Source organism: Pseudopipra pipra, chromosome 1 (assembly GCF_036250125.1).
Source record: "Pseudopipra pipra isolate bDixPip1 chromosome 1, bDixPip1.hap1, whole genome shotgun sequence".
NCBI lineage: Eukaryota > Metazoa > Chordata > Aves > Passeriformes > Pipridae > Pseudopipra > Pseudopipra pipra.
In genome coordinates, this window is record NC_087549.1 from 44,102,898 (window position 1) to 44,224,293 (window position 121,396).

Here is a 121,396-nt window from a genome sequence, read left to right on the forward strand (position 1 = left end):
TAGATTTAATTTAAAAAAAATTAAATGAGGGCAGAATCATGTTGCTGGTTACTTTTTGTTTAATCAGAGGTAAAGAGAGCACAAATCAAACTTGCAGGACACAAAATGAAAGGACAGATTGGGAAATCTGAAGAATTGTGGTGACTATATTGTCATTTTGGGGGGGGGTTGTGTGGGAGATGCGGTTCTTTCTGACTACTGAATTTGTTTTATCATCATTTGTGAAGGAATAATGCTACGCAAAATTCTGTCGTGAGCTATCCCAGCATATCCAAAATAACTAGCTCCACTGGCTTAGTGTTCTGGCATGTCACTACGCTCCTGAAATATTCCTGCTTCTTTTTTGGGGGGCTGTTTGCAGATTGTCATAGTATCGATTTATTATTAGAGTTGGTATTGAGACAGGGAGCTCTAGTGGAAAATGCTTTCTGAAGCACATGGGACTGAATGTGCTTGAGCGTACTGCCAGGTTTGTGTGCCACTAGCCCAGTTAGTGTGCTTGCAGAAAGGGTGTGAAAGGATGGGAAGGGCTACATATTTACAGCTGCTCCTGACTACTTACCATGGGCAGTCACTTAAGCCAGCATTTATTGCAAAATCTGAAAACAAGGAACAAAGGATAATCCCTGCCTTCGTTACAACCATAGCAGAGGAAGGAAATAGTGCTGGAAGGGATTTTGAGAGGCTGTTTAGGTCCTCATCATATCTCAGCCTCTGATCAGCTGCCCCTGCTGTACTGCAGGAACATGGTTAGAGACTTGGAGCGATAGAGATTTCAGAGTGGCTACTGTCCTTACTTAACTGGCTTGGCAGGCACGAAATCTATTACCTAACCGGTACACAAGGAAAGTAGGTTCTCCCTTTTGCCTTCCCTTCCCAAGCCTTCCCTTCCCAAACCTAACCTTCCCTCCCAAACTTTCCCTTCCCAAACCTTCCCTTCCCTTCCCAAACCTTCCCTTCCCAAACCTTCCCTTCTCCTCTTCTCACCAGAGAACTCCTGTCCCTTCTACCTTCCCAGTTCAGTCTATCAGAAGATATTTAACTTAACTATGTGTTTTGCAATCTGTTTCTTCATTTTTCTAGCTTAAGCTCTTAGACTTTTGTTGGTGGTACTAGTAAGTGAAATCATATTTGCCTTCTAAAATTGAAGACTGAGGTTAAAAAAAGGCATTAAGGATACTGGCATCTCAGTATCACTAGTCCTTAAGTGATGATTAAATAGGTTTCCCCCTCTATGGAATAATAGACCAATTTTTTCCTTGGCCTTCTCGCTATGCATCTTATCAACATCCTTGCTATCTTTTAAATCCAATTTTCTAACATTTTGGGACCTTATCTTTCAGGTTTTGTCCATACATAGTCTATACATTCATTCATAATTTAGTAATTTGATGAACTTTCTATTTTCCTTCTGGTCAATGAAGATCAGATGATTCAACCAACTTAGTCTTTATTTCACTTCCTCCTCCTCTGTATAGATCAAATTCTGCAGTTTTGCCTTTCTGCTATGGATCTCTGATGAACTTTTAGTTGTCCTGAACTTGCAGAAATTTAGCTACTAGTTCTCTGAGTTTGTCTCCGTTAAATTCCTCCTCCTTTTCCTAACAATGAAAATAGATAAAAAAGGGCTAGACTGATTTGTAATTTTGATTTCTTGTCTTTGTAACTAATGAGAATTTCAACTACAGGAATTTCTTCTTGCAGTGTTTTCTACTTCTTGTGGCTTAGGCATGATCCAGTTACTGGCGCACCTTACCGAGATGCAAATATTCAGGTTTCTCCTAACACTCCAGGTACCATGAGTGTTCTCCTTTTCACATCTCCTGGAGCAAAACAGCTGCCTTTTTCTAAGCATATGCATTGTGGATTACATTCAGAGGAACACGCAACTGGGGGAAAACCGCCACTCTCACTAGGAGCAAAAAACCTCCTGCCAAACTGGGACATGCTGTGTTTAAAGGCATTCTCGAACTAGAAATAAGGATGTAAGTTGAGAGTATTGTCTTCATTTAGTTCTCTAAAAAGCTGGCGGGATGACAGTGTTGCACAAAGTCCCACAGATGGAATTTTTAGCTTCAATAAAGGTTAAATAAGGGATTTGACTGAAAAAAGGAGGACACCTCTTACAGTGAAACGGAAGATAAAAGCTGAATGCTCACACCAGACCCTTAGATATCTTTATAATACCTTGCATGAGCGAAGATTGCCTAGATTTTGCCAGTAATACAGGAATAGTGTTCTTTTTCAAAACATGAGATGTGCAGATATCAACTGTGTCAAATGCATTGTTCTCTTTCCCCTTCCCCCTTTGCCTCAGGATCCCCCTGGATCTGTGGACTGAGGCCAGTTGTATGAGGCCCAATGAGGAGAAGTGCCAGGTCCTGATCTTTGGTCACAACAACCCCCTGCAGCACTACAGGCTTGGGGGAAGAGTGGCTGAAAAGTGGCCCTTCAGAAAAGGACCTGGCAGTGCTGGTCAACAGCAGCTGAACATGAGCCAGCAGTGTGTCCAGGTGGCCAAGAAGGCCAATGGCATCCTGGCCTGTATCGGCAATAGTGTGGCCAGAAAGACTCAGACCACCAAGTCACCCTGTACTCGACACTGGTGAGGCCACACCTCAAGTACTGTGTCCAGTTTTGCGCCCCTCACTCCAAGAAAGACATTGAGGTGCTGGAGTATGTCCAGAGAACAGAGTTGGTGAAGGGTCTAGAGGGTGCGTCCTGTGAGAAGTGGCTGAGGGAGCTGGGGTTGTTCAGCCTGGAGAAAAGGAGGCTCAGGGGTGACCTTATCCCTCTTTACAACTACCTGAAAGGAGGTTGTAGCAAAATGGGATTCAGTCTTTTCTATCAGGCAACTAGCAACAGGAGAAGAAGACATGGTCTCAAGCTGTGCCAGGGGAGGTTGAGGTTGGACATCAGGAAGAATTTCTTCATGGAAAGGATTGTTAAGCATTGGAATGGGCTGCCCAGGGAAGGTGGTGGAGTCACTAGCCCGGGAAGTGTTCAAGAAATGATTGGACATGGCACTCTGTGCTGTGGTTTACTTGGCACGGTAGTGTTCAGTCAAAGGCTGACTTGAATGATCTTGGAGGTCTTTCCCAGCCTTAATGATCCTATGATTCAGAGAAAGTTAGAGATTTAGGACCTGCTTCTGAAGTGATCGCTGCATCTTCTGTTATATCCCATTGGACTTGTAAATATTTATGAAAATCAGGCCTATAAAGGCAAATCACATGTAGGAAGAAGGAATGCAAATTCATAGGGTTTTTTTAAAGAAATACGAACTATTATAGCCTCACATGAAACTTACTGTATAAAGCTCAGTTTTATTTGATGTGTGCATACTGCATTGTAAAGCATGTTCCCAGATACATAACTAAAATCAGTTTGTAGTTCTTTTTCAGATGTTAGCATTGGCAGTGGAATAAATATATACTAGAGATTTTACAGCCTGCTGCATAAATGTGTTGTGAAATCAACATGAAAGTCAATTCAAAATGCATTTAAGAATAATTTCAGGAATTATTCTGAGTCCCTCTGCCGCTGCTTATGGTTTTATGGAATGAATTTGCTGTTGATTCATAAATAGTGTCTCTGAACACCACCTGAAAAGCACATGCAGAAGAACTAAGGTGTTGTATAACTGAGGCCCTGGCCCTAAGGTGGACCTGCTCACGGCGATTTCCCTCCGGGTCTGGTGGCTTCATTAGCATTTTGCAGCAGTAGGAGACTGGTAAGAGATCACACTCAGGGACTAAGGCATTGCTAGACATCAGAGAAATTTTTATCTCTAAAGTGTTAATTACACATAAGGTGCAGTTAAAACAAGAAATCTTCTGAGGTTCATATATGCTGATGATTTGAATGGCGTGTATGTAATATTAGAATGTATTTCAAGAAGACAGAGCTGTAGTACAGTTAGGACACATAACAAGGTCACTCTAAGAGTAAGAGCAAGATATTTAAATATTAGTAAGCTTTATGATATCTCTGCCGGAAAACAGCTGAATGAAATTCAGATAACATCTAGAAGTTAAATTTTTTTTAAAATGCACCTTGTTCCAGTAGAAAGGCTAAGAGTGGGCTGGATTTCCACTGGTTGGAGAGAACACAAACACTTCTATAGGAAGACAGACTTAAAAGCCATAGGACTTCTAGTACCATCTGAAGAATGAAAAAAATCTTTCAAGAAAAATCAGCAGTGACTATTTCTGTGCAAAAGATGCTTTTCTTCCCAGATAGCAGAAGTGCGTGATGTCCGAGAGAAGCATATGCTGTGAGATGGTATCAGTATCTACCCTGGAATTAATGGTACCCAAGACAGTGTTTAAGAACAATTCTTGCAAGACTAGTGCTTCAAGTCCTGGTGAATCCCAGTCTGACCTGATCTACTTTGCCTTACGCACTGCACCTGGTAACCTCGTCAAACCTGAACGAGTTAAACCCATGCTTTTGCTTTCCATATTTTAGCAATAGTGCTGTTAGCAATAGTGGTGGAGTTCGCTGATGACACAAAGCTGGGAGGAGTGGCCGATACCCCAGAGTGCTGTGCAGCCCTTCTGAAGGACCTTGGCAGGTGGGAGGGAAGGGCGGAGAGGAACTGTCTGAAATTCAACAAAGGCGAATGGAGGGTCCTGCCCCTGGGGAAGAATAACCCCTTGCACCAGCACAGACTGTGGGCCAACTCGTTGGAAAGCAGCTCTGTGGAGAAGACCTAGAGGTCCTGGTGGACAACAAGCTGTCCGTGAGCCAGCAGAGCCCTCGTGGCCAAGGAGGTGAATGGTATCCTGGCGTGCATTAAGGAGAGCATTGCCAACAGGTTGAGGGAGGTTGATCCCACCCCTCTACTCAGCCCTAGTGAGGCCACTTCTGGAGTGCTGAGTTATGGGCTCCTCAGTAAAAGAGAGGCATGGAGCTCCTGGAGCAGTTCCAGCAGAGGGCTTCAAAGATGATTAAGAGACTGGAGCATAAAGACTGAGGGAGCTGAGCCTGTTGAGCCTTGAGAAGAGACAACTGAGAAGGGACCTCATCAATGTATACAAGTATCTGAAGAGAGGGTGTCAAGAAGACGGAACCAGGCTCTTTTCAGTGTTGCCAAGCAGTAGGGCATAGAGGCAACAGGCAAAAACTGATGCACAGGAAGTTCCACCTGAATATAAGGAAGAAATTCTTTACTGTGTGGGGACCAAGCACTGGAACAAGTTGCCCAGAGAGGTTGTGGAGTCTCCCTCACTGATTCAAGAACTGACTGGACACAATCCTGTGCAATGTGCTCTGGGATGACCGTGCCTGAACAGGGAGGTTGTACCAGACGACCCCTGTGCTTCCTTCTAACTTTACCCATTCCAGGATTCTGTGCATTACTTTGCACTTCCGTAGCTTAATTCACTGAAGTTTTTGGTGAACTTTGTAAAAGGGAAACTACTTTAAAAAGAAGTGTATTTTCAAAGCTAAGTTTTTGAAAATTGTTAAAGCTAACTATTCTGGTAGGTAGGATCTAACAGCAGCATGACTGAGTGTAGAGAATGAAGGTTTTTGATAGTGCTGGGAAAACCCAGTGTCCAAGTGTATAGCTAAAGCATGGACCCACAGCAGGATGAGGTTCAAACCAACCCAGATCCACTTAAGGCAAGATAACTTGGGTTTTCTGTAATCTTCAATGCTGACTGGCTACCACAGTCTTTGTTTCATCATGGAGACCATGGATAAATTCCCAGTCTCTGCAGCAGAGCAGAACAAGAGCGTATCTGTCTCAGCCCTCCTTGTGCTGGCAGTGCTGTGGCACAAGCAGTGACAAAGGCACGCAGCAGTGTCTGGCCCTTCATCCAGGGCCTGAGGAAGGGCAAGTGGCAGGAGGGCTCTTTGTACCGCAGTTCTTCCCTGAGCTCTGACATCCCTGATGATCTCAAAGATAGATACTGCAGAAGATGGAGTCTGGAGAGAGATGCTGGCTGTGGATGTTGTCAGTCGTTTTACTAATCACTGCAAGGCACTTTTATGTTTCTACTCAACAGTACAGCCTTAAATGTAGCCAAGTTTACTGCAGTAAAATAAACAGTTTTGACACAGAAGCGAACAAAATAAACTTAAGCACAGTACAGTTGTAACCACACAGGAGTTAGCTTTTCTGGTTTAATTTCCCAGAGTTTCTGCAGTCTGTCAGTCTGGAGATCAAAATGCATTAAAAAAGGATAACATTAAATATCTTGTGAAGATCATATAAGACTTCATCACACAAGCCACTTTGAAGAGAGAACGAGTAGTTGATTACACATTTTCCCATGGTCTGCAGACCTTTGAATACGCAATATATGCAATACTTGCATGTGCTGTAACAGTGACTTCTGTGCACTGCTCTGTATACATGCATTCACACGGACGTGCACGATTCGCAGGTGAAAACCAAAGGATGCATAGTGGGAGTGCGGGCTGCACGTCGGGCGAGCGGTCGGAGGGTGGAGTGAGAGGGACAGGCAGTGCGGCTCCGGCGCTCGGTGTCTCCCGCCGGGCGGGCGGGCAGCCCGGCACTTTCCTTTTCGGCGGGGAGGAGCGGCAGCTGCGCAGGCGTTGCTCGCACCCTGTTGATTAGTCAGTGCTGGGATGGCGCTTCCTGGGCCAGGCGCGGCGGCGGCGGCGGGCGGCCCCAGCCGCTCCCGGGGGGCGGCGGGAGCAGCAGCAGCCGCGCAGGCAGCACCAGCCGCCGCCGCAGCGGCAGCGGGCGCCCGGCGGGCCTCCCTCTCTGCCTAGCCCCCCGTGTCCCGGGGCGGCTGGCGCTCAGCGAGCCGGGCTCTCTCCCTCCCTCCCTCCCTCCCTCCCTCCCTGCGTTCCTGCTCCGCCGCCCTCCCGGCTGGCAGCCGCCCCCCCGGGTGGGAGCACCCCGCCGGCGCTGCCTGTCTGGCTGCTCCCTCCCCTCCCTTCCCGGGCCGGGAAGATGGACCCCGGCCCGCCCCTGGGCTGCAGCCTCAAGGACGTGAAGTGGAGCGCGGTGGCCGTGCCCCTGGACCGGCTCGTCAGCACCTACCGGCTGCCCCAGATCGCCCGGCTGGACAGCGGTGCGTGGGGCGGGGAGCGGGGCCGGGCGGGCGGCGGGGTCACTCCCGGGGCGGGCTGCCCGACCCCCTCCCGGGGGCACCCCCTCTCCTCCCGCAGCTCCCGGGAGTGCTCCCGTGCGGTCCTTGAACTTGGCATCTGCCGTCACCGCGTCTCGGTGCGAGGCTTCGGCTTGCGTCGGAATCCGTGCGTTGCTTTGCATTAAAATACCTGGGTAATATACCCCCCCTCTGTGTGTAGGGGAGCTCGCTGGAGCCTGTGTGCTGTCAGATGCCTGCCCTACTGAGAGAGGTCCTCGCAGTCCCAAATTAAGCGTAGAAGGGCATTTTCAGCACTGGAGACCCCGTGTTGCGATGAAGTGATGCTACAACAAGGCCAATAAAAAGGGATATTAAGTAGCCAAGTGGGCTAAATTCCAAGTGTTACACTGCACTGAGAAAGTCACGGACCTGTAGAAAGGGGAGTAACGTAAGAAGCCGTTAGTCTCCAGATAACTTTTTTTGTTACAGTTCACTTGGGTCTCACCTGTGGTTTCCAAGTCTGCGGCTTTTTGTTTATTCCAGGAAATAAGAAACAAACCTGACAGAACAGCTATGACAGCAGCATTTTACTTTTCCTAGATTCGTGTCTTAGAAAGTAATGTGTCTGCACAGAGAATTAGGGAAAGAGGGGGAAATTTTTATGAAGGCTCAGACAGCTGCTTTGTAATAATGTGTATGTGCATTGCATGGTAGCTCCATGAAAACTATCCAACTCTCTAAGGGAATGCAGAAGATAACTCACAAATTGGGAAAAATTTCCAGGCTTTTTAATTCATTAGCTTGTGAACTCACCATGTACCAATACAATGTAATAAAGCAGTTCTTGATTTATCAAGTTTTGTACTGAATTGAAAAGTTAAAAATGAGCACAGGCATCGTCCTCTGTTACTCCCCATATGCAGGTCAAGACTAGGACTGGTTTATTACTTAACTGCAGTGTCCATAATCCAGTGATGATTTTTGACTTTGTCCTTTGATTATGCAGTACCTTTTCCTTTCACTTGTAGTGCTTCCTCAGAGCTGCCACTCTGAGAGCAGGTTAAAGAAAAGCTTTTTGCTTTTTTAACTGCATCTGCCTGTTTTTCATGCTGTCAAAGGTATGTTGTCCTGTGAGAATGGCAAAGCTGGTATGTTAAGGAGTTCGTCGTGGTAATACCTTCTGTCACTAGACACTGCTAAGATGGCCTCCAGTTACTGCACTTAAGGCTGTCAATTTACTTGAGGTTCCTGGCAGTGATTCAGGCTTTAACAGGATGTATATATTGATGACTTATTAATTTCCTTCTCTGTGTCTCATACTTCCCAATCTCCCCATTCCTATTGTCTTGCTTCATTGGAAGGGACCTGAAAGAGCTTTGTAGGTGGAGAAAGTTTATGGATTTTGAAGCAAGCAATTTTTAAATTTTTTTTTGTGGGGGGGAGGGGTCTTGGTTTGGACCTGGTGATGGGAATATTCCATATTGTCGGGGAGATGAAGATGGTGTGGATTTTGGGCAAAAGCTTTTTTATCCCGTATGCTACACTTCGAGCATATGCACAGGCAAGTGGATGTAGACAGACCTGAGCTCTTTTGTCCATGCCCTGAGATGGCCAGACAGGAGGCAGATGTTGGTATAGGTGTCATGCAAGTAGTGGTTCAACCCCACACTAAGCCTTACCAGGAGGCAGGCTCAAGTATAGCTCTGTGTGAAGGGCTTTAGCTTGGAGCTGGTTGAGGTCTGGCCAGTTGAGTGGCTCTTGAGTCTTGTTTTACCTACTCATGTAGATGTACTTTTAACTTCTGGGACTGCAGACGGCAGACAAATCAATATTTTATAAAGAACGCAGACGCCATGGTCTTGGTGATATGAAGAGAACACTTTTCCTTTTTCCACAGGAGATTGTCTTTCAGTAAGAGAAAGCAACCATGAATCAGTGCATAGTCTTCTCAAGGAGGAAAGTTAGGAATGTTCATTGTTTGTGGAATTGACTGGAGCACGGGCTGTCGATGGATGGTTGCTCTGCATCCCTGTCCTTGTCTTGCAAAGTTAACAAGTGGAGCTCTGTCAGAGAATTTTTTGGTGAAACACTGAAAAAAATAAATGCAGAGTCGAATCCAAATGTGGGTCATCCAATGCTTAGGAAGTCTAAGGCTACCTCTGTTAACAAAGTAGCTCTTGTGCCAGTTTTATCAGGGTGCAGCTCTTGTCTCTGTATCAGGGTTCATTTACACAGGAATGGCCTCGTCTCCTCTTTAGATGCTGAATTTCTCTCCAGATCAGTGGAAACTGCCTGTGTTTTGTGCTGTTGGAAGTCAAACCACCTGTAGATGTCTGTCTTCAGTCACCTTTTGATTCTGTGGTTGGTCTCTGTCTGCAGCAGTAAGTTGTTTCTAGGCTGGTTGTTTCAGTTATGATGAGGTTTTGTGAAAGCCAGAATTTGTTTCTTCTGTTGAATCAGGATGTAGGAGTGGATTGTAGAGCTGGAGTCATATTTTCTTCCGAAGATGCAAGTCTTACTGTGTTGTTTCTACATTTCTTAATGGACTTTAGCACTAGGTGGGTAATGTTCATAGATGATACCCACATAAGATCCCGTTTTTCACTGTTGCTTCACCTTGAAGCCTTTCAGTTTGAAGGGGGAGAATGGGTTTGATGAATGCAGTTTTATTCTTTGAACTTGGATGTGAGGCTCCTGGAAAAATGCCCTTAAGTAATTCAGTTTGATTCCTTGACAGGATGAAGTTATGAAATATTTATGTGCACTAAATTTGGTCCTCTGCTAAGAAGGGAGGGTTTTTCTTGATAGTATGAGAGGAAGTAGTCTGTTGTTACATCAAGAAACAGTTGGAAATAGTTAGGCATTGGTGCCTACCTTATCCATCTAGAAATGATAAATATGTCAATGATAAATATGTTCTCTTTTTTTTTTGGTATTAAAATTTAAGACTGGTGTTTCAGGTTATGCTTTTGGATACTTTAATTCATAAATCAAATTTTGCTTGTTTTATTCTGTTCATGTGTTTTAACATTTTGTTGGTGAATATTATTCTATTAATTGAACAAATAGACTGAAAAAAACCAAATCTGTCACTCTTGAGATGAAACAAATGGGGTTTATATGTTTTTTTTTTCCAACTTCTATAACAAATATTTCTAGACAATAACTGAAATACAAAACTGCTAAACACCATAACAAAAAATGCATGGGCTTTATTTCACACTTGGAATTCACTGAGTGGGCTCTTTCAGATGAAAAGAAGGAAGACTTTAACAGCAAGAGAGGAGTGAACTTTGTGCTGTGTTTTTCTTGTCCTTTACCCCCCTCCCCCCCTCTGCTCCCAGTCCTGATTTGCATTGTCACAGCTGAATCCCACCCCAGTGAGAGACTTGTGGGTGGGTACTTGTGGGGGAAAAGATTTTGCTGTGGGAACCCTCAGCAGAAAGAGATCTTATCGGAGTGTGGTGATTGCAAGAGGGCAAAAGGTGAGCATCGCTGGTCTGTGAGAACCAGGGGAGCACGTGGGGCTTGGCTTGGCTTGGTTCTCCTTAGACCATCAGTAGAAAAAGCTGATGTCAAAGCTGTGACTGTGTCTTGTTGGTAATGTGGAAACGATGTTGTGCATGGTTATCTCAGGGCTTTAAATTTCTGGTAATTATTTTTCTAAGGATAATTTTGGAGGGTGAAAGAGAAATGCTATCAAGGTTAAGATCTGGAAAATGCTGCTTTGCATAGAGCTGAGCTTCAGGCCAAGCATTTTTTGTAAGCTCACTGCTCTCTTCAGACTCCCAAGAGTCTGTCATTCTTTTTCTTGGTGGAACTCCCTTTTTCCCAGACAGTCTTGCTGTGTTTCCACAAGTAAAGAGCAGCCTTTGCTAGTAGGTAGTAGATATGAACTGGAAAAGTTCACAGAAATTCACAGTTTGTGTACAAAGGCTAAAATTTCCGGGAGTAAGAGGGCATGTGATCCTCTGATTTTTATTTATTTTTTTTTTCACAAGAGATAAATGTATTTATGCATGCTCTTAAAAAAAAAAAAAGTTTATGTTATGGAACCTGGTGTTCTTGGGATCAAACATAGTGGCACCACTTCTCAAGTCATAGAGAAATTATTGCCTACTTTGCATGGTGGGAAAATCATGCTGAACTTTCCTGGAAGTGAGATTATGGATTTTGATGAGCCACTGAGACTGAAGGAAATTCTTCCCTATGCATTGCAAATGTGCTGTATGATGAAATGACAGAATTAGTGGCTATAAAGAAAGGAAAAATCTGTAAAATGGGTGACAAATTTAAAAGATGGTTTCTTCTTTCTTACCTCAGGACATCTCTTGTGTGTATCAGCAGTGGGTGAATACTGAGTTTGTGCTCCTGTTGCTCCTGGGGACAAAGGGATTTTCTTTATTTATTTTATTTCAATTTCTCTTTTTCATTTCAAAACTTTTTCGAGGTGACCTCTGTCTACCCCAGTCACGTTCAGGGGCCTATTGTTCTGTGCAGCACATTACTGTAGAACTGATTCTAGTTCCAAATATCTGGAAACCGAGGACCCTCACATCTTATCAAAGAACATCGTACTCAAGAACAGCGTGGCCGTGTACATAATGAAAATTTTGCATTGCGTCACTCCACAAATGCAGGTTATCTGTGAAGTTGAACAATGCTTCGAAACTACAGAGACTTACTCTTTAAAGGTCTGAATGCTGCTGTCTGTGCTTTAATTGTCTTGAATGACCTCCTTCTTTTGAGAAGCTAGTGCAGGGTGTCTCAGTAGTCTGTTACTGAATAAATCTTTAGAAGGCATCGTGTGGGGGTAGGGCAAAGCTTTTAGGTGGACCAAGAAAAAGGTTTCAGATATGCTCAGACCCTGGGCGATGGCCATGATCTAATTGCCCACTCTAGGCGTGGCCATCTTGTGTACTGTGGTGTGGTAGGTGACAGTTCTCATATATTGGACAGACAGACAAGTGTCTCTGATTTGAAGGCAAAAATCCTCAAGATATATTATATCCACATGGCTTGATTTCTTCCTTAAGTGCTGAGAAGCTTTGAAACACCAGCTGTTTATACTATGTGTTCTGCCATTTAAGTATAATCTCAGAAGCATCTCCTCCTTGGTTCCTCTTCTTTCTTCCTTTGCTGTGCAGTCTGCTGTTTCCATCCAGACGATTGAATGAAAATCAATTGTCAGGTTGCCACTAACCACTGATTCTGGTTTTTTGTTTTGGTTGGTTTGGGTTTTTTTCCCCTTCTCCCTTGCTGGCAGAGATGTGTTCCAGAAACATTTTAGTGAAAAAGCTTTTAATTCATTTAAAACCTGCAGCTACCGAACGTTGTCTGTGAAGATTATAGTGCCCTTCTGGAGACAGAGGCCAGTAACTTGGCAACACCTATTCCCAGGAGTACCACAGACTTCCAGTGAGGTAGATAGAGTTCAACAGCGTACCCATTTTACCCCTGAAAATCCATGATTTCTTTGAGGTGCTTTCATGGTTGGCCATGATTCAATCTGCAGTAGTGTGTATTCTATGTTCTTTACCCAGCTATTTGACCCTTGGTAGTGTGGTAGGGCTGTTAAGATGGAAAATAGTTGCCTTGCTCTTATTTCTTGCCTACTTAATAGATGTTCATACTCTTTTCTGTTATTAGTGGTGTGAAACTACTAGCTCTTTGTTTCAATTTCTGAAGTTTTGTTTCTGTTAGGTGAAGCCTTTGTGTGTGTACCTGGACAAACACTTCCTGAATCATTCTGTAGTTTAGGTGTTGGAAGGTGAAACACCATTAGTCTTTTCTTTACTGGAATTCAAATGCTATAACTTTAAATCCATGGGAGTTTTTCTTTCTTCCCTTCCCCTCCATTTCAAATAAGGCACAAGATATACATAAAATCAAAGGTATTAAGGTGCCTTGAACAGTTAGTAAAACCCTTAATCTTAAAACAAATGTGGTGTGATGAATCATATGCTGCTGTTGCAAGGAAAGGTATAAGTCTAGCATAGGAAAGAAGGGTTTTGTTGTTTTCTGCTTTGTCTGTAAGAGCTGTTCTGGAACTAGGTGTTCCTGGCTTTGGTGATTACGTGAATTGGCACTCCCTGTAATGCCCCAGCAAAGGCAACTCCAGGGAGTATGCCAAGACAAAGTGCTGGAGGATATTCGACAGCATAGTCTGGTGCTACAGGATTTGATGGAAGTTGTGGGAAGAACTGCAGTGTGTTCCAGTCATTCCAGTGGTGGTTTGTCAGCAGCAAAGGGCATGGGTGTTGCTGTATTTCCTTTTGGCATTAGGAGTAACAAGTTGGTTGAATTAGGGAAGCTTAAGTCTCTCCCCTATAGGAAAATATTATCGTCTTAATGTGGATTGCATATGACTCAAAACCAACCTTCATAAAACTCTGTGAGGCAATATTTCAAGTCTGAAATTTTTTGCTTTTAATGGTGCTTCTCTTTGGAATGAGTTTTATGTAGCATTTGCGGTCTGCAATTTTCATACCATTGGAGTAGGAAAAACTTGTGGAGTGAACTTCACTGTGCCTCCACCTGTAAGCCCTGTCTGCTCATCTAAAGGGCTTAGCACAGAAATGTAAAATTGAGGTGTATAAGCAGATTGAAGAGAGTGTCTTTGCTGAGGATCAGGGCCACATCTGCTCTGCAGTCTTGGAGGTGGTGTGCATGTCAGCATAAAACTAATAAATCACAGCTTTGCCAGGGCACCTGCACGCTTGGCTGGGGCTTTGTACCAGCAAGAATAACTGCTCTGTCTCCTGTACTGCTGCTGTGTGGAGTATTTCCCTGCCAGGCTTGGTGCTGCGTGCTGGGGGGGGCAGAAGTGTCTTCCTGGTGGCGGGGAGGGTTTGGAGTCCAGCCTCCTCATCCCTCAGGTTGCCTGTTGTGCGGAGGGAGACGGTCCTGAGCCTGTAAAATGCACACCGAGTGGATCAAACCATGATGAAGATGTGAAGTGCCCAGCAATTGCTGCCAGAGCTGTGGGTTCTGGGGGTGTGAGGAGCCCTGTGCGGGACCGCAGCATCTGCATGATGGACAAGAGCTGATGTGTTCTCAGCAGAGGAGTGGATGTGATTTTACCAGGAAAAGCAACAAGTCTTGTTGTGGTGGGGAAGGTCACTTGGAGCTTCCTGGAAGTGCAAACCTTCAAGAAATGCAAAATTTCTTGAAAAGTGCCCTTTTTGTTCATTGGGTTTTTCTTTTTTTGGTGTTATAATCTTATGGTAATCACGGAGAAATTGGATGCATGCATGTTTCCCTGGTCTGTGAGAATGTTACTGGGCTCCTAAAGAGAACCAAGGGTAAAGATTTAAATATGGTCTCAGAGGCTGGAAGATGCCCGAGAGCTCAACCTGATGAAGTTGATGCTGGAATTGCTTCATGCCAGGGCTGAACCTTAGTGACTCAAATGTAAATTTTATGTGAAACAAAACATGCTGCAATTCTATTTGTGAAATGGGCAGAGAAAACATTGTGGTGGTGACAAGGAAGTTGGGGCATTTCTTCTTACAGTGAGAGGTGGAGGAATGGGAAGAAAAGCTGAGTAAGGGACTAAAAGCCTCCTTTGACAGGCCAATGTGTGTGCCATGTGCTGCTTTCCTTGCTGTCTTGGTGCCTTCATGGCAAAATGTCTACTTGGCATGGGTGAGGACATGACTCTGTGGGTGACAGGTTTCCAGGGACAGGCCAGGGGGCTGCGGCCACTGTCTGGGGGGAGCACCAACCACTGACCAGGATGCAGTGTTGGGGTATGCATCCTCCAAAGGCAAAGTGCTGGACTTGAGCCTGCATGGGAACAGAGTTCTCCTCTGCAAGAAGGATATGGGCTAGTTGCATGGAGTACAGAGATTAGCTATCTTAAACAGACTGAATAAGTCTTCACTCTGTCCTGAATGTACAGGCTGTGTGCCCAAGACTGACCCAAGGGCACAAGTGAAGGAAGCTGTGTGTAACCTAAGCAGTTGTTCCAAAATTGTCCCCCTGACTCCACGTTGTGCAGCCAGGGCTGTTGCTGAGCACTGAATGAGCTGGGCTGCTGGACTGAAGCCTTGCAGCTGGGTTTGTAAGAGTCATGCAGACTAAATACTCAAGTTACTAACTTCCAGGAACTGTTTCAAAGTAACCCACAAATGCTTGGATACCCCCTCTCCTGTGTTTGTTTTGCTGTTCACAGCTTTTTTGTTGTTGCTGTTCCAACTCGCAATTTTGCTTATTTGTCCCACGAAAAATGGGCACTGACTCTTCTTTTTGCTTCCTGGCACCTCACCATTTTGGACATGAAAGAGGGAGGGTTAGGGTGGGAAGATGAAGGAAAGTTCTCTAAGGAGGGAGAGGAAAAAGGCACATGAACACAGATCATCTCTTCTTGTCCAACTTTCCTGTTGTGTCTTTCAGTACGTCTCTTCAGGGCAGGTTGGGTTCAAGGAACCTTTGGCTCCAATCTACCTCATTCATTCCATCCCCCAGGCTACTGTCCTGGACTTGTGGGCTTCCAGTAGCTGTTGCAAGGTCATCTGTAGTAGTTTCCAAGGTTGCTGTCAGGTAGAACATTCAGTACTGTCTAGCAGTGGCAGAACAGAGCAGTGCAAGGAGTTGCTTCTATTTTTCTGTTATTCTTTCCTGTCTTTAGCTAGGATAGTCCTTCCTTTCACCTCTTCCATCTGTTATACTGTGTGTCCTCCAGCTTCTTCCAGTTCCTGTGCAAACTCTGCTTCTCCATCCCTCCATACTCTTACCTTTTTACTCTGTGCCCTCTTCTTTTCCCTTGACTTGGAAGTAAAAGGTGTTTCTTGGACAGAGGCAGATGTTCCGCAGTGTTATTCACTGCAGAGGGGATGGTTTTTATCAGCACACATTAACATGGGATCTCCGCTCCCTGTGGAGTCTTACACTTTGATGTTGACATGCTGTTTGGTTTAACCTCAGTGAAGGGAGTTTTGCTGGCAGGAGTCAAATGTTAGTAGGCTTTGCATTTAATGCTCTCTTGTCTCAGCCAGCACTGACTGCTCGACTTAGAGAATGAGAGTGGGGATGCTGTATATTTGTAATAATAATAATAATAATAATCCTTATCCATTTGTTATATGATGTGCTGAACTGAAAGGAGGATCTTATGTGTATATCCCTGCTGAAAGACTGGTTTCCAAAACATTTAATTATTCCTTCTTCTTTCTCAAGTTTTGTTGAAGCTTCTATTTATTCAAAGGTCAAAATGCCCTGTTACTTCTATGAAGGAGCCGTAACCACATGCATAGAGTAATATCTGAGATCTTATCTGAGTTGCATTTGTGTAATTTCATTATGGTCAGACTTTTTTTTTCTGTCTTAGTCTCTGAATGTGAAGCAGGAAACTCTTAGCAGGAAAATATAGAAAGCATCAGCACATGTGTGACTCAGAGTGGTGATAGGGTTCTATATGAAAATACGTGTTACTGCAGCCACTGGACTCAGGATGTGGCTTTAGACAAGCAGCAAAGCTGCAACAGCACTGCAGCTGAATGTAGGGTAAGCTGGAGGAGAAGATTTTTCTGTTGCATGTCTTATGGGTTGCAATGTCAAATACCATTTGGATTTCTGTCAATATATAACAAAATATCTTGAGACCAAATTGCCTGTGGGCAAAGATGAATGTGCCCTCAAGGGGGAAGTGAGGCATGATGGGCTTTTTTAATTCACTCTATATTCTGCATGTTGCTTATCAGTAGAAGCTTTCCTATTCACAGGAGGAGTTTTTGTTTTGGGGTTTTTTTGTGCCTTCTTAAGATCATACAAATATTATCAAAGAGCTGTTAAGAGCTGTTATTCATTTGTCCCTTGTGTTTTATTAAAAACAAAGCCATTCTTTTTATACCTTGCAATTTAAGTGTAGATTTCTCTGAAACAATGGAAATAAATTGTGGTTAGAATTAAGACTGTTTTTGATCAGAAAAGATGTAGGGGCAGCTTTGATTGCATTCCTCTTGTTAGTATTCCCATATTACTCAGATAATCTTGATGTTCCAAGATGTAACCAAACCAAACATGTGCCTAATTAAGAGCTGAGGATCCAAAACTTCTGTCCGTATATGCAGTCAGCCCATGTTTGAAGAGGCATTACCCGCCGATTAGCAATATTTGAATTTTTCCAGGTTGAGCAGAAGGGGTAGGATGGACACAGCTGAAATGCAGAGTCAATGGCAGCTCCAACAAGTGGGTACTGTGTGTGCACAATCCTGCTTGGTCTGTGAGGGCATGGGGAGGTGGGCCAGGCCACTGGGCAAGCAGCCAGGTGGCAACCCCACTTCACAGAAGAGCTGAACTTTTGTTCACTTCCAGCTGGTTTTATTCCATCCTTAACACAAGCTGCAAGAAAAATGAGAGACAAATTAAATTGTAATGCTGAGTCCTCTCAAAGCCAAGGAAAACTATGCTTGAGCAGCTCCTGCATTTGGGCTACTTTATTTTTAATTGGGAGCTTATCCAAAATGCCCCAAGTTCAAACAGGGATCACTGCTGGGCAACACAAAGTGGCATAGTGTCTCTTTAGGACTGGAGATATATAATGAGAGGACAGAGCATGTTTGCTTGGATACTATTTTAAAATATCATCTAATTATAAATAACTGTCAATGGGAGCTCCCCAGATCTCATGCTGTGCCCAGAAAAAGTCTGAATGAATAGGCTGTTTTTCTGTCTGCCAGGGCAATCTAGAATCAAACTCTAGCTCTTAAATCCATGAGGTTAGTAGGTTAAAAATTTTCTCCATTGGCATCCTGAATCTGGGGAGCTTTAGCCAGGCTTCCCTGACCACTACACATGGTGAGAGATGACTGCAGCAGCTAAGGTGTACAGCTCCCTCCAGTTTGGTCAACTAAAGCAACCAGTCTGTGTCTATGCTTGGAAATAAATAGGAAGTCAGTAACAGCATGCAGTGCAATGCTAAGTGCTGACCTCCCACCTCTTTAAGTATTATGCTTCTCCAGTTAGGCACCTGATGCTAAACAGGCACTTGGAAGTGTATCCTCCAGTGGACCTCACAGTATTTATAGACACGTCTGAGCAGGAGCTCTCTAGCATGAGGAATGCCTTCCTCTAATGAAAGAAAACCTCGGCTCTCTTAATTAAGTATTTAAAGGAGCTGATTTTGGATGGCAGCAGGCTGCTCAGAGGTCTCATTACTGTGGTATTTTTCTTTTGGTTGGGTAGTGCTGTCGTTCTCTATATCTGTACCTATCAGACTGCTTATGAAAGTTACTCTTTGGATTCCTCATTTCCAGGCCTGGTGCTGTGATTGCAAAGGGCAGATAAATATTTTAATTTTTTTTACCCCCTCAACTTTGGTCATGAGAATTCAAAATGGAAAATAAACTAAACATGAGATCAACTCTCCCTCTCTCCGGTAACAAGGCTGGAACTTCTGTTGCATGCAATGAAAAGTTATTTAGCTTTCTCTTCAATATTTCTTTTCTGTGACCATTTTAAGTGTACTTAAAGCTGGTCATGACTTGCTATTATTCTTAACCCTTCAGATTTGTGGTTTTAGGTGACTTCAAAACCAGAAAGCTTTCTTCCATAACAATCTCAGTTTTTAATGAGTTGAGTGAATCTAAGATTTTTTTTTCCAATTTTTTTTCCTTCAAATATAAGATACCATGATTAGCATGTTGAATAGTTGGTACTATTCAACATGTTGCAGGGTATCAGAATACCTTAAAGAATACCTCAGAATACCTTACTGAGATTTTCTAGGTGGTTTGTAAGTAACCATGGTGCATGACTGTTTTGTTGAATCAATCTTAGAACTAAATCTGTCATGAGGATACAGCAAATCTGCAGTTACATCTGATGATGCTCAATGTTAATAAGAAGAGTAATTATGATAGCAGCAGAAAGTTACTGTGTTTTGGAATGTGAATGTTATGATGTTGTTGTACCGAGTGGTTTTTTCCCCCCTGTGTGGGAGTGGAGAGCAGTCTGTGTTGAAAGATGTGTTTTGGCTTGTTTCGCTTGAATTCATAAAAAGTAAGGTTTCTCAGTCTGGGATGTTTGTTATGAAGGCTTGAAATAAACACAAACAAAGCTCAATGAAATCTGTGTTGTTACTACTCTTTCTTTTTTTCTCACTAGTTTTCTTATGAACACAAAGAAAGCAAGATGCCAGGGTTCAAACTGTGAGATTGCTAAAGTCAGCAGGGTGTTTACCACTGGTGGCAGTGGCACCGAAATTCCACTTACTGCCTACTTAAAATATTTGTCCTTCTCTTCCCTGCAGTAGGTCAAACAGGTTTTTTTTGAAGACTCACTGAGATGCCATCTCTGTATTTGTGGCTAGAGAAAACCTTCTCTTGGAACAAACTGAATTTTTCAGTGGATTAATCTGTCCCATAGCTTTGTAATGAGATTATGGTTTATGCTGATTTGTTGCAACAGTACTGGTATATCCAGTCATTCCAATAGCAAAATGCTAATCCTAAAGAAATAAATCAGTCTTCTTGCTGGCAGGCATTAAAAGAATAGGGGGATGGGAGTCTCTGCTCTCTTGTTAGGTATTAGTGGATGATAACTTAAGTTCAGGATCAGTTGGATTGAAGCAATTTGATTGTATCAGGCTTTTGCAGAGGGATTGGAAATTGCAGAAATAAAGCCTTATTTCCTTTCTGCTGATTGTGAAATATTTAATGGTCACCCAGAGCAAAGTTTGATCACAGTAGTGTGAGACTGAAGGATTACATCAATACCTGAAGTACCCCAAGTAGTAATATTAGGCAGTCTGAGTGTGATGCTGTCCTTGTTCCTTCCTTGCTAAGCAGGTAGGGTTGGTGAAGCAAACTAGATGTCCTGTGCAGACAACTGAAAATTGTTGCGGTGTAGCCAACAGCAGTTGTGTTTCATCCAAGGGAAGAGGTGTACAGTGGGAAGAGGCTTCATCTTGGACAAAGCATTTTTGGGTAAGTGCATCTTGCCCAGCTCTTCCTGAAGCTGCAAGAATATTCAGTGTCTCTCCCTCCACCATCCAAAGCTGAGACAAGAGTAATTGCTGGTGACAGATCTTGCTGCAGATAAGCAGCTTTTGGGCAGCTGCATGTCTCAGTCTGGGCTCGATGGGGTTGGATGAGTCTCATGGACATTTCCTGCCTTGTCTCTGCAGCGGAGTAACAAAGACATTGTGTGAAACTCTTGGTGAGTTTGAGGTGCAACCTGAGCTGGCTTCAATGCCTGGGCTCTCCTGTGGCTCAAATAAAAATATTTTTAAAACTTTAAAAAGCAGGTTTTACCTGTTTTGTGGTGTAAAAAGCAACTCTAAAGACCACTGGGTTGAATCTTAATTTGAGAGACAGCACCCAAGATTTTCAAGTAATTTTGTCTGATCTTCCCTCCTTTACTAGCAACTTTTTCCCTTTTCTTGCTTTTGGCAAAAGAAGGAAGCATATAACTCATCTTAAAATCAAAATAAGTATGAATCCTTATGCTGTCAAGGGGAACTTGTCATCCACTGGAAGATGTGGAGTCTATGCAGCTGATGGAAGGTTAAGTCAATATTTGGATTTTTTTTTCTGAGAGAGGGCTGTTAGGTCACAGTTTGAATCATGACAGAACTACTGGTTTATCCAGACAATAGGAAGCAGCACAAATGAATGCGCTGCAGGAATGGAAGTGTTAAATGGAAGCACATATTGAAAACTGCTTGGGAATTTGTTTGAGAAGGAAGACAGGAAACTGAAGAGTGAGGCTGATTATCAACCATCCTAGATATAACTGGAATTTTTATTCCAGATACTTGTGTGGCAAGCTCCAAAGATTCTGTAGCTGGGCACTGAGCCCTCTGCTTTCATCTTTTCCCCTATGCTCAGACACAGTCAGATGAGACCGCTGTCAGGCTTTCCTAATGAATCTGCCTACTTTAAATTAAAAATTTAGTACACTATGTTTTATAGCTCTGAGATGTTTAAATTTTAACATGGGTTGGGTTTGTTTTGGCTGTTGTTTTATTTTTTATCTTACTCCTAGAAACTACAACATTTGCTCCTAGAAATTACAATATTTATACCCTTTTAACTCACTGGCAGTCTGTATTTAGACTGTGTATGATATACTCCCCTACAAGTTGTTTTGCTTTTCTTTAAACAAGGAAGTTTGTCTGATCAGCTGGATTTTAATTTTTTTGTATCTGTATGGAATAACAAAGTGAGACTGATAACATGGAGAGACTTTCAGAGCATATTTTTCTTCAGTAGCAGTGTTTTCTACAATTGCATGCCCTTTTTACTTCTCTCCCATTAGGCATTTTATGCAAGAGTAACTTTTCCAAGCATCTGTTCAGTCACAGTGACCAAAAAAAAAAAAAGAAAAAAGAAAAAAAAATTCAATTCATGTAGGTCTAATGTTGCTACAAGTAGGCTTTATCATGTAACAAAATATTTCCGGGGTTTTCTTTCCTTCCTTTGAGGGACATTACAGGGATGTGAATTTTTTCCATACAAATTCCCGTTGCTACTTATGGCTGGAAAATTTGGATGTTGTTCTTTACCTAATGAACTTTTTCCGCTGACCTACATATAGACCAGTGCTTTTGCGGAAGAAATAGCACTGGCAGGCTGAACAGCTCATGGAGATTTGACTCAGTAACTAAGTACAGTGCCAAAGCTTAAGCAAGCAAACCACCCTAATTTAATATTTATTAGTCTTTGACATTCATTGAGGTATGTCTCCATTGGTAAATACCCAACAGATACTCTGGAGTATGATGCAGCATGCAGAAAACAAAAGGGTTGACTTCCTCCACCCTCCCTCAGAGTTCAGGTAGAAGTTGTCATGAGGAGAGGTTGCATGACCTGCTAAATAATAATAAAATAAAATGATTTGTCCTAATTTGAATATTCAGGCTTAGAAAGAACTTTTTGTTTCTTCTCCCAAAACGTAAATTCCAAACTTCTCCTTATAAAAGAAGGAAACTTTAAGTATTAGTGAAATGGTCTGTAGGAGAAGAGGCAGCTGTTGTGCCCGTGAGATGTGGTAGCAGTAATAGGACTGAGTGCTGGACGTGGTGAAGGATCATGTGCTGACAGCCATGTGGAAGTCTGATGGAAGCTGTCCCACTCACTGTTGCAGTTTCAGTCTGCCTAAAACAGCAAAACCATTCTGACTTCAAATGAAGTCTGTGTTTCTGATGGAAAAAAGGGCATTTGCTCACTTGTTTCTTTCATCTCTTTGATGACAACTGCACTCAGATAGTCATGTATGATGGCAATGCAGGTGTTTGGTTAACAAATAGAATATGCTAGGTCTGTCTTCTACTGAGTTGTCACATACTAATTTTTTTTGTTTCTCCTCCATTGCATGTATTAGAACCACAGAGGGTTATTTAGGCATATAGTCTTGTTCCCTAAGTGAAAGAATTCATGCTGCTCTTTGAGTTCAGGCTCCAATGAAAATAGATGCCAAGACTCAAAGAGTTTGGAAAATTGACAACTTGGAGTTCTCTTCCATTGACCTGTTGCCCATGCTAGCAATTTGGGTGGAGCTTTTTGTGTGTGTTTTCCAGAGAACTTGTACTCTTACTACCATGAAAGCAACATACTCAGTGCAGTGCTGCTTGAGCACTAGTGGTGCTTCTGTGTGTCCCTGAATCTAAGGAGTCCAAATTGAAATTAACAGTGAGCTCTTCGTGATGTAGCCTGACATATATCTTGATCTTTTTTGGCTTACTTGTTTTGTGTGGAACAAGAATTTGCTGTCTGTTGTTTTTCTGTGGATCCTTATGCCTTGGTTTTTGTCGTGTTGTATTTCAAGAGATCAGAAGCCCAAACGATTAACTGGCTAAACAAGAAACAAAGTGCTGAGTGCTGTTTGAAGATTATGTAAAGGATGAGTCCGCCAGTGAGACAAAACACAGACTCCCAGATGAGAATGGCTCTGAGTTATGATTGGGGGTTTTTTGTTGTTGGGTTTTGGTTGGGGTTTTTTTGTTTGTTTTTGTTTTGTTTTGTTTTGTTTTGGGTTTTTTTGGTTGGTTTTGGTTTTGGTTTCATTTGGTTTTGGTGGGTTGATTGGTTGGTTTGCTTTGGTTTTTTTCTAAAAAAAGACAAAAGGATGTTGTGGTACCTAGCCTGGTATTAGCACCTGGCCACATTGCAAAGCGTACCTTAGAAAGGCTTGCAGGTACCTGTGATGCTCACAGCCCCTCATTGCCAAGGAGGCTGAAGCTGGTGTGTGCAGTGCCTGCAGTTCATAGGTACTCGCTGTGCACTGCTGGGTGTTTCTGACCTGTGTATGGACTCTTCAGGTGTGCTGTCTCATTGGTGCTGGGCCCTGAGCTTTCCATTTTTTAGATGAGGGACCCCTGAACTTTTGTGCTGAAAGGAGGCCTTGGCTTTAGCTTTTACCTGCTGTGGATCTTCCAGAACGGTGAAAAGGAATTGAATTCATCTTAAGGTGTTACCATGTGTGTGAGCTATGTGACTAGCTGTCACTTGAGTAGGAATTCAAGTTTGCCTTTCCAAAAACAAGACAGCTTTTATAAGTTTATTAGTGCATGGTGTTGTAGGTTCCTTCTTTTGGCATGGAAAAGCAGCGCTGGCATTTATATTTGTGCTAGCACTGTGACCTCCCTCTGACCCGAAACATCTCTTTGCACAGTCATGAGGTCTGTCATACTGGTTTTTTGTTTTTTCTTTTTGCCTTTTCTTTTTTAACAATAGATTGTAACTTCATTTCATACTGGCTGGGGCTGTCCTTTGTTTTTTGTGATGCAGTAGGATAGTTTTAAGGTGTATGTTAATGTATGGCTTGTTTGGTCCTCAACCAGGGTAAGTCCAGTGAAGCTGCATGCCCAGATACCGTGTCAGTAGGGCTCCTCGGTGTGGGGACAGCATGATAAATAACAAAGAACCTCACTTGTTTCTTTTTTCCGGCTTCTAATAATTTCATCTCTTAGCTTTCAGTTGTTGCAAAATAAACCTTCTTCCCTTGTAACACTGGCCACATGCTGACAGTTCTGCATAGTTACTGTGCAGCAGACTGCTCACCTGACCAGCCAACCACTTCTTTTTGCAGTTGCACCAATTAACCCTTCATTCCTAATAAATGTTAGTGCAAACTTGAGTGGGGATAAAGTTGAAGTTATTCTCTTGTGTGGTTTTGTAGGTACCTGGCTGAGCACCCACTGAAATGATTTTAATATTGCTGAGATTTTTCTGTTTAATAATATATAATGTGATTGTGGAACATTAGATGGAATAATTAAACTCACCACCTACTTAGCTGACCAAGACAGTCTGGGTGATGCACTTAATTGTACAGCATCTGTTGCCTTGCATGCAGATGGTGTTTAGGCTTAATGAAAACACATGGCCCTAAGTCTTGCTGAGTTTTCCCTGGGGTTTTGTAGGCATCTTCTTCACCACTTATTTCACAAAAGCCATCTTAATTTTCTTGTGAGCTCTTTTCTGTTAGCCTTTTTGATCCATGAAGAGAAAATTCAGCATGCTGGAACTGATGTGCAAGGGACAGCATTAAGCTCACTTTTCAGTCTTCTATGATGAATGAGATGAGTGGAATGTCTCCATAACCATCTTCCTGGCAGGAGGAAATGGTATCTAGTTCATCTGGTGTGTGCAAATGGAATCTGTTACGTTACTGGAACCTTGCATGCGACTTCTCTTTCTCTGAATTACCTTGTTACCTACTATTTGAATGTCCCCAGACGCAGAGCTTATGCTTTAAAGCATTGATGCAACCTCTTAGCCATGATGACAGTGTGTGGCATTATAAAGCGTTTATATTCCTGTAGATCAGTGCTTATTTTTAGCAGTGTAGTTTCTGTGAGTGAATGAGTCACGTTGGCCTGAATGTTTTGCAGTGACTTGAATGTTAGTTTTTCGATACTAGGAGGAGAACCTTTAAAGTTGGGGCTTGGTTGTTGTTTTTTGGGATTTTTTTCATTTGTTTGATGAATTTTCTTTAGTGGTTGGTGTTGAAAAGTCACTGTTGTCTTTGGCAAGCATAATATGTGGGACCTGTGTGAATTTTCTTTTATGGACTGTAATGGGATATTAGGAAAAGGCTCTTCACTAGGTGGTCGGTCACTGGAACAGGCTTTCCATGGAAGTGGTCAAGGCACCAAACCTGTCAGTTCAAGGAGCATCTTGACAATACTCTTAGTCATATGGTTTAGTCTTAGGCAGTCTTGCAAGAAGTAAAGAGTTGAGTTTATGATCCTTGTGGGTCCCTTCCAATTTGAGATATTCTATGACCCAGAAGGAAGCAAAGAGGAGGTGAGAGTGCTCAAACCCTTCAAAAATGGAGTGGTCTTCAGTTCTACCCCCGAGGCTTTACCCTAGACATTTGGGAATTGTGAAAGGCTAAAATAAATAAAAGTGTATGTCTTTAGAAAGTAAACAGTGGCAACTACTTGCAGGGAGGTCAGTGCTTGCTTCCTTCTGTGCCGCAGCTTTGACGTTTATAAATTCAGTCCCTGCACGTAGTTGACCTCTGTTTTCTCACTTGGTTCTTAAAAACTGCAAGTGAAAATAGAAATTCATCTCTGAATTTGTAGATCAAGGTGTCCTGCTCCCAGTCTTGCTACAGTTGTTAGCTGTTAATTTGAAATTGGAGTGTTTACAGTGACAGCCAAGATTTGCCAAATGTGGATGATCCAGTTTTGGAACTGGAAAGAATTATTAAAGTATTGGTATTTAATGTAGGTGGTATTTAATAAGCATGCAACTCTTGATTAAGAAATTACCTTTTTTTTTATAGCTGTATCAACATGCGAACAATTTTCCTTTCCCGGTCAGCATTCCCCCTGCGACTGCCCTTCAAAAAGGGTGCTGTTTACAATGTTGGAGGTTTATAGGAATTTCGTGGAAATGAGTCATGTAATTAAAAAATGATAGTGAATCTTGTTTGGAATGAACAATGAACACATGAAGACCTGTTGCAGTGCTGCTTTGGTGGTGCAGGGTGAAGTAGCCCGAATAGTGGTTGTGGTCAGAGTGCTTGTGGGAGGACAGCTTATGACAGAACATACAGGCTAAGTTTTCAGTTCAGAAGTGCGAGGCTTTTAATCTCAGGCAAGGATGGGTGTTGTCACTTTATTTAGGGTTTAGGCACTGTTAGCGAATCATGGGTTTCTTAGTCTCAGGCATGATTATGAATAAACTTGACTCATATTTGGAAAGAGGTAGACAACTTGGAGTAGGGTGGGGAGTTGCACGTTGTAGTTCTTTGCTTCTCTGACATTTATTTGGGGGGAAGAAAAACAATACAAATATTTGCCTGTAGATTCTTTGTAGTGGTTTAATTATATTACAGGCATGTGGGGCGTCGAGGAGGAGAGGATGAAAAGATAGAGCTAATCCGTACTGGATCATAAGAGACAAAACTGCTACTGAAGATGAGTGGCCTGTGTTCTCTGTTTTCTCATGGCATCTTGTTTTTATGTAAGTAGCGGCGTAGGAGTATGTTGAATAGGTGAGAACCGAGTTGCATAGTTGGTGAATGTGAGGATTGCTGAGTTCTCTCCCACATAGCTGAAATGTGATTAATGGAAAGCTTGCATAACTTGTGTTACTGAGGTGGGGGGGAAATCAGATTGAATGTGTGTGGCTGTTTTGCAAAGTACAGTTGGCCAAGAAGTGTAAAGGGCTAAGTCTGGGCTGGGTTGGGCTGGGAGCCGAGTCGTGTAGCAAGTGTCAGAGGTGTCTCTTACCTGGAAGAAACCACTTTAAAAGCAGCGAGCAAGTCTTATGGGGGAGACAGACTAGAAGAAAAGGGAAGAAAGAAGAGAGTATGTATTGCCATATTCCGTTGTCCTCAGTCACGTTTTCCTCCTGTAGCATGGAGACCATCATTAGCCAGGTGTTTTTGTGAGTCCATTATTTCCTTGGTGGCAAGGAGCCTCTTCCTATAAAGCAACCCCAGGAATCCGTCTCGCCCATGGTTAGGAAAGATCAGGGCTTGGTAAGAACAGACCTTCCTATTGTGAGGGAGCCAGGGGGAATGTCACCTCCCTGTCACATCTGCTCCACCTTCTCTCCTTGGCTCAGTCTCCTGTGGCAAAGCACAAAATTCGTTTCCTGTGTAATTGGTTGCAGCAAATAATTGTTATAATAAGAATTGTGGTTTCCAAGGTTCTGTTTAAAAAATACAGCTACTTCCAGCTGCAGACTCAATTACGTAGTTAGTCTTGGGCCTGCCTTACTAATCTCTTTTTACACTCACCTGTCCCACCCAGTTTTAGTGGAGTAACCACTTTAACAGATCATGGCATGTGAGCCATGACTGGAAGCACCTTTTCATAATGGGTGTCTTTATTTTCCTGAGAATATGTTTCTCAGACTCTTCGAGAGTGACCCATACTGTAATTATTTCCCTGCAATCCTGGATGTAGAATCCAGCCTTCCTTTAGGTAATGATCTGAAATTATACCTACAGATTGTAAGGCAGAGAAAAAGCATACCAGAGATGCTTTTTATTTTATTCCAAATTTGTTTACTACTGGCAGTGAAACTAGTAAAACACTAATTCTTCCCTTAGGTGTCATTAGTTTGATTTTGTTGTGGGACAAAATAATTACTTGTTGCCACGGATTATAGGAAACATAAGTGTAACAATCTGAACTGAAACATGAGTTTCAGGTAACACCATTTATTATTATTATTATTATTATTATTGTGCTTTCCCTCAAAATTTCAGCCACTGAAGATAATTTTTATACATATTAGGAGTTTCCCTGTGAGCAGAAAACAGGAGATGCTCAAGGTCTGATAATTTACTAAAATTTATCAGATGCATGACCCCTCCAACAAATATATCTGAATTTCTTTCAAGATATGGTTGGGGCCGAAGAGTTCTCTGGTGCTGTATGGCAGTTTTGCCACTCTTCCCTAGACTTTCCAAGGTCCCTTATGCCAGTGTGGGTGGAGGGGAAGTGCTTCCCAGGGATCAGGAGCTGGTGTTAAGCAGCCTGCCTGTCTGGGTTGCCAAGGGATGTGGTTCAAGGAACACTTGGAAACCAGTTCATGAAACGGCCTGTTTACCTGGAAGCTACCTTCTGTGCTGTGAAAAAGAAGGAAACCTGGAAATTGTACCTTCATGGGAGCAAAAATGACTAGTATTAAGGAACTCTGTATAGCTTTTGATGTTTTTAAATTTTTTTTGTTCCTCTTCTACAACCCTGTAATAGCAGTTTACACACTGTTGTAAGTTAAAGACCCAAATCTGCAAGACAGGAACTTTTTTAAGGTTTAACAGGCCATGAACAGCAGACCCAGGAAAGTCTATCTATTGGAATCTGCAGGTTGGGCCAGGTCTCTCCTTTGTTTAGCCAAATCCAAGTTTCTGGAGAAAACAAGCAAAATCCTGTGGCCAAAGGGTGTTGGAGCAGATGGTCGTAATGGTCTCTTCTGATTTAAGATCTAACAATTCTCATACACGCCAGTTGCTGTGTTTTGAATCGTGTAGGAGGATGTTTTCTGATAGAATGGGAGCATGAAATCAGGCAGGAATGGGGTGTGTAGTAGCTGTTGCCTACGGTGGAAAAGAGTGCCTGTTGTGGGCAAATAAAAATCTCAGTGGGAAGTAGCTCTCCTCTGCAGAGATTGAATAAGGGAAATGTCTTCTGCCCCAGGCTGAGGAAATTCTCATTCTTCCACTGACTTTTAGGAATATCAGAGGACAGTGAGGAGAAAGTGCAGTTTGTTGTAGTAGCTGAAGGGGATGGGTTTTGTCCAAACTTGATTTCAGGGCTAAACTACTTGCATTATTTTTGGCTGTAGCTGCAGAGGGCTGGTGGGAGAGAAGGGAAATGAAATTTAAAGCTCCATTATTCTTGGCCCGTGTTTAGAGTCTACTGAGTGTTCTTGAGAGTTCAAATGACTGCTTTAAAGACACCTTGAGAAAGGCTGGGGTTTTTGTGTTTAATGCAGAAGCATGGTGGGCAGGACTGCAGGTGTGTAAGAGCAGTCTGCTATGATACATCCTGCTCTGTGAAATTTTTTCGTATATCGTGCTTGAGATGTATAGCTGGAATTTTGAGTGGTCTGTCTAAAACCAAGCAATGCACTCTAGTCCTGATCTGGTGCTGTAAACTGTAGAGAAGGGGAGAATACTCTGCAGAAATGAAGAGGAATTGGTAGGGACAGGGGAAGAAAGGAGAGCTGTATCTCTGACTGTGTTTGGGATTGATTTGACAGACACCAGAGTATGAGAGAGGGCCTTACAAAGATGAGCTACACATTGCCTGGGGGGGCTTCTGGTAGAATTTCTCTTTGGGAGGGGACTTTGGTGTGCGTTGAATTTTTACTTATTTATTTCTCCTCATTAAGTGATAGGATTAAGTTTACAGACCTATGAATGGCTAATTAGGCAGTGACTTGCAAAGGCATAGAATGACAAAGATGATATCTGTGTACCTGCGAGTGTGATATCCAGTTACTTCATAGTAATGAGCAAGACTTGGCTTCAGGTGGCTGTAGGATGGTGTGATGCTGATCTTTTAACATATGAATATGTTGGGGTTTTCCCTTTATTTAAAAATTAAGAGACCTCTCAAGCATTTGTATGAAGTGTGATAGGCAGACAGAAATAGAAATATGAAGAGTCTGTTTATGCAGTAAGCTGAAAAAGGAGCCCCAGAGCCACTACTGAGTAATCTGAATTGCGTCTCTATATTATTGTATGCATGCTCTGAGTTGTTCTGCTTTATGTTTGTTTTCTCGATGGTAAAGTGCTTACGCTGCAAAATCAAATACTCTCTAGAATTGAAATCTATTAATTTGGATTTTTAAATATCAAAAGTCTGGAAAAAATAAGGACCACTGAGAATAAAATGCTTGTTGTGAAGTTTTCCTAATTCTTCATGCAATAAGTCTGTTTTTTTTAAAAAAACCCTACATCTGTTTTGCAGGAGAAACTGTAGAAGGTCTTCGGGAGAGCGATCATCTTCTGATTCATTCATGTCGACAGTGGACAACAATTACAGCTCACAGTCTGGAGGAGGGTCACTACGTCATAGGGCCAAAGATAGAAATCCCTGTACATTATGCAGGTAAAGCTATTGTTGACCTGAAATGCAAATTCAAGAAGAATGAATTGCCTACCACTTACAATGATCACTTCATTTGACAGAGTGAAGCTCAGCCTCTGATGCCACTGTCTGTGACTTAACTTTTTAGTAATGTTGCAGAGCACAAGAGATACTAATTTGCTCCCAGGGCTACTAAATACATGTATTTCATTGAGCGGCATATTAACAGAACATGTAGCTATGTAGAGGAATTGATTTCAATTTGAGCATAATGAGTTGCCAGCACTTCTCATCTGTGAATGTGGAGACACAAGTGCGAAAGCTTGAAAATGCCTTGAAATGTTTGGACAAAGATGGAATGGGTTTTACACTTCGTTGCATACTCAAGCTGGGGGGGGATTTTTTTAATATTTCCATGTTAAAAGCCAGGGACCCTTTGTAATAATACCATAGTTTTTAAACTAACACTCCTCAGTAGTTCCTTGTCACTGTCAGCCTTTTTGGATGATGTAGTAAATACTGTTGTTCCAAGTAGCTATGATGCAACTAATCCATATTTATTTTATGATTTCAAATTACTTTTACTTTCCCAGGAAATTATTTTTAATACTGTTCCATGCTGTTTAATGTCCTTATTCACAAGCTGAATAGAACAATACTATGTGAGTAGGAAATGCTTATCTTATCGCGGTAGATAGAAAACTTTAAAGCTGGAAAGTGTGAACTGAAAGAGCCATGGCTACAAAGTAAAGACAGGGGCTTAGTGTTTTACTTGGTCTTCTGCATAAACACTTGTCAATTGAGTAATGTACTCAGCTCTGTTACAGTCTCCTTTAAAACACTGGTGCAGTGAGAGTGTGCTGAGGTGTACAAGACCTGGCTGAAATGCTTTCTGTTAATCTCACCACTGCTGTAACTGCTGTGGTGCACCCTATTTCAGACATGAAACTTGCACTACTTGCCTTCTTATGTACTGTTTGTCCTTGGAGTTTGCTTCTGGAAGGTTAATTATTTTTTTTTTAAGATGTAAAAACTGGGTCTGATGGCATATAGACATCATAATAGATGTGGCTTTAAAACTTTCTGAATTTAACTTTCTTAGTATAAACAGCTTCTAGTGCTTATGCTTAGTAACATTGACTTTTTTATTTTACGTGTCCTGGCTGCATAAGCTCCAGTGCTGTAGACAGATAAACATTTCTCTTCCTTCAAACTGAATGCCGCATTTTAAAATCCTCCCAGATTCCTGGAAGAAAGAGAACAGAAAATAAAATGGTTATTGGCATGAAAGAAGATTGACTCTTTAAAGGTTTTCTGAAGTTGATCCTTCATTTTTCAAGTTAACAAAGTTCTGCTAAGCAGGGTTTCCTGACTCTCCATATTTCCATTCATTAGTAGCTTAAATTTACACAGACACCAGCAAAATCAAAATCTGTCCCCTAAGATACTACAAAAATGTTAATGAGCTTTTCTTCCTGGCTTGTGTTAATGCAGAAAAAGAGCGTGTGTTTAGTTGGCAGACTACATTTTGCTGTCAATTTCCAGAAAGTTCCCTGCCACAAAACCTTTGTTAATGAGATGAAAATACTTGAAAGTTCAGAAACTGCCACATACTGAGGGCACTTACTGAATATGTGATGGACTCTGATGCTACCAAAGGAGCTTCATGAAAATGGTCAGTGCTAACTTGCAGAATCAGAGCATGTCTGATGGGCTTGCCTACATGAAAGGAGAGAGGAATCTAAGCATATGAAGGATTAGTTAGGAAAGGGCTGCAGTCTGGCACTTGGATGCATTTAGAGATGTCTTCCATACCCTAAAGTTACCTTGTGCTGCTGTGGAGTACTGTACAGAGATCTACAGGCTAACACTGAGTGTGCTTTCAGTGCTGTGCTGTGTGGTGCCTTGGGTTCACTGCTCTCAGGATCCAGAACCCTGCACTAAAAAGGCCAAGTTTAATTGCTGGGCTTGGTGCTGACCTGACACAGTTATGCAGCTGGCTCTGGAGCGAGCTGGGGCTCTGCTCTGCACTGATCTCTGAGAAGGCTGGGAGGTGGCAGGTGCTCCAGAATCATTACCTTTCTGAGAAGGACTTACAGCTACCAAAAGGTAGTGCCGTCAGATGATGATTGCTGTGTGAGCTGGCTGGCACAGCTCTCTGTTTGCATGTGAGTGCTTTCTGTCTTTGCAGAAAGCACAGCTAGAACAGTTGGCAGAATGTTGATATGGGGCTCAGCCATTAGTTTTTGGTTTTAGAGGAGGGATTTTATGTCCTTGTAGGCAAATGTTTGTAAACTGTAATGCTATATAAATTTTGGATTATAGGACTGACTTTTTGCATACTTAAATTTTAAACTTCTGTCAAGTAAGATGTACTGCTTACCAGAATGACCATCAGAGAGGGAACGTAAGAGCTCAGTACTTTCTAGGTTTGTTTTTACTTTAGTGGAATACCTTTTTTTTAAGTCACAAATTGCAGCATGATTTTGGTTGCAACAGTTGAGCAGGAAGAGAAGTTGAAACTGTTGTTTATTCCCCTGAGATTGTGGCCTTAAGTACCACAAAGTCATTATTCACATATAAAAATATGAGCATAAAGTAAATCCTATTTTGCTACATGCTTAATCAGATTCTGATACACTTATTAAACAATGCAATACAAAAATACAATAAAGCCTTGTTAAAGAAGGAAAATTATGTGTTTCACATTTAAGTGAAATTTCATTAACAGAAACCAAGTTCTTCAGTCTTGCTGATGGTCCTTTCCTTACTGGGAAACTGCTATCCTGGTCATTTCTGTTGGGGATGGCAAATATGGTTAATTTTTGCATTTGCTGTTAAAGAACAGTCATATATGACAGCTTTTAGTCTAACCATTCCATCTTGAATACTCTCTCCAGTCTGCTTCTCTTTAGAGTAAAAATTAATATAGTATTGAGTTCAATTTTTATGTAATTAAAACCAAATGACTAATGTGTTTCTGGCTCCTAAAGCAACAGAAGTTTTCATGTACATATAGAATGGAGAGCATATCAAAATTAATGTCCTGATAGTGCCCTGCCTTGGCATGAAAGAGTGGGCTTCACAATAGTCCAAGGTAAACCATCAGAGCAAATGGACATTGCTTTGGTGTCCTTTGCTTTCCTCAGGTACACAATTCATACTTGATACTTATAGGAAGGTCTTATCAGCCCTCTGTCTGAACTAGTTTTGTTTTGTTCCTGGTACTGTGATATCCATAATACTGAATTTCTGCTCTAAAAGCGAGCATGTATCACCAATACCCTCCAGTTGATGTTAAATGTTACTGTTACTTTTTTTCTTAGGCAGCACTGTAATCTTTAACTTGATAAATGAGATGAAAATACTTGAAAGTTCAGAAACTGCCACGTACTGAGGGTTAGCCTCTGGAAAATACTGGTTTATGATCTGAATTTGGAAGATGTTGGTATCTTGCAGAATTACGCTTTGCTCTGCTGCTGCTCACACAGGACAGCCTCTCATTCCTCTGCAGAGGTATCTGAATAGGAAAATGTGTCCCAGAGTGCTGATGACCACGTCTCAAATGTATTTTGTGATAACTGAAAGGCATTGAAGACACTGTCTGAGAGTTTTTAATACTCTGCCCCTCAGTTGTTGTCTGACTCTTCTTTCATTACTTTCCAGGACTCTACAGCTCAAAACTATCAAAAGCTTTTTCGAGGACTCATCAAGCCACAGAGGTGGTCTGCTCTGATTGTAAATGGCTTAGGTTCAGTCCATCTTAAACACCTGTACTACATGGCCACAATTCTTTATGTGTGCAGATTATTGATGTGAAAGTTGATGATCAAGTTGGATGTAGCTGCCTAAAACTTGCTGTACAGGAAAAGCAGCACAGAGGGCTGTGGAGTGTGTGCACACCCCCACCTACACAGCACAGCCTTTTCTTCCACAGATCGTGCTAGTTTTGGTGAGGGCATGCAATGGAAGAAAAAGTACTTTGGGATGGGTTGGCAGCATCTAGGTTATTCTGCCCCAAATACTCACTCCCACATTTAATTAAATCATAACAGGACTTTTACTGTTGGTTTTTTTAGGGCCTTATCTCTGTTGTTGCAACTGAGGGTTCATTTTCTCTACTGTCTGTTTGAGGTTTTTTTCCATTCTGAGAGCAAAGCTGTTCCTTTGAGATGATGTTTTAAAAAATACAAACATACAAACATAAAAGTCCTTTTCTTTTTCTTTAAGCTTCTACTCAGCTTTACCCGGGGTCTGGAGGAGACCTCTTGTGTCTCTGCTGCCTTCTGTGTGGTCACAGGAGGCAACTGATGACGAAAGGTGTTAGAAAGTAACACCCTATTCCAGGGTGTGCCACACTATGATGCATCCAGAGTGCTGGAAATATTCCTGTCAACTCACACCTCCCCACCACAGAGTGAAGGTGTGCGATTGCTAATACAGAGTAATCACTGATGCCCTGTCCAGTTGCATACCTAAGTGTGCTGATAGCTCTCTTAATGTCATTTAAATGAGGAAATATAAAACCCTGTCATGTGAACCTTCCCCAGGTGGGGTGTCGGGTGGGAATGAGTCAGAAGTCCCTTCTCTGGTGTTGGAATTGGCGCACAACAAACGTCCTACTGAAACCTGTTTCTACAGGTTTGATTTGTTAATCATGGAGTGCTGCCTGATGAGCCTATTCCTCATGGTGTCCTGCTAACACAGAGGAAGACACTCTCTGCAGGTCTTCTCAGGAGTGAGCTTGCCTTTGCAGTGGTGGAGCAGGATAGAGCAAAATCCCTGAGATTTTAGAACGTGCAGCTGCAGAAGCTTCTCAGGTCCAAAGGCATGGCTGCCTCTAAGGCACAGTTTTGCTGTCCCTGCAGGCCTGCTGCTGCCCACTCTGGGAGAGCTGGCCATTGGGCACTGAGGGAGGAAAGCACTGGAGTGTGGTGTGAGTTAGGCATCTCCTAATTGTCTTGATGATGGCAGCAGCTGCTATTTCTCAGTACCCACCCTGAACCTGATGCATCCAAGGTCTGGAAGACCTCTGATTTTTGCTTTGGTGATGCTGAACACTCTTAGATGATTGTAGTATGCTGGATCTTCTGTTAGTGTGCTCTCTTCCCAGCCCTGGATAGAAGAGAAAACATTAGACTGGCACACTTCCTTTGCTCATTGGCATTATGGCATTTGCTGCCAACTTGTGCTGACCTTGGGGACAGAGGGGGGGGCCTCCTTGTCTTACATTCAGTTTAGACTCTCCACTGCCTCAGGTGCAATTTGATGGTGTTTGCTGGTCAAGGAGGGTGATGTTGGACAAAGAGCTCTTTGTCTGGGCTGTTGCCTCCCTGGGAAGAGCAGGTGGTGCCAGGGAGAGCTATGCCTGTTCTTCTGTGGGAGTTGAGCAGTACAGCTCTGATGGGGTAATTTTAAGTTCAAAGAGGTGGGTGAGATCTAAGACAGGGAGGGACACTGTTCTGGAATAGAGAACTTAAGTGAGTCCTTTCTAGCCAACAGGTACACCACTCCCTGATACAAAATGTGTTTTGCATTTTCATTTGTGTTTTGCTTTGAACTTAACTTGGCACCCAGCTATCACGTAGTTCTCCTGGGGCTTTTGTGCTCTACAACTGAATATCACTTTCTGGAGAACAGGGCCCAAATTCAGTGCTTCTGAGAGAGGCAAGCTGCCATGTGTCTGTGGGCTGGTAAATGATTAATGAATGGATGCCCTCAGAAGAAAAGCAAGGAAACAATCTACTCATGTGTTTAACCCCCCTGGTACCCAAGTTTTGTTTTGGTTTGGTTTGATTTTTTTTCTTGAAAAGAGTTGTACAGTCTGAAAAGCAACTGGAGGCTTGAAAGCTTTTCTTCACAGGTACTGCTCCTAAAGGAAAGCATTGCACCAGCATTTAGTCTTTGTGTTTTTAAAAGAGATGTGACTTCTGTAGCTCTGAACACTTGACTGTGTGAAGTTTCCTGAGAACTGCAACCCTTTTATCTCAATAAACATATAGAAGTAAGTCTGTTTGATATTTATCTAAAAGTCTGATTGTAGAGTAGTGCCTGGGTATTGGAAAAAGAGAGGACATTCATTTTCCTGAGCAGTGCTTGCATCTTCAGCTCTAAGCTGGAGATCAGTAGTGTCTGAAACACCTGCAACTCCTTATAAAGCATAATTCCATGCTTTTCTGTCAGGGACATGATTATGCCTTAAAATATATTTATCGACTTGATTTTAGTTTAGTTGCTACCTCATTTTTCCCCACCAAAGACTTAGTTTTTCTATTTTAGGAAATCAAAGCTTTGTAGTCTAGAAGCTCTTCTTATTCATGGATTTTTCAAACCTGTCACCTTGAAATAATGGATGAGCTGTTCTGAGCAAATATCCATATTCTTTTTTTTTTTTTTTCAAAGAGTTACCTTCAACAAGTTTAGTTGCTGTCAGACTTTCCCATGGTCCTGTCTGTCTGTTATTCCACTTTTCTGTGCCCATTTAAATTTTGGAAAAGACTTCTCCATTGATCTACAGTGCAATATCAAATCACAGAATCAAAATGAAGTCAATAAAATTGCTGGCAAAAATTGCTTATTCCTTTTGTATTTGTGGGTGCACTTCTTTTTCCTGTTTTTTCATGTCCCCCCACTAGCCAGTCTGGCCAAGTAGCAGCTTTTTACCTAATTTTAATGAAATATTCCCTTTTTGTCATACCATCTGTGTTAGAGAATCTCTTCTACTTTGTATTTTGTTTTATAACAATTAAGGACTGTATATGTATGGGGGCTTCCCTTTTATTTTTTTTTATTTGTTTGCTTGCAAAGTTACCATCTTCATAAATTAAACTCAGCAGACTGTGAGACTGTTTCTGTCTTTGTGCATATACAGCCTTATGCCTATGAGATTCCTGATATCCCCTACAGAACTTGTAGAATTTGCTTGATGCTCAGTTTGGTGGGTGGATATATCAAAGTTTATATTCAGCTTTTTAGTGAAACCACATTCAACTCTCTTTTATTTCCAAATCTACCTTTCAGATATTTCAGATGGACCAGGCAGCAAAACTGGAACTGCTGTAGCATTTGCAACTCTCAAAGGCTGCTGCTCTTTGATGTAACAAGAGCAGTAGGGTTAGTTTACAGGGTAGTAGTATTCCAAGTGATAGAGGAAAAGTCTGATTATGTCCCAGAAGTTCATGGAAAGAAAATAGTTGCATTTTCTCTATTTCTAACCTGGATTTAAGAGTCTGTGGTTTGTAGACACCAGTGTGTCGTCTTTCTCTCTTCTGACTTCAGCACAAGTAAAATCTTACCCTTGCTTAAAAAAAAAAAAAACCTAAGAGTTGCCTCAGTGTTGAACTTTTTGTTTTATTTGTGAGAAAAGGAGTAGGAGGAGAGAGTGAAAACTTGAAGCTTTTACAACTGATGATTCCAAGTATAACATGTTCCTCTCAGACTTCCACAGTTCTTGGCTGTTACTCAAAGTCTGCAAACTTGAAACTTGCTGAAATTCAGCTATGACCTTACAAGCATTCACTGTAAGGTGGAGGGGTTTTTTTGTTTTGTTTTGTTTTCTTGTTTCAGATCTCTGTGGGCAGCAAAGAAGACGGTTGGAGTTGCATCAATTGGGAAAAAGCTCTGGAGGCTTGTACTAAAGAAATTGACTGGGGAGGATGATATTTTGAAAGATTGCAGTTGAGGGGAGGGTAGAATAGCAGCCAGGAAACTGGTTCCCAGAAGACTGGGAGATGGCCTGAATCACACAGGATTTGCTTGGCATTGCTTGAGTTACTTTGCCTTAGCTCTTGGCTGGTACAGTGGAGTGCTGGGCTCACATGATGCTGGAAAGACTTAAGTGCTTGAGAGAAGGGTCTTAAAAGCTGCCTAACTTAACCACTCGGAAGCTGAAACTAAAAGGCTGATCCCTACTGGGAATCAGAGGCTGCACTCAAGGTTTCCGTCTGATCCCACATTTCTGACCCCTTGAGGCTACCCTAAGAACTAGTCAGAAGGAAATTGGAAATGTGGCTCCTGAGTTCCCAAGAGGCAGCTATTCTCCTCTTTCATGAGGTATAGCTTAAGAATTTAAAAGGGAGGAGGTGGATGAACACAAGCCTACCCAGTTGGTGAGCTCCTGCCAGCAAGGTTTGGAAGGGATGAAGCTCCGTGTTTCTAGGCACTGAAACGAGTAATGAATTAAGTGTGAAACTGCTTCACACCTTTCCTACCCTGAACTAGATGTTCAGACCCGTAGAAAATCATACAGTTAAAAATTTTTAAGGGTAGTTAAGGAGCTCAAAGAGGGTCTGTTAGCCTATAGTCTTTAATTACAGTCTGGAACTTCAGTTTTCATGAAGTAGGAATTTTACAGCTTTAGCACCACCCATCTGGCCTCGAAGTTATCCCTTAATGGAAGAAGAGAATAAAGAGAAGGTAGTTGTAAAGGCTATGCTCACTGTTTAATCAGTTTTAAAAAAATATGCTTTTCCTTCTGTGCAAATTTGGAGGAAGAATTTTTATTAAATTCTAAAAAATTTTATGTTTTGAGCTGATCTTTCATATGAATAATGAGGCCTTTTGTTAATCTCTTACATAACCCTGCATGAATTTTTCATATAAACAGAGTACCAGGTACAGAAGAAATCAAGCACATGTGACTGCTAGGAATGATGCAGTCGCCAGTGTAACTATCGCATCAGTCTTACCTGGATCATAGTGCATGCTAGTAGCAGATGAAGACTCTTGCAAAGAAGTACAGTCTTTAATGCTTAAGGAATTTGGTTATGGTCTACTGCATACCTTTTTTTTTTCTTTTTTTTTTCATTTCATCTGGTTGGCTCTTCTGCTTTTGTCTTCACTTTGTTTAAGTTCGTCCCCACTTTTTCCTTTGCTGATATTCTGACTTTTTACGTGGACTAAATCTGCATGGGAATTTGCGAGGGAAGAAATTGCCATGAGCTTTCTATAATTAGTCTATGAAATCTCTTTCAGACAGACTGTCCCTTTTGCTTCTGGGGACTGGAGGGGGAACTGTTACAACTGAGCTAACATGGCAAACAAGCAAGGCAAAAATTATTGATGTCTTTCCCTTCTGTAAATACAGAACCCAGCTGGCAGGAATGTAGAGCAGGAGTCTTGATAGGTCATGTGTGTTTGGGGAGGGAGCTTCAGAGAAATCTGTCGTGCGGGATGACATCATCTGTGAATTTTTGGATGCTCAAACAGACTTTTTTTTTTTTCCCTGGAGCCAGTATTTGCTGCTCAAAACAACTGATAGGAAGTGCGGTAGGAATTCTTTGGAGCATCCTCCCCATGGAAACCGGCACACTTCACGTCTGGGAACGAGAGCTGGTCACGTCAGTGCTGCCTATTAAAGCAACTGACATCACTGATGTCTTAAGCTTTGACTGAACTACTGTACCAATTGGTGCCAATAGGAAAATAAACCCTGCTATTTAAGTCATGTATAACTGTTTATATGGAGAATATAATTTGTGTGTTTAATTTAGCCTGTGATCCAAGACAGTAATTCTGCTGTGTCAGGGAAAGGCACTTCTGTGAGCTTTGAAACTTGAAGAAGTGGAAAAACTCGCTTTTTTTATTGTCATGGGCTGTTGTGCAGATATTTTCTATTCTTTGTTGGCAGAGGTGAACTTGTTTCAGTGTGTGGGGGGGAAAGCTATTAATGGTAATAGCAAAGGTGACCATACTCAACAGGAGAAACATGGATATTTAACTTCTCACTCTGAAGGACTTACACGTTAGAGGGATACTGAAAGCATATGTTAACTTATTCACAGCTTTACATACAGACATGAAACTCTGTTTCTTGCACTCATTCCCTTTACTGCAGGTGAGACTCAACTCTTCTGTTGAACCAGAGTGTGCAGTTTGATCCCAAAGGCAGACAGAGCAGGGGAAAAGAAGGAAATACACCGTACACTGTATAAGGGCTTTCAGGAGTGTCCTCAAACTAGGAATGCCTGGCTGCTGAGCCACCTATCACAAAATCTACAACACTGACAGATGCTACTGTCGTCTTGGATGGTTGATAGCCTATGTAAAGTAAGAAAATCTTTTAAATCAAAATGCCAATAAGGTTATGTTTTTCAGGGGAGGCACCTTCACAGCACACTCTTTAAATATTTGTCACTGGTTTAACCTTTCTGGTTCATCTCACATGAATTCTGTATTGCAGTAGACTGGGAATAGCCAGCCAAGGCTGGCTGGCTGCATTTGAGTGGCTGAAGTAATTCAAACTGGCTGCGTTTTTTCCTTGTTACGTTGTTTCATGGTACTCACCTGACCCGTATTTTACTGCCTGTGGACCAGCTCATCGTGTGAAAGGTCCCATTTTCATTATGATGGCTGCACCTGTGCACAAAATGAAAGAGGGACTCGTGATTAGGATGCAAGATCACATCTGAAGGTTTCTGAAGGTCTTCCTCAAAATCATAGGAAGTTCATCTGTTGTCTTCCGCCAGAACTGGCTTAGTTTATTTATATTTTGTTTAATTTTTTTTCACCATTAATAACCTTTAGAACATAGGCAACTGTGAAGTGTGTCTATGGAGGAGAAAGAGCGTTCGGCAGGAAGTACTGATTGGGGAAAACTGTCTCTGATAAAATGCCATGTGAGCCTCTGTGTTTCCAAACTCAAAAAGTAAAAAGTCTGTGTAGGCCAAGTGGGATCACTGTGAAGCTTGATGGGAAAAGTGGAACACTGGTGAGATGGGTGGGCAGGGTGACTTACATAACCCAGTTCTTTAGCTACTGTGTCCTTGCTAAATTAATGACTAGGGTTTAAAGAATGTGGGGGGAATTAAGACATTTGCTACACAAATGGCATCCCAAAAATAGAAGAAAAACAAAGTAGTGCTGCAATACAGATTCATGGATCTGAGTTGAGGGATTCTTATGAATGTGACTTAGAAACCCAGAGCCAACTGCTGGGAAGGATGCATCCCTCAGAGTCAGTATGGGGGAAAGGCTACAGCATATCCTGAGGTATGGGATGAGAAATACTCTGAATAGGAATGGAGTTGCTGTGTCATATTAAATCAGCTTTAGCTTTCACTAGACCTTGTGGGATGTTGGATGGGGGAAATGGTCAGTAGTTTTAATTGTTCATAGTATCAGATTTTTCCTGTGCAGTACTGTTGAACCCTCCAAGAGAACAGTTGCTATAGTAACATAACACGTGAATTTAGACAAACTTTCTAAATAAAATTAAGCGAGAACCTGAATTTGAGTTCACAATGGTAGTGCCTTAAAGCAATATGTAAATAGAAGAGAGACTGATATTTATAAAAAGATCTAGTATGCATATGTTCCTATCTGAAAAACTGCTTTATCTGATTCTAAAAAAGAGGCTGAGATACACTTGAAATCCTTTGGGGTTGAGGTTGGTTGGTTGTTTTCCTTTCTTGTCACTTTGATTCCCCTGACTGACTGCTAGTCCACTGCAGGAAGCCTGTGGGTGACTGTGGGTTACCTGTGCTTGTGTACTGGTGTGGTAGTACACACGCTGTTAAAGATACGCCAAGGTGTCAAAGAATCCTACGGATCCAATGGACGCGAAGGTCTGCAAGAGATATTCTAGGTAGGTGGCTGGGAGCAGATGTGCTTGTGCTGCCTCCCTAAGCTAGGAGCACAGTGCACAGCCTTCTCAATGGCAGACAGGTTTGGCTGATCTTGTCAGCTTATACTCCTGTAGTCATCCTGCTGGGTGTGGGAATGTTAGGGCAGTAGTAGGGAGGGAGAGGAATGAGAGGAAATTGGTGGTGGAGGAAGGAAGGAGGAGACAATAGCAGCAGCCTGGGTGGTGGTGGATGGCAGGAGCAGAAAGAGATGGAGGGACAAAGGCTCCCCACTGGGAGGTCGGGAAATGCTGGCCTTGCAACGATGAGGTACTCTGCCAACCCTGCTTTGGGATCAGGGCTCCCATGTCAAACCGGGAACTTGCTCTGAGCACCAAGTGGTTCTCAATACTCTGCTTATGAAGATTTCTGGTGCCATTTTAGCAGAAAGTTGCTTTGCTAATCTGCATTTCTGGTTAAAATTCTAATGACTAGAATTAGTCTGTCTAGAAGAAAGAGACATATGGCAAGCAAATGGCCCTTTTTAATGAGCCTCCCACTCAGCAGTTGGCTGCTCATCCAGTTTGTGTGTGGCGCAGTCTTAGAGCAGCATCTTCTTGCCAGGAAAAAAAAAGTAAAAATCTTGCAACCTTTTGGTGGGTTTTCTTTCAGGAAGGGGAGCGGAAAACCGATCATAATATAAGTATTGGAGAAAGACAAAACCTTAAAGTAGCTTCTTCAACGATTTGTTACCAAAACTATAAGAAAATGTTCCAGAACCTAGTTTAGAAAGCTGGAAAGCACACAGTTCTTTCCTTTTCAATGGTGGCTGGGTGCCATATGTACTTTTTTACGGCATGTAGAGTTTTCTAATGGTAAATAAAATAAGTAACATAACGTCTGACTTCTGAAAGTCGCGGTAGTCTGAAAGGCCATGATAAGTGATTGTAGCTGGTCTATAAAATCCTATTAAAATTAATTTCATTAAATATTTGATGGAAAATACTGTATTTGGTAGCCAGTAGTGGGTCTGGAGGATTGATAGGATCATTGTTCTTAAACTGTAGGTGCTACCAGTATGGGAGCATAAAATTTATGATGGCCAGTCTCTGCTGTTAGTAGCAGCTGTGTGACTGATCTAAGAGAAATCCATTGCCAAGGTGTAGCTGTGTAAGGATTCATGCAAGTAAAAACTTACTTATTTGTGCCCAGCTTCCTTATTCAGCCTTATGACTTTAGATGAACTTGTAGCAAGGTCAGCCTGTCCTTCAGCACTTAACCTTGCCTGCTGAAGAATATTCTGTGCTATGGCAATGACTTTTAATTTGGATCTGATGTTAGCATTTTTTCTCGTGTTGGAATTAGTTTGTGTATAGGAAATGGAGAATACCTTGCACTCCATCATCTTGCTATTAACCCCTTCTAAAGCTCTGCCTCACCTGATGTGCAGTAGTGCTGCTTTTCCTTCTTGCTCATGTTTCTAACACTTCTCCTGGCCACTCAGTGATTGTTTTGAAAGTGGAAAGTGCTTTGCATTTGTGTGCATTTGGGACTACCCAGCCCTCAGCTAAAAAGAGAAGGCTGCTGTGTATTCCTCTGCCTTGAGCACTGCCACAACATGATGGTTTAGTTGGATCCTCTCTCACTGTAAGAAAGAGGCTGAGTAAGTATTCCTACAAGAAAAAAGAGAGATGTGGTTCAAACCTGTTTCAGCAGCACTGCCTATGAAAAGAATGGGATGTACTGGAGTTTCCTAGGGTGGTAGCAGCAGCAGTGTGCACCGAACTCTTCACCTGGTACTATTTACTCTGCCTTTAGTTGCCATGATTAAAATGCTTGTTGCTCTTTCAGAGGAGGAGGGGAAGCTATTTAGCAGCAACGATTGTGCTCATCTAGCTCTTTTGATAAGGTATGAACTAGTAATTGCGACTTAAAATAACTTCTCCCAGTCCATCCTTTAGCTGCACAGTTGTTATCTAAGCAGCCTGGAAACAGAGCTATGCTAGTAGCCTCAGGCACTACCAGGTCTAGTGTCTGACAGACTGGTTTGAAATCTGGGGACGAGATTTTCAGGTGACCAACATAGTCTGGGTGTTGTTTGTTTTTTTTTGTAGACTGTTAATCTGCAGTCTTGCAGGCTTTCTTCCATCTGTGTGTGTCTAGCAGGGACTCCTGCAAAGTTCTCCCTCCCCAGGCCTTGTCTGGATGCATGCCAGCTGAGTGCATATGTACAAACCTTTTTTATGTCAAATTGCTGGTGACCAATTATAGCAGCACAATATGGAGGGGAGGAGAGGGGAGGCATTTGACCCTCTGTATTTGCCAAGTCATATTATCATAGCAAGGTGTGAGTAATAGCTACTCTCTAACTCTCTCTCTCTCTCTCTCTCTCTCTCTCTCTCCTTCCCTCTCCTTCTCTCTCCCTTTCCCTCCCTCTTCCTCTCTCTTTCTCTCCCTCCCTCCCTCCCTCCCTCTCTCTCTCTCATTCTCTCTCTCTCTCTTTATATATATATATATATACACACAGAAATATTAGAACTCGCTTCAATTTGATTTCCAAGGTATCTTTCCACATTCCATTTTGTACGCCAAAAGCAGATTACTCCCAGATACTTTTTCTTTATGTGTGAGCAGTAAAAAACATTCAGTGTGAGGAGCTTGAACTTTTTTTTGGGGGGGAAAGTAAATATGTTTTAAAGAAGGTGTGATCTGGTGGGTAAGTAACTATAAAAGCAATGCAGCAAAATTGCCTAATTTTACCAATGTGACTGGGCTAAACTGTGTTCTTTGCTGTTGGGATGCACATAGGGGGATTTTTTTTTTAATCTAGTTTTTCTATTGTAAAGCATAAAGGGTGTGTATATTTTTTAGCATGGTGAATTAAATAGGATCAATCAGGAGCTGGTAGGTCTGCTGACTGGCTATGCAGTACATGATACAAAGTTTTTGCAGTGCCTGGTTGTTTCCTATCTGGGAATAAACTAATAAGGTGTTTGGTTTATTTCCACTGTCTTAAATTCATCTGAAAAAGGGTAAGGCTTTTGTATTTTCTATCTCTGGTTGCTCAAAAAATAGTGACAAGAATACTTTCATATGGAGTTTTCAACAAAATACAGTACATTAATGTATTTCAGTATTTCGTTTAGTTCCAAGTATCTAATGTCACAAATTTTAAGAACACAGAATAAAGTAAGTTAATGTGTTTGAAGGAGATGGTGAAAGAAGCCTGGGATGCTGTGAAATTCCTGTATGACAAGTTGCCACAGCTTTTATACAACTGACTGGGTGTGCAAGGAAGTCAATGTTTCCATTAGAAAGTTTCTGCAGAAGAAGGTTGCAGCCTATCCCTTCCATTTTGAAAAAGCTCTTAAGGGAACCGGAAAGGGGGGTTGAGTCCTAGAGTTAGAAACCTAGTAAGTGTTTAAGGCCTATGAAAGTTAAATTTCTCTTCTGCAAGTTTTGAAAACCAAGCCACTATATGAATGCTTCTGAGAGGATTGCTCTGCGCAAATCAATGGCACAAATTATCTGCTGCCTTGCTTAGTTCAAGGTTACTTTTTCAGGATAAGAACATTTTCAGCTTTAAATGCCTGTTGTTCTCATAAGCTGCTGTGATGGATAGGAGCTGTACTGCCTGTAAATAGAGACCCTCACTTTGAAGGGCCTGTATCGTAGGAACCATATGCGTGATTTATGTGCATATTTCTAGAGTTTGCATTGTGTGTGGTGATAGTGGGTATTGATTGTTTTTCATAGTTCATAGTTACTGGTCCAGTCCCAGTGATATTTAGATGCATTTATAAAATAAAGTGGAGGAGAAAATAAGCATTATTGCCTGGGGCCTCGCCTTGAGCAATAGTAAGCCTTGTTCTTCCAAATCCGAATCAAAAGTTTCAACTGTTGCATTTTGAAAGGCGGCACTTGAGTAATACTTGATCTCTTGTTCATAGTTTAGTTGGATCAGTTTAAAACATACTCTCTTTGTAAATGCTTAGTTGCTTATAAAGCTCAAAACCTTGTGCGGAAAACTAAATTTGGAAAACTAAAATGTGGGACCTGGTTGATTAGCATATGCCCAAGGCTTCAATATCATTGACTTCAAAAGAAATCAACAATAGAAACAACTTGGGCTGGTTTTGGCGGATGAGGCTTTTTTGTTTCTTGCTTTCCTTAGTTAGAGGAATGATCTTGGGAGTGGAGACAGAATACTTTGACTAGCATTGTTATAAATATTAGTTTCTCCTGCAGGAATTCTCTGTACTAAACAAATAAACAAAACTGTTTTAAAAGTTTGTTCTTTCATGTGAGGAACCATTAAAATGACTACAAGCACCATTTTACCTGTGTTCTCAGACAGTTTCTCTGAAATGGATTTAAAAATAACTTTGTGTGTTGTCTTTTTACATTTAGGGTCTGCTTGTGGTATGCAGCCACAACTCCATGTTGTTGCATGCTAAAGCATGTCGTATCATGGCTTCTTAGGCCAGATGAGTTTCACAAGTTAATTATGCTGAAAATTAACAAATGCTATAACTCAGAAATTTGTTTTGAGTGATTGGTTTTGTTGTTCTAGGGCTTAGTAGCCCTCATCAGGGAATTCTTCACCAAGTATAGTCTTTATTTGAAATGCTCATCAGTTGTTTCTCTTAGTAATTCCTCACTGGAGGAAAAAATCTTCTTTCTCTGCTGTAGGAAGAGAGTGGTTATGGCATGTGGGTGATATCAGAACTTTTGGGTAATGTTTGGAATAAGTGAAAAGGCAAACAGCATCAGAGACCTCTCTGATAAAACTTAACTGGCCACTCAGGTCAGCAGAAAACTCTAAAAGTGATTTTGCAGAAGTACTTAACATCTCCTGAGTTGAGCCATCGATTTATTGTATTATTTATTTTTTTATTCAAGAGAGTGATAAAAGTCCCAGTAATTCCAATGGGAACAGAACTGGATTACTGATAAGGGCCCTTGAGAAGAGCCTACTTCTGAGTATTTGAAAATACTTGTATTCTCTCTGGTATTGTAATGATGCTACTGTGTTTCAAACAGTGAGAAATATAAGAAAGCAGTGGGGGTGGCTTCTAGTTATTTGTACACAGTGCCCTGGATCTAGGGGTTCGCTTCAGTGAGAGGAGGTGGAGGCTACAGATGGCAAAGTTTCCAACTCTTACTCAGAGACGACTAAGGTTCAAAAGCTTAATCTATTGGCTCTAAAAGTGCCCATCTATATTTGTACAGAAATAAATGATAGTAAAACCAGTTTAATGCCCAAGGATGGATGGAGGTAATACAGATAGGAGGGTACATATATTTGTTTACCTGATCTCAAATGTAGTTCAGATGTAATGGCAGCAACAACAAAAATGTGATTCCACTTTAAATTTAGTTTCATTGTAATATCAGCAACAACAATGTGTCCTTACAAACTCAGAGCCTGTAAGTACAATTACTAATTTTAAATGCGCTGAATTAGTCACTCCCAACCACCCACAGCAATGGATTTATGGGTGTTGTGTTTTGGAGCACGTTCTAGGTTCCTTACTCTTGGCCACTGTTGTTCAGAAACATTGTAGGAGTGAAGAACAGTATAAATGTGGTTTTCACTGAAAAGAGCAGGTGCAAGATCATAGACAAAGGACTTGTATTATTTAATAAGAGTACCTCTTCTTGTAAGAGTTGGGCTGCAGAGTCTTTGAACCATATCCAATCAAATATTTGGAAACAGATGCCCTCAACTGTTGTTTCTCCTCTCTTCCCTTCCAGTGGTTATAATTGCAAATATTAGCTGATAAAGATTAATTCTGTATGATAACTTTTTAGTTTAAAAAAGCACAACAATGACAAAAAAAAAAACACACACACAAACTGTAGTAGTCAAATCTACTTGTTTTTGTGGCCATGTACATTTATAGGATTTTTCCTCATGAATGGAACATATACCATGGAGAAGTCAGTAACACAGTAAATGTAAAATCCCCTAGTAATGTTTTCATGGATGTCTTTCAGTCTGCTGGTAGATATTTCCCTTCTCCCTTTTTTACATGGGAGTTATCACTTAGGATTTGTGGAGACCTAATAACTTCAATGTTTGACTACTCCAGACAGTCTGACTAATAGAGATGACAAAATTTTGTCTGTGAACAGTTACAGAAGAAAGAGTTCAGACCAACATGAAAATCAAACTTTGTGTGTCAACACTAGTAATTCTTCTAAATAGTGTAAACAACCAGACAGATTATTCTTAGCAATGATTTACAAACCCGCCAGAGATTTGATTGCATCCAGATTATAATGCAACATTTCCCTCTGAGCTGCAAAATCAGAGTTATTTTGTCAGTAGAGGTTGTTAGATTGCCACTGTTTTTTCCTTGCTATCATTTTGAGCCTGTGTCTGGTATCACCTTAATATTTTTGACTGCTCAACATTCTCCCTGTAATAAAATCAAAGTAAACATGTGAAGAACAGCTAAGAGATTGCTGAACTTGTGTAGAGATTTGGAAAATTGCCCCAAAAGAAAGCAAGCATTTCTTCTGTGCCTGGCAGATACTTTTATTGGAATTTTTTTTCCCTTGTGTTATCAGACTGATTTCTGTTGGTTTATTTATTTATTTACTTTTTTTTTTCCCCTGCAGATATACTGGCTTCAGGCATTGGCGAATAACCTGAGTTATATTTGTGGAGTTGATGTCCGTATTGTATTGATTGTGCTATTCCTAAATATAGCAAAGTCACTTTTAGACTGTTCTCTCCCTCTTGTTTTGCAGTCGTTCAGAGATGCATGTTCTTCTGTGAGCTGTTAAGCACCACTATCCTGCAAGTTCAATACCTTAGCATTTAGGTTTTGAGTAAAAGCTTTGTGATCTTGAGATCTGTGAAAAGCAGTAGTGGAAAAAACATAGTTATGCTGTTGATTGACAAGCAGAAGTTTGTAATGATCTTTTTGAATAGTTGTTAACTGTGAGGGTAGATTTTAGGCCATTAAAAAGAAAAAGCCTAAACACTCCCCTCTTTCATTGTGCAGTTAGCAGGACCTACATATTATTTGGTAAAAGTCATTATTACTTTTCCAAAAAGTTACTGGTATAGGGTCTTAAAGGCTACTTTGTGTTAGAATAAATCTTGCTCAGATCCAGAATGGTAGCAGTAGGTTTTCTATGGTTTCTATGGTTCTGTAAAGCCTTCCAGTAAGAGGCTACTCATTGTTGTAGTCTTACAAAGACAAGACAGTGGGGCAATCCCAGTGGTTATTTGTGAGATCAGTTGCATTCTTGACTATAAACATGCTGTCGAAGGTCTTGTTCTGGATGCATTTAGGCCCAACCAGGAGAAAAGAACTTCCCAGGTGAATCAGGGAGGTGGATGAGACTGAAGTTCCCTGGGCTGGACACAGAGCAAGAAAGAATCATAACCCATGTCTAGATAAACCGCTCCTCTAAGATGAGAGACTCTGTATTTTTATTTACCAGATGGTACAGGCTGAGATGATGGAAAATGAAGGGGAATTCCTGGCTCTGGGCTAAAGTATTTGTGTGGGCTTGTGTAATAGAGACCCTGAATTAAGAATAGTAACTGAACTAGCCTGATCCCGACCAGAGACCAGCTTTAAAAGTACTTGGTATCTGGCTAGAGAGGAATATTTGTGAGAACAGTTGTAATTTGGCACGGAGTTGCAGTGTATTCATGAACACAGATGCAAAACTAGAAGTTTCATGTAATTCCAATGGAAAATGTCTGTCCAGCCACTGACATCTCAAAAGTAGCAGCAGCAGCTTTTGGTTACATCGTGCTGGAGTCTGGATTGGAGTTCCATTCATGTGCCCCAGCTGTGCCTCATCTCTAGTTGTCCTGTGGGCTGGAGCATTGGCTCCACAGAGGTGCCCAACCTCTGGCATGTGGCTGGTGGTGGCAGAGTGGGACACTGCTGCAGCAGAGCAAAGTGGGTCACCTGCTACAAACTCCTTGCATGCTATTTATGTTTGCTAAACAGAATGTAAAGCACTAGAGAATGTAGTAAAGACAATAATTTATAATCTCTTAAATTCGTGATATTATCGGGACGCTTACAAGAGCGGATTTTGTAACCATCTTTCCTGTTTTATTTGTATTACCTTGTATTGCAAAACTCTTCCTATTATCAGAACTGTTTGTAGGTATGTTTATTCCTAGGGCCTGGGACTTCTCTTTCATCCACAAACTGAACTGTTAATGTCTGGTGTATTTACGTTACACCCATTTGCTATTTCTGAGTTCTTGAAAGATTCCTGTCTGTAGTTTAGCATTCTCCACTGACCATATAGTATTAGAACTGTTTTGAATCTGATTTATATGACCTTTTTCTTTCAAAGGAACAACCAATCTGGACAGTCCATTTCCTCTAAAAATGCCTAATTTCAAACACTTTTACAGTTCTTTCTTCATCCTGCTGAAGCTAACTAGTAAAAATCCCTTCATTTGGTCTGTATGTTAACTGTTTGCACATAAATATGTATTTGACAAAGCAGTTAGTTGTATCCTGCTTTATGTCTAACATATTGACAAAGGTTTTAAACAGGACTGAAATCTGGCTAGCAAGGGCTTGAATCATACAGCTGAAGGATATGAATGCAAATTTATCAAATGTTGGCAGCCATAATATCTAAATGGTCCACTAAAAAAAGCAGTTGCTGCTTTCTTGACAAGATTTTCTTCAGGAGTTTTTTGTTTCTATTTCTTTAATAGAGGTGGAAAAGGTGCTTGGGCTGGATTTTCTTTTTTCCCTCATCTTGGAACCTAATACACCCAGAAGTACAAAAGTGTAATTCCAGCAACTTGTCTTCAAAAATGTAGCATTTAGAAAAAATTCTAACCTTGTGCTCAGAACATTGTATACACCCAAAAAACATGCTAATATAACTTCAGAAACCTTTTACTGGAATTGAGCTGTGACTGATCTTAAGCCATACTTCCTGGATACTTCCAAATTAAAATACTACTTGCACAAGATGGGCAGAACATGGAGCCATGAAACCATTTTTTATTTCGTGCCTAGTTCTTACATGCCAACACAATTGCAAGAAACATACTTCCATGTGTCTGTACATTTGTATATGCACATAGTAATATCCATGATCAGTCATCAGACTACAGCTCATTTTGTTAGATCTAACTCCTTTTTAAAGAAAAATGAGTATCTGCATGACATGTTCAATTTCAAACTTGGTTTAACTAGTTAGAGAGCTTGACAATCCTTTGTCCTTGTAGAGCAGCCATAAGATCTGAAGCACCATGCACATACATAGGCAAATAGTCCTTGTGGTGGGAAATTTTCCTCCTTTTTAAAGGCAAGGAACAGAGGAGAGATGGAGAAGAGGTGGCAACAGTATATATAACATTTAGGGTATATGCAGGCAACTCTTTGAACTGCACAGATCTTCGAATGGCCGTATGATTTTTTTTTTTGATTTTTTTTTTTTAAATCTGGCAACCTCTTCCACAACTGAGTGATGCTTCCTGCCTCTCTTTCTTGGTAGGCAGCCTGCGTGTTCTGCCAGAAAGCAGCTGTCACTTGACACAATCTGTTCTGTGCTCCCGCGTAGGCTGGCTGCTCAAAGGGGAGCTCTGTTGATTCTTACACATTAGGAGATTAGAGAGTGACTTCAACCTCCCTTGGTTATTAGGGCTTAAAGACCAGCTGCAGAATGAAATATTTGGAGCCTGTTTCATTAGCTTTCCTCAGTGAAGTGGGTCAGGGTTATGAGAGTGTTGGAGAGGTATGCTATTCCAGCAGCTACAGATGCTTTAAGTGTAGATGTTGAAAAGGGGAAATAGGAGGGGAAAAAATTAAGAGTTTATGAGGTGGGATTTTTGGTTTTGTTTGTTTCTTTGCAGAGAATGATAGGTAAGATCCATGTTTTTAAAATTTATATGTCTATATTTATACGTTTATACTCATTTGCTCATGCATATACAAATATATATAGCACACACATCTATCTGTCTATCTATATGAAACTGTGATTGCTGATTACTGCTGCCTTTTTTTTAGTGGCTGATAGCCATTCAGAGCTGTATGATGCTGTTTCTGAAGGCCAAGTTCTTGTTATGAAGAACAGAAGAATAACAGGGTAGTAATACCAAGCTTACTTAACAGTAGTAAGTGAAGGAAAAAATACTTCTGCAGGACAATTAAGCCTGTTTGGAAGGTAATGAGCTCCAGAATCACATGCCAAGGCCTAGTTGCAAGGCATGTGAGTTACAAGAGGCACAACTGTGCGTGATCACACGACGCTGTCATTAATAATTGGCAGTACATTGAATTTCACCGTCTACTAAGTCATCTGAGAGTCCTGTCTAAAATTTTTCCTCAATACAACTTCGAAAGAGCCAGTATTACCCTATGTAATTATTTTACCTAATGCTCTGTTTCTGAGATTGCTCTCCAGTCTGATATGAAAGTAACACCTTTTGGGGTATATTAACTAAATTTAACTGAAAGGCAGCATAGCTGAAGAATATAAGATCTGATTATACGTTCGCATTTTTCTTATTCCTAAATCTGAATGAAGAAAGATTAATTTTGTGTAAAATTAGGGCATCCTTACATTTGCAGCATATACAGTCTTAAGAGAATTTGTGACAGACGTAATTTTTTATGCTTAATATTTATGGTTCCATGCAGAGAGAGCACAGTTTAAGTCTACTATCTAAACTACAGTGATTTGAGAAAGTAATGTGAAAACCGAAGCTTTAGTGTATATTTAGGGTTCTGTGGTGATATTATAGGCAAGTAGATTGTATACAATTTGATCCATTTATTGTACTAGAAAAGCTATTATTGACAATGTGTGAATGACTCCCCATCTTGGAAAAAGATGGGAAATTTATCAAAGAATGCAAATGACTCAATTAAAAACAAGTTGTCTGTTTAAATACATCCTCATGTTTAAATGACAAACTGTGACACTTTCTTGGTTTCTAAAAGAAGTGGTCATTTTCTCCTTCAAGTTGTGAATTTGCAGTTTGTCAGAAAAATTCAGAAAGTTCATAAGTTCCACAGACATTGCCTGTGAAGTTTTAGCTGTTCAACTTTGTTAGAGATCACGAGATCAAACCCTTCTTGCCTCTCTCTCACCCCTTCCCTCTCTTCTGCCTGTAAAGACTGTTTTGTTTGTATAGTTTCTTGGAACAAAATCCACTGACAGCAGTCTGTGCAGTAGATTTATTAAGCAAATACAGTAGCTCCTTCTGTAGCTTCCTTTCCTGTATCATGCCTGTGACCCCTGGAGCTTTTCCAAGATAATGTCAGTCTTATGCTTCATAGCTGGATACAATAATTATGCTTACGTGGAACTGAGCATCTTAGACTTCGTTCATTCATTGCTAGTCTTCATAAATCTTGCCAAGTTAACTGATTTCTAGAGGTGTTTGGTTCCAGCAGAAGGCCTTTAGCTTATGGTCTGTGGGACCATAAGTTGGTCTTCGGCGAACTAGCAGAGTGGTGGTGACACTTGGTGGTGCTGCTCCTTGTGTCCAACTTCTGCCTAACAGTTGAAAGTTAAAAATCAGGACTACTCCAGAGGCTGCCTTAGTACAGCAAACTCATGCAGACTTGTGGAGTTGGAGACAGCCATTGTAACTTCAATGAAGATGTTGGACCACTTGCCTGCTGTTGAGTTGTCCAGGGTTCTCCTTTTAATGTTATGCCTTTGACCCATTCAAATATTTTTTTCAGTAAAGGTTTTGATATTTCTATGGCCAGTGTAAGCCTAATAACAACAAGAAAAAAAAAATCCTGCTTTTCACAATTGCATTAAAAGTAGTCAATGAATCATTAAAAGCCATTACTGCAATGGTAACAAACTTGGAAATCTTCCTCTTCACTCAAAAGCCTCTTGTGTACTGAACTCTGTGTACTCTTAACAGAACTTCTCTAAACCCCTGTTGGAAAATGTGAGGCAATTGGCAGAAAATTAAATGCAAAGCAAAAATCAAGGGTCATGCCTCACTGATTAAACGTACTTGAAGAAATTACTTTCTCTTTTAAGTAATATGATCATCAACACATCGTCAAGCCAAGTAAAAGACAGAGGTGTGGTACTTTTCACCCTGTTCTGCTGTTATAGGTGAGCTACTTGACGCTACATGGTCCTGGAAATCTTCCCCAAAGGTGTCCATTTGGTACATGTTCCCTGTACCAAAGTGAGTGATGTATCAAAGTAAGAAGTTAAAACAGAGCGGAAATAGTGATGGAAATGGAGCAAGCCTGGCAATACTAAATGCTCACATCTTTCATGTGATGATGAGGATAGGAAGTACAGCAGAGTAGGAAGACAGAACCAGATTTTGGTTACCAAATATGTTGATTGCTGTCAATTCTCTGCTAGTCTGATTCTTCCCTAGTGGATGAGTTGGATGTCCGGGGCTCGCTGCTCTTTAGGTTATTTTATATATAAAACCCTCTAGTTCCTGTGCAGGCTGACATGTTCTTGCATCAATCAAAGGTCAAGCTGGTCTAACTTAGATGATGGAACTTCTGTTTATGAGGATTCCTGATTGCATATTGACTCAGTTATGTCTAGCTGACTGAGATGACACTGTACCACATTAAAGTGCATTAATTTGCATATTACCTCTGGACTAATCAAGAGTAACTGTAACTACCAAGTACTTGATTTTGTCACATGATTACTCTGAAGCATAAGCTTTCTGTAATGTGTGCGTTACTTTTTTACTTAACAAGAACGGAGAAGGGTACATTTCCTAGCTCAGTTATTTTGGAAACTTGATTTGAATGGAATTTTTGCTTAAGATAGTATTTGGGGCTAATGAATTTGCCCCGTTATTTTAAAAGTAGTAGATGACAAATCAGAGTCTGTGGTAGATGTTGATTACTACCAGTAAAAAGAATTTTTGGGGTCCTGCCAAAACATTCAGTTATCTAGCTTTTTCCAGGTGTGTTTTTGTTTGTGAATTCTCCTACTTTACTGAATGCTTCCTAAGGGCTTTCATGGAGATTCAGATGTTGTCTGTAATCTTATAAAGCAGTTTATAAACACATTTAATTAAAATCTATATGAGTACCTAAGAAAGATACCTGACAATTTTTTATAGGTGGTTATATGTAAGTAGACTGGTTAAAGCATCCAATTGAAGCTTAAACTCTGCTTGTCCTCTGTCTGAATTGAAACTAGAGGCTGGAAATCCTGCACAGATGAGCGAAAACAGAGGAATACTCCCCGTAGCTAGGAAAACTAGCTTTTGAGGGGTGGCCACTATGTCCTTGGAACAGTAGAGCTGTTTTTGATCTTCTGTGATCACAGCAGAGGCAATAGAGACAAATATGACATACTACACATGTGGTAGAAGATGTGTGTGTTAAGATGTCTTACATATAGAGTTGCTTAATACATCTGTATAGTGAGAAGTACAGGATTATATCTATGTAAGGAAGGGAATGGTTGACCTTTCTAGATTTCTTTCATTAGTCTTTATTGGGAGTAGCAGGCTTAGTAGTATTTAAGCAGACAGCATCCTGAAAAGTCAGATGAGCCAAGAAGTTCTTAAAGCTGCTTGTTGATGGTTAGGGGGTGGAAGGAGCTAATCACTTAATTTTAAAAAATATTGGCTGGACATCTAGAAATATTTCTAGAACTTAAAACATTTTCATATGCTGTTTCTAGACAAGACTATTATTGATATATAGATAGTGCTTATCTAGGTAAAAATTACATTGCTTCCATAAAAGACTTTGAAATCTTGACTATAGTTAAGTCCCTTTAATCCTACAGTTGAGAATGGGATCGCACCAAGAAAACTGGAAAAATTATGTTTTAATAGAAAACTCTGTTTAGTAAAATGTTAAAAATAAAGTTGAAGAAAAGGCTAAACTGTGTTCATTGACAGAAAATGCGATTCGTGTCTGTTGGTCCCATGTAAATCATTAGTATCTTTCATTATGAATGAGGATGTTTTAATACTATTTACTATGGTTTAAAAGTACATCTTTCTCCTGTCAGATTTGAATGTTGTTGTAAAATGTTGTATCTGGAGATATTCAATAAAATCTACCTTAAGTAGTGATTCAGAAATCAGCCAGGCAGAACTGTTTCTGAAATGATGTTCCCTTCTATCCAGAGGACTAGTGCTATGTAACTGCTAATACTTGAAAGCAGCTTTCAAGATTCAAGTCGGTTTAAGGATGGCCTCTGCACACAGAGTACAAAGTACAGGAGTTGGCTTGCTTAAACTCCTTCATGCTACTGTGGTTTACAGCAATTGAAAAAAAATCCGAGGAATTTTATTTCTTTCTGGAAGGAGGGATATTGCTAGGCCTACAGCGGCTTCTAGACTGTGTGTGGATATATGAGGCAAGGAAAATATTAATCATTACTTGGGAGGTACCATCAAGATGTCACATTTTGTAGCTCTTAATTTTATGGCTCATTTCTGCCTTTTGTGGTATTACTTCAGTGGTTATTTCTGTAAATTCTTATGTATTCTTAATGCTTCTTGTGACTATTTTCCTTTGGAGGGAAAAATAAAAAAAACATGTTTGCCTCACACATTTTAGAAGGAGGATATTCAACAAAAGCTTCTTTTGGGTTTTTTGTTTGAGGAATTCACAGCCTATGTCAGTAGACATAGGAGGTTAGGAGTGAAGATATAAATTTAATTGCTTCAAGCAACAGATTGTCATTCACTACCTGTCTGTCCAACAGCATTTTAAAAAAATAGGAATCTTTTTTATGAAAATTCAAGACTTCTACAATTCCTTCATAGTGTTCATTCCTCTCTGTTCATTAGGAACTATTGAAACTTAAGACATTCACACTTAGATCTGCATGATATATCTGCTACCGATTGCTTCACATATTAAAATGTTTCTTTTGACTCTTCCTCAGCTCACTGCCCATCTCACACTGCCCTCACTGCTCTTGCACATCAGCTTCCCTTTTGGAAAACTATTGTTTGGTATAAACATCATCTATTGGGTCATGTTCTAAAGCAGTACAGTTTGTAGTGCATACTATTTACATGTGTTTCTAAAACATGGGAAGTATATCTGAGGTTACAACAGTTGTTTTTATATGTAAGGAACACAATCTCCCTGAACTCAGGAATGTTTTAGAGGGTTGTAGCCAGTGTTCCCTTCCTGGGTTTTTATAGTCTAATTTGCTATTACTACGAGGACAGAAATCTGTGTATGCTACTGAACACTTTGCTTGTTTACCTTAGTGATCATTGCTGGTGCCTCTGTTTCCTAATTGTGATTCAGTTCTCCAAGATGTTCTACCTCACTGAAACTTTAAACAGGGCAAATAAAGAACATGTTTCTTTTCCTGTTCCATGTGATACTTCAGTTTGGGATTTTTGAAGTACTGTATTTGCCATCAGTAGCTCTTTTTCCATGTTCTTTGTTGTTGTTTTGGGAGGGTTTTGTTGGTGTTTTTTTGGGGTTTTTTTGTTTTTCCTTTTTTTTTTTAATGACAGATTTTCTTTTTCCTGAAGAAACTAGCAGATATTGTCCATGCTGAGTTGGTACATTGGAGGGTGGTTGGGGGTAACCAGAATGAAAGCTTGCCCTTTAACCCACACAGACAATTGAGATTCAAGGAAGTAGTATTTATGCTCTGCATCTACTGCTCTGCTATGCTTTTTTATTATTTATTAAGAAAGTGGCCTTCTGATATGTCTGAAAATCAACCATCCAAGTTTCCAATTGTTCCAGTTTGAAAATTCTGGACAGCTGGAAAGGGAATCTGCTTTAGAAAGAGGGCATGAAAAAAGGTTAAAGGCAGGCATCGAGCACATTGCTGGCAACAGACATCAAAGATTTTATTTTCAGCTGGATATTTAGAGATGGAAAGCAAATTTAGTAATAGTTTACTTCTGTTTATAAATCTGAACATGAGTCAAACGTGTCATGATGTTGCCTCAAGGAAAGAGGAGGGGTGGAGTGTCTGAGATGAGACTTAGTTTGTAGGATGATATTGTTCTGCTCTCTCAGTTGTTGGTAAGGCATGAGCTGAGCAGCATGTTCGCTTTTGACACTGAACATCAAGAAAAATGCAGACAACTGCAAAATCCAGATTGTAGCAGCAAGAATAATCAAGAGCTAGAAAATACAACCTCTGAAGGGAACAGTCATAGAAAGGGAGGTTTAAATGAGTTATCCCAAGTAACCCAAAAAAACTTCTGAATGTAAGGATGCTACATATTGGCATAAAGTGCCTTGACAGTTTGAGACATCCTGTTCCAGAAGCTTTAAGAGCAGGTCACACATTTGTCAGAATTGGTTTAGAGATAACAAATTCTGCATTGGAAGTGAGAGAAGGGAGAGAAGAGGAAACCTTTGGATATCTACTTTTGTTTCCTATGGCTTAAGGACAGAGTTATTATAAAGCTCTGTTCATACCCATTCTTTCTCAGATGTGTATGTTTTAGTATTTTTATTAATGAATTAAAGGTCTGGGAAACAAAATGTCAGACAGAAGTAGGTAAATGAAGCCAGATTAGATATTATTCTACATTAAAACAGTGTTGCATTACAGACAAATATAAAAATAATATACATAGGAACAAAGGCATATAAGTTACTTTTACAGGATAATGAAACATTACATTAAGAAGCACCATTTTTGAAAAGACCTTGGTTATCCACTGTGAGATTTTTTTTGTCTGATTTCTGTGGTAAATGGGCCTCGTGTAACCAATGGGTACATAAAACAGAGGCATATACAAATCTTCTCTCTTTGGGATTGATGTAACTGCAGCTAGAATACAATTTATGTCTGGTTTTCACAGTTGAAGAGATACTGGGGGAAAAGCAGGGTTCCTAGAAGAGGCATGTAAACATGATAGGCTGGAAAATAATATTGCTTGCAAACTCTGGGGGTTTGAAAGGGAAATTAGTTTTATTCAGCTGTAGTCTTGAAGAGCTTTCCCTTATCAAAGCAGTGAAATTAAGCCATGTAATGTTAAAGCGGAAAGAATCTGCCAGGCCAAGTCACAGCAGAACTGGATTTGAAAGTAAACAAAATGGTAGCAGTCAGCACGAGGAAAGAGATATTAATTTGAGGGTAGGACTTCCTTCCCTGGAAATATTTCAATCAAGATTGACAAAGGAATTTTTTTCTTACTTTTTGGAAAAAGCAAAAACCTATAAGCCTTAACTCAAATAATTCATTGCAATCCTCTGGCTTGTGCTATCAAAGAGATAAAGACTTAGATGATTACATTGGCTCCTTCTGGCTTCATAATTTATTTTGCAAAATGAGGGGGGGAGGGAGGACAAGGAAAATGGGAGATTAGCAACTCTTGTGGGAGTGGAAGGAGGGTTTTCCCGTGACTGGCATTTTGTAATCTCTCTCTAAAAGTGGCTCTTTCAGTCTTTGTTCCTGTTCTTTTTAGGTCATTGGTATTTCTACAAATTTTGATATCAGAGGAGTATCTTTTAGCTTTTATTCTTCTCATAGCAGGGAGGGGAGCATTCACTTACCATCAAGGGAATTCCTCTCAGTTCTTGATTTTAGGGTTGTTTTTTTCAGTAATTGTTTGATTTGTTTTTTTGTCTAACACCACAGTTTCTGGAGCCAATAATTACTGGTGCAAGTTTCTTTCATTCTTAGTAAAGAAAAGCTGGAAACTACTATACAAATATATCCTGAAAACTGTAAAATCTGAGAAAAAAGTGGAGCCAAGTAGTTGATGGTGTGGATATTTTTCATGTTAAATATATCATTAATTTATTTTGGGGTACAGGAGGCTTGACTTACATTTCCAGTATTTGTTAACCATTTGTAGATAAAATTCTGAAACTGTATTTACTTCATGTTGAGGGAAATGACAGCAACATACTATATAAAAGGAATGTCAAAGAAGGAAGATTGCTGACTTAAGAACAATCTTACTGACAAGTTTATTTATCTGTGAAGAGCTATCTGCAAATTTTAGTGTATCTGGAATTAGTAATCAACAGCAAAAAGTCACTGAGATGGTTGGGGACTGTAGCACATGGTGTATGAGGAAAGCTGGAGGAAGTTAGGCTTGTTCAGCCCGGAGAAGAGAAACGTGGGGGAGATGAGAGTCTCCATGAGCCAAAAGGGGTTTCTAGAAGAGACAAGTGAGACTCTTCTCAGAGGTGCACAATGAAAGAGCAATGTATGCAAGGTCCAATAGGGAAAATTACACTTGGATTCAAGGAGAAGCTTTGATACCACAATTGTGGTTAAACCTGGGGAAGGGATCACCTAGAGGTACCATAAAGTGTCAATCCTTGGACACTTTCAAACCCTGATGGAACTGGGTGCTGGGATCCACCTTTCAAGTTAGTCTAGCTTTGAGCAAACGATTGGACTTGACGACCTCCAGAGGTCCCTGCTAGATTAAATTGTATGGTTCCTGAAGGATATTACAGATTTTTCCTGTAAGGATAGACATACCTTCCCTTTATTTCCTGCTTATTACTAAATGCTGAATCTGTAGTACTGAAACCTTAGTTTAAAATGGACAGTTTTATTCTGACGTTTGTCTTGTTTTATGAGATGCTGTTAAGAGTTGGGTAGTAGCAAGATGAGGAAAGGAATGAACCTGTCTTTATCACCTGCAGTACACTGATGAAATTTATTTCTGTTGGAAAGGAAGTTCTATGGTATAGTGGTAAGGGTTATAGGCATCTAATTTCTCATGTTTCTCTGGTTCCCTACTTTCTGAATTATTGCGTGAGATCTGGAGCTGATGTTTTCTCCCTTTCTATTAGGAACTGGGGATGTGTGTGGGAGGCGTTTTGTCCCCCTCCCTTTTCTTCCTTGTATCTCTCCAAAACAGTTCTTTCTAAACTTTACAAATACTGCCAGGAGAAAATTTGGCATGTGCATACCATTTAACTGTTCACTTATTCCTAATTGACAAAAATACGCATTCAAAAGTACTGAGAATGTTTTCACTTTGGAGTTTGTTGTAAGGTTTATTTTGTATCTAATTTGTGACTAATTGGCTATAGCATATGGTAGCACTATTTCAAAATAAGACACCTCCATATTTTTTTCCCAATTTAGTTGATTTAAATGAATTTTTCTGCTTAACTGTTGGTATTTTCTGGACACTTCTATTAATATTTGAGCCTAGTGAGGGCAGGTCTTGAGTTCATAGCAGAGGTTCACTTAACAGATGGTCCTCCTTGGCTAACTTGCCGGTTCTCCTCCCCCTCTCTTCCCTTCTCTGGAGAGAGAATGTCTCTCTGCTCATGGCTGTGAACTTGTGAAAACTGGATCCTACTGGTTTAAGCCCAAGTTGAGAACACTCATGCTCATCTGAGCAGTTATGCTGAGTTTTCTTCATTCTTCAGCCTCTTTGTTTTCTTGCTCTCACAAAATCTTCCCCGCCCTTCAGGTCACCTCTTTGGCTAATCAAATATACACACACACACAAGGTGACCAGCTAGAAGCAGAAACCAAGCTCTGCATTTTAGGAGTTGTTTTGGTTTTTTTTAAGAATAAACAGCCTTTTGCCTGTTTTTCATATCACCTCCCCAAAACTATCTGTGCACTCAAACTTTCTTGCCATCAGATGTAATGACTCCGATATACTTGAGCCTCACTGTTTTCTTTTTCATATATGCGGTTCCAGAATTCCCTCTTAACCAGGGCATGAGTTAGTTCCTTGGAAGCTCATCTTTGTGATCTGGTTTGCTGGGGCTTCAGGCAGGGATGAAAGGTGAAGGCTTAGCCATTCTCTGGGATAGATGCCATATAGCTTCCTCTCAATCCTCACTTCACCTCTCTTTTGCCCTCATTTCTTGGGACAGAATAGATAACTGTGACACTGTCACAGAGTATTCTGAGTTGGAAGGGACCCACCAGGATCATCGAGTCCAAGTCTTAAGTGAATGGCCTCTACAGGGATCGATGTACTGCCACTCTACTAACTAGGGTAGAGTTTCTTTTTGGTAGCTAAAAGACCATGCTTTCTATGCTTCATAATTTTATAATTTTATGCTGCTTATAGAAGATAAAATTAAATCCCTCTCAATGCAGAATTTCCCACAAGAGTGAATCTTGAAGTCCTGCCCCATGTCTCATAGCTCAGTGTAGGTATCCTTAAAAGGTAGGTTGGTCGTGTGTTCTCCTCAGCGGCAGGTGTGTGAAGTGCCATTACTCTGTTTGGGCATATTTGGGTTCAGAAACCTAAAGCTGAAAAGCACCACTTTAAGATGACAAATTAGTAAATGAAATCTTAGTTCTGGAGGAGTTCACAGGGTGTGCTTGCTTTAGCGTGCTTGAACAACTCTTTGCTCCATCACACCTGGTTCTCACACTTGCTTCTCACACCAACATCCAGCTTTGCACCAAATGGCAAAATCTGACATCCTGAATGTTCTTATCGAGCGATGAATTCTGTCCTGTTTAAAGTCCAAAGAGAGGTCTCCTGATCATGTTGGGGTTTTTTTGCTTGAAATTAAGTTGGTTTTTTCTGTTTATTGTACAATACTTGAAAGCAATATTATTTTAGTGAGCCAGCACTCTTAACTATTTTATCCTTTTCCAGCCTGAAGTGCTCTGAACTATTTAACATTAACCAAACCATTTTACAAAAAGTGCTATCCCAAAACAAACTCAAATATAACTTTACCCAGGAAAGCCATGGAAACCCATTTATTTTTTTGTTCTTCATCTGGAAACAAATGTTCTGTTCTCATACCAGGCAAAACTGGAATAGATTCAGTTCAGGCAATACATATTCATTCCTTGAGACTCCTTGACAGTTTTAACTACAGTCATTTCCCTCTCCAGCCCACGCCTTTCACTTCTAACTATGAGAATGGGAATTCCTTCATCTTTTGGGAATTCTGCTTGCATGTCTCTCAGCCTTTATGGATAAAAATCTGTTAAAACTTTATCTACGTGGAACCCTTTTAACATGTGAATTGTGTTCTCAGGTGTTGTGATATAAAAAGATCAGCATTCACCAAAAATGGCTTTTGGCATTTTTTTTTTCCTGGATTATTGTGGGCACTTTTATCCTTCTTTCTGTATTACTAAATTTGTTATGGGAAGTATTAATCTGGGTGAATCATGGTAGATCAGCAAACTATCCTTGACTATGACCTAAAATGTCACTGATAAAGCCTAAACCCTTTTCCTTACACAAATGAAGTTATCCACTAGTCCGCACTGGATGCCAATTACTCATGTGCAAGCAGCCTTCTTCTGTGATCTTCACCAACTGTCTGACTGAAAATCTGTTCAGCACATCAGCAACTGTCTCACTCTGGAAAGCTGAGAAATACCCATAGGTAATGTTTCTATAAACTACCAGGTGTGGAAAATATTACATAAAAGCTTTTACTAGCCCTTAAGTTGGGATGTGACATTACACCCAAAGGAAACTCAAATCAGTTATTTGCTTTATTCATTTCAAAATTGTCCTTCTTTCGCCTGTGCACGATTTAAGGGTTCAAGTGGCAGTATAAGAATTCAGAAGGGTGTATTGTACTCAACAAAATGAAGGCTGTTCTCCAAAGCCCTGTTCCCTGCTACACAGGGTCCATCTATACTGCAGGAAAAAGAATAAGTAACAACAGATTAGTTGTGCAGGGAATGACAAAACACATTGCCTGTGTGGAAGATTCAGGCATCTTCTCAAAACTGAATTCATCTGCAGCTGAAAAGGTCTCCCCTCCCCCACACCATTGCATGAACTAACACCTTTTTTTCTTTTTTTTTGTCCTTTATAATGTCTGTTACAGCAGTTTAATGTGTTGGAGGTGGTTGGATATTTTTCTCATTAAACTGTACGTTTTGAATAGTTCCCAGGTCACCAAACTGGCTAAATAAAAACAAGGAGGATTTAGCAGAGCCTGAGCCAGCCATTTACAAATAAATCTCCTGGGGTCTCTAATCACTAGTGAATCTTGCCATCACTTTGATTTGAAGGAGATTAAGGATTACAAATATTTTATAAATCTATTTTTAGCTTTAGTGATGTTACATGAGAGTGAAGGATTCAGTGCTACTTATTCATCCTTTCTTACCTCCAGCAGCAAACTGGAATAATTTATTTGGATAGACTGAAAAATGTTAAGTGTTTATACTCTGTCTGTACCCAGTGCATGAAACAGTGGTCAGCGATGTGGCCAGGAATGAATCAGCGCAGAAGTAAGGAAATTTTGGTATCACAAAATGGGGTGTGAGGGCATGGAAGAGTAGGGGTTGCATGGTAAACTTTTAATTCATACACATCGTGGATGGATATTTTCAACTTTCATGGCTCTTTATCTTAAAACACATCTGAATGCTTGTGCCCTCGTGCCCCCTGAGGAGAGAGTGGCCTCCATAGGATACTCCAAGTCCTTGACACATCATTCCTGACTTGCACTTGTATCTGATAGGGAAACATCCCTTGCTGTAGTTTGCCATCATCCTCTTAGACACAGGGATTTCAAATGATGATAGAAGTTGCCAGGTGAGTCTGTGTAGGAAGAATTAAGTGTTTGGATAGAAGGTGATGGACTTGCCTTCTCCTCCTGTATGTGTGGTTTGCCTTTTCCAAACTTCTGGGTAAGTGTGAAGCTTTGCAGGAATTCTGTGAAATTCTGTCACAGAGAAGTCCTGTCCTCAGAGCTGCACAGTCACAATCCTTTAGTTCCTCAGCACATGACACCTTTTCCTCCATTCCCCTCTTTGTCATGTGCACCAGTTGTTTGAACCGTTTTGCTCTGCCAGGTAAGTTCAATTCAGCCACAAAGCAAAGTCAGGAGCTGGTGAGGGAAGGCATGATGACTCCCATTTCTCTGAAATTTTCATAATTTGAGCTTTTTAAATATTAGAAATAAAATCCTGAAATGATACGTAAATGTTAATGAGTCTTAGCTGAGCTAAAGGTGTTGAGATTTGCCTACAAATGCCATCTGGATATCTGTCAGCACAATGTTTGTTCCTTTTATTATTCTTTCAACCTGCTGTAAACAATTTCAATGGCTTCTGGATTTCCCCTTGATATACAAATGAATCTTCAGTGCTGATCCTCCCTTTGACTCTCTGTATTAGTTCTGATGCCAAATGGAAACAAAACTGCCTTCTGTGTAATAGCTTAACTGCGTCTGTGGTCCCGTGGGACTAGTCCTGACAGGGAAGGAAAGGCAGCCCCAACCCTCCCTCTACCACCAGCCTTCAGGAGAGTTTGACAAGTCAGAAGAGTGCAGGAAGTCAAGGTGGAGACCTGATACTTGAAACCTGTCTCCAAGGCATCAGCTCTGGCACCCCAGGCAAAGGGGAAAAACAAGTCAGAGGGTGAATTGCAGCTTGCCCCTTCCACTGCTTCATATAAAGCCTTTGAACCCTTGCCCTAAGGGGAGCCAGGGTGCCCCTGCAAGGCAGGGGGCTTCTAACAATGTACTCCTTGTGCTGGCTGCCTTCTCTGAATGCTGCAGCATCTAGGATTATTCCTGTAAGTTGCTTGGTGAGAAGGAACCCCCCTCTGGTGTGGTGTAAGAACAATTTCCTACTCTTGGTGATGGATGAAGCCGAAATAAAGCAGTTTAATTTTTAGAAAACTGTTGACCCTGAAAGTATTGGGCTACTATTTTAATTAATGTAATGAGCAAATGCTACTTGGAAATCATTAAAGGAACACAGTTCCAGGTCCTGCTGTATGATGTGTATTGATGAAACTTTTCTTGAACCAGGGGAATGCAGGTTAATTTTTTTCTGCTAAATTGACAGGAGTGTGGGCAAGACATTTTGCTGTTGCTTTGTATTGCATTTCCGTCACCAGGAAATTTGTAGTCAAATACAGGCTATTAGTGTAAGTGTGGGTGAATCTTGCAAGTGAACATCCATAATGATCTCTTCATAGCGGTGTGAAATTAGAGTTGGCAGAATTAATTTTGAACTATACCATTTTTTCCTGGGAATGCTGAGCTGTTCAGACTGTTGTAGGACCATGTTGAGTTCAATCTGAAGATTAGTTTGTGGGGGTTTTTTATTGAAAAGCTTCTCAGGTTCACAATGTAAATAGAAAATTGTACCATACAATAACTGCTGATTTAAAGCTTCTATATGTAACATACAAGGTATGTATGCTCATTCATTTCCTGCCCTGCTGGATTTGAAGCAGTGACTTGAAATTTACTTCCCACATTCCCAGTTCGTTGACTCTAAGGGTGTGTAATCAGCTGCTCTGCCCCAAGGACTGTATTTGGAGCAGGTTTTTTTTCTTTTCCTTTTTTTTTTCTTTTTTATGTATGTAAAGTTCTGACAGTGGCAGAAAGACTGAATTTGTAGCAGGAATGTGAGAAACTGGATTCAAGTTGATAGCTCAAATGAAACAGAAGAGGGTAGAGTGAACTCAATTGGCTCACCCAGATGCAGGGTTGTCCAACCCTAGCTGATGGCACTGAGTGAGCAATGCATGCAGGCATCCTTTCTATGGGCATCAAAGTGCTGGGAAGGTGTCTCAGAATAATTCTGTTGCAGAAAAGAGAAGTAGCTCTAAAACTTCAGATCTGTATGAGGGACAGAAAAGTCCAACTAAGTTTCCGAATACAGAACTCTTCTGTACACTCAGTGAAATAAGTTTTCAGAGGAAGTTCAAGATCCTTTGGAAAGAGGCTGTTGAAAAAAATGGGAAAGCAAGTTGCTAACATAAGGTAAAATACGGATGGAATATGCAGCCTTGCATTCTTCCTTCAAAAAAGCGCTTTTTGTTGGTGTAAAAACTTTGTAAAATTACACCTACAGCAACCATTTTTGGAGATAAATCGCTACTAACGTGGTTCTCCTTAGTACGGATGTTGTTCAGCTGATAGGAGCTGGAGCACTGAGTGTTGCCCAGATCCTCATGATGGGCAGGTTTCTGAAGGTCACCATGTTTCATGTTGCTCAGTGACAGCAGGTGATAGGTGAGGAAGGTGGCAGATGAGCTGATCCAGCAGAAGCATTATGTCATTTCTTTGTCTTTACATGTGCAGTCTTTCTGCAAGGTTTTCTCAAGGAGACAGCCAAAACTATTGAGATAGCACTACACCATGGGAGAAATTGTTTTATGAGGGCTGAGACCCTAGTTAGTTGTAGTCCTAAAGGAAGAAAATGAAGACAATTTAGGATATATTTTTTAGGGAAAAAAATTTGATTGTTCTTGCATTTCCCTCTTGCCTTTACCTGTGAAGAAAGAGTTATTGTATTCTAAGATTTTTAGTATTTCAAGGTTGAACTCTCTAGGAAAAGGCTAAATCAGATGACCCAACTCTTGTTCTTTTTCCCTCACATCTTTCCATCAGCGCTGCTTGAGTTTGGCCATGGAGGTGGAATCGGATTTCATGAGGGAAATAAAAATCTCATTTTCAGACAGATGTTGGATATCAAAAACAGACATGTTAAAAAGCTTGATCTGATGAGCTATGCATATGGTTTAATTTTTCAGTAGAAAATGTAATTAAATTGTTTGGTGTTCCTGGATTAGCCTACTGTGCTTAATGCTATAATCTTGCACGAAGATCTCAAGTGTGTGGTTTTGATATTTCTGGTATGTGTAAGCTTTTTTTTTTTTTGTGAAGGATTGGTATCTGGCTCAATATATTTATGAATTAACCTTCCTTTTTCAGTAATTGTTAGAATGGTGTGCTGTGTGGTCATAGATAAACTCATCCTCTGTTGTTACTCTGGGAAGAATGATTTTTAACTTTCATTTCTCTACTAATACTATGAGGCTTTTTTTTAATGGTAGTAGAAAAAAACATTTCGTGTAGGATAGATATCTTTACTGTACATTTCATACATTTACTATGAAATTTGGGTCATATTGATTCCTGGATGTACCCCTTACTAGAGGAGAATCACAGAAGATAATTTTAAACATACTCTTTTGCTTGCTTTTCCTTTTCTTCTGAGGGAAATAATTGTGGGTGAGGGAGAAGGGAAGCATAGAGGAATTGGCACACATGATGTTTGCTTGGGAAAAAGTGAGTAAAATATAAAGGGCCATACTAAGCTTCCGGCTCTGCATGAAGATGTGCACAGGCTTCAGGGATCAGCTGCCTGCAAGGCCCAAGACTTTCCCTAGAAAACCTGGAAGTGAGGCATGTAAGGTCTGCCCACATGCCACCATGGATGTGTAAGATCACAACGTGCACTACCTTGCCTATTTAACAATAGCAGGGACAGAGCAGCAGATCAGAATGTGACGGCAACCAAGTTCTGTGTGCTGGGAATCCCTGGAAGGCATCCTGTGCTGCTGAGGATGAAACCTGGTGCTGCCATGTCTGCCTTACTGCTGTCAGGCATGCTGGTTCAAGGAAGCAGAAGTGTGTGATGTGACACTTATATGTGTTCATTCTGTTTGTATGTAGGACTCGTCCTCTACTGTGGAAAATGAAAAATAGCCATCTTTTTACTACGGTGCAGATGTTTGTTGCTTCGTGGTATTTGGCTACTTTAGGGTTCGTTTAATGTGGATCAGATGGAAAGCGTGCAGAGTGTTTTTCTGACTCCTGTCCAAGAAAAATCTTGGGTCAGCTGGCATACAGCTTTCTGAGAGCTGGCTCAGCTGAGTCTTCCTAGAGCTGGCAACTGAGCTGCCTGGTCAGCCGTGAGGAGCCTGCAGCAGGCAGGAGTACAACTCTGGGGTGTCGTATGGTGAAAGGTAACACTTATCTAAGATGTCAAGTAACTGGTATAGCTATTTAGACTCCCAGCCACTTGGACAATTCAGACTATAGAGTGGCTGGGGAGGCCAAAATACTGCATGCTCAAAGCATAGAGTGTCACAGCAGGAAAGAAAGGTGAATTGCCCACTTTGTTATCCCTCAACCAGAGAGCCCCCCGCAGACAAAAAGACGTAGATTGTAAAATGGATTGTCTCTGGCTTTGCTGTGACTGTTGGCCAGAGTCTTTCCAGTGGTTTAACTGAATGTGTTTTGTACTGATTTATCTGAGCAGGTATTGAAATTGCATGTTGATAAGCCTGGTAGCTGCGTTGCCATGTGTCTGGACAGAGCAAGCTGTGCCGTGGCTGCTTTCTGTGAACGTGGCACCTGCTGTTGGCCAAGCTTACTGGTGGTCAAGACCTTCACTTTCAGTGGCAGGCCTTTGGCGGGATGGACACTCAGTTCCCTTGAGACCACTCGGCATGGTAGAAGGAGGTGGCAGACTGAAGAGCTAAAAGAAGTGTTGGGATACCTGCTTCTCTGGGGTAGGTGACCCTCCTCCAAGTGATCTTCTGCAGCAAGGCGATGACTGTGCCACTGTGTGTCTGTGGAGGTTTGCTGGGTGTGAGGCCATGTGTGCTGTTCGGTTTTGCTTCTGCTGGGTACGTAGTAATGCAGTTGAAAACGGAAGAAAAGGTCTTTTTTTTAGGAAAATTGTGCTTCAAAGGAGCATAATTCATGTCATTTCAAATGCAGGGTTTTAAACTATGTCTTTCCTCTCTGCTTCCCGTGTTCAGCAATCTCAACTGAAATAGTAGTTCTCCTGAAAGGAGCATTAGGCTATTGGGAAAACTTTTCCAATACTTTGTAATAACTCTAGCAAAGACTGATCTAATGATGGTTTTTGGTTTTGAGTTGCTTTTAGCTTGGGATTGCCTAGTTTTTCTGGTCTCTAAGCACCATCTGTCTCTCTTTCTAAATATCTACAGTAACCAATTCTAATTGTTTGAAACCCTAATATCCTTTTTTCCCACCCATGAGCTCTTCATAACCTTAAGTGTGCTAAGACAAACTACAGTATTGATTTAGTTCATTATTCAAGGAATAACTTTTTTTTTTTTAACCAAAGTATTAATAATATTTTTCCTAACTCCAGCAGTAGATTTAAGATCACCTTATTTTACGACTTAAGTTCTTCTACAGAGATTTAAAGCACAGAATTCCTCTGGAATATTTGCAGCTGCTAATATTAGCTTGTGTACTTAGAAATCAGCGTGTAATAATATATCTCATGATAATCTAGCAGCTGGGGAAGTCCGTGTGCATTCAAAGACAAATAGGCAGCCAGCTACTCTGATAATTACCACTTCACAGCCCTTTCTGTGAAAGGCTACTAAGTGAAATTGGTGCAAAAATGCCTTTCACTGGGAGATGCCCCAAACCAATATTAGTGAGAAGTTTTCACTAGAAACACGTATAAAATATTCAGCAGTACAACTCTTTAACACATAAATTTTCATTTAGATGGAGAAAACAAAGTCTCATAAGTGGTGATATAAAAACACTGTTGAAATTAAACCACCCCATGTGTAGTCTGTAGCATTTATTTTCTGTCGAGCTGTTTTAGGCTATGCTGGCTGCCTCTACAAACTGGTTTCATTTGGCTCTCAGCAAGCTGGCAGGCATCTTACAAGAGGGGAAAATTGGCTGGGCATTCTGTTTCCTTATACCTTTTGGATTCAGCCAAGATAAGTTGAACTGCCAGGGAGATCTTTAGATGGTACCCACCTTATTTAAGGTAGTGAAACAAAAATATGTGTGATGGAATGTTTTCAAGAGAACTGAGGCAGATGCATATCTTGCTTAGATCTGCATTTTAGATTTATCATCTCCGTTACCATCTTGAGTAGCAGTGAAAATTAAATGAAGTGGCAGTGCTGAAGCAATGTGCTCTTACTCATCATCTCTATTCACCCACCTTTTCAGCTCATCTCTTTCCTTTTTTTCCTTTTCCTTTTTTTCCTGGTGACACTTCAGCACATGCTGTGAACATATGCCAAAAAGCTCATTCTTAAAAGCTGCCTTCATTCATCTTGAGCTGTTATCGAGAGCTCTGTCTGCTTCGTGGATAAATTGCACAACGCTGAATCAATGTCCTCTTGTACTGGAAACCAGACAGATGATTCTGACAAACTCTGTTGCGTTCATGGAGAGTGAGTGAAGAGATGGCTTACCTCATGCAGAATGCGGGTATCAAAACACCTTCTGCTTCTCAACTGAGGCGATCGTACAAACGTGACTGCTGATCCTAAACCAAAAAAATTAAAAATGTTTGCTTGCTGCAAGTTACTTTGTATGCTTGATAGATATTCCAGTTTTATGGATGACAGTTTTTGGAGCATAAGCTACTACGTGTATTTCATCAAGGTGATTTTCATATCGTGTATTCTTTTGGCTCTATACGTGTTTTAAGATCTCCTTAATGTAATTTTAGCTGTAGCATGAATGTACTTAAAGTTGAATACACTCCTTGACAGGAAATCTCAGATGAATAAACCGTATCTATTGTGTAATTAAGGAGTTTCTTTGGAAATTGGCTTCATTTCAGTTTTAAAAATGTTGTTTAATTTGTTCCAAAAATAAAGTGAACTAGTTCTTCAGAACTTGCTCATCATTGCTGGTGATTAGAGCTATAATAAATTGAATTCCTTCCTAATAAATTGTATTTCTTCCTAATTTAAACACTTTGTAAATCCATAAACTAAGCTACAGTCTGCATTGACAGGCATTTACAATACAAAATGGTAATACCTTTCCAAAGAAAATTGTCTTTTTAATTACATAGAATAACAGCAATTTTCCGTTGCAGATACACAAATGTTGGGAACTATTTGAGCAACAGGTTCTCCAGTAATTTGAGTACAACACTTCAGTAGATTTGTTGAGGGAGACAGAAAAAGGGGAAAAAATGCAGACTCTGCTAGAAACCACATATATATTCAGCAAGCAAATGGGATACGAGGTTTGAAACAATAAGCTGCTCTATAATACACAGACAGTCTTTCAGGATACCAAGCGCAAGCTCCGAAGTCTCTACACATTGATAAAAATGTCTAACTGAATGAAATAAGTTTATTCTGTCTCATGTAAAGCCCTTTTAAGCTACTGAGAACTGACTGAGCTGCTGACTCAGCCATTGTTCCTGTTTTTTACAACTCCTCCCATTCAGTTAATTAAAAAACCTGTTCCTGAGCAGGAAACAAAAGCACTTTTTATACAGAATTGATCTATGTGCATTTTAAAGATTTCTGCTCCCTGAATGCACTTTTTCTTTAGCTTTGTTTACTGCAGCCCAAGTGCCTGCCAGGGGCAGTACTGTGGATGTGACTGTCCTCCTTGGGTGGAGGACACACCGTCCTACACTTAGGCTGGGGCGTGTTGAGCATGGGACGGGGTCAGAACCTGAGAGGCACAAAAGACTGCTCAGTGAGCAAGAAGGCAGTGAATGGTGCTGAAGTCAGGCCATAGAAATCAGGATACTTAGGTGGGTGTAGCAGGAGGAAAAAGATCTCTTAGCAAAAGAACAGAAAGCATAAAGGGTGGTGGGTTTACGATTGAAGAAAGTGTCATTGCACTGTGGCAGAGACACTAAGAGCCTGAGTTTTGGTGAGTGTGGACTTTGAAGCTTTTGCAAAAAAAAGGTGTTACTCAGTAAGGCAAAGTTAATGATTAAGCTCAGAGGTTGCTGCTGTTATTTTAGCAGAAGTTTTGATTTGCTAAGAAATAGAAGAATGTGTATGAAGTTGTTTGGAAAAGCTACTTTCATTCTGCCAAATTTATTTCTTAAGAGATGGATACAACTTTTTGGGTTTGGTATCTGAGGTAAATCCACAACTCACTCATGATTAGAAACTCTTTAGTCCATGTTGTGGTCAAAAATGTACTTTTGCGTATCTTAAATTTCTCCCTATAATTGCAATCTCTCCAGTCTTTTAATCAACAAAGTGAAATAATATGATTCAGAGCAGTCCTGGCACAGAGATTGTAACATGCTAGTTTCTAAGTTGCAGAAGTTGTCTTTCTTCACTACAATTAAATTTTGGTCCTCTAAAGTGATTAGCCCTCTTTCCAAACTCACCTATTCCTCTAAGAATGAAGCCTCTTCCATCTGTCAGTGTAAGATTTTTTTGTTGCCACAGGTGAACAGGATTTCCTTTATGAATGCTGTCTGGTTTTATCTTTACTTCAAATAAATATAATTTTACTTACATCCCCAGGTAATGAGGAGATTAAACTACTCTCTGTAAGTGCAGGTTATGTTTAAAATACTTTTTATCAGTGCAAAAAATCCTCTTCATCTTTTTGAAAAAAATATAGGCAATGGCATTAGAAGAATCTGTTCCTCTAGAGCTGCACTGAACTCGGGTCCTTAAATATTGCTGTTCTCAGAAAATATTCCAGTTTCTTTCATTGATGCTTCAGTTGCAGAAGCAGCTGGAGTTCGCTGTTTAGCAACCAAGGTGGGGAGAGCGAAAGGGAAAAAAGGTTTCATTCTGTGTGGTTTTCCCATGAGGAGGTATCTGCTGAAGCAGGGAAAGGATGGCATTGGGTTTGTGTACTCATTAGGTACTTGGAGTCACGCAGAGTATGGACTACAACTGCAACGTTGCTGGTGGGGCATCAGCCCACACGGAACAGATTTGTATTACTGTGTTTTCTTCAAACTATAAGTCACAAGTTTTATTTTGAAACAAAAAAATGGGATTTTGCTCTGTCAACACTGAAGAGGAAATCTTGCACATTCATAATTTCTACTAAAATCAGTGTTAATGAGGTGAGTAACCCATGGTATAAAGGCAGAATATTTGGATGCAGCAGTGATATAAAATTCCAGCACGCTTCGCTAACCTTTAACAGGTATTCTAATGTGTTCTGTTTGAGCCTGCTTGGAACTAGTAATATTAATTTCAAATGTTAACCAGGAGTTACTCTGTTACTCTTATCTCGACTTTCTCCTGTGCTTTAATTAAATGTTAATCTATGGTAGACAACAGTGTTCTTTTAACGTATGTATGTATTGGGATGAGTGTATACTGATGATTTGAGAGGAGATCACCTACTTCAGAATAGATCCAAAGGCAGATTAAGTCTGTGTTGCTTCTTATTTTTATAGGCATGTGATGTCTTTCACTGAAATAGGAAAGTCTACTTGGGCTGACACTCCCCAGGAGAGCATGCCATCCTCCTGCATGTCTTTATATTCACAGTCTTCAATAGGAAACTTACAACAGCTTTTGTTAATAGTCATTAGGAAAGCCAGATGGTGTGGTAGTCATCAGAGTCCTCTGCATGGTCAACTGCATGTGTGAACTAACATGCTGCCTATGGAACATATTCTTCATGTTTGTTGGAAGCACATGGGAAAGGAATAAAATTATGCTAATTACAAGTTAGATCGATGATAACCCAGTAAGTTAAATCTAGTTAACTTACAGTCCAGACACTCAAAACATGTGACCCTGTGAAATGGAACATTTCATTGCGGTAATCTTGTATTTGTGATGATAATAACTTATGAAACAAAGGTTAGAGGTTGGGCTTGTTTACCCTGTCTGTCTTTTTACATCATCTGTAACCTGAAAGTCCCCCTCATGCAATATCTGTGAGTTAAATCTGCTTTAAGCTATTATCAGTCACCATTTGAACTGATTTTTCTTTGTTATGCCGCCAACAGAATCAATCTTTTTTTGTTATGTTACTTAAAAATCATAAGAGTAAGATAAGAGAAAAGAGAATGCTAGGCTGTACCATCCCCTTTGCTTTGCCAGCATAGGATTAGAGGTTTTGATTAGCAAGCATTGCATTGCTGTGTGGGAAACTTGGTTGGATTCCCTTCGTTGATCTCTGAGCTGATGTCTATGCATACGCACAGGTGATGTGTCAGTGGGCTGATGCTTCAACATGTCTCTCCAGGTTGTGATGCCTGACTCATTCTATCTTGGTTGAATGGGTGTTTGTGCTGCAGACACAGTGAGGAATAAAGGCATTTAAGGCTTCAAAATCTTCATAATACTTCTGAGAAGTGAAACTATTCATTCTGAAGGGCTCCTTCCCCATGAAATGTTGCACAATCTCTGCTGACTGAATGTGCCTTTGTGCCTTGCCCTCTGCTTTGCAGTGCCATAAATTTAGCTCCAGTACACTTGATTAATTCTGCTTGTATCATGTTTACTTAGATATGGCTGTAGTTCATATTCCATCTGTTTTTTAACACATTCCCAAAATTTCCAGAAATTTGGGTATGAATTGGGACACGGGTCCTCTTCTTCACCTCATTCTCAAGAAAAAAATATTGACAGGCAGGTCTTATAAAACAGTAGGAATATTTCAGTTTCTTTAACAGCTATTTCAAGGTGATTATGCTATAAGAATCCATTGTAGCATTTCTAGTTTGTGGCCCAGTTGTTATCTGTTGGAAGCTGTGTACCAGAGATACACTTGTGTATTTTCCTGTTGTGTTCTCCACCCTTTTATAGTTTCCTGTATGTTTTCAGCAGGCCACAATATGAAAATAAACAAATAAATTCTTAGGAATAACTCTGAAAAATTTCTCTCTCTATCCCCAAACCATTTTTTGCATTACTCTCAGATGCTATCAGTGTGGCAGATAAGGATGAACTTGTGCCTCTGGGTTATCTTGCTCTTTTTTTGACTGATGGGATGAACTTAGCATAGCACTGCATCTGTGTTAGTTTAGTGCCAGGTCCCAACCTGAGGTAGAATCAGTATCTCCTTCAATGGAGAGCCCAGAGGTGACAGAGCATGTGATTCTCTTTCCTGTCTTCTCTGTGGGCAGTGAAGCTTGGAGCCTGTCTGCACTAGTTCATTTGTGGACTACTGTCTGCTCCTGCTGTTAAAAACAGCCTTCTGTAATTCCATTTATACTTGCAGTTTCTCTCTGTGATGAGCCTTTTCCCTCTGCAGTGGGGACCCACCCGCTCTGCTACTCCAGAGGACCTGAGTGTGCCAGTGGTCTTCTCTCCTCTGGAGAGATGTGGACAAATGCTCAATTTCGACAAGCTGGAAGATGGCAAAAGTGAAGCAAGGCATTTATTTCCCAGTCATCATCACTTTTGCATGTCTGCCAAACCATTTCACATTTACTTAGTGATAGAACCCTGAAAGAACTTCACTATTAATTTTACACCTTGGTTCCAGTTAGTCACGTAATAGCTGTATCAATGATGTGACGGGTTCTTCTTTTGTTCTTCCTTTTCTGAGGTCTAGACAACTACAACCACTGCTGAGACAACACTTCTTGCTGCAAAATGCCACATGTAGGTTCTATGCAAAGACATAATGGCAAATGTCAGTTTAAATAAAAAGTTGATTTTTAAGAAAAATTGCAGGTATGCTGGAGTGTTATGATTGTCTTAATCTATTATTTTAGAGTCTTTGATTTGCCATGCTCATTCATGGCTGCCTTCTCTAAGGATTAGGTAGGGTCGAAATAGTTGATGGGCTGGCAGGTGAGCCCATAAACTGAGTTTCCACTGAGGCAAATTTATGTCTGCATTAGACATTGAAGACAGTTGTGTACATAATCAGATAAAGTGTATATGGGTCCTTGTGAGAACCTCTACTTTGCAACTCATGCAGCTGCATCTCCCTGGTATCTTACAAACCACTGCTCTGTGTCCTTCATTGTTGTCTTATTTATGCTTTTGGCTTACACTCTTCAACCCTTCCCATTTATATCAAGGAATTTGCTCTCAGTTTTATGCACAGGAATGCTGAAAAATGTAGGCAAAAATTGTCTTTTTCCAGAATGGTGTTATTCTGGCAGGTAGAGCCTTTCCTTTTCGAGTCAGCCCTGCTGTTCTTTTAAATACTAAAATGCAGTCAGCAGTCAATAAATATGAAACATAAACCTCTGCAGTACTTTTGGTACCCTGCTGTGCCGTCTGCACATTCTTGGGAAGTGCTGGGCTTTGCATGCAGTCTCACATAAAGAGATGTGAGACTTAGTAAATAATCAAAGCTGCTGAAAGACAATAGAGCTCCTGCCTCCTCGGAGAAACGTTTAACAGCTAACGCAATTGAGCAGATGTTTCAGTGACCTTCCATGTTTCCTACTGAAGACATGCCTTTTTTTTTTTAATGGAATTTCTTTTTCCAGATTTTCTTTTTGGTACATGAGCATAAAGATGCTCTTATCCTTTTATATCAGTGAAAACTTGACTGTTTGTTCAGCCTGTGAACCCTTGCCATAGATAAGAACTGCCTGGGCCTAGGCACAGTGCAGACACTGTACAGAATGAATGTTTCTGTTTTGGAAGCATTCTGGACTGTTGGAAACTGCTGTGCTGTTTGATGGTGAGGGGTAAATCGCGGTGAGAACCAGAGCATCTTACATTACAGAAATAACCTGTGTAAGAGTTATGAATGTGTGTAAACCTACAAGAACCTGAGCAGTGGAAGCAGCAGAAGCTGGAATAGAAAGAGCTGGTTAATGCCCCTGCTCACAGACATTACAATGCCAACCTCTGGCAAGAAGGAAGATCTTCATACTCCTAGTGGGTTTTAATAAATGCCTTCATAAACTGGAGAATAAACCCTGATTTAGGTTCTTCCCTGCCTTTTTAGCTTTCCAGACTCATTTCCAACAGTAGTGGATTTGCTGTCTTTGCTGTAAGTACCTTCACAGAGAAATAAGAATTCATAACCTACAGAGATAATATATACTAGGATGAAACTGTTCCAATACTGTGCCTGCCAGAGGCCAGACAGAAAGATAAAGAGATAGAAAGCTTGCAGGAGTTTTAATTTCTCCCTTGCATTTGGCTGCAAAGGAAAAGCCACACCTGCTCAGTGGACCATGCAGGTATTTGATCTTTCTGAACCTTCACTGATTTGATACAGAAACATTTCATTATTCTTTTCATGCTAATGAGAGAGAGAGGGCTGAACTTCTATAAAAGTATAGTTGGTGCTTTATATTTTCTTTATTTTTTGTTAAATTCCTCATTAACACACAATTAAATTGGCCTGTGGTTGTTTAAGCTTGCTGTCAGTTCTGTAAAGTCTCCCAATGAAATCGTGCCTCTTGTGAAGTGTCATAAAATTCCACTTCAACTTGCAGTCAAGCCAGACTTATGTCCATTAAACTTGTATTTCAGCTGTGCTGTCTTTTTCCTTTATGGCGACTTGAATAGAGACCGGGGAGAAACATAGTAAGAAATTGTCTCCTTACTCCCCATTAGTTAGTTACTTGACATCTGGCTCAAATGTGTATTGTAGTCTGCTCTTCAGCCCTTCTTTCTCTCCTTCTAATACTTTTACCATGAGGAAATAAATTTTAAAAAACTCTTTATAGGAAATCTCAAGTTATAAACCCGTCTTTTTCAAGGAAGGGGCATTTTAACTTCTAGCCCTGACATCTTCCATGCACAGCATACTTCTTGATTTCATAACAGGCAGAGATTAATGCTGCCCTTCTATTATATGCTTTGGGATCTGTGTGTACTCCTCTGTCGTCAACCTCCTCGTGAACTGCTGCTTATTAACAGTGAAGGCACAGACGTCTTTGTGTTTGTGAGGCTCAGCTGAAGGACGGGAAGGATGGCACAGATAGCGACATAGACAGTTCTGAGCATCGCTTTGTACCGAAGCAAAGCTCCAGCTGATGATTTTTTTTCTATTATCTTTTTTTACAGGAACATGTGTAATTGTACAACAGAGAGCAGACTCTGCTCCCGGTTGCACACAGCCTTAAGTATTTGCTCTGTGCTGAGGAATTTGGGACTTTAATTTTGTAGAACTTTGGGTTGCAAGGAGTAACTGGCCTTTTCTTGCCACCAGATTGACTGTTGTTAAATACGTAACAGTCACAGAAAAATAGTATTATTATGCTTCTGAACAGAGTAACTAGAGAACCTAGAATTAAAGACCACTGTCTCATTCAAAGGGCTGGATGGATATAATTCATATCACTGTGTTGTTTTCCTTCCTTGTTCATGTGAATTTGTGCTTTGTTACTGGGTCCAACTCAGTTCCCACTCTGAAGTGAGAATTCTCAATTTCTTTCTGAACTATTATCACTGCAGTATATCACAGTTTCAAAAAAATACGTAGCTTCCATGCAGTGTCATATTCAACTCCATTCTGTACATAGGGGGGGAGTGTTAAATCAGAAGAAATCTCAGTGGGTTTAGGTCTGCTGAGGTGATTTAAAATTGCTGTGGTTTGGACTTTTTTTCTTTGAGGAACTTAAAATATGGCATGTCGTTATAAATTGTAATCACAGCTTGCTTTGAATAGTAACCACAGCTAGGGATCCTGCAAATCAGACCACTGGATCCCAAACTGGGCAATCAGTTAGGGTTGCATCTCAGTGGCTGTGTTGGTAGTCAAAGAGGATAACAACTGAGAAGTAGGCAGGAGAGAGCAACAGCCTCAGGTCAGCCCATGGTGAACGAACACTCTGTGACAACTTCTGTTAAATTTAAGAACATCTTGCTCTTAATGACTATCTGTGAAATAGAGTTATTGGCTCTGCACTCTAGAGTAGTGGTTTTTCTGAGCTGTCAAATGCTCCCTGATGCAACTCAGTCCCTGCTGCTGCATGATGTCCTGGCACGTCCTGACTCCACGTAGGAGGAGGTCTGACTTTACCCAGCTCCCCCCCCCATTCCTGAGTTTCCTTTGCAGGAAAGCAGGGTGCCTGCACAGGAAAGGACCTGTACAGCTGGGGAATGCATCTTCCTCTTGGTTAGGCTGTGGCTGACAGGGAAATCTTGAAATGAGGACTTGCATGGTCTGTATGACAGACTAGGGATTTAAAAGCACAGTTCTCTCTTCAGCTCTCCATGTCCATGCCTTGGCATCTGTCACAACACACTTTACAGCATCAGTTATCTGAGCACCTCCCTGCTAATTGTTCAGATTCCCCTAGCCCAGAGGTGTTGGCTGCCTGGCCCCTCCATTGCTTTGCACCAAAGAGGCTCAGAGCTGGCAGGCTGAGAAATTCAGCTTTAGTATGCTGGCATGTTTCTTTTGAGTATGTGAAGCATTTTACCAAATGCTTGTCCGCTGTCAGGTTTCCTGTTGCTACTCATAGTGTCTGCCAGGTGTAGCTTTATCACTCCTAAAATTTGTACTCTTAATCCCAGAGGTACTGTAAATTCTGGAAGAAGAGTTTGACAAAATTTGTCGAGGTGAGAGGATATGTCTACAATGAAAGTTACCTTCAGTAATTAAACTGGCAATTAAACAAATTTACAAGGAAGAAAACCTCTGGAGCTCCTAAGCCCAAAGACACCCCTTCCCTGCTTTAGGCATCCTTGAGCCATGAGTTCCTCCTAGAGCTGTGGAGGAGACTCTGGGTGGTATTGCTAATTGTGCTTAAAATCCATCCTCCTTACACAGCTGTAATTTACTCCTGTCTAAGGCAGAATGTTGCACAAGGCAGACCTTTGGTCTGGCCTGGAGGAGCCATTCCTGTAGTCAGCTGCATTGCTGTATTACACTATAGGAAGGGCTTCAGTGGGTCAGACCAAAGGTCCTGCTGCTTCTGCTCCAGTGTTGGTCTTCAAAGGATATGAATTGTGTGTGAATTGTGAGTGACTGGGCATTGGAATGGGCTGCCCAGGGAGGTGGTGGAGTCACCGTCCCTGGAGGTGTTTAAGACAAGACTGGATATGGCACTTAGTGCCATGGTCTAGTTGACAAGGTGGTGTTAGGTCAAAGGTTAGACTCAATGATCTCAGAGGTCTTTTGCAACATAGTTGATTCTTAATTGTCTTGGTTGAACTTCAAATCAACAATCGTGTGGTGAAGGTTATTAAAACATTTACAAAATACAGTCTTGCAGTGAGAAGTACTGGTATCTGTAATTACCCTGCTAATAATACTTCCAAGTTACTGTGGTCACTTTAGAAAGACAAAACATATGGAAGGGCATAAAAGGAAGTCTTCTGCCTTACAAGTTGATATTTAGACTTGCAACCACAGCGTTCAAGCATACTGATTAGAAGGGTGTGCCTCTGGCAGCAGAGTGCTGGGGTTGGGCACAGGAGCTGAGCCTCTTGCTCTTGCACCTCCCCTGGTGTGTGTGGGTGGGTGCACATGTGTGCACACACCTGGCAAGGTGGCGGAACTCATCTTTCTCATGGGGCATCAGGGCTCACTGAGTTTGCATTTGTTTCCTCCTCTGCTGTTAGGAGGCCTGAAATAGTTCAGTGTGGGTGAATTCTCTGAACATGTCGCTGAAGTCTCAAGCCTGATGGGATGTAAAGGGGCAGCAGGGTGTTGTGCACAAGAATGCTGAAGGAGTGAGAAAATATTTCTGTAGGTGGCTGACATCCTCATGTATTGGCTGTATTTTAATGAAGCTGAGCACTGTTTGGGAACAATAATCCAGTGGCTGCATGCATTGCTAATTTTAAAATGTGATTTACAGGAGCCATGGTAAAATCATAGATTTTACTCTGTCTTTTTCTCATTTTCTGCAGTTGTTTCCTACATCATCTTGCTGAGACCAGCCTTTAACTTAGTAGTAGTTAATGTTTCTAAATTTGGAAAGATCACTCCACTGATTTTAAGTCACACAAACAGTAAACATGTCTGTCTAAGCTTTTGTTATCTCTGTATTTATAAAATAAAGCTTTTAAACTTTTAGTTCATAGTGCACAGAGGTGATTGATGCACCTGGCTATCCCTGGCAGGTCTGCCCGAGGTGGCTCCCTCCATGTTACTTCTTGCCTTTTACAAGACTTAGAAAATAGCCAAGGTTGTCATGCTGGGGGGAGGTAAAGTCAGGAAGAAACACTTCTTTCTTATGCTCTTCTGAAGGCAACCATCTTCAAAAGGGTTTTAAATGTGTATGACTTAATATCTTATGTTAACTAAAGGTCTCAAGGGGCTTAGTTTATGATTAAGGAAAGTTAGATGATATTCCACTCTTAGGGAAGCCTGGGGGGGAAAGGGTTTTAGCCTAGCATTTTAATAGCTGTTTGATGATGCTAAAAACAACCCCCAAGCCCTTATGTTTGTTGTTTTGGAGGTTTGTACTAATAGGTGTGTTTTCTTTCTGTAAAACTTTTAATATTAAGGGCCAAAAAGTGCTATCTGTGCAGATGCTATGACACTAAATTATGTACACAAACACTAATGCTGCCATAGTTATTTACTATTTCTAGAGAGCCTGTGATAAAATGATCTTTTTAAATTTAACTTTGACTGCCACACGTTCTTTTCATTCCAACCTGGTGAAATTGGGTGTCTTTCATGGCAGGTTCAGGAGAATCTCTGCAATCTTTCGTCTTCTTGTTTGGTTGCTAATAACCGGAAAAACTGACTGAGAGAAACACTGATGAAGTTGAGCCAGCAGTTGCCACAGTGACAGTTGTCCAGTATAAATATCTTACAATTCTTCTGTTTATCATCTGTTTTCAGGGCAGTTTAAGCTGCTGGAACAAGACCGAGATATTAAGGAACCAGTGCAGTATTTTAACAGTGTGGAGGAGGTGGCTAAAGCATTTCCTGAACGAGTTTACGTCATGGAGGAAATAACATTCAACGTTAAGGTAGTCCCTGAATAAATATTTATCCCTGTCTAAATGATTAACTGTTACAACTTTTATATACATGGCAAGTGAGCAGCGGTGCTGTGTGGGAAGTGTGATTTTTGAGACAAACGAGCCTTTAGTGTTCCACATTCAGTGATGGTGCTCTTTGGGATCATTTATGCAGTCTTAAACCAACATGTCCTCTAAGGGCTCTCCTGCCCCATGGCACTTTGGGGAGCAGTCCTGATGATCCATTCAATAATTCATTTAATTAGGATGCTCCTGCCAGATTTTAAACAAATGTTGTTTGTTGCCCCCTTTCACCTCCCCCTCCAGCAGTCTGAATTTCATTCTCTGCTAAGCAGCAGCTGCTCAAATCCCTGTCCAGAAAGCCTCATTCTCAGAGAGCATACAGGGTGAAATGATGGGGTTGCTTGTCTCAAAATTACTTCAGCTAAATGACATTGTGAATAAAACAAAAAAAAAAACCAAAACAACAATAAAAAAAGACACACTTGTTCTCTGTGTGCATGTGTGTTTGTTTGCATGTGCACGCCTCTTGGGCTCATCAAAAGGTCACTGATCCCACGAGATGGCTTGCTATCACTAAACACACTGCAGTGGCATGAAACAACGAAGACAGAACTTGTTCTTCCTTGTCCTGCCTATATGTGTGACACTACACAGGGTAGGTCAGCTCTGCCATCAGAACAGAGTGATCTTCAGGCTCATCTGGTTTGCTTGAGTTGATACATCTCCTCAGACTGGTAGAAGAGCCTCCTAGAGCTGGGGTGCACTGGTGTAGATCCACATCGTGTACCCTACAGGGCACACTGGCTGACACTGGTGGTGCAAAACCAGTACACAGTTTCCTGGTCCCATGTGTAGCAAGATGGGGTTTGTATAAAAAGCTTTTAATGGCTTTTTCTCTTTCTCACACTGTTACAGATCGGGGACACCAGCTAGTTCACAATTTTGATAGGTGTTGAAGACTGCTGTAAGTGCAAGAGCTCATTGTTTAATTTATTTAGTGACACAGACTCACATCTTTCAAGACAGCAGGTTGTTTTCATTTGTGCTGTCCATTAACCTGAACGTGTAAAGGAGGCTTTCATGAATGAAGGCTACATGAGAAAGTCAGAACACTTTTGTATCTTCAGGACATAGTTGGGCAATCAAGGTAACAAGAAAATTTCATTTCTGCCCAGAAAAATCAGTGTGACCTTGGGACTGCTAGCCTTCTCTGCTGCTGTGCTGTTATTTCTTGTTTGATCAATGAGCAAATCAAGGGAGTGGCACAGTAAAGTGTGCAGCTTTAATTTTCTAGGGAGAAAAGTATTTGTGTACAGGCTTGTTTAAATGTAAAATGCCATGTCTTGAGTTTAATATGAGTGTTTTTAAAACTCTTTGTCATATTTAGCAAACTGAGAAATAAGCATAGCTTACTGTTAGATACCAAATCCATTTTTAAAAGGTTTTATAGTGATACTCCTTAATGTAAATAACAGTAGTAATAATCCAGGTTTAACCTAGTTACACAGTTATCTTGGCAGTATTCCTCTTGGCAGTTTTTCCAGTTTCATAGAAGTCTATTCCAAGGTTATCATCTTCCAAAAAATAAATGAACTTAGCAGGATTTATTAAAGTGTTTAATAACCCTTTACATGCAAGAGAATTATGTACACTAAAATTTTAATATAGGAGAGATTCTGTCAAGCTGATTAGAGCAAAGGGAGGAATACTAAGTATGGTTGATTTCTGTCCAATGCCGTGTGCCCATTTAAATTCAGAAGAGAGTAGCTAATCCGATAAAAAATAAAAAAAAATGCCTAAAATAACTGATGAAGCAAAGCACTTAAGATGAGAAGAAACTCTGAAGTCTGGGAATTCTTTCTTGTTCCAAGCACTCGAGTCTTTCACGGATAATTTTTGAAGAAAGAGCCTGTAGATTTACACGGTGCCACCAGACAGTCACTGAATGCTTTTCTCTGCTTGTTGGTCTTGCATGTGCCTGTGCACTGCGGTTATGGATCCACTTGGTGCAAACCTTGTGTGCAAACCTTGCTCCTCTGTGTAAATCCTTTGCTACTCTGGCAGGACTTTACAGCAGTGCTGCCACTCAGCAGACTGCCTTCTCTCTGTGATGATGGCCTGTGAGATCTTCTCCAGGGGAGTTACTTTATTTTTGCTTTGTGTATTCATTTTTAAAGAGAAAAATCGGCCACCCTATCCTGGAGAGGCAGGGGAGCTGGGTCTCCCTTCCTTCCTCGTGGCTTTGCAGCTGGGCAGGCTTACGGGGCAGTGTACTGAGACAGGGGCTTGGGGACCTGCTGAGTATTTGAAGGATGGCTGTGACACATGCCATCAAGCACAGCTGGGAGGGGAAGGTGGAGTCACTTTTCACAGAACAGCAAACAAAAATTTTAGATTAAATAAAACTCTTGTAATGGCTAAATCCTCTTACAGTAACTCCTTTGGGCATCTGTACACATCAGTACTGCACTTGGATACCCCTTGGTTGCCTCAGGTACCCAGTGGCCAGCAGCACCTACAGGCACAGCAATTTAGAGTGTTCTGGGGATGACTTTCACTCAGTCAATAGGTATTTAATCTGCTCCTGATGGAAAATTGGAGGGATTGTGTCCTTTCTTCACTGACCAAATAGGTGGGAACCTTTCTTACATTAATATTCAGTGCATAATTGTAAAGAGTTTTGTTTATGTAACAGCATTATGCTACAAAGATGAGAAATTTTTGATTCTCTGCTACTAGGAGCAAAAATATTAAGAAAGTTGAACTACTGCAGGGCTCTAGCTTTTGCCGAAGCAACAGCAATAGATTTCTGCTGTCCACTGCTCTGGTGCCATACAGGTGGCAGTCTGTACAAACACCCAAGAAGCTATTTGCACTAAGACTTAAAAACAAACCAGGAACAAAACCCCCATGTCATACTGAGCGCAATTCACATAAAGTTCTCTTAAAAAGCAACAATATTGTCTGATAGATTGAACACTGGACAAGCCATGGATTCCTACACTCTAAAAACCAGCCCACTTAGTGTTGCAGGACCCTTCATGTTTTCCAGAAAAACATTTTTGTCTTGAAGACATCACTTGCTCTCCCTGGAGAGTCTGTGAAGCTGTTTGCAGGCACCTTCCAGAATGGAGAGATGGGCTAGTGAATTAGCCCTAAATTGATTCTTTTCTTACCTGTCAAAGATGTTGTATGACTGGTGTGAACTTTTGATACTGGAATTGTTTATTTTTTAAATACAATTCTCTTTTCATAGTGATTTAACTGTGCTGGCCCATACAGTGTGCATTTTGCCAGAAATAAATTTGTAGTGAAAACTTTGCTCTTTTTTCTTTTATTTTATTTTTTTTTTTTTTGACAAAAGTTAATGCAGTACAGTAAGGTAAAATTGATCTCCTCGTTGTAATTCTAATGCCTCTCATAAACTCACTCTGAGTTTCCATAAAGCACGTGTATAGAAGGTTGTAACCTACAGTAGCATTTTTAAGTGCTGCAATTGTGACTTTGAAATTAGTTGGTGTGTAGGTTTTGGCTCCAAATTTTCTGATGATTCTTAATGCCTCCCCTCAAGAGTTAGTGCTTTCAGTCCCCTCTTTGCCTTGTGGCTTGATGCCAGCCTATGAGACTGCAAGTCTTGGCTCCAAAAGGGTTTTTTTTTTCCTTCTGTTTCCCCTCTGTCTCCAGTACACACAGGCTCGATGCCTTGGTGTCTTTCATTGGCAGTGCACTGCTGTGGCTGCCTCTTTCCTCCAGGATCTGTGAACGGCTTGAGCGAGAGAGAAGCAGAGAAAGCAGACCTGTGCCTATGTTGATGTACCTGTGAGAGGGTTTCTGCTCTGAAAGGAGCCTGGATGGTGAGCACCATTGCCTCACAGTGGCTCTCTGAGGTGGCTTTCCTTACATCCCTTATGAAAAGATGCTTCATGCTAGAGCTCTGCACTATTACCTGCCACATTTTGGGTCATTTTTAGAACGGTTTGATTTATTTGAGATATCTTTAAAGACCACTGAAGCCATCTTCCAGTATAGCAATCAGGTCAAAGTCCCTCTTAGCCCAGAGGGAAATACATGTATGCTAACATGAAGAGTTATACTTGCTGATTCTGTCTTGGGTGACAGACATTTAAAAAAGAAAAATGGGATACTCTCTCACTGAATTTATTCAACTTCCTTGAAAAAGTTCGCTCATTCTTTCTGCTAACAGCTCTTCTGAAGACTCTGTTTTACATTTTAAAAATCTTTTTCCATTTTGTGACTTCTAAAAAAAAAAATTATACTTAGTATATATTATGTATTAAATATACATGATTGGTTAGTTGGCTATAATAGTAAAAACCTTATGCTGTAGCTATGAATCAGAGACCTCACAGTTACAAAGAGCTCTACCAAAAAAAATCCTGTTTGTGTTTTTAATGTGAATGCAATGCTCACATTACTCTAATAAAACCTAGCAGGTATAACAAGCAATATAAAGTCACAAAAAATTTTTACAAGGTGTTCATATGTGTCCAAGTGATTAAAGACTTCTACTTCAAACTTTAACAAATTAGAACAGTTGGAGTCCAAGACAGGATATTGACTCAGGTGTTATCAAGTCTATTATTCTGAGTTAACCTTTCCTTAAGCAAAAGAAACAGTATACTTCCTAAATAATCATTCTCACTTCCCTAATGCCTATCTTCTGCAGGAGATATAGTTGGCTTCTAAAATTGCATGAGTCTAAAAATTTAAAACATTATAGTGACTTAACCCACTGCTGTTTTGCAGTGTGTTTGATAAGATGTCTGTAAGCCTGTAACCTTTCTGGTCAGCATCCTAGCATCAAAAGTGAATGGTTAATATGGATCAACATCTGGTGGTAGGGAGGGGGAGGGCAAGTACAGCAGGGACTAAGTTCTGATTCTGGGGGGTCCTGTGCATTAGGAATTGTCCAGTTTGAATATCTACTAGGGATTTCTAGATGGCTTTGGAGTATAGTGTGGCAAGCACTGCCTCTTTCACAAAGCTGGGAGGACTGGTTATTTTCAACTATTACTAGGCAGTGAAAACTGGGAGGGAAGGGCAAAAGAGGGGGGCGGGTGAAGTAAAACTTCAGGAGTCATTCTTGCAATGAATGAAACATTATTGTTTCATATGCATAAAGCCCTCCTGGGTATGTGATGCAGCGGAATTAAGGCTTCTCAGGTGCCTTCTGCCTTCTGTAGTGTTATCTATTTCCCAGAATTATAATGAGATTTTAACAGTTTGCCACAAAAATATGTGATTATTTCTGCATCAGTCTGTGATCTAGACCACCTTAACTCTGCCACTCTGCACTTCTGTCTTCTCTGTCATATACCAGTGATGTGCTGTGTCACATGCAAGGGCTGGGAATTGCCTCTAGCAGGTCCAAGTGTATAAAATAGCATAGGGCTCTGCTACACCCTGCCAGCAATTGCATAGCAGGAAGCAGAGGGTTTCCAGGGAATGCTCTCAGCGGGGCTGTGGAGGAGCATAGGGGGTGCTTGAAGATGCAAACCCTGCTGGGTCAGTGCTGGAAGCTTAGAGGGTAGAAAGAGAAAGAGATGGGTTTGCTGTGGTGTTACCTGTTCTGCCTTCTAGGAATAATTTATGATATGCACTTTCATGTTGCCTTTAATTATACTATTTGGCATAGAACCATAGAATCATTTAGGTCAGAAAAGACCTTTGAGATTATCAAGAGTGACCATTAACCCAGCCCTGCTAAGTTCCACCAGTAAACTATATCCCTAAGCTCCACGTCTACACATCTTATAAATTCTTCGAGGAATAGTGACTCAACCACTTCCCTGGACAACCTGTTCCAATGAATGGCAACCCTTTCAGTAAAGAAATTTTTCCTGGTATCCAGTCTAAACCTTGTCTGGTACAACTTGAGGCCATTTCCTCTTGTCCCATCGGTTCTGAGGAACTGCTATGCCTGACTCGTTAATGGGCTTATGGAGGCCCTGTAAAGTTCACCAAAGGCAGTGTAAAGCCCAGCTAAAGTCCATGGCTCTTTGTTGATGTTTTTGTAAGTTTTATGGCCGTTGATAAAGTGAAATGTTTGAGTGAACAAGACAGAGCAAATTTGATTTTCATATGTCATTGCTACAAGGACAAAGTTTGTCAAAGATCATTTAGCTATGTAATCTGAGAAGCAAAAGCTTAGAGATATCTGTGCATTGCTGTGTGCATTAAGAGATATATATATTATATGTATGGTATATCTCTGTTGCTAATATTCTGGAACATGTATTTACTTACCATGTATGCTTTATAATGTTTATTAGTATGTGGTAATGAATGAATTAACCTAACACAAAAGGAGAGGTGTTAATTTTCTCGACTTTCAGAACCTAAATTTTAAAGTATACTTAGCCTGCTGAGATGTATCAGCGTTTCTAACATCACCACAACCAGAATTTAGTGGATAAAGTTGTGTGGTCTTAGACTTTTCATTTCACTTTTTCGGGTTTTTATTACAATTTTGGATAGCAACTGATACCTTATATTTTTGTTTAGAAGGAAGAGTGCAGAACAGTATTTTTCTCAGAATGTCAAACTAGAACCATGGCATCATCTTTATTTTGTTCCAGCACAGTAAAATTCAGCCTTATTCAACCATTTTTATCCTGCGACTGTATTTTTTAAAAATAAAGAAATTTTTAAAATTAAAGAAAACTTTTTAAAAACAAAGAAGTCTGAAAAACAGACTTCTTTAATTCAGATTAATTTTATCTTTAAACATGCCTGTTGAGTCTAAAAGCCCATTTACTATTTGGCTGGTTGAAATGGATGCCAGTAATAAGTAGCTGCTTTGCGATACCTTCATTGTGAAGCTTGGCCATTCAGTTACCTCTGTGGTTTCACACCTGACCCACCATTTCCTTCTGCAGTGGCTTGTTTGTTTGTGAATCCCCAGGGAATTGCAAGTTGACCAAGCAGGAGCTCCCATGGTTGTAGGTTGTGACACCTTCCTCGCTCCAGATGGTGTCCCACAAGAAGTGAGAAAAAGCTGTAATCGTACTGTATTGAGTGAAAACGTCTGACAGTGTAGCTGGCATTGTCAAAGCAGACATTTGTGTGAACTTGTCGATGCTACAAACCAATATCCTTAGAGAACGTGCCCTCTCAGAAAGAGAACAGGGGATCTCACAGTGCATGCACACAGCCCTGTGCGTCCTCAGCCCTTATCAGCCCTGCCAAAGGCAGGGCTACACAGCTGCAGCTCAAATACAGCCTTCTGTGGAGGGTTTTGAGGAGAAACAAGCAATGAGCATCACACTGGCGTTATCAGCAAAAAAAAAACTCAAGTGCTTTTCTTTCGTATTGTGGTGTTTCAAAATGCTGTCAGGCCAGTGGTGCAAACTGTGAATGAGTATTACGTACTATAAATCCTAGTAGTTTCCTGGATTAGACCAATTACTATTTGTTTAGATAATTCAGGGCTTGAATGACTTCCGTTCCGGAAATCCCAAGCCTGAAGTGCTAAGGCAGCACACCTCTCCTGAGCTGCCTGCAATTGTTCTGAGAGGCTTGTGGAAGATAATCACAGTTCTACAAATACTCTCACAAGAGGAAACGTTATTCACATTGCTTGTCACTTATTAACGTACTGGAATTACAGCTTTGATTTCATGCAATGGCTCTTGAGTGATGATACCAGAGTTTGAAGCCTGAACTTTGAACTTCACACAGGTCCGTGCAGTCTTTAGGAGTTGCAGAGGTGAGGAAAGGATATACAATTTTAGGATATGTTTTCATTTGAAATTTTTTTAGTATGTTCAGTATTCTCAAATATAATGGTCTATAACAGACAAGTAGTTTTTATCTGATGCACCTTCCTTTATGAGTAGGTTGCTGCTGCTACAGAAGAATTTGGTGGGTTCTGTTAGGTCCTTGAAAAGGGCTTTTCATGTTAAACCAGTCAAATATGAAGCAGAGCAATCTTGTCTATAAAGAGTTATTTCAGTCTTAAGGAAATAACTTCAGGAACAAATGAGCCTTGGACATCTGTTTTGTCTTTTTTTTTTTTCCCCTGGTGCAATTTCCATACTAGACCAGCTCACACATGGCTGTGCATATGTTGTTTAATCTCTTAAATTGCAATTATGATCAAAAAATGAGGAAGGAAGTCTATGACTAGGAGAGCAAAGCAAAGGGGGAGTTAGGCATATGGGATAGACCAATATTCTTGACTTCTCCTTCAGGGAATAGATGTCATCTGTCATTCCCTCTAGCCTGGAAAAGATTATAACAAAAGGATATGCTTCATCTGTAATGATGAGATCACCTTTTCTTCTCCTCAGGGAGCTGAAGATGGTAAAAGAAGTTTGTTTCCTTCAAGAGCCTGGCAAATAAGTTCTAACAAACAACAAAAACAAGGGTGCAGGGAAAAGATACCCAAGGGAATCCAGACATGGTCTGTCATAGCTGTATGACACAAGTGGCTATTTGAATTGCTGGGATATGTGGATTTGTCCTTTCTTTAAAAAGTGGTTGTGTTTGTTCTCATGCCTTCTTTGGCAGTTTCAAGTGGCTATTTCCTCTCAAATAAGATGCAGGAACGTGCAGAACAATAAAAAAAGGTTATCTAGCTGAGCTTCAGGTTAAACACCTTGCACTTGACCAGTCAGCTGTTCAAATAGAGTTACTTTCATTTCTCCCCAGTGCATAGTCTTGTAAGTCCAGTCTCAGTAGATTTGATGTGATTTGAAGTATTGTCTTCAGTGGGGGAAAACCAAATTTTTTGTTATTATTTTGCAGGTGGCTTCAGGTGAATGCAATGAAGACACTGAAGTTTACAACATTACCCTTAGTACTGGGGATGAGCTTACTTTAATGGGGCAAGCAGAAATCCTTTATGCAAAGTCTTCTAAGGAGAAGTCACGACTTAACACCATCTTCAAAAAAATTGGAAAACTTAATTCGATTAGTAAGCTAGGCAGAGGCAAAATGCCCTGCCTCATCTGCATGAATCACAGGACCAATGAGAGCATCAGTCTCCCTTTCCAGTGTAAGGGCAAGTTTAGCACCCGCAGCCCACTGGAGGTGCAGATGCAAGAAGGTGAGCACACAATTCGCAATATAGTGGAAAAGACCAGGCTGCCCGTTAATGTGACTGTGCCTAGTCCTACACCAAGGAACCCTTATGACCTGCATTTTATCCGCGAAGGGCACAGGTACAAGTTTGTCAACATTCAAACCAAGACTGTAGTGGTTTGTTGTGTGCTTCGTGGAAACAAAATTATTCCCATGCATTTTCCCTTGCACTTGACACTTCCGAAGTTTATTCTACCTGACAGTTTGGTGAAGGGGGAGCTGTGGCACGAGTCCCTCATCCAGCACTGGTTTAATATATGCCAGGAACAGTTTGACATAGATGAGTATTCCCGTGCTGTGCGAGATGTGAAAACTGACTGGAACGAAGACTGCAAGAGCCCGAAGAAGAGCCGATGCACAGGGCACAGCCACGTGCCAAACTCCCTCAGCTACGCGCGGGATGAGCTCACACAGTCCTTCCACCGGCTTTCAGTGTGTGTCTATGGAAACAACTTGCATGGGAATAGTGAGGTGAATCTCCATGGCTGCAGGGACTTGTGTAATGAGTGGGCCCTGTTCTCTCATGATGCTCTTCAGTACCAGGAGTCTGGTGACAGTGGCAGCGATTACCTTTTCCCTGAAGTTAGCGAAGAATCAATGTTTCTGCCTACAAAACCAGAGCTTCCTTACGAAGAGCTCTGGTTGGACCAAGGGTCTGGAAAGGGTTGTGACCAGCCTCTCTCTTGCTCACTAAGTGAGAAGAACAAATGTGACAACTACAGAGGGTCTTTCCGATCAAAGTGTGGTACTGCATCTCTTCCTGTGCCTGCAACTGTCGGAGCAACCACAAAGTCTTCAGATGTTTCCCTACCTCCACCTCCAGTGCCTCCCAAATCAGAAGCAGTAAGTCAGGATTATTTATGTTAGTTTCTTTCTTTTTTTAGATGGTGAAGAGTTTGCTTGGAGATATTTTTAGGGAAGACTTGGTAAAGGGGGGAAGGGCACATACAGGACAAGGATATAGTGAGACCTTGCAACATGTGCAACTTCAGTGAGCTTCCTACGTGTGTAAGTTATGTCTTAAAAATTTCCGGAGTATATTTAATATTACTGATCTAGTAGCTTAACCTGATACTTTCAGGTAATATTTATTGAGTTTTTTTCCTCACACAAACAAGGTCTAAGAATTGCTGAGTCACTTCCTTCTCTTGCTTTCCACATCATCTCTCCATGTGATCTCCATGTTTTCTGTGGCCAAAGTGTGTGGTCATGACTCCACTCAGAACTGCCTCAGATGACCTTAGTGCGTGCATCTTCAATTAACAGGCCCTGATAATGAGGACAGCTAGAATTTTTATGGATTTGAAGTGTTTGTTAATGAGAGCTTGTCTTCTCTGAGTCTATGTCAGATTTTGAAGACTGTTAAGCGTCATTCTTCTCAAGGGAACTTTATCAAACCAGACCTGAACAATTTGCTCTATACTGCTTATTGAAAGAAAATGTGTTTAAATAGGAACTCTGCAGAATTGATAAACGAGCCTTCTAGAGGACTCAGTCTTAAACAGAGCATGTTTCCTGGCCTAGAGTTTCTAATGAAAACTCATGGGAGAAATCACTTCTCCAAACCTGAAATGTCATGGAGTCTTAAGAGGTGGAAGTACGAATATGTTTTAACAGGAGCTTATGTGGACTGGCTGCAGAATCCACCCATCACGTGGTATCTTGACTTAGCCCTAAAAATTAGGGTTTTTTTTAAAAAAGCAAAGAAAAAAAAAATACTCCCCCAGGAAAGAGTGTCTAAGGGTCTTTAGCAAAATGTAAATGATATATACTTATATAACATGAATCCTGCCAGATATCATTATTTCACAAATTCGTTATGCAGGGTTTTTTCTGGAATTAAAAAAAAAATATAATTCTACTTGCAAGCCCTATGGTAATTTAAAGACCATGGCTGTACAGTAAACTAAGACTAATTTGAGACCAAACTGCAGCAAACCGTGGTGATCCCATACCTTTCTGACCTTTCCATCGTGAGTCAGGTGACAATCTGGTTGGAAACTAAGTTGTATTTGTTCATGCTGGGTTAGCCTGCAGCAAATTGCCATCAGGATTCCTCTTGGCCAGGCTCTGCATCTGCTGGAGAGGTGCAGCAAGGAGAGGGGGGAAGGTCACCATGAAGGCATGAAACACCCAACTGCAACCCTTGCAGTGTGCCACCAAAACTTCCCTGAAAAGCAGATGCAGCCACTTCAGCAGCCAGGAAAGTCAAGACATTGTGTCTTCTTAGCAAAAAGTGTTTACGTGCAGCGTCTAAGTGCAGGGAACCCAAGAGCACTTCCTTGCTTCTGAGGTCAGGTATGCACTGACACTTTGTCCAGACTCTTGGACAAGTTCCCAGCAGCACCATATTGGGATGAGACTCCCTGGCAGCCTACACTGATGTTAACTGGTGTGGGGCTGGTCCCACCCTCCTCCTCCTCTTTTCCCAGCCACATGGTCCTGGCTTCTCTTTTGTGGTGGCTCTGGCACTCCTGTGTTTGGGCAGGCAGCCAGGTCTGGATCTGGAAAATGATTAGTTTCCTGCTAATTTCTGTGAGCTGAACTGCTTCAGCACAGGGTCAAAGGAGTGCTGGAGCCAGCACTGGGGAGTGGGTGGTGGGGGAGGAAGGCAGCCCTTCTGACATGGGGGTGACTGCCTGGATCACCCTGAGGAATGAGTGTCTTGTGTCATGCCTGAGGCGTGGACAGTGGGGTGCTGGGAGAGCTGTGAAGCACCTGCACAACATTCATGTGGATCCTCATATCTGGGGAATCCTCATGGCATAGTGACTCCCTTTTGGAGGCAGCAGGGTGACATTTGGGATAGATGTATATGTTGCCTTTTAAAGTTATTTTGGAAAGTGTGCAATTTTGCCATGTGGATCTTACATTACTGAGGTAACGTGTGAATGCTGTCAGCAATTTTAGTATTTCTTTCTAGCCATAGTGGAGAAATAATTTCTGCTAAAGATATTAAGTTGCGTTTAGAGGTGGGTAGGGGGTGTAACCCCATTAAAAATAAAACAAAATTAAACCCCTACATTTCCATAGAGCATAATAATTTAGGCTCGCTTTTATGGCTTCCCGGAACACCTTTAGAATGACTATCAGTGACCTACTGAATTCACCCGTGGGCTAGGGCCAAGGAGATGTTTGCATGGTTTCCATGTAGGTATTTATAGAGTAAGTAGATCTTAGGAGCTGCTGATGAACATGTGGTTTAGTCATCACTGCCTCTAGAATGATATTCCATAGTGTTTCTGTGTAAAGGTTGGCTGGCAATTGTATTTTTGCATGCACTAAATTTCAAATGTGTGTCCAGGAGTTGTTTGCAGGAGAGAAAAGGACATCTGGGTATTTCAGAAGCTGTTGTGATTTTCTTCTCTCCAGCAGGATGAAGCATTCTGATATTTCATGTGTATTTTCTAAATACCTTCCAGAAAATCCAAGTAAGGTGAAAGCAGAAGGTAGGAGAGGGGGAAATGACCTCTGAATTAAGGCCTGTAAAATAGTAATTGCTTCAGTCCCCAAACACTAATTTGCATAAAATCAGAGGCTGTTTTCCTGCTTGACATAAAGCACGTCCCCAGTGGAGTGTGCCGGAAGTTCAGGTTCCTGTGGGCAAGGAGCACTGGACTGCTCTGTGTTGTGCTTGCGGTCATGCCAGTGACAGGATGGGTTTCATCCTGCCAGCCTCTGAAGTGGTCACTGAGACAAGTACCTGTGATGCCCAGATTCAGGAGTGACACCCCAGGGCCCAGGGAGTGCAGGCAGGGCTTGGGCTGACAGCAAAGAAAAGGAGCAGAGATCTTAAAATCAACATAGAACCTCATGCCATCAGAAAGGGATCACCGTTCCCAGGTCACAGGAAGGAGGGTTGAAGCATGGGAAAGCTCAGACTCAGTGTTGAGTAGAAGTCTCGGGTTGTGCAGTGCAAATGTGTTTTATCTGTATCTGACAGCTGTATGGCATCCAGTGTTTCCGGGACAAGGAGTATTTCCTACTAAGAGCAGCAGCCATTGAGGTGATGGTCATGTTGCACCGTGGCTGTTCCACTCATCCCCACATTTATTTCATTGCTGTTCTCTTGGACCTAGAGATGATAACTCTTCTAAATTTTCCCTTGCTCTTATCAGTTTCACCTGCGAAATCTCTCCTTTTTATTCCCCTCTTGGGTTTCCTGGGGTTTTTCACAGGCAGCTGCAATTGTGGTCTTGTGACAGGGACCAACTGGGACTGCAAACCAGTATTATTTATGGCCTTGTTCTCATCTGCAGTCTAGGTCAGCAGGGGAGTTTGGCATAGTTTGTTATGCCAGCACCTTTGAATGCCAGCAGTCTTCCCAGGAAAGAATCCCTTTAACCCTTTGACCATCTGCTGTGCTCGAAGAGCTCCTGTGAATGGTCTCTCTAGTCCCATGGATATATATTCAATAGCATGCAGTATTAACTTTGCCTAGTTTGACTTGGGGGGGAAAGAAAGTCCTCAGGCATCCTTGGGGCACAGCACTAAAATGATTGAAGAGTTTTATGTTTGAATTCAATAACAAACATGAATAAAATTGATTCTTCTTTTTTTCTCTTTTCCTTGAAAGAGCAAATAAGAACCCTTAGAACAAGATTTATTTCAGTGTTTTATGCTGTTGGGCATTTCCTGTAATTTTGACTTGTTTTGAATTAGGGAAAAAATGTTCTACAGTGTCCTAGTCCCCAATTTTCCATTTCACAAAAGTACTAAAAGGGTTGTCGCATTTTGAAAGCACTGAAATTGATTGCAAAAGGTTCCACATTTATTTTGTTGTTAAATAAATTAAATCACTTTAATTGCTAATTACGTGTTGCAGAACTGCTAAGATAACTTTTAGTTCTGCAGCGTTGTAAAATGTACAAATAAACTGTAACTTTCAACCACAGAAATAATTTCCCTTTTCTGATGCATCTAAGACTTTTTCAGACAAGGAGAACACAGAGGTCTCTTCATGCCCAGGGGCAGGTGAGTCATCAAAAATCCTACCTGGCAGCCTAATTCCCAGTAGCCCTGCTCACCTCTAGCCCTACTAAATAAAGTTGCTCTCTGAAATATGTCCTGATGAGATTAAGTTCTTAATTCCATAATTTTTTCTGTGGGGATGGATCTTGACATTTTACTCCTACCTAGGCAGACCAAACTAAATGTCAGGTAAGCAGTGCTACACTTGTGTGTTTTAAGCTGTAAGGTTGTCTGGCTGCACAAAGCAAATGTGTTGGTTGGGGGCATTATTTGAACAGGCTCTTCTGCCCACACTTTTCCACTTCTACATTTTGTACAATCTTATCTTGGACTGCTTTGACAGCCACAGAAGGACTGAAGCTTCAAGTTTGAATCCCAGCAACTGCTACATGTAATATACATGTACTATTCCTGAAGGGGGGAGGCTGGAAATTGTCCTAGAGCTGGGTAGCTGAATATCACTGGTGAAGTCAGGAAACACTGAAATCTGCTGAGGTCTTTTCATTACATAAGCTTGGTTTATTACATTTTAGTAAATAATACTAATGAAGTTTTGGCCTAATGAATTGCTCCTTACAAAATGTATAATATCAGGAACTGTCTGTCTGATTTGCTATATTACTGGAATGTTCTTTTACATTGTTTCATAGTTGGTACTTTTTAAATGAGTGGATATCAAACTACTGAAATGCAGCCTAAAAAAGATTGGTAGTAGCTCTGCTAGTGGCAAAGTGTTCTTTTGGACTTCTTTGACGGGTACATACTGTTGCAATTATAGATACTTTTTCATTTTTCTCTTCTCCCTTTTTTAATTATTTCCTTTCAAAGAACAAGGCAGAACCACATGTGTTTCGTCTGATTGAGACTGCTGCCTGTTGACTGCTGACTGTTACCCAGATTGTCTTGCTGTTTGCTTACAGGTTCTTCTTTTGTACAGGTAAAAGAGGAATGCAGACTCCTGAATGCTCCCCCGGTCCCACCACGGAGTTCAAAGCCGTCCTCCACCAGTCCTTCCATCCCTCCTCGTACAGTCAAACCTGCACGACAGCAGACCCGCTCTCCCAGCCCTACTCTGTCCTACTACTCTTCAGGACTGCACAACATGTATGTGTTAGATCTGTGAGAGCACTGTACTAGCACTTTTTGAGGAAGTTAAATTTAGCAGTAGTCTTTTTGAAGGCACTCATTGCTAAGGCACGGTACCGTGTCAGACTCGCTGACTTGTAAAATGGGCTAACCTGTCAAGTTATTTTTAAAAATTCGAAGGGAAACAAAGCTCCAGCAGAAACTATGTTTTACTAGGTAGGACATAGCAATTTATATTAAATACCTGCACATATTGGTATAGATAATATCACTCTTAAGTGACACAGAGGCTGTCTAAATGGAAAATCCTGCATTGTTCTGTATGGTTCTTGAAAGGCTTGAATCTTGAAATCAGACCATCTCGAAACTAGTGTTTTGGGTGTGATTTCAGCGCTACATGCATGCAGCGCAGCCAGCTCTGATAAGCAGGGACACAAAAAGAGTGTGGTAATCCAGAAATGTGTTGTGCCAACTATATGTGAACCTACAGGGTGGGTGTGATGTAGGACAGAGAGGCCAGCAGACACCAGACACCACTGAGTGCAAAGTGAGGTGTACCAGAAGGGGGCCAGATGACTTCCAGATCAAACACACTTAAGCACAAACCTAACCCACAAACTGGAAAATCCACTAAGGCTAGTTGAAAGTTGACAGTAAATTCTGAATTATGTGGCTGCATAGCTTTTCCAACAATGCAGTGTTCGTCCTTTGGCTTTAGAAAATGTATGCAACTTCTGAAGCCTCACCTCCTTTTTGCCTTGGATGTCTTGTTGCTGTTATTTTTGGTACCACTTCAGTGACAAAATCATCTGAAAAACCACTGAAATCATTTCAGCCTGGATGCAGTTGGTATAATATCTTGTGCTGGAATTAGGTTTCTAAGCCATACTGCACATTTGCAGCTTAGTGTTGTGTATCTGGCAATGATCACTCCAGATCAAGGCTGCCTGCTTATTTTTATGAAAGCCTATTGGGTAGTTCTGTCAAGGTCTAGTCCACAGGAGGCTCAGTATAAGACCTCCCAGCATTTGGGGCCCACCAAATGCTGCTTACTCACTTTGTAGCTAAGAATACATCTGCCTTCCAAGAAACCAGGAAAACAGAAGTGAAGTTTCTCAGGAAGACAGGAGGCTGTAGTGAGGTGGGAGTCAGTCTCTTCTCCCACGTAACAAGCAGGGGGACAAGAGGAAACAGCCTCAAGTTGCACCAGGGAGGTTTATATTCCATATTAGGAAAAATTTCTTTACAGAAAGGTCTGTCAAGCATTAGAATAGGCTGCCTAAGAAAGTGTTGGAGTCACCATCCCTGGAGGTATTTAAAAGACATGCAGATGTGGCACCTCGGGACATGGTTTAGTGGTGGAGTTGGCAGTATTGGGTTAATGGTTGGACTCAGTGATCTTAGAGGTCCTTTCTAACCTAACCAATTCTGTGATTCAGTGATTTGCCTTGAACTTCATAGTATTTGCATGGAATCCATCTCCAGATTGGGTCCAGACCAGATGTTTTCATTTTGGTAAAATGGACCTGGTGCTGCAGAGGAAGCTGCTAGAAAGTTAGCAATGTGTGGAGTAACCAGATTACTGGTGAAGTTCTTTGCCATTTATATCAATGATCTTATTTTCTGGATTGTGAAGGGTTGCAGCCAATATTTTAAACACAAATAAAGAACAGCATGATTTGTCCTTATCTGTCTATAAAAGTGCCTCATATCTGGCTTCAGCTATATTTGGGGTTTCTCTTAAATCCTTTGGCAGTGAGTCCCAGAGAGTTAATTTTGGTGATGGACTAATAAGGAAACACTTTGAAAATGTTATTTTGTCAGTTTTCGGTAATTCTGTTAATCTTTTAAGTCATTAAATGTTGCCAGTTCTAATATTGAATTAGAGAACAGAAACACCATCAGTTGATTTAATTTGTCTCTACAGTTAGTTGTTGACACCACCTCACTGACTGATTCCTCTGAATTGGGCAGCCTGATGGCTTGGTTTGTGAAAAATGATTTCCACTGTGTATGTTACACCATTTGGTCTTTAAGCAGCCAGAAATGATCAGTTGATGGTGTATCCTTGTTGAGGGGAGAAAAAAACCACATCTCTGCTATTGTAAATGTGCAGCTGCTTTACCTGGCAGACTTGTATTAGTGACATAACAGGAAAAAAGCTTGAAAGGCATGGAGTGGAGACGGAGGGATGGTTAGATAGAGGGAAACTGCATCTGTTGGGGCTGATATTTTCCAGTGATATAGATTAGAGCTGCTTTTACACATCTGCACTTTGTGTTTGACCTGGGGAAGTCCAGGTTGCCTTCCTCTCTTGACTCACTGTAAGCACACAGGGAAGTAATTTTGTGTCAATTCATTCAAAACTATGCTGGTAACTTTCTTTAGGTGCCTTTGAAAAGCATATATTTCTTGTCAAAGCTTTGTAAAGATATGGACACACAAACAAGTTACTGTGGGGTAAGCTTAAAGCCTGATACTTCGACACATACAGCTAAGTCTGCCTACCCTTCCAGGTAAAACTCTGCCTTTGGCAGTAAGCATTAACTTACTCTGTGTCTGTGCACTGGTGCACAAGGTCTAGTACAATGGTGACCTGCTCTGATATGAGCTTTTGCATACCATGACATATCTGTGGTATAAAAATAAAAAATACTGGATTAGAATGTCTTCTAGTATAGGTGAAGCTGTTTCTTATCCATGGTGATATCCCTCAGGAATTCAACAGTGGAAAACTGAGTATTTGTGAGATGACACAGAGCTGAATTGAGACATCTACTTTTTAACAAGCTTGAAAAACCAAGACATGGGCTTTTGGGTATATCAGCATCTTGTCAGGCTTGTAGAAGGGGTAAAAGAACTATCGATGCATTAATTCAAATGTGTTAATTCAAATATGAAAAGCTCTGCCAAAGGAAAGAAGATTCTTTCCTTGTGACAGTCGTCCTCTGACTCTGTCAGATGATTTATGAGTTTATTCAAATGCCGCATTTTTTCATACTAACAACATCCTTTCTGCTTTGTTCCTTAAGTAATGTCACAGAGAGCGACCACACCAACCCAACTGAGAGCACACCTGTTTCCTGCTACCCTTGTAACATGATGAAAACTGAATCCAAAGAACCTGAGAGCATGATGCCTTTGGGAAGCCCCTCAGCTGAAGCTCTGCCTTCGAGGTTATCTTGGCCAAACCATTTTTCAGGAACTGCTGAAGCCCTGAATAGGAGTGATTTCCTGCTCGATCCAAGCAGGAGCTACAGTTACCCCAGACAGAAGACTCCAGGTACGCCAAAGAGAAACTGTCCAGCACCTTTGACTTTTGATTTCGATGGGTGTGAGCTGCCAGCAGGGTACTCCCCACTGACTCCAGCAGAGTTCACAAACACCATCTCTAGCTGTCCAAAGTCAGCAAGTTACTCTCTAGACTGCACTGATGAGAAGACTCTGGGAGTCAGCAACACAAAACAGAGCCACTCGTGCCCTGCCTTACCTCCTCGGGCACCGAAGTCAAGTGAAGATAAAACAGTTACAGACATGTGTCCCTTACCACTGAAAATAGATGGTGCCGAGGAGGAGTCAAAAACTGGCTCTCCAGACCTCTTGGAAGATCAGTATCTGGTTAAAAAGGGCATGCAGGATGCGTTCTCTGTGTCTTATCCCTTCTCATCTCCACTCCACCTCCAGTTGGCACCAAGATCTTGTGGGGATGGCTCTCCCTGGCAGCCACCCACGGACCTTTCTGGACTCTCGATAGAGGAAGTGTCTAAATCGTTGAGGTTCATTGGTCTGTCTGAAGATGTCATATCATTTTTTGTTACAGAGAAGATTGATGGCAATTTACTGGTTCAGCTTACAGAAGAAATCCTATCAGAAGACTTCAAGCTAAGCAAATTGCAGGTTAAGAAAATACTACAGTTCATTAATGGCTGGCGGCCCAAGATGTGATGCTGACTAGTTATTAGTGAAACTGTACGAGGTGTGCTCAATACACTTCAGCTAATACATCACTTCCTGTTTTTTGCACTAAAAATTCTTCCTGTAAATAGTAGTAGACAAATTCTTACTATGCAGATAAACATTTTTGAGTGGTGAATGGATTTTTTTTCCTATGTCAATAATAAAGGTAGAGAATCTGCAGAGGTGTGCCTTGTGCATCCCTCAACATTCAACAGCTGCTAAAAACTGGACACTAAGGGAACTTTTACTCCATAGTCTGTTAAGACTTAGTCGTATTTATTACTGAACAATTTGATGCTGAAAGACACACACCAATCCAGTTTACAGTTTTGTGTTAACTGCAAAAAAAATGTATTTCTTACAGGATTATTTCTGTTCAAATAATATTTGGCAACATGCTGTGACTTTTCTTCCGTTTCTGTTAACAAAAAGCATGTTCAGATATACAAAAACATTGATTTTGACACTACATCTGAAAATGTTAAGAACTGCTGTGAAGTGCCACTAATACACTATTCTTGCAGCATTATTTTTATTAACAATATCTTCCTGACTATCTGTAACGTGGATGCATTTTCCATGTTACTTTGAGCAAAAAGAGTTAAATGTTTTTAAAACAAGAGTCAGCTCGTTGCCCAGAGGGGAGGGAGAAGGGGGATTTTCTACTGAGCCACTCTGCCCTGGCCAATTAAAAGTTTATGACCTGTAGATTTCAAAAGTTGCTTTTGTAGTCGGATGACTGGAGTAAATAGCATGACTTCTGGTCGTGCAGCTTTCTCATGGGAAAGGCAGTTCAGTGCACAGATCTTTTCTCAGCAGATCCTGCCTGCAGCAGTAGCCTGCTAGCAGAGCCCTCGCTGTGGTGAAAGGTAGCAACCCCCTATGTTTCCTCTGCTGCTGTTAAGATCATGTGAAAACTCACTCAGTCTGCTGTCCTATTGCTGAGGTCGGATCTGTGTGGGAAGGTGATAGTGCTCCTGTAGCATGCCTTTGAACTAAAGCATTAGTGAGGTGGGAGGAGGGATCAGAAACACAGCATGGCTGGAGAATGGTGTAAGTGAAGTTTTGGGCCATGCCACGGGAAATGCTTGTCATGTTGTCAGTTCACCTGTCTGGTTTGCAGTGGGTGTCAAATGGGAGGGACTGTAGTATCAAAGGATGGGCTAATTCAGTTGCCCAGCTGCAAAAACTCACTGCAGTAGATGTCACATGGAAGTAACAGTTTAAAGGGAGCACAGAGATGGTAAGGGGCATTAGTCTGCCCCTGGAAATCTCTCAAATTTAACTGCTTAGAAGGCTAGAAGTGGGATTAGGTTTTGACAGTCCTTTGCAGATTTCTTGTAGTTGGCAGAGCTCTCTGAAATATGTCTAAATAACCTCGTGATCCCCTGCCTTTGTAGACTGGATTCAAGGAACTGTGGAGGTCCTCAGGAAACAGTCTGTGGTGTCCCTTCTCAACAAGTGTGCGTGTCCGGGATCCTCAGGTGGTCAGAGCCAGGGATGCTAGAGCAACTTCACCTTTACTTGCTGCTGAGCAGAGCCCTGGCCGGAGAGATGCCATCACTTGCCTTTCTTTTTGATGTACAAGAAAAAGAAAAAAGATCTTTCCATTGTAGGGCGCATAGTGCGAGCACCAAGAGAAAATACAGAGCAGGAACAAAAATAGGAGACTAATTTTCCCTGTTTTCTCAACCATGGTGACTCATTAAAAAGAATTTATTTGCAAATAGCGTTTTCTGTAGTTGAGGCAAATTTCATGTCATATCTCCATGCCAAAGCCAAGATGCATTATTTGTCTTGCAATAATGCAAACCACCAGTTCCCAACCAGGGAGCAAAGCCTGATTGTTGTGGGTACTAGAAAGCCAACAAATATCCCAATAGAAAAACCTCAGGAGTTCATAATCCTACTCTTTTTTGTAATGTATTGACTTTTAGCAACAGATCGATAGCTTTCTCTGGATGCTTTTGAATTAGCATCCTAAAATATTCTAACTGCAAGTAATACTAAATCCAATTAAATACTGTTCAGATATATATGCTTGTTGGTAGACACATGGAAGTTGAAATCAATTGCCTTTTTATCCTCACTGTGTCAAATGAGTGTTAAAATTTAAAAGGGCCAAATCTTAAATGTCAGGTACTTTTCTTGTTTTGCTTGGCATGTTAACTCCAGGTAAAAAACCCTAAAATATCTCAAAGAGAAAAAAAAAAGAGATTGTAGTCTTGGTAGTATTAACATTAAATACTGCAAACACCCCCTAGGATAGTAACATCCCTGAGATAATAGTGTTGTTTGACTATGGATGGACACCTATTCTGTTATCTTTGCTTACCTGCTTGGAGTGGTTATTCTTGCCAACAGCCTGGTGGAATTTGCATTCATGACTATGCTGCATTAACATTGTATATGCATAGACCAAAATGCAACTGGCCACTGAAAGGCCCAGAAATGTGCATTGGTTGCAGAAGCAGAGGCTGTGTGCAGAAGTACAGCTAGAACCTCGAACTGCAAACTTGCTACTGATGTCCTTCCATTTGTCTTGTTCTGGCTTGGCATTGCTTACTTATTTGTATGCATCATGTGTTAGCATTTAAACTTTTCTTTTGCCCTTAGCCACTCATCACCTTAATTTTTCAAACCCTTATGGGGGATTTAACTGTTCCTAACCTTTGTGTTCTGTGAATTGTATGACTGCAGTGTCAATGTACCTGCTGTGATGCCCAGGCTGGACTGAAGTATCTGCTCTGGTGAAATCAGTAGAGTGATGAGCAAACTGGGCAGCTGGAGTGTGGTGGCTTGGCCTTTTGATCCTGCATTATGGAAAGGGGTACCTCTTGATAGGAAGCCAGGCTATGGCAACTCCCAAGCACAGCTCAGAGGTCAGCTAATGCGGAAAAGCAGTCTGGTTTTGGAGGATAGTGGAGTTCAGCCATGTTGATGGGAGTTCTGTTGTTTGTCCTTGGGGCCTGACAGAAAGTCTGGCCCATTTTGTCTGCTAACAGAGATGTAGCCATTGAGTTCAGACAACACACGTGTGCCAGAGTGGGCCTAAAATCTCATAGTTTTTTGAGGCAGTCTACTAAAATAGGCCAGTCCTAACCTTGGATTTCTCTCCTCAGATTAAATAAATATAAGGTCTTTGGTGCTTGTTTGGTTATCAGTGTCTGAGCTGTATGTTATCCTTGGGGTTTTTGTAGCAAAAAATCTGGCATGTCATTCTGTATGGAGCTGTCTCTTCCTTGCACCAGGGAACACGTCCTTTCTATGCAACAATCATGTGGAGGCACAAGAACTGATGCTGCCTTCAGCGGTGAAAGCTCGATTCTAGCATGGAGGCTTTTCTGGAGGTGGACACAGAATTGGGCAGGGGAGGGATGAAGAGGAAAACTTGAGGGGAAATGCTGGTTTCCTTTAAATACTCATTGTGCCTAGGATTAAGAATCTTTGTATTGCTGCCTGCCTGGCTAACCAAAGCTGTATTGAAAGCAACTCAAAGTGCATATTTGCGTTCTTATTCTTGCTGTATTGTAAAAATCGCCTACAGCTAGAAACTTAGACAGAAAACATTTGGTCCATCCAAATTTAGAAGGTCAATGTATTTTGAAGTGTTCTTTGCAGCTAGAAGCAAGGGTTTGAAGTAGCTGTGTATTACACAAGGGTTTTTCTAATACAACAGTTTTACTTGCCACTTTAATGGACTTCACAACAACAGCTTCAAGGGAAACAGCATAAACAGTGAAGCTGTCTCAAAAGGCACTGTGTTTCAAACCTGTCTATAAATAATTGAAGTGTTTTCTCCTATGTTTTCATCTTGAACCAACTCCCTGATTGTCCTCCCAGTAAATAAATTGTGCTGGCACCAGCTACTTGTGTGCTGCCCAGCGTGGTGCCTCCCTGCAACACAGGTCAGCGAAGTCCTGCCTGCCGGCCAGGCGAGGGGTACACCATGCTACTTAAAAGCCAAACACCAGCCCTGTGTGAGAGGACTAGGGCTTAGCCCAGCTCTCCTGGCTCCTCTTTTTCTCTCTCTGAAGTTGCAAGGTTCCCTTATACAAGCCAGAAGGTACAGATGAAATCTTAATCAGCATGAGGGGATCATCCTTTTTATTCGCTGTATTAGGGATGGCAGGGCAATGGGGAAATGCAGGCCCCTTGTTGAGACCTAGCAATAAATGACTCTTCGTTTTGTTATATTTTAAACTCCTAATAGTCCAGGAGTTGTTCAGACTTTACCATTTTTGTGCATAACAACCAAATTTTCAGTGTGAAAATCTGCAGAGTGATTCTCTTGACTTGGACAATCTTCTGAATTATATTAAAATATGTTAGTTCTTAGCTCTTTAGATTCACTTTGGATATGTCAAAAAAGTAACACTTTGGGAAAAAAAAAGAGAAAGCCCCAAAACTTCGGCTTAGTACATTTCCGTTATAAAACGAAGCATGGTTTTTGTGGAATTCTGTGCTGTTTTGGGCTTTTGTGTAAAAGGCTGAAGGCAAATTATTATTTAAACCAGGTGCAAATAAATATCCCTGTAATGTATATGAACAAATTTAAACCGCGTATTGTAAGTATATAAACTGTATATTAAAGACACTATTTTCATGATATTTTGAATGTGTACGGAATTTGTTGTACTAAGTTGGTTGGGTTGCATGAATTATATAAAAGGGTTGGTTTTCACTTAGTAATTTCACTGACTTATCATCTTGCTTATCTCAATATAATTTGGAAATAAGCACTTCTTAGACAGTGAATTCACGAAGTAAGATTGGGGTAATTGAGAGGAGCAGTCAGGCTTTTCCATTTAACCTCTCCAGACACATTCCTTTTCCCTGTCTTGTAATTTCACTTGCTTCCCTTCAGCAAGAGTATTGAGCTGTGTTTCCCTGAAGAATTTGTTGCCAGACAACTTGCCTGTCTCTAGCAGATGTTCGCCTAAAACATTATTTTCCCAAGTCCTATTATCTCTGTTTTGGAGAAAAGTATTCAATTATAATCTGGATATGCTTTTAAGTGCAGGACCATGCACAAATATTTCTGCTTTGCAGAAAGTCTCTGAGGCATTTTATTGGGTAGGGAGAAAATTGGAGGTAAAACCAACACTGTGCCGTAGGTTACAGGTTGCCTGTTCCCACTTCCTTCGATACTGGAAAAAGAGGGAAATGTCAGCTCTACAACCATGCACATGTTATGCAGATAAGTTGCTGTTATGCCAAATTCTCTTGGGCTGAAGCTTTGTTTTCTGATACTAGGTCAAAGGAAAGTTTACTACAGCACAACAGTAAGTTGTGGAGGGTTTTATGGAAGGACTCATTAATATATGTTTATGAGACATAAAACAGGGCAGAATCTGACACAGGGGTTGCTGTTAGATTTGAAACAGATGGGGTTTACTTGCATCCAACCCTCACATCCAGGACAGGGAAGAAGCATGTCTGGAAGCAGGATGTGCATTACTGGGGGCTGGGGGTGAGGAGGGGCAGAGAGAAACAGAATTGTTTTCACCAATTAAGAAAAATCTCATTCACCATGAGTGGGTCCATCTAGGGCACATCTCTGCTCCATACTCCTAAGAGGGGACAGAAAAATATTTAATTTTTCAATGCTCCAATAAGTTGGCTCCAGCCTGAGCAAAACGGTCTACAGGAGTTGTTCAGACTTTACCATTCACTGTGTGAAGGGGAAGTGAAGGATTATAGTCCATGTAAAACTGTGTCCATCTCCCCAGTGGGAAAGTGGTGTTCTAAAGCTCTAAAGCAAGTATACGTATTATATATATTTTATATATATATATATATATATACACACACACACATACATATTATATGTATATTCTAGTAGTCACCAAGCCTGACATAAATCTCCTGTCTGACTAGTCACCATGGCTACCTAAAATTATGAATAAAGAATAGAGGCAGGGGAGGGACCTGAAAACACAGCTCTCCTCTTTGGAAAGTGCAAGCTTAATGCTCTTGGACATTCTGCTCCTCTTGATGTGACACATTCGCTAATTAGAGCTCTCCTAGATTTCTTAGGTGTGTGTATATCCTGTTCTCCCTCTCACTGGGGCTCCTGTCCTTGAGGCGAGTTGCTATGGGATGCAAGGTACTGACAAATCCTGACGTCCTGTCTCGTGTTGCTGGTGACTAATTGCTGAAGTCCTTAGTTGCAGCAGACTGTGCCAGCTCAGGTCATCACTAGCTCAGGGCACTCCACACCACGCTCTGTTGCCCAGGTATGAACACTCGACGCACACGTCACATGTAACCACTTTCTCCTCTGCACAAGAGTGACTTAAAGCTGCAAACCTGGGTGAAGATCTCATGTTCTCCCTTTTTTCTGTGCCGTGAGCAGATAATGGGATTTGCCATTGCAGAATGAACAGGAAATCTGACCTGCTTGGGCAGTTGCCCTTGGTGATTTTTTCCAGGTCCTCAGTGCTGCTGGAACATCTCCCTTCCATGGCAGTATGATTTTTAGGGATTCCCTTGGCACCCCTTGCTAACCACTACCTCTGCCTGTATGGCGCCTGTTGGAATGGCAGCTCCACAAAAACTCACTATTAGTTGTATTCTGTATATAGAATTTTTTTCCCTTTTCTTGCCTGTGATTACCATGCTGAGTGAAGATCAATTTTTGTTAAAAGCTGAAGTATTTGTATTTTTATTTGGTTGCCTGGACCCAGCATTTCTCTTTTCCCAGGATAAATCATTTATATTCATTTTCACTTGGCATAATGAAGAGCTGCTATGAAGAGTGGCTTTGAGGAGGAGATGTCTTCTCACCATTCTTTCCATCAGATTCCAAAGGTGGAAAGCTAAAGACGGATAACCAGGCTGCCACAATGGAGGCAGAGAAATACGACTCAAATCTTTATTTGTTGCTCAACTAGACCTCAAAATGCCCTTGGCTCCTGGGTGGGACAAAAGGAATTTCTTGCCAAACACGCTTGGATTAAATGAAAACCATTCCTCTCAGGGAGTCTGGGGTAGGAGGAAGAAGAATAAAAGGGAAGAAAGGGATAAGGAGAAAACATCTCTAAGGTGCCAAGTCTGAGGAGCTGGCAGTGAAGCAGAGGGACGTGTCCTCTGGCCGTGTGTGGCAATGGCTGCTGTAGTTCTTGTACGTGCCACGCAGTGTCAGACTGGCACACAGCAGCAAAGATGAAACCAGCTGTAGGGGCTGCAGAGGGTGATAAATGGGCTCAGAGATCTCATTAGGACTCCCTGCCAACCCCGTAAAAGCTCTGTCATGACAAGGATCTGTTTTAAGTGTGCTGGTGCTATTCCATTATACAGTACCAACAATTATACTTAATGAATATGGGGGTCAATGAGGCAGGTCTCCAGGGCTGGGTTTCCAGTGGATTAGTGCAAACAGAAAGCAGGAGGAAATGCTAATAGGTTGACAATGTAAGACCTGGCAGAAAGTCTGGTAGAGCCCTGAAAAACTGCATATATCTTGGCTAATCTTATTTATTTAACTGCAGCTCTGTAAATGGGAGAAACATATGACAGCTAGAAACTATCCTAAATGTTAGTCCTAGGTTGTAGCCCCTGCTCCTGATGAATGAAGCATACGCCATCCTGGTAACCCAGCCCTCCAGTCTCCTCCTGAAGAATATGGGTGTTTCTCAAAGAGACTGAAAAGTGGCACTGGATTAGTATTGCATAGAACAATAGAATCGTTTAGGTTGAAATGGACCTTTAAAGGTCATCTCATCCAAACCCCTGCCTTCTACTAGACCAGGTTGCTTAAAGGCCCATCCAGTCTGGCCTTGAACACTTAAAGAGATGAGGTATCCACAACTTCTCTGGATAACCTGTTCCGGTGTTCCACCACCCCCATCATAAGAAATTTCTTCCTTACCTCCAAGCTGAATCTACCCTCTTTAAGTTTAAAACCACTGCCCATTGTCCTCTCACTACAGACTGTTGTAAAAAGCCTCTCTCCATCTTTCCTGTAAGCCCACTTTTTTGTATTAAAAGGCTGCACTAAAGTTGCCCCAGAGCTTGCTCTTTTCCAGGCTAAGCAACCACAACTCTCAGCCTGTCTTAGTAGAGAGGTGTTTCATTTTCATGGCTATGAAATTTGTCCTTTTACTAACAAATCAGTGAAACTGCAGTACACATGGCCACGGCACTTTGTCTGCATCCGTCCCATATAGTCTGCAGTTATTCTCGCCTTATTATTGATTTCTGAAACATTTTTCTTTTCTGCTTCCTTTAATAAAAGGCAGTGATATTCAAATTTTTCTCTTACCTATACAGTAAGGTTTCCAATAACCCTTCCTTCCTGATTTAAGGGCACATATTGGTTTCTTTGTCTGATTTTTCTCTGCTACAGCTGGTTTACTGAAAAATGCTACAAATCCAGGTTTCCCAGGCTGACCTACAAACCCAACCCAACATATCCTTTCATTTTGTCACCCTCTTTTGCTACCTTTTGGTCTCCAGAGACTGACTGGGTGCCCCTTCCTATGGGTGATGGTGTGGTTGCAGATGTGGGTGGCTGCCTCTGGTCCCAGACAGAGTCCTCCTGCTATGTCTAGGCAAACCAACCCATCCTCTTCCTGTCCTGCTCCTGCTGTCTGCACCCCTTTTGCTCTGAGATCTTTAACCTCTGAGCTTCCGTTGCAAATAAACATGATTTTGGCTTCTGCTGTGCCTGCAAATCCTGAAGGAATCAGGTAGGGTGACTAGTGGGTAGTATATAAAAGTGGGTAACTAGTGTTTATAAAACACCCCACTGCTTTTGTTCATTGAGTTCAGAGAATTGTTTTGAAGACCACAAAACTCGTGGTGGATAGAGTTTCTTTCCTTCTTCTTCCCTGATTCTTCACATGTGAAATGAACCCATCCCCAAGCCCAGTGCATGGCCTGATATTTCTGCTACTACTGCCCTGAAAGTGGCTGGTTATTTCCCCACTCTAGAAGTTACTGAGGCACCTTCAGCTACTCTCTAGCTGTATGGAGTTCAGTTTTCTAAACATGTATAATGTCACTTAGATTTGCTAGCAGGCAGCTGGAGTCTGATTTTTTGAGCTTATCCAAATGACTTATGCTCATATTTCCTTCGCCTAGTGTTTTTGCAAGAAAATTGAAAAATCTACTTAGAGCGAAACTAGATAGACGATCCATGAAAATTGGTATCATCTTATTCCTATTAATGGGTTTAAAAAGAAAAAACAGAGAAGGGCAAAACACAAGGTCTTATATTTAGGCTGCATGTTCTTAATCTTAAGCTTGAAATCTCAGGGCTGATCATGAATCTTCCCAGAGCCATGAATTTCCATATACAAGATGCAGCTTTGAAACCTTCTTCAAAGTCTTATGTTTGAACTGTGGAAAACCAGAGATGAGAAGGCAGTTTCTGAAGGAGGGAGGAGAGGCCTCTCTGTCGCGCTGCACCTTTCATCTCCAAACACAAAGGACCAATATACAGAAAAAGAGCAAGCATAAACCAAGCTACAGCGGCTCAGCCCAAGGTTGCAGCCTGGTATCACCTCCCTCGCAGCAGCCCCGAGCAAAGGGCATGGCAAGGGAACAGGAAGCACCAGGATATTTCTTGTGACTGCTTTCCCCATCTCCAATGATTTACATCTCAGGGGCTTTCAGAGACAGTAGTGGTATTTTGTATTTAAGTCACTGTCTTCACTAATGAGTTTCGAAGTTTCATGCTAAAATGCAAATTTTTACCTGTGGCTCATGTTGGATTTTATTCAGGAGTGCTAAGCAAAAGTCCAGGTTATGGGAACAGATGCATTCAAAGACCCCAGTGCCACCACTAAAACAGTATCAGTATGTTGTGTTTGTAAACCATATGTGATTCTGTCTCTGGTATTTCTGTTCTTGCAAGCTTTTCTGAGGTGTTACAACTTTCTGTTGGTACTCACAGAGTTCGAAACTTGTGCAATAATGCACAAAGCACTTTGAATTAGAGGATGCTTGTTTCTGGCTGGGTCAAAAAACCCCTCCCAATTGTCAAGGGATGCAGTGTGCACTGACTCATTCATGGGGATCTAAAGGATAAGTGCCCAAATAACAAAGAACAAAGAAAATGGACCCCAAACCTCAGTATTTCTCAAGTTCTGTGTGAAACCTTATTGCATGGGTTCCTGCATTTATTTCTCAGACAAAATTTGCCTTGAAATTAAGAAGGACTTTTAGAAGCCTGAGGGGATTCCAGCCAAGAAACTAAGGTAATGTTCATCTGCAAAAATTTGACCCAAGGTATTATTAAGCCTCTTAGGCCTGTGTTCTATATCAGAAAAATTCTTCCCAGAGAGCTGTTCTCCATAACAGCAACTGCTTATTGCTCTCGATTTTGCCATAAGCCAAGATTATAAATGCATTTTTAATTGGTGTAATGTAAGACTTGGAACTTTTTTGGGGAAAAAAAGAATTACAATTCCTTCAGTCATGCTGAAATATTTGTGAGATAATTTTAAATAGGTGTTTTCTAGAAAGCTTTTCTATTTCTACATTTTTAATACTTACCATAAACTTATTTCAGACAGGAGCTCTTTAAAAGTCAGGGCATCAGTAAAAAGTTGTTAAATGCAAGCTAGCTTCCAGTTAGCTAGAATTTTTGCTGAAGCTGTACTATAAAACTGAATGCAGATGTGAGTATGCACCTGTGTGTCTGTGTATATATTCATGTAACTAACAAAAAGTACATGAATAAAAAAGTCATCTGCTACTTGTCTGCTGCTTACTATACAGCTTAAGTGCTTCTGCAATACTGAAAACACAAGTTTTTCTAGCATGTGAGAACAAGCAAGTGAACTTGCCTGACTGACAGGAAGTAAAATCTGCTCGTGAAGACAGACTCATTGTTCAAGTAAAGGGAAATGGGAAAAGGGGTAATCCAGGCTCCCTTTTAAGTTTGTTTAATAATAAGGTTTTCTTCTGAGAGAATCAAAGATTACATTCACACAGGCTTTTTAATTTGATTGTTTTAACCGAGTTTCTGTATGCAATTTTCCATTTGATTTAATTCTATTTAGTATGATAAATGCTGATTAATCTGAAATTTTTTTTCTTTTTCATTTTCATGTATGAAAAACAGAGATGAAAGATTAGCTTCTAGTGACCTGCATCAAAATATAATTTGACTGGAAATGAAATGAATTTGGATTTAGCTGTATCTCTTGGATAGGTTTGCTGCAACAACAAATCTATAAAGTTAAGCTGCCTCTGCTTGAGTGGAAGAGGTTTGTTCAGCTGAGCTGTGAGAAGCTCCTACAGTCTCTGCCCTGTGTCTGACTGGGAGTCAGAGCCATCAGATCCTCAAAATGTAAAGGAATTTAGGATTTTTAAGTAAGATTACTGCAGCAGCTTTTCATGGTTTAATTATTTTATATTAGAGACTGCTGAATGATGCGTTTGGTGAGCTGATTGCTTTTCAGAGAGCATTAAAAGATTTACTTGCTCCCTGTTTCAAACATTTGGAAGTTTTTGCACTGGGATGAAGGGAGCTGTGGAGCAAATCGTGTCTGTCCTCAGGTGCTGGCAGCTCGCTTCCTTGGTAGCTTGGGCTGTGTGGAAGGAATTGTGACAAAACATAATTATTTTGGATTTAAGCTTTGTTGTAACTTGGTCTGCGCTTTGTCTCTCAACTGTATAAAAGGCAATAAGCACTGTTGGGTTTCCTTAATCGGTAAGTATTAATGGCAAGTATTAATACAGCATTTCCCCCTGCCCTGCTGATGGCACTGGCCTCACTTGGTGCCCACTGCCTGCTCTGGTCCTGGGCTTGCAGCTGCAGTGGGTAGCTGGTGCCCCTCAGGGCAGAGCAAGCAACTCCAGGTGGATGTCCCTTCAGATCCTGGTGTCCTGATTTTCCTCAAGGCATCAGCTGCAGCTCAGGTTGAAGCAGACACTGGAACAAAAATACAGGCAACTTGCATGCCAGGGCATTCTCCTTTCCTCGACATACCATTGTGTGACTGTAGCTGCTGGAGTTGCCGTCCATCCTCCACCTCGGTGGGGAAATATCCAAATATCCTATGTCCCAAGGGCAAACAGTTCTGCTTACAATATTACAAATATCACATAAACAGTGTTTGCAGAAAAATTGATTTCTTTTGGATAGTGTGCAGGAGGAATAAGCAGTCATAAAACCCTCCATCCATCAAGGTACCTTTGACTAACAGCCCCAGGGAGGCACTGCCAGCCAGCCCCATGGATGGGCATGGCAGTGAGAGATGCTGCCCATCAGCACTGCCATGAGAGGAACTTGGTGTCAAATGGGAGGGACTGGCATTTACCAAACAGTTAAAAATTTCTTGTCAGCATGACTTCAAGTGCTCTGAATTCTGTTGTGATATTCTTCAGTACTGACTACAAAAGCAGGCAGCAGTTTTTTCCTGAGGATCTACTCAGAAGGATCCCATTGTTTCAGAGCCAGAGACTGGCCTGGCCTGTGCCTGCCACTGCCTCCTGCCACTCCCTGTGCCTGGTGGACGGCTGCTATGCTGCCTGTGGAGCTGAGAACAACCCTTTCTACCTATCATCATCTCCTCTTTGCCAAATTTCCTCCTGTTACCTGGCCCCAGACACAACTCAGTGACAGCTCAGTGCCCCCCAAGCTGGCTCCATGCTCCTCCATGAGCCCTCTTTGCAGAGGCTGATGCTGGAGCTTCAGTGAATCCTCTCGTAGTGTAGATTTTACTTGCTGAGCTGCAATAAAATGTATAAACGTAAACATTTCTTTGAATTTTATTATTTGTGTGCTGTGTAAAAAGTAGCCCAGTATTTATTTAATAGTTCATCTCCTTAATAGTTAATCTCATGGCATTTCTCTGCATCTGGAGGAAAATACGCCGGACAATAATGCTGCCTAATAATATCAAACTGATGAGCAAAGAAATAGCACCCACATTCTCAACTGATACTGTGGCAAAGATCAAGAAATACTGCAAAACTCAAAATAAAGTAAGTTATAAATTGCACTAATACTGGCTAATGGATAATGAGATTCCATTTAATGTTGGTAATGTGCAATGTAAGTGTTGTTTCTTAAATAGGATATCTTTGACCATTTAAGCAAGTCTTTAGCAACAAACATTCATGGCCATGAGTATATTAAAAAAGCCATTTTGTGTATGCTACTGCAGGGTAATGAGAAAGTTCTCAACAATGGGGCACGCATTAAGGGAGACATCAATATCTTGTTATTAGGTAAGAGCATGTAGAGTTAATAGTGCATTGATAAGTTATTTTATTATCGCCCCTCCTCATCATGCCAGTGTAGTTCTGTTATGCAATATTAGCAAGAAAATAAAAGTCAACCCAGTACAAAGACTCATTTTGCCTTATACAAGAATGTTTGTTAGCGTCTTAGGATCAATTTATTTTATCCTTGGGCACATTTTTACAATTATTTCTGTTTTGTCCCACACTTCCCTATTTACTTGACATCTGTTCCATGTTTCTAACTAGTGCCAGCATGATGTGCAATAGAGTCTAATCCTGCACTGCTCAGTCGGGCGAGACACCCACTGATTCCACGAATGGGCTTCAGTTTATCGCTCAAGTTGATAGAACTATTCTACTTCTATCACTTGTAGTCATGGTAGCTGTTCAGTTGTGACTTCATTTCTAAATGCTTTGTTTTCAGTACCATAATTGAGTTACATTAGCTGCCTACGCTAACCTGCTACATAACAGCTCCTGGCAGAGGTGTCAGCTTCCTTACATAAATCAAGCTCTTTGTTTCTGTACAGAGTTTCAATCAAATATTTGATAGCTTGCTTTAAATATAGATTATCCTAAAACAATAATCCTTTTCAAATCATCCTGTTAGAGTATGTCTCTTCTCTCCTCAGGAGAGCAATTTGAAATGCCTGCTCTACACTGCAACACTGTGGCATTTTAACCACATCAGTACAGGTGGGATCTGCTATCCAAAAACCCCTTGTCAAAAGCATTTGCTCAGCACCTAAACTGCCTTGCTGTGAACCCAAACATAGCACACATGGAGCCACAGAAATTCAAAGCAGTTGTATAAAGGCACTCAGTGACATGCTAATGGATCTGCTGTGCTTTACAATCCAAAGGACTGTCTATTAAAGCTTTAATAAAGCCAGAAATTGGTCCCTTAAGAACATGCAAAGCTAGCATGGACATAGGCAAGCTTCTTAGAAATTTGGAATGAGATCTGAAATTAAAAAAAAAAAAAAAAATGAAAAAAAGATTTATTCTGGGAGGATTCTAAAACAAGAACTCTAAAGGAAAGTGTATTGCGAGTGTTTCTATCTCATTTATTGAAATAGAATTTCTGAGGATGTCTTTAGTACCCACCTGTGTTGCAGTATTGTCTAGAGGAGTGTTAGATCTGTAATAATAGTGTAGTCATATAAACTTTTCATTAAGAAAACAGATTTGGTTCTTTTATATATATATATATTTATCTACTTATATTTTTTAACATCTTGGCCTTAGAAATGCCAGCTTCTGTTTCTTTTCTTTCCAGTTTGAGATTGAAATGAACAATTGCAATCCTTCTTACATGCCAATATTGTCGGTGTAACCTTACAACTAGTTAAGCAATTTAGAAGCTATTAGTGGTGTAAGATTTCCAAGTTTGCAAGGACTCAGGAGCATTCTGGATGGTAAATGTTGGAAAAAACAAATTAAAATTCTATAATCAGAACCTGTCACCCTTGGGAACTTTAAGGCTCAAGAACAAGCACATTTTTCTAATGCTTTGTCTTCTTTCAATTGCCTGAACCTTTGCTTTTGGAGATGCTGGTGAAGCATATCAGGCTCCTCTGCCTGGAATAGCGAAAGGTGTTTATTTGATTTGTTCACAATTTTCTCCTGTTAAACTAAAGCTGAACATTACACCTTATGACATCTATATGGAACCTGTGTTTTTGAATAATGTACAAAATAAAAGGCTGCAAGCTTAGGGGGGAAAATGTATTAAAGATGTTTCAAGGTATTTACAAGGTTTAAATGAATGTTTTAAATTTTGAAAGTTTTGATCTTCGTTACTTGAAATCAGGAAAAACTCTTGACACTTCTCAACATACCTGCAACACTGTCGAAGGTATCTTCCTCTTTTTACAGTGAAGGAGCTTAGAATTCTAACACTCAATAAAAAGTATTTACTACAGAGATCAAGTAGTAGCATATAAAAGCTGGGTGTAAGTGCCCTTCAGCTGCTGGCAAACTGTGATTTTTGATACCACGACCCCAGGCTTCCTTGGATTTAACAAGATCAGGGTTAGCATCCTCTGACCCATCAGCAGAGACTCCTGATACTCCTGATACTCCTTCTACCACCTTCATCCAGCTAATGAGATCTGCCTGCCAACAGTGTTGAGGCCAACAGCTGTTGGAATTTGGGGGCCAGTGAGGTAGAAGTGTCTCGTCAACAACTGTAGCCGCGGCAGAGCAGCACTGGTAGAGGCCCTGGGTTTGCTCTCACCAAGTTGTGTGTCCCTTGTTGTGACAGCTGGACTAAATGACACCACTGGGGCAGCAAAACACCAGACCAGCAAACAGGTGCTGGTGGGTTACCTTTCCTCAATCTGATTTGACAGCAATTTACTCTGTGCTCTTACTTAAGCCTCCTAATAATCCTTATTTAACTCTTTCCAATAAATGGGGAAAATGATTTTCCATTTCCCAGGAGTATTGGGGCACTTAGTTGTAAAAATACTTTTTAAGGAGGTTGGACATTCATCACGTTCAAGTTCATTCCTGCCAGAGCTTAAAAGTACCAGGATTTGGTGGCTATCCCTAACACCCAGCTCAAAGGTCTGGACCTGCATCCTGCAGTCCCTGGATCTGAAGGAGGTGACCAGGATGCTCCTCCTGCCCATTCTTTTGCACGTCCATGGAGGGGAGTCAGGGCTCTGACTACTGGGACCCACATTTGCCCTTCCATAAAACTTTTGTGCTGCTCACATGTATTTTCATGGAGTTGCTGTGTTGTTAAATATCACTGAAATGTGAAGTTTAATGACAATCTAGACCCTTAGGAGTCCATGGCTACATCTTACATAGTGACCCTTGAGAGAGAAGTCCAAAAAATATTTTGATTTCACCAGTTGCTGCTTAAATTTCAAATACTTTCAGCACCTCTTGTGACAAAAGCCAAAGTGGAAGGGGACGGAGAGTTTACTGCAGTCCTGTTTAATAAACTAAAGGAAATAATGCACTCAGAGATACTGAACCAGTTATTCAGCATAATTTAATCATTCACATATATGCTGAATAAAATGGCAGTAAAGAAAGGTCAGGAATTCTCTACTGTTTATTAGGCTATTCAGTTTTTTCCAGTGTTTCAAAAGCAGTGTGTAAAAGGCTTTGGCCCTACGATTGAAAAATGGCAGAGTGGTCTGCTTTCCCCTTTAAGAGGTGATCTTTGTAATGCAAAATATTCCCTAAACCACTTCCACCTTCAGCAGGGGGTTGCCAGGAAGGCAGTTGACAGCAGCTGTAAATGCTGATTAAGAAACTGATGCTCAGCCTTGCATTTCCAAAGATATCAAACTTTCCATCTTTCGAGCTCTAAAACCCTCCTGCCGCGTGAAGGGCCCCGCGCCCCCAGCTGCACACTGTGCACCCATGTGTGCATCAGCAAGCACCCATGTACTCGAGCTCCTGCAGCCCAGCCCATCAGGGGGCTGAGTAACAAAGCCTCAAAAATGCTTTCGTTGTCATGTAATAAGAAGTAGGAAAGTGTTTTATAGCTCAAGAATATTTGTGGAATGGGAAAAAAGTAGTTTTAACCCACCCAGTCATAGTCCTCCAGATCACTGAGATACTGTGGGAAAAAAGTGAGAAAGCAAGTACACAAGTAAGGCTGACCACAGCCAATCTGAGAATGATCTGACGTGCCTGAAAGTGGTTTGGGCAATATGGATATAAATCAAGGCAAGTGGAAGCCAAGATAACTTGCTTTTAGGAAAACAAGTGGCACAACTCAATCTAGGCACTCAGACATGATCATGGCATAAAGAAAAGCATTTTTGTTATTTTCTCAGCACAAAGAGCAGAGTGGCTTGCTCCTTTGAAGCATAGGGAGAAAAGGTAAATAAACCTCTATTCCTGCTTTCCTCACATTTCACTTCAGAAATGCCTTAGAGGCTGCTGGGACTACATTCAAAATGGATGCAACTGCGGCTATTTGCATTTCTCAGAAACTCAAATTTCTTCCAAAGCTCAAGATTCCCTCTTGGGGGGAAGGTGGTTGCCAGCCAGCAGGTCTTTCATGGACAGGGTGTAGCCAGTGGGGAGGTTTGATGTCAACCACCGTTGCTAATGCAGTCACTCCCACCATGTGACCTCGTGGGGACCTGGCCAGGAAAGCCAGCGTGGGGCAGAGTGCTGGGATGGGCCCCGCTCTTCCTGGCAAGCAGGACTGGGTGTGGGATTGAGAGGATAAGGGAGGAGGATAAATATTTATATCTGGTCTTCAGTGTCTATGTGAAACAGAGTTGGTCTCCACCAGTTTCTCCAGCAAATCCTCCAAGGCAAGAACCACTTTTATTTATTGCTCCTGGCTGCAGCCTATACAGGGACGAGCTCTCCGTAGGGACACAGGAAATACCAACCCTGGCTTTGTCCCCAGCATTCCCCACCATGGAAGGAGTTATGTTTCCAAGTTTTTCTTCAGTCTTCCAACTCCCAGTGGCGAAGTCTGTTTTGTGTGACACTTGTGCCAGCACAGCCTCCACATTACCCTGGCTGCCAGTTTCCCAGACCTTCTCCCAAGGGAGAGAGCTGCCCAAAGAGGCTCTGCAGCCCTGAGGCTTGGGCAGCTGGAGGTCTCACGGTGCTTGTAAGTGAGAGATGTGGGCATTGCTATAAGGTAATGGAAATAGGTTTAAAAAGAACACGTAGTGACAATTGGTCTTGCTGTGAGCTGGCAACCTGTGAAAAGCAGAGCAAACAAGAGGGCTGTTAAGTAGGGGAAATCTGCTTGAAAGATATGGCCTATAGTCTGCCATGCAGAGGCCCATAGTAAGTATTTGCTATCTCGATTTAATTTTCTTTTTTTTCTCCTTAGAACTTTTTTTCCCTTAAGGAAATTCATAGTCTTATCCCAGCAGCTTTTTTTTTCCATTTCTCTCAATCACACCTGTTGAGACTTAAGTATGGTCATTATTCTTTTGGCCAAGGCAAACCTTTAATTTTCTTTTTCTCTCCTTACCTCCAGCTTAACCTGACAAATCTTTCCTGGTGACGAAGGCATGACAACAGCACCCAGAATGAAACCTGACTCTTCTAAGGAGCAACAGAGATTACTACCACAGTTAATAAACAAATTTTATTAAACAACCTAGTAACTACCAAACTTAATAAGCTAATAGCTTGCTTAACAAACCAAACTGGAGTTGCAATGTTATTTCTATGTGATTTATAATGCTCTCTTCTGAACAAGCAAATATCATTTACATGAGTGAAAGCTGCCTCCAAGCCCAAGTGCTCACAACGTGATGAGAAGTATGAAAAAAAAAAAAAGCAATCAGAGATGGAGAGAGAGATGTGCTGTTGGCAAGATTTGATCTGGCTTTTTGAAGCATAGCCTTCATGGATCCAGATGGTGTTAAAATAAAAATATCAAGGGCAAATGCACATACACAGAACTCTAGCAGAAGAAGGTGGCTAGTTCTAGTTACATATTAGCAACTCCTAAGCAGAAAGGCTATAATTAAGAAGTTAATCAAAATGTTCCATCAAATTGTTTAGAGATAAGATTCAAATCTGATAAAGAGCACACAATTCTTTTTTTCCCATGAGTATTGCATTGGAAGAGTGACCATGTTTATGTATTGTAGGAATTAGCATTGCAACCTTGGGAAACAATAAGGTTTGATTTTGCTCTTTTAAGTTCCAGACATTCAAGTTGAGCTTCTTTGATGATATTTTGCTTTCATAGCAGCTGAATTCAAAGGCAGACATCAAGCATGGACTTTTTCATCTTGAGTGGAAGGAGTTTAGGAATTTGTGAGCAAAGGAAATGGGAACTTGAATGTAAACCTGTCTGCAACCTTTATGATACCAGTTAGAATGTACCTGGTGTAAATAATAATGTATGATTTGTTGTGGTAATTGTTTTTTCTCCATTCATTCTATTGATGCTCAAAAAGGGGAGAGAGCAGCCACACACAATCTGTCTGCTGCAAGAAATTCATAATCTTCTTGCACAAAACAAATTATTAAAACTCAACTTTAGAGCTGTATTCTTTAATAAACTCGAATATATGTAGTTGAAGGAAATAAACGATCACAATATGTTTAATTTCTTCATAATTTCATAACACAGAGCAAAATACAGATATTTTGCCATTACTGCATCATATACTAGAAAAGTCTCTAAGCAATAACTCTAGATTTGAAGAACAACTGACTGTTCAGAAAAGGCAGTTTAATTGATTCTTGTCCATTTGAGACATGATTATCTGTACTACTGGCACTTGAAAATGTAGTCCAAATAAACAGGAGAATTAAGATCCAATTGGTGCGAATCAAAGGTAAAAAAGGAGAAATACTACTTCTGCATTCTGACCCACACCTAAAGAAAATGACAAGTCATGACCCCAGCCCTGCACCCTGGAACTGTGTCTGCCTGGCACTGGGGATACGAGACGCCTGACACACTCAGCTGAAATAGGAGAGCTGATGCCTAAGATCAGTTCCTTTTTTGCATCAAGACAATGTAGTGCCAGCTAGATTATTAGACTCAGTTATTTGCTACTTGTGCAAAAGCTAGACTGAGCAAGTTGATCTGTGTGATACAATAGCAGTGAAATTGGTCTAGTTTTCCTATATCAGGAATATGAGGCTGTGCATACTGTTAGCATAGATAGTAGATGACTCACCTGAAAAATTTTCTGCAATGCTGAGATTCTTGAAGAAAGATCCAAGAGGAAGACAGAAAATTAGCCCAATATTTTATTTTTTTTGTGTGTGATTAGTATTCCAAACCTGAGCCACAGACTTGAATGCTGAGGTTAGTTCAGTTTAGTTTAGTTTAGTTTTAAGTCCATATTGGGACTACTGAGAGACTCAGCAGTGGGGAATGAGCCATGAACACAGCTCTAAATACAATGTGCACACACTATGCTGGGTCCAGCTGTATGGCTATTCTGGAGCCCAGAAAAGACAGAGCAGAGAAGAACATTCACTTAGGCCTGGTTCTTTGCTAGGGGTGAGAGATCTGCATTTGAATGAGGAACAGGAGCAGGGCAGGCAACCCATGGGGTCAATATCCACAGCCCAAGCCCTTGTCCTGAATATTTTGTGGAAACCCAATAACAGGCTTCTTACACGAGTCCTGATGCGTAGAATATGAAATGTGCCTGAGCAGGGATGCAGGCAGAGTAAATCCTTGGTTGCAAATTTTTACCTGAATCACTACAGTGTGAGAAGGACAGGAAAGATAATTGGAATGGTG

The 121,396-nt window shown here is 41.0% G+C and overlaps 1 protein-coding gene and 1 long non-coding RNA gene across 5 annotated transcripts; one reads left to right on the top strand and one right to left on the bottom strand.

Annotated features, from left to right (window-relative positions):
• The first annotated feature begins 6,470 nt into the window (after window positions 1-6,470).
• GAREM1 (GRB2 associated regulator of MAPK1 subtype 1) lies at window positions 6,471-105,585 on the top strand. 3 transcript variants are annotated; one of them, XM_064654200.1, is made up of 6 exons: window positions 6,476-7,052; window positions 29,959-30,099; window positions 81,710-81,840; window positions 90,625-91,803; window positions 96,869-97,035; window positions 100,050-105,585. In XM_064654200.1, the coding sequence occupies exons 1-6, from the start codon at window positions 6,932-6,934 to the stop codon at window positions 100,960-100,962; spliced, it is 2,652 nt and encodes an 883-aa protein (XP_064510270.1). In that variant the 5' UTR covers window positions 6,476-6,931; the 3' UTR covers window positions 100,963-105,585. The 3 variants fall into 3 exon arrangements, with proteins under 3 accessions (XP_064510281.1, XP_064510270.1, XP_064510292.1); XM_064654211.1 differs by lacking the exon at window positions 29,959-30,099 and having other exon boundaries at window positions 6,471-7,052; XM_064654222.1 differs by lacking the exons at window positions 6,476-7,052; window positions 81,710-81,840 and having other exon boundaries at window positions 29,987-30,099.
• Window positions 31,206-34,336, bottom strand: LOC135414036 (uncharacterized). 2 transcript variants are annotated; one of them, XR_010430545.1, is made up of 3 exons: window positions 34,278-34,336; window positions 31,706-31,797; window positions 31,206-31,324 (listed from the first exon to the last, which is right to left on the bottom strand). It is a non-coding gene; the product is annotated as an uncharacterized LOC135414036 (long non-coding RNA). The 2 variants fall into 2 exon arrangements; XR_010430544.1 differs by lacking the exon at window positions 34,278-34,336 and adding an exon at window positions 31,905-32,662.
• Window positions 105,586-121,396: the final 15,811 nt, after the last annotated feature.

Coding starts and splice junctions, on each gene's coding strand:
- GAREM1 (XM_064654200.1), top strand. CDS start 6,932: ATGGACCCCGGCCCGCCCCTGGGCTGCAGCCTCAAGGACGTGAAGTGG. Junction 81,841..90,624: donor AAATAACATTCAACGTTAAG/GTAGTCCCTGAA, acceptor ATTATTTTGCAG/GTGGCTTCAGGTGAATGCAA. Junction 97,036..100,049: donor TCTTCAGGACTGCACAACAT/GTATGTGTTAGA, acceptor TTGTTCCTTAAG/TAATGTCACAGAGAGCGACC.